This window comes from Choloepus didactylus, chromosome 2 (assembly GCF_015220235.1).
Source record: "Choloepus didactylus isolate mChoDid1 chromosome 2, mChoDid1.pri, whole genome shotgun sequence".
Classification (NCBI taxonomy): domain Eukaryota; kingdom Metazoa; phylum Chordata; class Mammalia; order Pilosa; family Megalonychidae; genus Choloepus; species Choloepus didactylus.
This window is the reverse complement of record NC_051308.1, coordinates 69172981-69317159: the sequence shown is the minus strand read 5'-3', so window position 1 is coordinate 69317159 and position 144179 is coordinate 69172981. Positions and strand designations below refer to the sequence as shown.

Genomic DNA, 144179 nt, shown 5'->3' with positions numbered 1-144179 from the left:
AGTCAATGAGGAATGCAACTCACAAGCCAAATCCTAAAAACCTCATAAGATCATAAGGTTCTGAAGGTTCTGAACCACACTTAAAAATTAGGTAAAAAGTCTTAACACACTGTTAAAAACTCAAGTTTCATACACTGATGAAAATTTCTGTGAGGTGAAGTGTATAGGCCAATGAAAATAACGAATGATAGAACTGGTCTATGAAACAAAAGCAATTGACTAAATAGATTGGGGTGGGGGGAGGACTAACTTTTAGAAGAGAAGTTGCCAAAGGAAAGCTTTGATCATGAGCTGTGGGCTCCACACATGTAAGACAAACCACAAGTAGGATTTCAATTTGGGGAAGACACAGACACAAAGCAGCACAGGGAAGTAGGCCTCAGGACTACCCAGTAGGAGGAAAATTTGATCTGTATGGGAAAGGCTCTCTCTGTGTTGTGCTCAGGAAGTCTTCATGGTGCCCTGTGCTCCATACACCACAGGAAATGGCACCTCAGAGCACTGACAGCTTCAGTCCAAAGCGGCAACTGAGAGAGTTTAGGACAATGGAACAAGCATGAATTTGAATCTAAGCATCAGTTCTATTCAAAGCTTTGATACATTCAGTTAGAAAAGATAGCCTCTGGATCTCAGTTTTCTAATTTGTTAAACGGAAATGATGGTTATCTCAAAGGATTATGGTAAAGATTAGTCAAGTCTAAGATGTCTAAAATGGCTTTATATCTCAGTTTTATTATTAGCTGTCATTTTTACCTTACTAGCAGTATAAAATTATTTCTACACCAAATCTGATGGAAAAAAATGGCATTAGGGTTACCTGGGTTCATATTTATTTTTAATCACTGGTATGAAAAACAAATGAAAAATTGACATAAATTGTTCTGCCTGTGTGAACATAGCATGAAGCCTTCTGATAAGCAGCTTCACTTTAGTTTACTTTACTTCCCTGAGTTTCTCGCCTTCCAAATCACAACACTAAAGCATCACTAAATGAAATCAATCTCTTCAAAATGATTTTCATTTTCAGATGTGTGCACTATAGCAAGGCTTCTCTTATTTGGTCAAATTATTGCAAATATAATTGTTATTTCCTGCAATGAAAAGAAGGGGGAAACTGGTACATATAATCATTAATGAATTTCCTGATGTACCTGAGGCATCTAAATTTGAGAGTCACCATAAGTACTCTAATAAAGCAAATGGTACTTCCTTAACCATGTTCAGGGTTTCAGATTATGGAAAGTGTGGCCCAGTGGTTAGGATAAGAGGTTTAAAGTTACACTCCCAAGAACTGTCCCTGACTCTGACAATGACACATTAGTTGTCTCCAGACTAGTCATTTAACCATCAATGAGGCAATGTGTTAATTTTTATTATTCCTTTCAAACCTCAAATGCCATCACTCTAGAGACAAGGTCTAACATGTCAACTTTAAAACTTGCACAAATTCAGATCATTTGATGATCAGTATATTCCTTATATCATATTCATCAATAAATTGCAATAAAATCAGCATGATAGTGCTCTGAAGTTCAAAATAGTAGTCGAATATATGAATGAAGAATAAAATGTGTGTTACAAATGAGTTACTGTCAGCACATAGTGTTATAGCATGAAGGAGGTTAGGGCTAGGGAACAGTTATAGTAACATAAAGATGACACACAAAAAAGAATGTTTACTAAATTTAAGGGTATCAGAAAGCTAGGATCTCTCTATTCAAGTATTTACTACTCTAGGACTCTCAAGACCAGACAGTGAAGAACAGTGATCCCTGAAAGACAGGCAACAAATGAAGTGAGCCTTACAATTGCACAGTTTACTGCCTGGGGAAAGTTTCCAGGCTATAACATAGGCTGGGGTAACCCATCTCCCTGAGTTGAAGAGACAAAGGCAGAGCTCAGGGAGACTAAAGCAGGTAGAGTAATCAGGGAAGAATAGTAGAGAAAGAACTCTGGAGTTCTGCAAAGGGTTTCACTTCAGTATTCCATTGAATATTGATAAGTGCATGTGTGTGATGAAACTACAGAGGCCAAGGAAAGAACCACGTGGAAGGAACAGAGTGAAGGATACTGAAAGATCACACAGAGATGGAAACAGTACCAAAAGCCAGAGTGGAAAACCTAAATTCAGTGGGTATTAGGTAGAATAACTGAAAAGACTTTGCCTCATTAGTGCTTTGATCTTACCTGATAAAGCTTAAAAGCAAGACCTGAAATGAGCATATTTCCAAGTAACTTAACATCTCCCAGAACAATGCACAAGAAATCTATAGGAATACAAAAATCTAGCACCCTGAAGTGATCCAATTAAAAATTACCAGGTAAGCAAAGAAGCAAGAAAATTTAACTATAATGAAGAGGAAAATCAATCACTTGAAAGTTCCCCAGGAATGATATAAATAACAGAATTAGTAGATAAGGACATTAAACAGTTTTTTATAACTGCATTGCATCATAATAAAGCAATGGTAATGGATGGTGGTGATACTAGCACATTTTGAATATAATTAATATCACTGATGTGTTTACTTGACATTGGTTAAAATGGGAAATTTTATGTTGTATATATGCTGCCACAATAAAATTTTTAAAAGTAACTGACTATTTGATACAGGACTATTGAATATAAAATGGTATAACCAACTATTTTGTCTGTTGTGGTATCCTCTGTGGTATTAGTTCCCTAGCTGCTAAAACAAATGCAATAGATTGGCTTAACAGCAAGAATTTATTGGCTTAAAGTTTTGAAGCTGGAAGTCAAAAATCCAGGTGTCAGCAGTGTGATAGTTTCTCCCTGAAGACTGGGAGTTCTGGGATTGGTTGCTGGTGATATTTCAGGTTCTTTGGATTTTCTGCCACATGGCAATGTCCTCTCCTTCTTCTTCCAGGTTCCATTCGACTCCAGACTTCTTCCCCAAGACATGAAACTCCAAAATTTTATAGATTAACAGAGAAGCCTCAGCTGGGATATAAAATATCTTATCACTGAGACCAAAAAAAAAAAAAAAAATCATTTTAGATAGGAGATTTCGATGACTTTTTCTACACACATTGTTGGCTGTTGGTTTTTTGTTTCATTTTGACTGGGTTTTGGTTTTTCCCCCTTTCAAAAGAAGAAGGAGAATAAAATGAAAGAGGAGCTAAGGGAAATGAAAAGTCTTTCTCCAAAAAGACAAAGGCTGGCACTGCCAGGCCACCAGAGAGCTCCAGGACATGAAGTAAGAACTATGAAAAGACACCACTGAATTAAACCATTAGTAAAGAGAAGAAAGATGGTATCTCATTTCTCAAGATAGAGTTGTTCCTTGGTTCAGAGAACAGAAATAGACAGGGCCTGAACATAGGGTAGAGAACATTCTCTGTCTTTCTCTATTAATTGCCATGCATTAGCTCTGCGATCTTAGGTAAGTTATTTAATCCCTTTGAGCCTCCAATGCCTTATCTAAAATGGGAGTAATTATATATACTTCATAAGTTTGCTCTAAAGATTAAATGATATAATCTTCCTAATCAGTCTGCTCAATAATTTTTCACAGGAGCTAGGTGGGGCTTTATAAGTAAAAGTGAATTGTGAAAATCAGACACATTGGACTTGGGTCTTGTTTTAGTTTCCTAGTCGCTAAAGCAAATGCCATGCGGTGATTTGGCTTTAATAATGGGAATTTACTGGCTTATAGTTTTGAGGCTAGGTAAAGCCCAAATCATAGTATAATCAAAGCAATGTTTTCTCCCCAAAGACTGTGGCACTCTGGGGCTGGTTGCTGGTGATCCTTGGTCCTTGGCTCTTCTGTCACATAGCAATGTACATGGAAGCCTCCCCTGGCCTCTCCCTTCTCTTCTGGGTTCCATTGACTTTCAATTTCTTGCTTCAAGAGGCTTTCTCTCATCTGCCAGAATTGCATTCCACTTATAAAGGATTCAGGTAATAGGATTAATAATATGATTGAGGTGGGCCATACCTTAACTGAAGTAACCTCATCAAAAGGTCCTACTTACAATGGGTTCATGCCCACAGGAATGGATTGAGAGTAAGAACATGTTTTCCTGCTGTACATAGCTCCAAACCACTCTTGGTCCTTGGCATGTGGATAGAACTGTAAACTCAGTAATACATTCAAGTTTACTTTCCTATGACCTTCTCTTGGCTTTTCTTATACATTTGTTCTATTTCCGCTTGACTATTTACTCCTTTCCCATTTTTGAAGACATTGCAAGTTGTATGATAGTGAGTGAGCAGCCCTTCTTTCAAAACAGGAACAGTGTCATTTCCTTTCGAAGCTATAAAACAGCAGTGCTCACACATATGCCTTCCAGAGGCTGGAGACAAATGTCAATTCAGTTTGGAGCCCCAGAACATATCACAATTTCACTGAGTCTTTAAGAATTCAGAATAATATAATAAGCAGTGACAGGCCATTGCTCCTGTTGCAACAACTTGGAAAATAATTACCAAATAGTCATATTTTACATAGCATACTATTTTTCTCTTTAGTATGCAACAGAAGCAGAGGACTAAGTAAACTGAAATTCAGTAGTGGAAAGTCCTTTGTAGTTGAGCTGAGAACACTGGCCATTTTCTTCCCTGGAAACATTTGCCACCCCAGCCACAGGCTGAAAGTCAGGTTTAGTTTGGATGGAGAAAACTCCACAGGGCAAAGTTTTTGGTGACCACATGAGCTAGCATGACAGATGAGAATCTAGAAGACACCTAAATGTACAGCCAGCTTTCTATATAGGATGTTTGCTTTTACTGATGCTGCATAGGAGGCTAGGGTCTTCCCTTGACAAGCTGAATGAAAACTCCACAACTCTGCTGTACTAAGCTGACCCTTACTAGCTTTAGGGAAGACTGTTTTATAATGCACAATTGCTGAAGAAAGAAATTGCACCCTGCAAGTGCAATGGTCAATGAGAAACATAGCAGTGCAGGAACCATAGCAAAGCAGTGAGATGGCAGGGTTAATTAATATCCAACCTCTCTCTTTCTTCCCATCCTTGAATTTCCTTCTTATTTTTCTCTTTGGCTAAACCCAACCAGAAGCCAGAGGGCAAGTGAGACTGAGAAATAAAGTACATAAAGGCCAGTCTCCCTCAGCATGAATAATTCTAGGGATCAGAGTAGGGTCATGAAGCAGAATGTAGAATAACCAGCAGAGATAAGACATTGGAGCTCAAAGAATTTGGTGCTGGAGATATAGATGGGAAACAATCAATTCCTAAATGGTATTGTAAACCATAACGATGGATGAAATCAACTGTGGAAAGAATATAGATAGAAAAGTGGATCAAAGACTTAAGTGTAGGGCATTCCAGGGGATAGCTAAGAAAGGGGACTGAGAAACAAGCCTGTAAGGTCAATGGAAAACCAGGACAGTGTAGTATTAAAAACACTTATGCAAAGGACCAAACTCCACTTTGTCTAGTTTATGGATGGATGTGTAGAAAAGTAGGGGAAGGAAACAAACAGAGAAAGGTACCCAGTGTTCTTTTTTACTTCAATTGCTCTTTTTCACTCTAATTATTATTCTTGTTATTTTTGTGTGTGGGCTAATGAAGGTGTCAGGGATTGATTTAGGTGATGAATGTACAACTATGTAATGGTACTGTAAACAATCGAAAGTACAATTTGTTTTGTATGACTGCGTGGTATGTGAATATATCTCAATAAAATGATGATTAAAAAAAAAATAGATTGGGGTGATGAATGCACAACTATATGATGGTACTGTGAACAGTTGATTGTACACCACAGATGACTGTATGGTATGTGAATATATCTCAATAAAACTGAATTAAAAAAAGAAAAAAAAAAAAAAAAAAAAACACTTATGCAGGGAAGTGTTTCAAGAAGGACCATATCCTCTAATGTCAAATACTGCTGAGAAGGCAAATATGATGAGGACAGAATATTGGATAATATTGGATATTTGATTTGTCAAGGTGAAAGTTACTGATCATCTTTATATGAAGCCTGTAAGTGGAATGGTGGAATGTTTTTAGCATGGGAAATATTTATGCATACAAATGTATTGTTGGAATGATCCAGTAATAATAAAGAAATCAGTGATTCAAAAGAAAGGGTTTAATTGCAAGAATGAAATATCAAAGTTTAACTGAGGAAATGGGAGCATATAAAGGTATCAGGAGCAGATATATACTTTCCATTATAATAACAAAAAGGCAGATGATGGGAATATAGCTTGCAGGTAGGTTAATGGATTTGTTCTTGAGAAACTGAAATAGTCATATCTATTTTCTCAATAGCTCTGAAAACAAACTCTACATAGTGGCTATACGGCCTCTATATCTAGACTGATCACTTAATGGAAACTCTTCCAAAGATTTTAAAATATCACTATTTATATATTCTTTCCTTTCCTTTAAATAAAAATGGAATTCGTTCTCTCTTCCCAAAATTATTTCCATTCCCAAACATCCTATTTCTCTTAGCAAAACAAACTACTATTTTCTAGTCACTAAGACTCAAAATCTCAAAATTCATCTTTAATTTTTTTTCTTCTCCTCAAAAAGTCTTATCCATGGGAATCCTATATTTATGCATGATCATTTTGTAAAACCACACAAATTTTCTAAAAAGATTTTTCAAAAGTCTTATCAATTCCATCCTGAAGAGCTTTGTCTCATATATTTCAATTTCATTCTATTCCTCCTAGAAACAGTCATCATATTCCTGTCCTATTTCAGTGCATACTAACTTGTTTCCACTTATTCTCACTGCTTCTGCAATTCCCTTCAATCCACCCTAGAGAACATTAACAAATGAATCTGTCAGCATCAGTGATTTCAACATAAAGTTTTCTTACTCAAACATTCCTGTTGGGCTTCTTGGAGGTAGAAGAAGGATATTCTATCCAAAGTCATCACCACTTACTCTGGAAAAAAACTCTTCCGAGTTAGGTAAATCTCCATGTTTTCCCTTCAAATGGCTGTAATCACTCCCAGGTGTCTTTTTCCCTTGTGGAAAGAGACTCTTTTTATCTTATATTCCTCTGGTGTTGCTGTCTGCTTATAACATAAAATTACACATTATAGTATGAGTTACTAAATGCTTGGAAAATCACTGCTGAAGTCTGTAAATCTCTCAGAAAGTTGACTGATAACATTAAAGATTACTCAATTTTCTTTAATGATGCTCCATTTTCAAAAATGGTTTTAAAAATGTCCATAGCTGCCTGTGCCTTCTTTCTCTAGATCAACTGACATTTGATTTGAAAGTTGGGTATAGTTTCTATCAGGCAAAAAAAAAAAAAAAAAAGCCTCAGCATTTCAAACCTCTTCCATCTCTTCCATGATCAGTTCTGAAGTGATATTTTATGTAAAACACAACTTTTTAATAAAAAAGGAGTGAAAAGATTACATTGTCCTTGGTACTGCTCCATTGTCTTTGAAACTGCTCCAAATCAAGAGGAATTTTGTATAAAGGGAAAAAAATCTCAATGTAATTATTATTGTTAGGTCTTCTCAGCAGCTTTTGGTTTTCTATGGGTGGTGAGTAATGATTTACAGATGTAAAGAGTGAGTTCTGAAGAGTTACCAACTACAGGATACTTATTTTATGAAACATGGTTCCAGGAGTGAATTGAGTCCTAGAATTCATGATGCAACCACAATACACTAAAAGGCTTCATATTTTCTCCAGAATCAATTGCTATTTCATAGTGAACAGTGGAGTCAGGAGAGGGACATATCAGTGTGAGAGATCAACATGCACATTTTCAGCCCCACCTTATCATTTCCAATCCTAAACCCCATTCTAACCTTGCTTCCCTGCTTTCTTGTCCACTTCCAAACTCTAGCTACAATTGAGAGCAAGGGTTACTAATCACCTCTCTTTGTTTTGCATTGCACATTAGTCTTCCATTTGGCGAGAGAAATATTCTTCGAACTTGCTAAAACAAAATGTGAGAAAAGCAACCCCAAGCTAGAAGAATGGAACAAACTCCCACACAAATCAGGCTTCCTTTAGTATTCATATGCACTCGTTTTGGTATTTTAAGATTTTATTGTCTCAACTAAGGTCCTTTCTCAGGTCAAAACAGAACCAAGGAAGGGGAAAAGCTGCAGAGTCATAAATAACACTCCCAATAAAGATAAAACAGAGCTTAAAACCTTACAATGACAAGAAGGAGAAGGTGTAAAATATTTCTCAAAGTAAAAGTTACCTTATTTTCACAAAAATAAAGATAATAGGAGTTTATATGATCTTGATTATCCATATCAGCTGAGATAAATGGTTATACAAGAGTTAAGCTTATTCTATCCTTGAGCTCCCATCATATATATTACCCTGGTTTTCTGCTTCTTCAAACTCAACTAAAAACCAGGAAACACACGTAGAAGGAGAAAATAGAAAGAAGAGGCTAGGAGAGGGAACATTTGCACTTGAAATGTGAGAGAACTCTGCTTTAGGACTTCTACCTTTAGAAGTGTGGAGTATAAGCCTCAGGAGTTGTTGGGGATCATATTTCCCCAATTTGTGACTGGTCTAGCCTGCAGTCAATTCGTAACCTACAAAGATCTGAGGTCTGGCTCTTTAGCTGAACTTTGAAGGTGTTGTTTGCTAAGCATTTCTTTTAATTATTTTAAGTACCCCAGGGCACATCCAATTATCTTCTTGTTCACCTCAGCTGCTTAAAACATGATTCCTGACACTTGCAACCAAGAAAATCCTGCCTAAAACAGCAATTGCTCAATAGAAACTTCCCATCATGCCTAATTCAAATGGAAGCAATTTAGCTCTTTCCAGATTATTTTAGATTGGCTCAGAAACTGGGGCTAAATAAGATCTGAAGTTGGGAGAGATCAATAGATCCAGCTATAAGCAAATGGAGAGAAAATTAGATTGAAGTTGGCAGAAATAGAGGGTGACAGTTCCAAATAACTAACATCTAAATGTACATTTGTACATTTATTTAACATGTTAGTTTACAGAAATACCACTAGCTAAGACAGAAAGAGATCCATGACAAATATTGATGGAGAAGTTAATGATGTGGAAGACTAGCCCTGTGAATGCAGAGCTGCAGTGCTCAGAGGCGCCCCATGTTTGGAGCAACTGAGTTAACCAGATTGATTGAGGTTTAGGAAAAAGAAGCCTATTCAAAAGGCTCTGACAGAACAAAAAACGGGAAATGTACTATCTATGACAAATTCTATCAAAATCCTTATTCTTCTATGGCTAAATGTGAGCATCGTAGAATCTCAACAGCAACAAAAATTTTCCTACACCACTGGATAGCTTCAAGTTGCTTACTGATCACTTTTGACTTTTACATGGAGGATGAGAAGTTAGCTGATTTGATCATGCGCAACAGGCCGCAGTTGGAGCCTGGAATTTAACTCACAGCCCTGTGAATAGCAGTAAAACTAACACATCACTAGGATTCAATAGGCTAGAGCCTTTTTATTTATGGTAAGAAAGAAAAGGAAGGAAGGAAGGAAGGTAGGAAGGAAGGGGAGAGAAAGAAAGGGGAAGGAAGGAAGGAAGAAAGGAAGGAAGGAAGGAAGAAATAGGATAATACATCAAGCTTATATGACAGGGACAGAGCAGACATAAGAAACAGTGGAATACCACAGGTACTTACAGCCAAAATAATAGTACAGTCAGCCCAAGAGTGGCCACTACCCACTGACTTAAAGCTGTTTTCTCCAGAAGGGAGAGTATGCCTAGATATAAATGTCCAGTGGGTCTGACATTAATATTTGGTAAAAAAATAAATAAGTAAATAAACTTCAAAGCAAAACACTAGAAAGATCATGAAGAACATTCAGCTAAAGGAGTCAGGAGGAGTAAGTGGCTTGGCTTTGGAAAGAACAGAGCATGTTAGGCTACCTTGTTAGATTTTTCTAAGAAAATCACAGGATTAACAGAGGAAAACAAAGCAAATAAGTCACTGTTGTTAACCACTTCATTGTAAATAAGAGTAAAAACAAGTCACTTGATTAGTATTATAAGAAACTTGAAAAGTTAACAGCATTTCTTCAAATCAATCTCTGACAGTTGAAATATACCTTCCTTTACAAATTGCCTCTGCATACTGACCTTTGAGCACCTTCACTCTTGCCTTTGTGTCAGGTGTTATGTGACAGAACGTTCCATCCCAGCTCCAGATAATGTGTCTATGTTCTTATATTATAGTTCATAGTTATTTGGACTTCGGAATAAGGCACTGGCTTCAGCTACTTGCTAAACTTTACTTGCAAAGCACAGTCAAATGGAGTCAGATATGACTATTCTGTCTTGTTGAAAGTATTATAAATGATAGGATGATAGTAAATGAAAATGAACCCAATGTGGAGGAAGTATATCAGAGGTAAATAGGCCCATTAACGAAAACTTAAATTGGTAAAATGAGCTCAAATGTGAATGAGGCTCATGGAATCACATGAGCCCAGGTTACTAAAAGTTGCACATTTGATTTTCTTATAATCTCTTGAATTATAGGAAGGACGGGTTCAGTGTTGACAATAAGTTGATTAGAACAGGATGAGAAAAAGAAACTAGATTCTTATCTTGCTCAGTTTGCGTTTACTGATATCGTTGAATTTTACCAAGTTGCAAATATATGCTGCCTGTTAAAACTTACCAGACTTTTTCATTTAAAAAATAAAATCATAAGCTTATCTAAAATGTTTAATCCTTTCATTCATAACTGATATAAAATAGTATCAATGTCCCCATCAATAGTCCCCTTAAATATAGAAAAAAGTCCTTGCAAATTCATACTTATTAAAGCTTTTCAAATAAAATCTATGAAATTTAGCTGAAATACTGTTGGTAGCTCTATCTCAAAGCCTTGAAGACCCTGGATGCTGCAGAAACCAAAAAAGACCCCAGTAGTAAACTTTTGTCATAACCCCCTAACCACAGACTGGTTATGCTAAGTCAGCAGTCTTTCAGAGCCACTTTTAAACTCCAGAAGCTTTGTGTTTACATGTAGGATCCACTTATTCCATGATCCCTAAACATGTAAGAGGTATTTACTTGCTGAAAACCAAGTTCTTCTTTGTGGCCTTTTGTATATCCCTTGAGGTGCTGATCTCAAATGCAGAAAACAAGAAAGAAATAGATAGAGGTTGATTTTATAGAAAATGACAATGTCCCATGTTTCCAAGGTAGTCACTTCTGGGGTCCCTCCTCTGTACCATCCTCTATGATGGCACTTTTAACTTTGGATTACTCGCTTAAATACTTGTTGTGCCCACTATACTGTCAACCTTTAGGACAGAAATTCGTGCATCTTTGTATTTGCAGTACCTTATGCCTATAATATTGTAGGAATGCAATTAAAATTTGTTGAATCAAGACATTTTGAATCGACGCATCAAAATTTCCATTCATGTCACTGAGTCTAATGGTTTAGATATATTTTTACTTCTAAGATACAATTTCATACTCATTATTGTTCTAATGTCCACAACAAATTTTTTCAATATTATAAAGACTCAACATCAGTTTAATTAATATTACAGTTGAAAATGTCATCCAGTAAACTACCTCCTACTAGTATGCAGGCAGTTGGAGAGATTGGAATCAAAATATAAAATCAATTTGGCAAAGATTAAAATTCCCCTCAAGTTTTTCCTATTGAAATTAATAGCTATAATAATCACAAATATTTTATTGAATCAATCTCCTAAGTACTTTAAAAGATAATACTAAGACCACATGAAGTATTCCTTTTCTTAGGATTCCAATCTAATTGCTTAAGCACAATCTCAGAGGAAAAATTAAAATAAGCCTATGTTTATGAAAGCCAATGTTCCTTCTATTGGGTTTTTTCAAATTCTTTACAATTGCAACCTAAGTCATTTATTCAATAAATTTATTATTTGATAGTTTGTCTTTTCTTAATGAATCCTACAAAGCGGGCCAGAGAGTGCCATTCTGTGTGAAATCAATAGGGAGCTTTCCTGCCATGGACTAATCAACCTTTGCTGATTCAACTTGACTAAACTTGTCTTTCTCTGACAGATACAGGTTTTTCATGGGCTAGTAAACAGCCTTGAGGCAGTAGTTACATTACTGGGCCATTAAGATTGCTCCAACAGCTAATTGTAATACAGGAATTTCAGAGGGACTTTTTATTTTAGGATTTTTTCTAGTGGCCTTGGTAGTGTATACTTGTAATTGCTTGCAAATGCTTGTGCTTGAAAAACTATTTTAGATAGTAAAATGTTGTGAAGTTTACAGTAATTACTTAATATATAAGAGGTAAATATTTACTTTATTGCAGACCAGAGTTTCTAATGTGGTGTATGTAGCGAGAACAATTTTATACAAACTATTTTCCCCACCAAAAAGTCAGTTATTAAAATTTAGAAAACAGCTGCATACTCTACTCTCCTTTTAGAGATTGACAAATGTACATTAACATATTAAAGGTTCTTAGAAGATCTGCAGTACCCTATTTTAGAACCTTGTAGGGGGGGTGGAAATAAGGGATATGGGATATTTTGTATGTTCTTTTTTATTTTTATTTTTATTTTTATTTTTTTGGAGTAATGATAATGTTCAAAAATTGATTGTGGTGATGAATGCACAACTCTGTGATGATACTGTGAACCATTGATTGTACTTTGGCTGAATATCTGGTATGTGAATATATCTCAATAATATTGCATTAAAAAAAAGAATCTTACTTAACTTTAACCCAATATTTCCCAAATTTATGTTTTACTGCAGCTGCTGTTGTAGTTCTTATAATACACATATGGCATCCAAAGGCACGAATGCTGCAAAAACATACTTTGAAAATTGTCAATATATAGTGGGCCATTAAAAATAAATTTCAAATCAATGTTCTCTAACATAACTTACCCATAATGATCTAGAGGAATGAGAGGTTTCTAGATAAACAAACATAAATAATGCTGAAGACTTCGACAGGAAAGTATGGACTGAACAACAGAAAATGTATAAACAGGTGCCTTTATGGAATCAATCTTTGAGCCCCTCAGTTTTCTTTGGGTCACTTAAAAGTGGCAAACTCATTTCCACTAGTTCTCTTTCTTATTCAAACAAAAAATATTTGTTTACTTTACACTGGTTTCTGGGAGGAAAAAAAAAGGACTCTTATAAACATCATTGTGATCAGATGAATTTTTATACCAAGTGTTATCTAAAACATTGAATGGGTACGCCTGTAATGATGAGTCTGTATCTGATATGATAAATGCAGCACATGAAACCTTTTACTGAAATACGCAATTTTGAAGAAAGAAACATCCCCTACAACCACAGACTGATGCTGCGAATGCTTTAGATGTGTGGTATGTGTGTGTGTGCCTCAGTATGTTCTTTCTTTCTTTCTAATCAAGTGACCTGTTCCCATTTGGTTAAGTTTCAACCACAAGACATCACTGCATGCTTTTTTTTTTTTCAAGATAACACGTCACAGCACGCCAAGAAAGGGGGAACTTCCAGAGTCTGGGGCAACATCACCTGATAAACAGACTCCTTTGAACAGCAAGAGCCTGTTTGCCTAAACTATATAAAGCAGCAGAGAGTCAACTAGCAGATATTTGCAGCAGAAGGATTATGAGAGCAGCAGACACCTCCACATCAAGGTTAGAGAAAATGCCAGGAATGTTCTTTTCCTCTGCTAATCCAAAAGAATTGAAAGGAGCTGGTCATTTACTTCTAGATGACAAAACTCAGAAAAAGAGACCAAAGACTTTGTAAGTTCATTTAATGTCTCACTTTGTGAATTTTAACTGCTTGTTGACAGAAAGAGTGAGAATGAATAGAAGAGAATATGGGTGCTTAGTTTAGCCATATCAAAACAATTGCCTGTTGTGAGTTACAGAGTAATATTCAGTTGTATTAAAAAATAAATCATGAAAATGCATCAAATTAGGTGGGAATTTTTCCACAGACTTTGCTTCATAAAACTTGGCTCTATCTTAATTAACCAAAATGTCACATCAGCTAATTTTCTTATTGCCTTATTCTTTAGAAAAATTAATTTATACTTTTTTTTAACTGAGAAAATATGAATATTAACTTTTGTGTCTTTTGTAGTGGAATGGATGTGAAAGCATACCTGAGATCTATGATCCCACATCTGGAATCTGGAATGAAATCTTCCAAATCTAAGGATATGTATGTATACAAATATATTGAACTATCGTTACAAGGGCAGCTTGTTCACTAGCTCTGTAGTCTAGCAGGAAGGAATACTGTACAACATAAACTTCATTTCTTTTAAGTAACAAGCCAAATAAGATTAGACTATATTATTACCAATGTAAGTTAAATACAAATATGTGTGTGCATAGATTTATTCTTTTTAGACTGTTGGAATATATCTATTTAGATTTTTTCAAGCTTGTTGACATGTTTTTCATAACTGTAAGGGACATTTTGTTTTTTTGTATGTAAATTTTAATAAAATTTATTAGATCTGTAGTCTTAGCTCATAAGTTACCAAAATGCAATGACCATGCTGACTTTATATAACTTTTACTAATTTATATAAATTGTGTCTCCTTGCAGACTTTCTGCTGATGAAGTAATGCAGTGGTCTCAATCTCTTAAAAAACTTCTTGCCAACCAAAGTAAGTAGAGATTAACTATTGAAGTTTTCTGGGCTCAGTTCAGTTCCCTGGCAGATCGCATGATGCCATTAAGATATGGAACTCTGGGTAGGATATGTGTGAATAGTTGTATTTTACTTTGTTTATGGTTACTGATAGCTTCAGCATATTATGCCTCATTCTAATGTAGTGCTTACTTAGCCCTCAATTCTGCTACTGTATTTTAGACAAATCTGCCAAGACCAGCAAGTGTTTCCATGGATCATTTATAGGAACAAAATAAAAAATTATGGTGGGGTCCTGAAGTTTAAAATTTTTTAAAGTAAACCAAATATCTCAGAATATGAATTGCCATGCTGAAACTGCCTGAAGGATGTATTTCCACATTGGATGTAAGGAGTAGGATTTATTAAATCAGTTAATTATAGTATCATTCATATATTCATTAACTCATTCATTCCAACTTTATATGGCAAGCATTTTAGAGGCTCCAAGGATTCAAAAACGAAGGCACAGTCCCTTGTTGCCTCCAAGGCAGTGAAGACATGCAAAGTCATAACTGCATTATAACATGATAAATGCTATACCATAAATATGATAAAAGAGTTTTTAAACACAAAGGGTCTGATGAGAGAAGTCAAGTAATGAAATCAGCTTGCTTTCCCCCTTGCCATAGACATTGCAAATCTATTGCGATTACAACCTTGTTTAGAGTATAGAGTAGCAGTTTCGAGTCTACCTAGAGGACCAGTTTATCCTCTTCTCCCCACAGACACTCTAAGGAGTTTTGCTTGAGGATCAAGTAATTCAACCTAGTTCACCTAGTATTATTTGATTTAATTTACAATTCAGCCAAAAATGGTCTAGAAATGGCTCATTTAAAAATCTCAACTGGCAAATATAATCAATACAACGGCACATAGATAATATATAGGCATCACATTTTCTGACTGATATAAATTGGATGGGGAAATTAAATTTGTTAATTATTAACATGATATTAATGCCCTTTGTCAGTGTTTGCTTCCTTAAAACTCCCTCCACTCTGGTGAAAATTTGGTATATATAAGAAAAGAGATTGTTGCATTATCAGCATAGCAGAATTCTAATTTAAGCAGCAGATGGAAGCAAAACACATTTCTGTAGCCACCAATCATCAGTTGTGCAATTGTGGACAAATGTGTCTAGCCCCTGAGTCCTCTTCTGTACCTGAAAGAATCCATTAAGTTCTTCTCATCTTTATAAACTATGGCACAGCCATTTCAACAGCAGCCATCTCTGTCCTTTGTACATAGAGAATGCAATAGCATTTTTCTTACAAAACATTTCTTCAAGATATTCATTTATCGGCCAAACTAATTTATTCATCTCTCTTCCCCCTTTCTTTTTAGCTGGTCAAGACGTCTTTGGAAATTTCCTAAAATCTGAGTTCAGTGAGGAGAATATTGAATTCTGGCTGGCTTGTGAAGACTATAAAAAAACAGAGTCTGATCTTTTGCATTGCAAAGCTGAGAAAATATATAGAGCATTTGTGCATGCAGATGCTGCTAAACAAGTGAGTATTAAGTTTGTTATCAGTTTATGCATATAGGAAGTTAGATACAGAAATAACATTCAGCATACATAGCAAGATGAAATCCTTTTTGGGCAACGTGATTTTACTGCTACTTATTTAGGTCTACTAATATAGTTCTGTACAAAAAAAATAAAAAATTTTCTGTATTTGTGAAAATCTGAACATAAGCATGGTATGGTGAAAAGATGAACTTTGGAAATCTAGCTAACTAAGATGGGGATGGGGGAAGGAGAAAGGGCATTGCTGGCCAGAACTGCTTGTCAGAGAGTCCTTAATGAGCTACCTCATCTTGGATAAGAATAAAATGCAGACTAGTGTAATATATACAATTGCAGCAGCAAATATATTTCCATATAATAGGCACCTTCCAGGTAAATATTCTTGGTCCAAACAGAAAATAGCCACCCAAAGAGACCTCTCCTTCAGTAAATCTTAAATGTCCACTTCACTCTCTCTGACAGATATGCCACCTTGTGTAGGCATTTAAAATTTTCAGGTATGCCTCTTTTGCATCTCCCAACTACACTGTAAGCTACCTTGGAGCAAAGACTTTCTATGATATTTTTCTTTTTCTCTCATCCACATCTAGTATAGGTCCGGCTTAGAATAGCTGTTCAAGAAATTTTTTAACTGATAGATATAAATGAAGGCTTAAAACCCTTCCTTGAGGTGCTTCAAAAAACACAGAAACAAAATAAAATGTGCAATAAATGGGAAGTGTATATTAACTAACGAGGATTTCTTTTTAGGTCAATATTGACTTTCGCACTCGAGAATCTACAGCCAAGAAAATTAAAGCACCAACTCCCACGTGTTTTGACGAAGCTCAGAAAATCATATATACTCTTATGGAAAAGGACTCCTATCCCAGGTTCCTCAAATCAAATATTTACTTAAATCTTCTAAATGACCTTCAGGCTAATAGCCTTAAGTGACTTGCTTCTGGTTGGGGGGAGTTAAAAATGGTATCAAGTGCAGAAGGAATGTGACAATATCGCCCCCTGGGTGAACAACTTTGTCTTTTGAGGTGGCTCACTTGACATGCCCAAGGGAAAAACACAAGTGAATGAGAATGGATTAACATGCAAGATCCAGGCACAGGGTTGAAGAAGCATAAGCAAGATGAAAATTGAGAGACTGTAGGAGGAAGGAGATACTGTGGTATTGTCTTAAGATACAGTGGACCTATGTAGTAGAAAATCTCTCAGAACTGAGAAGGCCAGGTAACTGCAGTTACGCAGCAACTGTGAATAAAGGTTATGAAGCCAATTAAAATGTGCTATAAGCTTCAAGGTCAATAGACATTTATGCTATATATTATTATATACAGATTGTGTACGGAGCTGCTGAAATCTCATTAACTTGGATAACCATCTAAAAATACATGTTTCAAAATCAACTGTAGCTATTATTGACACAGAGTGTTTTGGTGGTATTTGTTGATTGTTTGTTTGATTGTTTTTGGCTTGCAAGAGGTGAAGGAGAAAATAATGTATTTAACTTAAGCTATTACTCTTAGAACTGGGAAGTCAGAATATATTTGTTAATTAAATTATCACAGTGTCAATAATATATGTGTGTTTTGTATTAAAAATATATGGAAGAAATTTCTGTTTACGTTTCCTTGCCATATTTAGAAATTGCATTTATTCCTCACATACAAAGAAATTAAAAATTCAAGCAATGGTCTCTACTTTCTCCCATCTCTTCAACTTCTAAAACTATCATCCAGTAAATCCTACATTTTATGTATTAAATTGGACAGAATTCCTTAAGTTTTCTCCCTGCTTTCTCAATGTGTAAAATTCAAACCAATATAATATGTTTCCATGTAGGCAGGCTTCAAATCAATGAGAAATTATGAAATCTTTAAAAAAATTATTTCAAGAAGTAATCTAATTAACAACTGATATTTTATTTTGATTTAAAGTTTATAAAATTCAGAAGTATTTTCTCATTTAACGCCCATAGCAATCTAATGAAAGCTGAGACTCAGAAAGATTGTTACTAGTTCCCAAATTTAGCTATCAAACTTACCTAGGATATTAAAAACAAACAGTTATTTCTGGGCCCCATCCTAGACTGACTAAATCAGAATCTCTGAGGGGTAGGGTTTGGGAATGTATATCTTCAAAGAAAATTCCAGGTTCTTCTGACTGATCTGATAATCAAATATTGGGAACCCTGGGATCAAAGCACCTTCCCATTGCCAGGGTTTGCATCCAAGTCTTCTGACTGCACAACCTATGCTTTTTCCATTATGAGACACTGCCACCTGCTGACGAGAAGACATTTTCTATTGCAAGTCTGTAACTGTCCCTAAGTAGAGGCTACCTCGTAGGGGTCACCTACAGAAAGCAGAAAAAGAATTGAGATCATGAATATACCTCTAAGCCTGCGTAGTTGTAGCTTCCCATGCATCTGTGCTAGATAGCTTAAATAATCAGCCATTCACACACTATAATGTAATACTATGAATATTCTTACTACAAGCTTGACCAGTTATCAGGCGCACAAGCAATGGCATTACGTAGGTCAGATTTCAAAAGCGTTATTCTTGTTTCCATTGGACAGACTCCAAATTGAATCTACATTATGCTTTATTATATGGGTAGGCAGGTCATGTTATAAGGGGGGTTTAAGAAAGGAGTTCAATTTAAAATAATAATAGTAATCAGGTATCTCTCTCCCCTTAATCATTTCATCACCAAATTCTGTCAATGTTCCTTTCACAATCACTTCCTCTTTTCTACTATCCCTGCCCTAGGACAGGCTCTCATTGCTTTTAAATTCAAGTAACTTGGTGTCTCTCTTTCCAGCCTCCTACCTTCAATCTATCTTTAAAACAACCACAAACATAATATTCTGAAATACAGATTTGTCCAAGTCATTTCCCATGATATGCAAAATAATGTTCAAATTCTTCTTTATGGCATTCAAAACTCTCTCATTGTGAACTCCATGGTATAAATCCCATTATTCCCCTCTGGATATCCTTCCTAATTTGATATCACGTTGGATTATTCACCTTTTTTGAATGAGCCCTGAACTTCAGTCTCTCCAGGCCTTTGGTTAATCTCTAATCTCTGTCTATAATGCCTTTTCTTCCCCCTTCCAGTTTTCAAAGTCCAACCAATTCTATGAAGCCTCAATAGAATAACTTCCATGAAGTCTTCTATCCCCTTACACCATTATGTAGATCTTTTCCATGTGTAATGGAGGTGAACTGCAGACCACATAAACATAGGACCCTCTGCTCCTAGTTTTAGTAGTACTGTCCCATTAAATAGTCTGGACCCTTAACTTGTGAGGAGTGAACAGTGCAACCATCCAGCGCACATACTGGCCTCGGAATGAACACTGCTGATCTCTGTCTTGACAAGCTGCCATGATAAAGAGCCATCCACTGTTTGGGTAGATGGTCAAAACAAGCATCTAAGACACCTTTTCACAGAGAAAAAAAAAATGTCATCATGTCTGTACAGATCAAGATGTGGTAAAATCCTTGAAAACATAATTTTCCATTGGCATTGTGTTAGGTTGTAAATATTTTACGAGACTGTTCACAGAAATATAATTAACTCCAGTGATACCTACAGTTTGAAGAAATCTGATCCATCCATTCAATCTGAGATTTTCAGCTCACAGGTTATGTTCTCATGTGATACTAAAGCAGTGGCAGTCAACAATCTATATGATCAAAGCCTCATCCATTAAAAAAAAATAAAATCAAACATACTTTCCCCTAGAAAGCTAGGAATCTATGAAGGTATAAATGGGGGTAATGATATACTCCCAAGTGTCTAATAAGAAGTATACATTTACCCAATTGTCCCACATGGGATTAAAGTTCAAACTTAACCCATGAAGACCACATCTGGATTTGGAATGTAGTCATTTGGGGAGGATCTATGCAGAAAGCTTGATATTTGAAAAAGGAGTCAAGCTTGCAGAATCAGGGAGATGATTTGTTTAAATAAGAAGAAACGGTGCTTTGAAAGCACATTTTTAATTTAAAAAACTGTGTGGGCTACATCAAATACACTTCAGAATTTAATGTTCATATCCTCCCTCCCCTCTCTCAAACTCATGAGCAGTGCCGGGATGTTAAGAAGCCACCCAGCTGAGCATGCACAACTTCAAAGAGTTTAAGAACATTCCAAACCCACTTTCTTATGTCACCCAAGAGAAAACCAATCTCCCTACTTCTCAAATGAAAAATTTAAGACTTCTAAAAATTCATCTGATTAAGATTTCTTAGTAAAAAAATAGTTATTCAAATAATAATATATTATAACGGCACTAAATTTGTTCAGCCAGGAAAAATATTTGCCTTCATTGTACATTTAATATGCAATTTTACTTGTGGTAGAACCGGATGATTATGACTATTATTCACAGGGAAGGAATAATTAGGATATATCTTGGAGAATAAATAAAACCAAACTAGGGCCCCACCCTGATCAAGATGGCAGAGCAAGATATTTCAGGGATCCATGTCCCTAAAGAAGCTCTGAGCAACCAGTGAGAACAGTGAGAACTGGAAGAAACATCTTTCTCAAAACTCAAGTAAACAGTTAAATGACTGCAGTATAATGATGAGTGATGAATCAATAAAAAGTCTGCTTAAAACAAGAAAGATCAAGTAGTGCCCTTATTGGCTCTTCCCCCAACCCTCATCAGCTTGGTGCAGAGCTGGCCCATATTCCCAGTATCGTCCCAGTTACGGACCACGCAGAATAACCCTTGTGTACATATTGGAAGCATGTATGTCTGGTCAGTCTGTCTGGTGGTGGCCTGAAGAACTTGCTATTCTAGAACTTGCTCAGCATGTAGAAGACAATTCACTGTACTCTCCTATAGCACATTGTGGGAGACCAGTCAAGTGGCTGCTTGGGCAAGAAATTGCTGGCTGAAGGATCTACAGTGCAGTGCCCAGAACAATGAGAAAACTGTTTCCTAGGGAAGAGGGGAAATTGCATCCATGTAAATGGGGGAATTCCTAGGACCAAGCACACATGTCCGAGACAAGACACATGTATACAAAAGATTCAGTGTGGCCCCTATGCTATAGCATAGAGTTAGTCTCTAAACTATTGTATGGATAAGCCCCAAAAGAGAACTCTCACACAGGTTAATCTGCAAAGACTGGAAAAAATTTTTCCCCGCCCTTTTTTTTTTTTATTAGCTCCTGGCATTAGAGGAAAGCTCTGTCATAACATTTGCTGGGTACAAGCTTAAGGAACAGATGCTTCAGAGATTAAATTCTAGTAATAGCACATTAAAATACCAAATTGTCCAGATTTCAACAAAAGATTACAAAACATATGAAGAAACAGGAATGCAAAGGAGAAAATTTTAGCCCAGGCAAAGGAGAGAATTAAAGCATTAGAAACCATTGAATGATGAGGACCAGTCCCAGGACGTACCAGACAAAAACTTTTTTAAAAAATGGTCCTAAAATATGCTCAAAAAGCTAAAGGAAAACATGAAGAAAAACTAAATGAAGTCAGGAAAACAATAGATGAACACAAAGAAAATATTAATATAGAGATGGAAATTATGAAAAGGAACCAAGCAGAGTTGAAAACCACAGTAACAGAAGTTTAAAATTCCCTAAAGGGTATCAACAGCAGTGAACTTAAAGATAGGATGATTGAAATCATCCACTCCGAGGGACAGAAATTAGAAAGAATGAAGAAAAATAAACAGGGACTGTGGAAACTACGGGACACTATCAAGTGTACCAATATACACATTGTGGGAGTCCCAGAAGGAGAAGAAGGAGAGAAAGGGGCAGAAAGACATAAATATACATGTTCAAGATGCTCAATGAACTCCAAACAGTAGGCCCAAATACACCCATGTCGCAGTATATTATAGTCAAGCTGTTGAAAGCCAAAGATACAGAGAGTAACCTGGAAACCACAAGAGCAATAAGCAATGTGTCACATATAAGGAACCCTCCATAAGATTAAGTTCTGATTTCTCATTGGAAACCATGGAGGCAAGAAGGTAGTGGAATGGCATATTTAAAGTGCTGAAAGCAAAACATTGCCAACTAAGAATTCTATATCTGTCAAAACTGTCTTTCAAAAATGCTGGAGAGAAAGAGGAAAAAGAAAGGTAACAAAATAAGGTTTCAGTGACTAAAAGATTTCAAATAGAGTTGAGAGGTTATCCTGGAAGTTACTCTTATGCAAGCTCCAGCTAGTTATTCCAAATGCCCACAGTATGCCAAGCCCTAACCAACAGTAGTCCCCCAAAATACTAAAGAATGCCTAGGTCTCTATCTGAGATTCTATAAAAGTTTCATTCACTACATTTACTTTTCAAAAACTTAAATCCTCCAGAGTGCTCCTAGGCCAGATGAGTCCCAAAACCTGAAGGCAACAGCCTCTCAAGAACATCAACCAAATGCATCCCCCTTCCCCATAATGTTGACATCCCTTTTTGATATGAAAAGGTTAGGGTGGTCACTGTCCAGATATCCCTGAAGAATGAGAAAGTGATCAAACGAGGTATAGGGTAGCAACTGGCAAGATAGAATTTAACAAATGATTGCAAATACTGAATCTTCATGTAAATATATTCTTTTTAGTTTCTAGGGTACTAGACTAGCTAGAAGGAAATAACTGACACGGTGGGACTGTAACATATAACATGCTTAGAAATTTTCTCTATAGCTACTTGTTAAATTATACTTCGAAAGTTATCACATTTCTCTGTGTGTGTGTATGCATATGTATATGTTATATTTCACAGTAAGGAAATAACTGAAACTGTGGAACTGTAACCCGTAATATTCTTTGAAATTTGCTCTATAACTACTTCTTAAATCATACTTTGAAAGTTATCACCTTTCTTTATATATGTTATATTTCACAATAAAAAATGCAAAAAAAAATACGGAAGAGATTAAAACCTTCTCAGGTAAACAAAAGCTGAGGAAGTTCTTCACTGCCAGACCATTCCAGGAAATGGATTGATAAACAGATGGACAGATTGATAGATGGATAGATACATAAATGGATTGATAGATTGATGGATAGATAGGATGATAAGGCAAATGGGGCAAAATGTTAAAAATAGTGGATCTGGGTATCAGGGTGATAAGAGTATGATGAAGTTGTATTATTTTTGTGGTTGCCCTGTATATTGTCCTGCACACTTGAAAGTATTCAAAATAAAGTGTTTAAAATAGAAAAAAAAAAAAAACCTACCAAGGCAGAAAGGCATGAGAACATTCCAAGTGCAAGGAAGGGTCTGAAAAAGTCAAGAAGTCAGGAGAAAAATACTCTGCTTTCCAGCAATGGTGATTTATTTAGCATGGTTGGAATATATGGGGAAAGAGAAAGCATAAGAGAGAAAGCTAAAAAAGTAGTTTAGGGAAGATTTGGAGAAGAAATATAGCTTATTCTAAAGTGTGAATTTTATCTTTTGTATGATATGTATCTTAGTTTGCCAGGGCTCTATAACAAATAACACAGGCTGCTTGGCTTAAACAATATGAATTTATTGTCTCACAGTATTGGAGCCTACCAGTCCAGAATCAAGGTTTTGGCTATGTTTTCTCTGAAGTCTATTGCATTCTGGTGGTGGCTTGCCAGCAATCCATAACTCAATCTCTGCCTTCATCACATAATTATCTGTGTCCTTCTGTTTCCTTATCACTCCTTCTGCTAATAAGGGCCCAGACATATTAGATTAAAGCCTGCCCTGATTAAATTTGGCCTCATCTTAATAGGACCTTCGAAGATTGTATTTACAAATGAGTTCACATCCACAGGACTGGGGGTTTAGGACTTAAACATGTCTTTGTGGGGGACATAATTGAATCCATAACAGTAAGTAACCATGGACGTTTAAAGCAAAAGACATAACCCCTTTTATCTATTATGGGCCAAGCACTGTGCTAGACACAGCTGTTACTTGTTTAGCCAATACTAAACACTAAAATCTTTGAGATAAACTAAACTCTTTGAGATAAACACTCCTAATCCCATTGTATTGATCAACAAATGCAGAAAGAGGCAAAAAATCTAAGGACACATAACTAGTGAGTAGCAGACTCAAGATTTGAATCCAGATGTATTTGTGTCCAAAATCTTTCCTTTACCTCATACTTCTTCTTGGAAAGTGACATAGGTACTTTGTGTTTAAAACAGTTAAATATGAATTTAGTGTGGAAGAAAGTTTGGAAAAAAAAGAAAATTGATGAACGGAAATCAAACATGAAGCTAGTTTTGTAGCTCAGCAAGAGGGAATCAGGACATGAACCAGGCCAGTAACTAAGCAAATGGGAAGGAGAGAGCAAATGGGTACTATGTGGTGAACAATTTGCTGTGATAAATAAGCAAGAGAAAGGACTATAGGATGTCTCTGAAGTGTGTAGGCTGGTCCCTCAAAATTATAGCACAATCCTTTCTGGTTTGACTTTTTTTTTTTTTTTTTTTTTTTACAAAACAAATCATACATTCGATTGTTTACAGTACCATTACATAGTTGTACATTCATCACCAAAATCAATCCCCGACACCCTCATTACCACACACACAAAAATAACCAGAATAATTAATTAAAGTGAAAAAGAGCAACTAAAGTAAAAAAGAACACTGGGCGCCCTTGTCTGTTTGTTTGTTTGTGTTTCCCCCACCTTTCCACTCATCCATCCACAAACTAGACAAAGGGGAGTGTGATCCTTATGGCACCCCCAATCCCACTGTCCCCTCTCATAAGCCACATTTTTATACAATTGTCTTCGAGATTCATGGGTTCTGGGTTGTAGTTTGATAGTTTCAGGTATCCACCACCAGCTACCCCAATTCTTTAGAACCTAAAAAGGGTTGTCTAAATTGTGCGTAAGAGTGCCCACCAGAGTGACCTCTCGGCTCCTTTTGGAATCTCTCTGCCACTGAAGCTTATTTCACTTCCTTTCACATCCCCCTTTTGGTCAAGAAGATGTTCTCTGTCCCACGATGCCGGGTCTACATTCCTCCCCGGGAGTCATATTCCACGTTGCCAGGGAGATTCACTCCCCTGGGTGTCTGATCCCACGTAGGGGGGAGGACAGTGATTTCACCTTTCAAGTTGGCTTAGCCAGAGAGAGAGGGCCACATCTGAGCAACAAAGAGGCACTCGGGAGGAGGCCCTTAGGCACAATTATAGGGAGGCCTAGCCTCTCCTTTGCAGCAACAGTCTTCCCAAGGGCAAATCCCATGGTAGAGGGCTCAACCCATCAAACAACCAGTCCCTTATGTCTGTGGTCATGTTAGCAACCATCGAGGTAGGGCAGGCCAATACCCCTGCATTCTCCACCAGTCCTCAAAGGGGCTCTGCATATTTTTTTTCCTTGTTTTTTTTTTTTTTTTAAACTTTTTTTTTCTAAGTCAACTGTATGAAAACTAAAAAAAATTAAAAAAAAAAATAAAAAAAAACATACAATAAAAGAACATTTCAAAGAGACCATAACAAGGGAGTAAGAAAAAGACAACTAACCTAAGATAACTACTTTACTTCCAACATGTTCCTACTCTACCCCAAGAAAGTAACCTTGAACTTGTTCCTACTATATCTGGTTTGATTTTTAACATATTGCCTTTGAGGTCCTCAAGTTGCAAATGCGCAAAAAACAGCTTAGAAATTGGAGATGGTAGCATTGGGGGAATATAAAGGAATACACTTTTTAAAGTTTCCACATGCAGAATAAATAGCATTTTCAATTAATAACAACTTATTCTTACTTAACCTGTACATGAAGCATCCACATGTTTTCCCTCAAAGGTCGCTTTCATCTTGGACCAAATGGCTTGCAAGCATTGTCCAGGCTAGGAACAGAAACCAAGGACCAAAAGACACAACAGATTTGCAGCAAATAATTACTCAAAGGTCAAAAGCATCTTTCACAGACAGGGGAAAAAAAAAGAAGTCTAAGATTCAGGCTAAGAGAGTAGGAAAGCAGCTGTCAAATCCAAACAGAAGCCATCATGAAGATCAACAACACTAGACAGCATGGAAGACTGTGGTAAAATCAACAGTGAGGCAGGAATTCTGACTCCTTATATGGAGGACTGTTGGCTTGGCAGTGGTTATTTGCAATTGGTAAAATGGACTAAGTGTTCACTTGTAGTCCAGAGAGCCAAAAGAGAGGACTGGAGACCAGAATGTGGTCATGCTCTTGTCATCTTCTTTAGCTCATCATCCTTCTCTTAACAACTCAAAATAGGCAAGACTATTTTTATCCTTTATTTCTGGGAAGAGAAAAAGAACCACGGATATTGTGGGTTTCAAATATTCTCCATCCCCCTAAACTCTCTGTTACTATTCTAATAAATCCTTGAATGTGAAATAGTCAGTGGCTTGGCTTAAATCAGTGAGAAGGACATTTTCTCCACCTGTTTCATCTTAATTCTCTGCCTTGAAACTCTTAACTTGAATTAGCCAGTTAGTGCTTTTGTTTCTTAAATCTGTTAATTCAGGGTTTACAAATGAATCACCATGAACAAGTAATGGGTAGAACATGTTCCCAAGTTAAAAATTGAATAAAATACTTCCTAGAATGTTCATTTTGTATAATTTTGACTCAAATGATAATAGTTCATACTATACATAGGGAGTAGTAAGAAGTGTCAAAATGTTGGGGAAGTATGAAATACTTCTTGCTCAGATAACCCTTAATTCATGTTCAGAATTCTAGGCTTTACAATATGCTCCTAGAAGTGAGACTGGATCATTGCTTCCTTAATATATTCATGAATGCATGGCACCTACTATGTGTTATAAACCATACTAGTTGTTAGGGACACATAGATGAAAAGATATAGCCCTCCATTATTAAGAAACTCACAGTGCTCTTGGAAAGAGAGGAGCAGAAAGAATCACAGTAAAATATACCCAGTGTCATCAGAGAGGTGCAGAGGAGAGATAAATAAGATTGTTTGATGGATGACCTCCAGTGGCTCTCTCCAGGTCTCTGTTAACAAGTCAAATGGTACTAGCGTCCCTCCCTCCCTCCAGAGGGAGATGCTGTGCAGTTTCATCTTCCCTAAAGGCTTCCAAGTGCTATTAGCACCATAACCAACTCCCCTGGGTATCAAGATGCATTAAGTCTGTCTCCTCAAGCTAGTCTTCTCTCTCTATTATTGCACATTTGTCTGGGTGTCGTCTACTCCCTTCCAAAGCGTCTATAGCAGTGGGAGCAGCCTCCATGCCTCTCCTTGAGATGCTGAGAGGCAAAGTAACAACAAGCATCTCGCTTCTCCTCCTTCTGCTCCTATGATGTTCCTCTGCCTGACAGATAGGAACAATGTGTTAGAGAGCTCCGAGGAGGGAGTAGTAATCCTTTCCTAGAAAAAGGAGGTAGCCTCAAAGAAGTTAAAGTTGAGGTCACAGTGTGGATTAAATTCAAAGTAACACAAATTAACTCGTGAAATATTATATCATTGGATTAATTGCAAGCTCTGTAATTCACAAATAAATTAAATTCTGGCATTATTTGGCTCCAGAAAGACTGGAATGAGTCAGTTCTACTGATTACTAATATTACTTTGCTCACATCAATATTTTTTACTTTTGACTATTGTTGTCCAAAAATAATTATTACTCTTTTGTTCTTGTTTTCAGAGAGTGTGGTAGAGACTGCTTAAATGCCTAAATGCTAACCAGTCTCAGGCCCTCTTCTTGGGTACCAGGAAGATGACATTTCCCAGTCCCCCTTAAAATTAAATTAGGATCACAAAACTGAGTTCTGTCCGGTGGAATGTGAGAAGAATGGATAGTCAGCAGTTCCAGGGCTGCCAGTAAGATGCCCTGATTGCTCTCTTTTCTCCACATCCACTGCTAGAAGCAAAGGGCCCTGACATTGCAAAGCCACATGAAGGAATCACCATATCCTGAATGGTCATGCAGCCCACAGTGGCATTTGTGTGAGTAAGAAATAAAAGCCCCTGAAATTTGGGAATTATCTGTTAGAAAAATGAGGGAACATTACCCTAATAAATACAGAGGCATTGAAATTTATTTGTTTCCTTCAAAACAAACAACTCCTTATTAGATCTCAAAATTTATATAAGCCATCCTGGGAGAAGAAAAAAAAAAAAAAAAAACGGAAATTTTTCCCTCACAATTCAGAGTTTTATTTAGTTACCACATTAGGCAAAGGTTATCTCTCTGACCGTGTGATGTTCTTCTAGATAGAGCTGCCTGGAAAAGAGGATGTAAGTTACAGATGAGAACAATATGTGAAAAGCTTATTTCAGATGCAACTTAGAATAGAAAATGCCAAAAACAACACCAAAAGGGAGGTGAGGGCTAAGATGCAGGAAAAGAATAAATGATGGAAAATTTTGCAACTGATAAAAAATTATGTGAAAGCAAGTTGGCCAAGCAACATTTATTTTCCACTCATTCTTTTTGACCCAATTTATGGTCACATGCCATACTGATATAAATACTTTGAGGTTAAAACTGACCAACTACCCGGTAAAAGTCAAGATTCTAAGTAAATGTAGTGTGTGGCTCTGGAACACACACCTGAGTTTAACCTGGGATTCAGATAGGAAGTGTAAACTCACACCAAGTAGCAAAACCAAAGGAATGAACTCACCAGGGGCAATTTCCCTGAATATACCAAAGAGCTATCTGGAAAGTAATTCAATCCTAAGAAAAGAGAGTCATATTATGCATAAAACTGGCCTAAAAAGCAGTAGGACAGAGCTGGAAGAAATAGATTACTTTAAGTACAGCAGGTGAGGGACACTCATACTGCCCTTTGATGCAACTCCAAAATCTGAGGGAGAGTAGAGAGCAATAAAAGAGTGATAAACAATAAAAGGACAAATTCCCTGAACATTCTGTAAAGCTTTGAGAACACACAGGAACAGTGCATTGCACAAGTGATGGTGAAGTACTTGCTCCATGGAGCTACAGTTAGACCACTGACAAGACAAAGCAGATTAAATTGAAAAGCAGACTGCTCTACCTCTAGAAGAAATGGAAGAAGTCATGAAACTTCAGTTGATAGCACCACCATTGTTAGTAGGACTAATCTGAAGGGCCAGCCCAGCTCTGAATTCCTGACATACTGGGCTCAAGTGGAGATGGAGCATCTCCCCATTATGAGCTGCATTCTGTCTAACCTACCAAGTTGAAAGGTCAGGTGGGCCCAGAAATAATCCATTGAGAGGTAGAGATGGTATATCCAGGACAGGACATGAGTAGGGTGTACATGTGCCCTATGGCATCTTTGGGCTCTCTTATGACTAACTGATGGAGGAGGAAAAATGTCAAACTTGAATTGGCTCAGAATGTGGGTGTAAAATGAAATTAGACTGATGTTGAAATACTGTCCTGTTAAGGGGTGGACTTAAAAGAGAGCAGTGAGAGGAAAGAGTAGAAATCCTCCCAATGGGCAGAGTTTGGGACAATGCACCTGGCCATCTACTTCATATGGAAAGGAAAGTGATCTGAGGTAAGAATAGATGTGGATTCATGGACAGTGAGGAAAGGTTTGGCTGTTTAATGAGGGACGTAGAAAGAGAATGATTGATAAGAAGATCTGGGACAGATATGTGTAGGTAGATCTACTGAAGTGGCCCAAAGTATGAAGTTCTTTATATCACATGATGGTAACACCCACCAGAAATCAACCACGACATAGTGCACAACCAGGTAGATGGAATAACTTTTCCAGTTGACTTCAGCCAGCCTCTGTCTTCAGCCAACCCAGTGCTGGTGTGATGGATTCATGAACAGAACAGCTATGGCAGCAAAGATGGCTATGCATTGGCCCAATGGCATGGACATCCACCCATCAAGGCTGATCTATGTACTACCCTTGCATTCAAAATAGGAGACCAATGCTGAGCCACTGATATGGCACCCTACCTCGAAGGAGGTCAACCAGCCATTTTATGGCCAGGTGATTACATTTTACTCCTTCTACCCAGAAGGAGGCAATAATTTATCTTAACTTTAATCAACATATATTTGTGGTACAGGTTTACCTTTCTTGCCAGTAGAGATTTAGCCAGCCCTGCTCTAAAAGGGCTTAGAGCTTTTGATTCACAGAAACCACTTCACAGCAAGCATAGTACAGCAGCAGGAATATGGCCATGGGTCATTTCTCAGGCTTAATACCTATATGTTGACAGTCAGCCTGATGGAGCAATGGGATGGTCCTCTGAAAGCACAGCTGAGGCAACATTTTGGAGATGTTACTTTTCAATGATGTTATGCCCTCCCCCAGGACAAAGAATGCAACTTAATCAAGGCTACTGTCCGGTGCTATGTCCCCAGTATATTGAATACATGAATCTGGGAATGAATGGGTTGGAGTAGGAGTAGCCCTACTTGCTGTCAGTCTCAGTGACCTTGTTTTCAAAAGATGAATGCTTCCACCAAAGGACAACCAGAGTCACATTAAACTTTAAATTGTGGGTGCCTCCTGCTCACTTTGGACAAGTATACTTGTACCAAGAGACCAGCAGGCAAAGAAAGGGCCATCATCATCCTGGCAGAGGTAATTGATCCTGATCATTAAGATAAAGTAGAGCTTCTGTTACATATGAGGGGTTGGAAAGAACATATTTGACACAATATGACACTCATATTTGCCATCTCCTGGAACTTGGGCAGTGTTTTGGTTTGCTAAAGCTGCCAGAATGCAATATACTAGAAATGGGTTGGCTTTTACAATGGAGATATATTAGTTACAAATTTATAGTTCTAAGGCCACGAAAATGTCCCAATTAAGGCATCAACAGAACAATACCTTCTCTGAAGAAAGGCTGATGGCATCCGGGGTTCCCCTGTCACATGGGAAGGCACATGGTGACACCTGCTGGTCCTTCTCTCCCGGCTTCTGGTTTCAATGGCTGCCTCCAAAAGTCTCTGGTTATTTCTCTCTCAGCTTCTCTGAGCTCTCTGAGTTTCATCTCTCTTTTATCCTCTCATAGAGGACTCTAGCAAGGGGATTAAGACCCACCTTGAATGGGCTGGGTCACATCTCCATGGAAACAACCTAATCAAAAGATCCCACCCACAATAGGTCTGCCCCCACAAGAATGGATTAAAAGAACATAGTCTTTTCTGGGGTACATAACAGCTCCAAACCAGCACATACAGTAAATGGGCGACTGTAGCAGCAGTGGTTACAAGGATCAGATCCTTCAGCAATGAGGGTCTGGGTCACCTCAGCAGGTTAGCCACTAAGATTATCAGAAGTTTTGGCTAAGGGTAAGAGGAATCTATAATGGTAGTAGAAAAGAGAGATGATGAGTTCCAGTTGTGGGCTCAAGACCAATTGCAGTGGGAGTGGGAGTTGGGGGAGGGAAGTACTTCATCCCATAAACATTCTTGTGATGAACTTTCCCCCAGGAGAAAGAAAACTTCCACAACCCTAGATCAGCTGTTTCCAGATGGGGTTGAGCTCACTATTTGAAGCAAGTACACCTGTGTGCTACAGTGAGTAGATGGTAATGGATACTCTGGTTACCATGCCCCTTCAGAACTGAGGCACTTGTCCCTCCTGTAGCTAGGAGTTTTGACTGCTGGCAGTTTACTGCTAAATCCTCTCCAGCAAATGCCCTCAGTTTACTGAACAGCCCAAACAGATTTACGTCCCCTCTTTGGGAGCAGACAGAAATCAATGATTAGTCAGTACAGGATAAAATGATCTGGTATCCTTGCCTCAATTGGGTCAAATCTGAAGGACTATCCCAGCTCCAAAATTCCTGCTAGGATCATCTGTTGCGACTACCTCATTTATTTGTTTAGGATTTATAATCCATCTATTTACTAAAAAGGAGTTCTGCAAGTTATCAATTTAGCTCATCAAATAATAGAATGTTACAAAAAAATAAAGCAAAACAACTTAAAGGGAATATATGCTCATTCTTTACAACAAATATTTATTAAGGCCATTTCTATGAATAAGGCACTGGGTGCTGTGATAAATAAAAGCTCAACAAGGCACACATTCTGCCACCAACATGCTTACATTATGACATAACATGTCATATGCATAAATAATTATAGGGTAGGGAGTAAAAGAGTAGAAGAGAAACATTTACATTATTGACAACTCTAATATTTATCATTTCTTTGATCCTGGAATAGCACTATGAAATAGAAAAAGCTGCTACTGTCTATTTCCGTTTGCTAAAGTTGCAGGACTGCAATATACCAGAAATGGATTTATTAGGTTACAAATTTATAGTTTTAAGCCACAAAAGTGTCCAAACTAAGGCATCAACAAGAGGATATCTTCACTGAAGAAAGGCAGATGGCATCTGGAACACCTCTGTCAGTTGGGAAGGAATGTGGCTGGCATCTGTTGGTCCTTTGCTCCTGGGTTGCACTGCTTTCAGCTTCTGATTCCAGTGGCTTTCTCTTGAAGCCTCTGTGGGTTCTCACTTAGCTTCTTCGGGGCAAACTCGGGGCTTCATCTCCTAGCTTAGCATCTCCAAACGTCTGGATCTGTGTCAGCTCTGAGCTCTCTCTCTCTCCCTGAGCTTTCTTAAGGACTCTAGTAAACTAATAAAGACCCACCTCAAATAGGCAGGGGCCACATCTCCATGGAAATAATCTAATCAAAAATTCCCACTCACAAATGGGTGGGTCACATCTCCATGGAAACAACCTAATCAAAAGATCCTACCCACAATAGGTCTGCCCCCACAGGAATGGATTTAAAAAACAGTCTTATATGGGTTATATACGGATTCAGACCAGCACAACATCCTTATTTTATAGATAGTAAAGCAGTGGTCAGCAAGGTAAAGCAATTTGCTAGTAGCAGAACTATTTTTCACTTTACATCCAAATGTTTTTCTACTGCATAACAAAAAATATTGTTTAGTTCACTCTTTTTCAAAGAGATGATAAATAAATTTTCTCAGCCATCATAAAAAAGCCTCTAAGGGACATCCATTTTATATGTTTATACCATTTTATATCATTTAACTGTTTAGCTATTATTTAACTATTTGTTCTCCTTGCTTAGAACTATGCACTACTTTTAAAAATATATTTTAAAGTATTCTATATCCCTAGGTTATGCTGAATACTATCTGCTAAACAAATCCTTTGGGCTTCATAGAAAAGATTAGAATGACAACTTTGTAATTTGATGACTCACTCCCCAGATATTTCCACTAATATGAAATTGCTACTTTACTAAAGAATGTTTTCTTAATAGTTATCTACTGTAAAAATAAAGAACACAGAATACTGTTTTCAAAATTCTAAGTTTAGGCTTTTGACAAAGTACCCTGTGGACACCATGTTCAATTTCATGGCCTGTGGTGGGGTGAGATTAGGGAGGAGGAGACATGTCAAGGGAATCATCATATGGAGAAGATTTACCTGACTTCTGAAGAGAAGGAAAAAGTAGAAAACAAAGTGAAAACAAAGAAAAAGTAAGAATAGTGAGAGTATTGCTTATTCTGGCATTGGGCTAAGGAGAGATATAATTGATGCTGAATTGAGGTGATGGAGAGTACCCAGAGAGAGCCGCTATACTAGTTGGTCATTGTTGACAGGAAAATAACACTTACTTCCCTTGAATATCTGAGGGTGCTTGCTTGGAAATCAGTCTGAGGATTAGTCCTGTCAAGTCAATGCAAGGATGCCAAAAATAATAAATAAAAAGTAGGAAGAGGATGTTGAAATTACCAATGAACAGAAAAAATAGAGATCTGGACCAGGACCATAGGAAGCATCAAAAAATGAATAAATAAATAAATTAATTAATTAAAGAAAGAAAGAAAGAAGAAAAAGTAATGTGATGAGCTCTGTGAGGGCATGCTGCTACTGAGAAGTTATCCTGAAATGCAAAGTTGTAGAAACAGCTGGAGCATCTTTTTAATCTGCTGGCCACGGCTTTGTGATCAAGTTTGTCAAATCCTAAAATTGGCTTATCTCAAAGGTGACAGGAACTCAAATTTCCCAAACTAAAAAAGGAAGAAGACAAAGAGATTGAAACTGAGGCAAGAGGAATCAAGAAAGGAAGGAAAATAGAGACCAAGAAAGGAAGAAAAGAATAAAGATCAGTAAACCTCCCCTATCATGAATGGTCAGCAATTAGGTCAACAAAATCAGTCTAGGAACAAAACAGAACATAGAGAAAATTCTTTTCCTTTCCTCTACTTTTTCTATCTCTCTGAGTTCCTAGGCTACCTGGAATTTATAAAACTCTTTGGGGTAAGTGTGTGTGTGTGTGTGTGTGTGTGTGTGTGTGTTTGTGTATGTTGTGTGTGTTTGTGAATGTTTAGATTTTTTTATTTTTATTTCCATTTACTAACCAATTCAATATATTTGGGTTTATCACAAAACCTCACACCTGAACTAAAATAATAAAAAAAAAAATCTCAAAATGGATTCTCGATTTTTTCTGTTGAACAACTCAATGCATATGGTCTAATCTTTACATAAGAATTTATTGAAATGTGTCTCATTAGCAAGACAATTTACTAAACGTATTAAAAGATGAATAACAGCAAAGGTTATTTCTGTCATCAGTCTTGATTAAAGTAAATGCTACCTGGATTAACAAGGGAAAACACAAATAAATAGAGTTACAAAGGAAACCAATTATTTTTAAATTCAGCCAATAAAATACTATTAAAAAACAGGCTTGTGAATTAGCATCGCATTTCATTTTAATACATTAAAATAAGATTAAACAGCAGGTCTAATCACTTTAATGTGACATGAAAATATCCATTCTATTAGTGTCAAAGTTATGAGTTTTGTTAATACTATTATGATTGTTACATTCAAAACTAAAGGAAATACTAAATTTCAAGTACAGTCTAGTGAAAATAAGATATATTTTTTTCTCTGATCAATGTCCATGGAATCCATGAATTCTGTCCATAAACTGCAGGCTTAAGAACCCAATGAATAAAGTTAAGCCTGCTTGTAATTATGCTTAAGAGTCACCCCCAGAGAGCCCCTTTTGTTGCTCAGATGTGGTCTCACTCTTTCAGCCAGCTCTGCAAGTAAATTCGCTACTCTCCACCCCCACCCCCATGTGGGACATGACTCCAAGGGGTGTAAATCTCCCTGGCAATGTAGGGCATTGCTCCTAGGGATGAGACTGGCCCTAGAAGCATAGGATTAAGAACGCCTTCTTGACCAAAAAGGAGAAAAGAAATGGAACACTGAAACCTTATTTGGTTTCAGTGGCTAAGAGATTTCAAGTAGAGTTGAGGAGTCATTCTGGAGGTTACTCTTATGCAAGTTTAGCCAGATGTTGCTAACTACCACAGTGTGTCAAGCCCCAACCAAAAGTATTCCTCAAAACCCTAGGGAGTGCCCTGGACTCTAAGTCTCTATAAAAGTTTTTCTTAGTAAGTTTAACTTTTCAGAAACTTATGGCCTCCAGATTGATCCTATGCCAGATAATCTCTGAAACCCAAAGGTACCAGTCTCTCCAAAACAGCAGTTTCATTCCTCTACCCCATAATGTTGACACCCCTTTCCAGCATGGAGAAGTTAAAACAATCATTGCTCAAATATCCCTGAAGATTGAATGATCAAATTAGAGGGTAGGGTGTAACTGAAAAATTAGGGTTCAACAAGTGACTGCGACTATTGACTCAGTACAAAGATATTTCTTTTTTAGTGCCTAGTGTTTAGAATAGATGAAAGGAAATACCTGAAATTGTTGAACTGTAATCCAATAGCCCTGATCTTTGATAATTATTATATAACTAAATAGCAAAGAGAAAAAAAGAACATGGTCTTTTCTGGGATACATAACAGCTTTAAATCAGCACGGTAGGGATAGTATATTTTTTGTTTGGTTTTTGCTTATTTATTGGTATTAAATACACATGCATAGACCTGTTTTTAACAGCTATGAAAAATGGCTGTTTTCCCACTATCATTAAGAAGTGGAAAGTTTTTAGTGTGGGTGTTCCTGCCACTCTTGTCATATAACCTTATGTTATAATTTGCAAGACTACAGGGGAAGTAAAGGAAGGTTGCAAACCTAAAAATAAATAAATAAGTAAGTAAATAAATAAATAAATAAATAAATAAATACACAAAAGAACCCTACTGAAAATGAACCTATCAAATCCATATTCTGTATATAAATATGTAGTGTGCATTGAGGTGGTATGTAATAGTACATACAGTCTCTGCCAAGTGATTGAAATTTATAAACTGAATAATTAATGCACTTAAGTTAGAATTCAGTGCTGACTGATTCCCAAAATAAATGTGAAAGATCATAAGAGATAGCACAGCTTCCATAATAGAGAACTCACTGTGGGGTGAAGTAATCTTGGAGGCCTTATGAACTGGAAGGAATAAGAACTGAGCAAGACTGAGAACTAGAAAACAAAGAATGTCAGGTTGAAAAGTCTGGACTTTATACTGACACAAAACTGAAATGAGTAATTACCATAATGATATTACCCATTAAATAATATTCATATAATGGGAAAAATAAAATAAATTAGGAAATTAAAAAAAAAAATAGATGGTGAGGAGGTTGCCTAAAGTCTTTGGCAGCAATACATAGCCTAGACCAAGAACAAGAATGGCTGCATAGATGGATGGATGGATAAGCAGACAGATGGATGGAAAATAGAGGATTATAAATTTAAAAACTGGGTATAAAGCAAAGAAAGAATCATAAGTTACTAGCATTTTGAACCTAGCTAATTAGGAGATTAGTAAGTAATGATGGGATTGGGAAAGGGAAATAATTTGGGAAAGTAATATGGTGAGTTCACGTTGGGGCAGATTATATTTTAGAGCATGACGAAGGAAATCTTGTAGAATCTTGGGTATAGATTCCAAAGTGACATCAGAGTTAGAAAGACAAATTTGGAAGTCCTCAACATACAGTCAATCATTTTTTTTTATTTTTTAGACATATTTATATATATTTTTTATATTTATAAAATATATTTTATATATTTTTTGCTAAAGGAGAATGCATATAAATAGATGACAGCTAAGGCCCAGATGAACAAGCTTTTGATATAGTTTCAGTTATTCAAAATTAACTGAATTTTCTGGGGTGTTGGACAAAAGGCACCAGCCTACTCAGACTGTGTTACTAGTGGGATCATGAAGTTTAGCTTTAGGAGGGACTTTAGGGATCTCAGTCCAAATCCTTCAATTCAAAATGATAAAAATAAGGGGATCCAGAATGGAGTTCAACATAATTTCCATGGAATTCTAGGATTCCAAATCTCTGCATTTTATTTAATATGTGTACAGTTCCAAGTGCTCTATAAATTTAACCCATTCAATCCCAATGACTTTATTCAGTAAGCCTTTTCTAATCTACATTTTACAGATGAAGAAAGTGAGGCCTAGAGAGGCTAAGGAAATTGCCCAGGGCTAAGAATTTTCAACAATGGCATTTTCAACTGGGGTTGTGAAATGGGTTGCTGGGGAGACAAGATTAAAGGCAAAACAAATACTCAACTCAGAATAGTCACTTAATAAACAGTTTGTTTAAAAAATTATGTATGAGTTTAAAATGTGGTCCCAAAGAGAGTGAAACCAATTCACTGATCTGTTCTTTCATAAGCAAGCCACCCCAATAAAAAAGTAAAGCGCAAAGTCCACAAAATGCCACAAGTTATCACTGATGTGGATAAGTTTTCAAATCAAGTCCATTATAGTTTAATAGATATGAAATATTATTTGACAATACTTTGGAGTGACATGAGAGATAATAGTGACAATCTTCCAACCAGAAGGTCTCTTGTACCATGGCACACTACTAAAGAGCATCACAGATATACCAGAAGGATTCACAGGTGTGTCAAAAGTGAATTTCAGGTGAACAAAGATGTTCAGTCCCCTTGGCCCTCAGGTCTGATCAGGCTTGGCATGGGGTGGCTAGATTCCCAGAGCTGGTTTGTCATCCTTGGTGATGGGGATCTTCAAGCATTTACCACAATGATCTGGAAAAATTTTATCTTTTTTTTAACATGTGGCATTATGTGAAAATGGTAGAGAAGCATTGATTTAGAATTTCCTAAATGTATTCCAAAAGTTCTTAAATCTCTTTTTGAAAAGACTATTTCCATTTTTATGCTTCATATCCCTAATCATACACCATCATCAGTGAAATATATGGGGCTTCAGGCCAGATATTACGTATTAGGAAAACAAATAAAAATACTGGCTTAACAGATTATTTTTTCCCTTTAGATGATGTCCTCATACTTCTTTTTATTTCTCATCTTTTCAGCATGGACCAAAAAGGAAAGATTTCCCTTTGACTATAATTAGAAGCTAAAAGCCCTCCACCACTCATTTCCCTTTCAGACAAGCTCCTTGAAAACCACATAAAGGGGAATTTTTGTGACTCCTCCTGAGATCATAATTCAGTCTCCTCCTTTCACACTCTTCCTGCTTCTTACAGTTCAGAACTTTTTGTATCATCTGTGGTTTCCAATTCTCTCATGTGGATATTTGTTCATCCAGTTTCCGATATGAGATGGTGTTGTATTTCCACTGTGTTCTCTTCTAAACATAAATCTCTTCTGCCTGAATTACTTCACTCTTCCGTTTATCAAAATGAACCCTTGCTCCTGCCTTTAGCCACAGGAACATAATTGCAACCAAAAAATTTCCAATTATCGGCCATTCAAGCTTATTCCAGGAAAATGCCTGACTAAAACAACTATCCACATGCTCTGAAAGCTAAACCCATGCTTTTAGTTGTTTCATAAAAGGAATGTCATTGACTAAATGGGACATCTTCCTTTAGATCTGGAGAACATTTGCAAAAATATCTGAGGACTCCTGACCATACAGAAGGAACATTCCTCAGTCAACAAGGACCTATTAAGTGTGCATTCAGTCTAATAGTGTCTGGTAGGAAATCATGGGATGGGAAAGTGACATAAATGGGCTTTCTGTCTACCTAAGTGCTCTCTCATCTATTCTATGGTAAGGAAATAAACCACACTATTTTATTCTACAATCAGTTATTGCAGAACAGCAGCTCTTAGAGAGGAGTTAAGAGGTTGTCTAATCCTCTTTCCCTGTTTGCAGATTATGAAAGCCCCATACAAAAAGTTTAAATGGTTTATCCAAGGAGACATAAGTGTTAAAGTCATAAAGTTAAAAAACTAAGAGTAGATGGAGCACAGGATCCTGCCTCCAGAGAGTTTTGTAAACTGCTCCATGCTGCCCCCATGACTAAAGGTGGTATATAAAATTGTAATTTGGATTATAAGTGAAGTCCCTTCAGTAATACATTGCTGCAGACTGTTCTCTGTTTTCCTTAAATGAATTAGAACAGGGCAGTCTAAAATGTACAGAATTATACGTTGGTGGCAAATTTAAGGTGTTTAAGTTTCCTGGGCTACTCAAGCACATACCAGCAAAGGGCTGGCTTAAACAACAGGAATTTATTAGCTTACAATTTTGAGGTTAAGATAGAAGTCCAAATCAAGGTGTCATCAAGGTGATACTTTCTCCCCAAAGTCTGTGGTGTTCTGGGCTGGCTGCTGGTGATCCTTGGTCCTTAGTTTAACACATGGCAAGACACATGATGGCATCTACTGGTCTCTTCTCTTCAGGGTTCTGTTAATGTTCAGCTTCTAGCGGCTACCTCTGTGCCTTTCTCTGTCCATCTATAATTTCATTCTGCTTAGAATGGACTCCAGTAATAGGATAAGTCCCATCCTGACTGAGATGGGCCACACCTTAGCTGAAGTAATCTCATCAAAAAGTCCTATTTATAATGGGTTTACATCCCCAGGAATGGATTAAGTTCATGAACATGTTTTACTGGGGTATATACAGCTCCAAACAGCTACATGTGGCTTACAAAGGTTTTCAAGGTGGGACAGAAAGCACCAATGACACATATGAAAATCTTGCTGGAAAATAACATATGGAGCCTCTGTTACCCAGCCTGACTCTTGTGCACAACAACATCAAGTAAGTAGCTTTATCCTGACTCTACATAACAGCTACTAATAGCCAATTCACTGATCCACCACTTGTATGCTCCCTATCTCAAACTCCATCAGGGCAAATTTAGTGGGCTATTATCCCCAGAGCTGGAAAACAGCAAAACTCCACTAGATATTTCTGAGAAAATTGCTGCTAGTAATCTGAATGTGTTGCAGTAGACTGAATGAACTAATTGAGAAAATCTTCTCTTCTCTTTCATTTTTGCTTCACCATCCACCTTGCTTCACAAGAACATTTTTCATTTTCTCATCACTGAATTGTCCATCTGTAGCCCATTTGTTTTTAAAATGACTTGTTTCACTGACATCTAACCATTGTCAGGAAAAAAAATTGTCCAGACTCACTTTTCTCTGTCCAAAACACAGGCTTATCATACCACTAACAACATATAATTGTATAATTAATTTAAATAACAGCCATTCCTATTGGACTGTAATATCTTTAAAGGCAGGGATGTCTTAGTCATTTTTGCATCCCCATTTGGTATAATTCTTGGCACATACACTGAATGAGTGAAAATATCATTCAATTAATCAATAAGCATAGACAAAAGTGTTTACTATCATATTTTCGACAGAGGAATGTGAGAGTTAGGAATTAAAAACTGAACAGTTCCCATGGGTAGCTTAAAAAGAGGAGAAAGGGAAAGAACGCCTTCCTTTGGTTCAGGAGCAACTTTCCAAGAAAAAGAAAACATTGCACTCTTTACCAAGGTATTATGTTTTTCTGGATGAAAGTTTTATTTTGGCTCATATTATTTTAATCATTTGCATTAAATATGTACCTTTTTCATTAGACAGACCTTGTGTTCAATATATCATTGTTCTTTTATGATAATTACAGTATATCTGGCAAAGTTAGTATTTTCTTTAGACTAGATGAGAATCTACAGGCATAGGTGTCAGAAGGAATATGGAGGGGGAGAGAAGTTCTACATAAGAAAAGAAAGAAACTTGCTTTAACAGCTCTGGAAAGGAAGAAATGGCTATAAATGAAGAGAGAGAAAGAAGAGAAAGGACTTAGAAAAATAGAAAGGGGTAGGGAGAAGATAGTGAGGTGACAGTGTCATGTTGGCTGTCTATTTTTCATTGGAAATTTCTGCATTTTTAGGATATAAATGCCTTCATTTACCCAATTTCCAAGTACACACACATACATGCACTTATTGTTTTTCCTCATTAAGGTCTACTTAGCTAGCAAATGCTTTGATTAGATGGAGGCATCTTGTTAATAAAGTGAGGAGAAGCTAGAGTGCATCTGTGTTCAGATGCTGAAGAATAAGCAAATCCTATAATGAAAAAGGGAAAAGAATCTTAGGAGTCAGCAGAAAACATGAAAATATAAGCCCTACACCCACTCTTCCTCACCTCCAGAATTCACAGAAAACTTGTTTTGGTTTTTTTGATTTCGTAGGCTATGAAACTGAAGTTTCAGGGACATTTTTCCCCAGAACTCAGGAGGGAAGAAAGCTTCAAAAGAAGTGCGAGTTACATGTAGTTTCTGAGAATGAACTCTCCATTGTGAACTGAAAAATATCATCAAAAGATTGTTCCAGAGAAACATGTAGATCGATGCATAGAAATTTTACAAAATTGAGCTTGTAACTAGTCCTGAATTTACATGTGGAACCTGGGTTCATCCCAGCATTGAAAAACAATTAGAAATTGTGTTTAAGAATAATTGAAGATGCTCTTTGTTGGTTTGCAGGGAACTGTTTCAGGTGAAAAGCAACGGAAGCTAGAGGTCAACCCCACTTGCTACGAGATAATTTGTTTACCTTCTTAAATGAGTGATTGTGAAGTGGTAGGAAGAGGTGGGAATTAAATCTCAATGAGTGACCTTCTCTATTGTCCATTATTCAGTATAAATTTCCTGCAAGTGTTTGCCATAATTCTCCTTGGAAGGACACAATTTTTTACCTCTTTGTTGGAATCAAAGCATTACTTTTGATCTCTCAGAACTCTACAATTTCCCTTGGAGATTTCATACCCTCTCCCCATTTAATCTAAAGGTTTAACATAACAATCCACAGAAGGAGTCCTTTATACATTGCAAAAAATGAAAAAATGATTATATTATTTTGAAAATTATTTTCATATCATAAGAAGTGACAAACAGATTGTGCCAGGCTATTAGCACCAGGCTTGCCTAATACTGACTAAAATGTAGTAGAAATGAGAGATGGTTAACCTAGCAACATAATTTAATTATTGTGTTTTTTTGGATAATAGACACATATGGACATCTTCTTGAGCTGAGATATTAGATCAAAGCCTTTTTTTAAAGGCACACAGTAAACAGGATGCTAAAAATGTGACTATCGCTCAGCCTGTGTCTTAGGGTTGAATAGAGCAGTGATGATCTTGGAGGAGAATATGTTACTTTATTTAATACTACAATACATGTCTTGTGCCCCCCATCCCAAATTATATTCTCCTCAAAGGCAAGGAATGAGTCTTGGAATAACTTGTACATAGTAGGTACACACACACAAAAATGGTTGCTGAATAAAATAATGAAAAAGTTAACATCATGCATATTAGTCATCCATGTTGACATATTGACTGCCTTCTATGTTGCAGCACTGTGCTAGGCTTTTGGGGTACAGTGGTAAATAGCCACAGGTTATTCTCTAATGGAAGCAGTTCATGATTTATCTGACCCAGGGTCCAACAGAGGTATGATGTGCTGGAGCAAAAAAGATTATCCAGACTAATGTCAAACTCGGAAAGTTAGAGGTCTGTTTCCCAGAGTGATTAGTTTGCCTTATGAGCCATTATATACCTAAACTTTCTTGTGGAGAGAATGTAGAAGTTAAGGATATGGTGAGAGTTGTCAGGCAGACCTGAGCCTGTATGCTGGAATCACCACTGGCTCTGTGGCCCCGGGAAGTTGCTTAACATTTCTGAACTATAGGGTTCTCAACTGTAAAATGAGGATGATACCTATTTGGCAGGCAGTGTGTGCATGTGGTGTGTGTATGTGTGCATTAAGAATAAAGTGCTGTTTTTAAAGCTTACAGTTTAGAGCCTAACATATGGAAAGTTGGCAATAAATGGTAACCAGATTTGATACATTTTACATTTTAAGGATACACAGTCTCTGGAATGATGAGTTCCTTAAGCAAAGTAACAACTATGCTAAATAATACTTCTTCAAAGTATACCTGTCAGGCTTAGAAAAGCTTCCCTTTTTTGTGGGTTTCAGGTTGTGTTGAAACTGTCAATTTATCCAGAGGAAAAGCCCCAACATGTGAACATGTGATGACAACACTACAAAGAGGAATTTCCAGGAAAAAAAAAAATACATACATATATATATATATAGAGAGAGAGAGAGAGACTTATTTAATAGGTGCCAATAATAAGTATATAAGGACTCACAGAATCATAGATGCTTAGACCTGGACAAAGCATGGGAGATCATCTACACCTCATTTTACAGAGGATCAGGAAGGTAAAATAACTTCTCCAAGAGACCGAATTAGTTAATGGCAGAGTGAAGCCATCCCCTTAGTTCAGATATATACTATTATCTATCTATTCCCTATAATTCATTTCTTAGGATTATTATTTTTCAAAAAGGCTAAATGCTATTCCCAAAACAAGTCTTAATACTTAGGCTAGCTCTGTAAAAATATAAAAACAATGTTTTTTACATTTATGTTATTGTAATGCATATTTATTAATAAAATCTTAGTAATCTAACTTTTGGGGATAGCTTCTGCTCCAGGATGCTAGTTACCACATGGAAGGCAAAAGGGAAGTATTGCCTAAAAGAGGATCCAGGAATTATGACTGGGTGGCCAGTCTGTCTGTCATTCACCCATCATGTGGCAGGCACTGTGCTAAATGTTTCATCTGAGCCCTCTCATTTGTGGGTACTAATCTTTACCCACAAACCTGCCTAATCTTGATCAATTGTGCTGAATGCTCAACTTGACTCTCTAGTCGGCCAATTGGAGATTGCAGTCACACAAATCAGAAGAAGAATCTGACCCAGTCTTTTGTGCTGATGCAGCTCAGGTGTGGAATTGACCACCCTGAGCCCTGTGCACCTACAGATGGATGGCACAGGTGTGCAGCCTTGGGTGTGCCCAGGATCACCCAACAGGAAGGTCTAGTGTTCTATGGAACCCGAACAGAATTGAAATTTTCCCTGATGGATTTTCAAATCAGAAAGGAAATGGCATTATACAAATATCTTTAAAAAAGGTCACTGCTTTTAACAATTAATGGTTCTCTTTGTCAATCTGGCATGCTAAATTCAAATAGTAAATGGCTAAATGAGTGTGATGAAGTGATCTTTTCCTCACCATGTTTAAAGCAGGAGTACACTGATGTCTCTGGGGAAGTGGATGAGGAGAATCAGGCAGAGTATATCTCTTTCATGTAGGTAGCATAACTGCAATGATAAATAACACTTTTATAGAGCTGTTCACTTGACAAGTATAGAAACTGAAATCAGAAACTTGGGTTTACTACATACTGGCCATATGATCTTGGGCTTGTCAGTGGCTCTGGATGAACTTCAGTTTCCTCTTTTATATAATGGGACTGGTCTTATTTACTTTTATTTGCTCACCATGTTTAGTATACCCATCAAATGAGAATGTTTAAGACATGAAATTGAAAAACAAAAAATACCATAAAAATATCTGATGTGATTCAAACTAGTAGTATTTGGGGGAAACAAAGGGTTTAGGAAGCTTTGGTTTTTTCAAGTTTATGGCAACTTGTATAAAAACCATAAAGTTTTCCATTTTAGCCCCTTTTAAGTGTACAATTCATTGTCATTAATTACATTTGTGAGATTGTGCTTCCATCATCATGCCCCATTGCCAAAATTTTTTCATCACCTCAAATAGAAACTCTATAGCCACTAAAGGAGCACTTCCCATTTCCTCCTCCCAGTAGCCACTGGTAACTCCTAATCTATTTTCTGTCTCTATGAGTTTGCTTATTCTAGATATTTTATATATGTATGTGCTAGTTTGAATATATTACATCCCCCAAAACACCACGTTCTTTAGTGCAGTCTTGTGGGGGCAGATGTATTAGTGTTGATTAGGTTGGAATCTTTGGATTAGGTTGTTTCCATGGAGATGTGACCCACCCAACTGTGGGTAATACCTTTGATTAGATTATTTCCATGGAGGTGTGTCCCTGCCCATTCAGCATTTAATCACTGGAGTCTTATACAAGAGCTCAGACAGAAGGAGCTTCTGCTGCAGCTTAGAGAGACATTTTGGAAACAGCCGTGGAAAGCAAACTTTTGCTGACACTTTAGAGATACTAGTCCAGAGTTTGCTCCGGGAAGCTAAGAGAGGACAAAATGCCCCAAGAGCAACATTTTGGAGAATGCACAGGAGCTGAGAGAGGAGCTGGAACACAACCCAGGATCAGCAGACACCAGCCACACGACTTCCCAGCTATCAGAGGTTTTCCAGACCCACTAGCCTTCCTTTGCTGAAGGTATACTTGTGTTGATGCCTTATTCTGGACCTTTTCATGGCCTTCAGACTATAACTTTGTAAATAAACCCCCTTTATAAAAGTCAGTCCGTTTCTGGTGTTTTGCATAATGGCAGCATTAACAAACTGGAACAAAGTGGAATCATACAATATTTGTCCTTTTGTTTCTGGCTTACTTCATTTGACTTAATGTCTTCAAGGTCATCCATGATATAGCATATATCATAACTTCATTCTTTTTTTGGCTGAATAATATTCCATTGAATGTACATACCACATTTTGTTTATCCATTCATCAGTTGATGGACACTTAGGTTGTTTCCACCTTTTGGCTATTGTGTATGCTGCTGTTATGAATACTGGCATGCAAATATCTGTTGGAGTTCTTTTCAGAAGGTTTTAAATGAAATGTTCTCAGAAGTTTACTGAGGTAGAAGTGTGTCAGCCATACACTAAACTGGGACTGATACAAAACAGCTGATGACAGTGTTGTCACCAGTGTTAAGGAGAAGTTCTCTTAACCACAACAGATTGCAGAGCTTCAAATGGCAGAGCTTGGAGAGACTTTAAAACTGATCCATCCAAGCCCTCTGATAATACTCCTGGGAGAAAAAAAAAGCCTTAGGGAGCTGAGGGGACCTGATGAAACAACCACAAAAAGTAGACTAGAATTCATTTCTCTGGGATTTTAGTTTGGTGCTCTTTTTATGTTGTTTTACTCCCTTCTGCATTTTGATTACTCTACAATCTAGTTTTCTTTTAAGATAAACTAAAAGGAGGAATATTCAGGATTAATTCAGAGATCCAGACATCATTCTGAAAGCATCACAGTGTGATTCAGATGAAAACAAAATGAACCCTCAGGGCAGCTATGGGAGATGAGATCACAAGTCATCACACCAAGATGATAACCATTAATCTCGTCACTAAACGAGGTAGCCACAAACTGTATGACTCCTTTCCTTCTTTCTTTGGTTATTCAAGAGATGAGAAAGCACCAGCCCTTGGGAAACTTCTGAAAAAAAAAAAAAAAAGGAAAAGGAAACTCAGTGAGGCATTTTTTCCTTCAAGTCTATTTAAAGCCCAAGGGTGGCAAGCTGTTTTTTAAGGGTGTGGGGCACTCCTCTTTCCTTTTTCACTTCCACCCCCACAAAACACTTTTTTATAAATAAGTCTATTTAATCACTGAATAAGAAGGAAGTAACTTAGACCAGCACTTGCCCAATTATTTCATGTGTTAAAGAGCTTTAAGTGATTCCAATAGATAATACAAATTCACAACTGAAAATTTTAACATTGCCAATAAATTATTGGAGTTGAAAGGTAACTTTAAAGGTACTCTCACTCAATCTTGTATCTGAAGAAAATATTCTCTCTGTGAGATCCTGTACAGAAAAGTCATCTGGCCACTCCTAGAACATACCCCAGTTGCAAGGCACTCCTTACCAGTGGCTATAGAGCGAGTTGCTACGCAGTGCATTGTTGGAACACAGGCTCAGAGCACAACAGGAAATTTCGGCAAATGACCACTTTATTACTTACACAGCACAAAGGGCCCAAAAGAGCAGGGGTCGAAATCCTATTGTAGCTGGTCTCCCAGAGTGGCCAAAACTGCTAGGGTCGGACTTGGTAGATGGCAGCTCTGCACACCGCATTCACATTGGAGAAGAGAGGCAAATCTATGCTGCTTGAGTTTGGTACTTACCCACCCTGTGGGGAGAGTGCCTGCCACAGAATTCCTGCCTTGTTTAGCGTCAGGGGCTGCTTGTTCCCGGTTTCAGTTTCAGGGTTAAAGGTCTGGCCGGGCCTTTTCAGTTGACTTAACATCTCTCCCAGGTTGTGGAATGGAAGCAGTCTGAAACACTGTCACATAAGAGAAGAGGAGGTGGCAGGGGCAGTGTGGGCTAGGGCTGGGTGAAGGCTGCTGAGCAGGGGCCAGGGGATAGGAGTGGGAATTAATTTATGTACAATAATTATTACATAAAAATCTGATTCCTCATATCTTCTGCTGATTGGTCCTGCTGCTCTATGAATTCATGGCATCATGTACTTTCCCTCTTGGTATTCATCTCATTTCAGGTGCTACTTGACTAAGTGTTTCCCTCTCATGCTTCAATTCAGGGACAAAGCCTGTCTTGTTCCTCCCTCTTTCCCCATCACCCTGCCCTCTACTCAGCTTATGATAGATGCTTAATAAATATTTCTTGATTGAATGGCTTAATGGTTTGCGGTCCCTAGAGATTTTCTGAATAAATTGAATTATTTTTCCACATGACACCCATTATATATTTTTAAATAAACTTATCTCTTCTCCAGAATTAACAACCCCATTATCCTGTGACCACTCCTGACCTAATAATCCCAGACTCTGCTCCATTGGGGTCACTGTCCCCAGAATGTTCCTCAGTTAGTCAAAATCCCCTAAAAAGTGTTACAAAGACTGAGAACAGACAGAAATCTAAATTTGCAAAATATGACACCACCATTATCTCCCTTGATCTCACTTTCCTTCTGTGAATGCAGTCTTTCGTATTTAACCACATTATGTTTTTTAGACCATATTGCATGAAGGTCCTATTCATTTTCTTGTGAATTTATTTGAAGGAAGCACACCCCATTGTTTACATCTAAATACAAGACTTGTATTTACTTCTGTTAACTTTTTCAGTTCATATTCCATCTTAAGAACATTGTTTATTCTTGATTCTCTCATTTCACTCTTTGAAGTTCCCATGTTCTCCACTCACTGTCCACAATATTAGTGTTATATATACTCTGCAAAGGATTAGAAGAGAAGGAAGTGATCATGCTGCCAATAGAGAACCAGAATTCTCTTTTAATTTTAGAGAAAACATAGAACATTGTCCCTAACTAAGTCCATCATGGACGTAAGCATAGTTCCGTGAATGTTCTCAAGAACCCTGTTGACAACACAAATAATCATGAATCATCACCATTTTCTTATTCTTTCTTACTTGCAAGAGTCTACCCTTTCACTCAGAATGCCCCTCTGCTTCCAAACAAACTAAAAAATGGGGAAATAAGAGGTATCATCTAATTTTAAAAGTTGAAGCTTTTTACACATAATAGCCAATTATAGATTTTTCAAATCTGGGCTAACCATTTCCCATAAATCTGCGTTACTTTTTAAATACCTACTTCTGTTCCAGCCATCTCCACCAGAATCCTCAGTCAGAAGCAATATTTATCTTTTCACCATTTCCTGTCCTTGTTGCCTCTATCCAATATATTACTGAAGTTTGCGTGAAGGGTACATGTCAATTTGGATAGATTATGGTGTCCAATTGTTTAGTGAAACACTGGCCTAAGAGTTGCTGTGGAAGTGTTTTGTACATGAGATTAGCATCTACAATCAGTGGACTTTAAGTAAAGGAAATAATCCTCAAGAATATCGGTGGGCCTCAACCAATTACATGCACGTGCACACGCACACACACACACACACTCTGTTGGTTCTGCTTCTCTGGAGAACCCAAACTGACATACCTTGTCCAGTTGTCCTGCAAAGTATCCACAAGACTCTTCTTCTTCTTAGTACTATAGCCTGAATTAATTTATTGAAAAAAAACAAATTAAGACTTTACCATGTGCCAGGCAACGTATTTGGTGTTAGGAGTATAATATAAATTAGTTACAAGGTTACAAAAAACACCCATGATATTAAAAATCAGAAAATGAGAGGAAAATAAGAACAAAGCCATAGAAATGAAATCAGGAATGAGGTTCAAAATCCATCCTATAAATTTTCTGTGATTGAGTCAGAGTTAAAGTTTTTAATAGTCAAGGAAATGGGAAAACCTGATTGCTTTCACAATTAAAAGCATTTCTAACAGTTTTATAGTTCCTAACATAAAAACAGAGAATTACTCAGAAGTACGATTAATTTTGGTACTAAAAGCAAAAAAACACACACATACCCACCCCCCAGATTTAGAAGGAAATGAAATGGTCAAATGTTTCCTGCCTTAAAAAAAAAAAAAAAAAAAAATGATACTCTGTGATCCTCTCTATTTTTCCTTCCACCCAGACATTCTTTCGGAAATAATAGACTAACCTTGCTGATTCTATATAGTCACTACCTATTCATTTCTCAACCCACTGCATTGAAACTTCTATCTTTATATTATCTCTGAAATTGCCTGACAAATGAAGTTAATGGGTCTTATGGCCTCACAGTTATATCATCATAAAACCATCTCATCTGCTCCATGTGTGTCCGGTTTCTCTCTTTCGAGCTATCTTGCATGAATTGCCAGAAGATTTTGTGTAAAGAATTCCCTCAGTGTGGTTGCGCCTCTGCTCAAGAATCTACTGAATGCTACATGGAAACCAAACTCTTCTTTGCAGTTTTGAAGGTGTAGATATCCAACCTGCCAATACTCCAACACAGTTTCAAGTCCAATCATGAGGAATGCCTATTTTCCTCCTGTCTTTGTAGTTCCAGAATCCCCAGTCACATGTTTAACCCTGACTCCAGGCTGTAAGCAAGCACACACCTGCAGCAGGGAATATGAGAATTTCTATATTAATAACTTACTGGCTCTATGTTGAGCTGGTCTTGTTGTTATTTCCACTCTGTCCCTGTAACTGAGAACCTTTTATCTTCCCTTCTTATCACCAGTACCTTAATATATTTTTTTATTAATCCCATGCTCCCAGACACTAATATTAAACCTCCACTCACAGACTTCCACTAACTTTCTGCCTTCTTAGATCTCTGTTTATTGCTTATTGCTTCAACCACTGTTGATAGTTACCTTCTCTCCTACTTAACATGCACTTGTTTGCGACCCTTGATTACAGTTACCCACTTTTCATTTCTTCCTACAGTCAAATACCCTGGTTTCACACTGCGGCCAACATGTCCATTTCACAAGTGACCTTGATTCCATGTTCCAGAGCTTGTCTGGACTGGAGCCCATCAGATTCCAGATTCTGGAGTTTTTCAGTCCATCCCGTTCTGTAAACAGATAAACCTAGCTTACTAATTATAGGTTCCACAACAGTATTTTTTCCATGTCTATATTTTTCTTGCTGTTATCCATTTTTAGAATGCTTATACCTCTCCTCTCTTTTCCAAAGCTGAATCTAACCTTCAGATCCCAGTCGAAGTCCCACTTTACCAAGAGTATTCTCATTTTCACTAGTGCATCATCACTAAACTATATAGTAGTTATAAATGTTACTACATAAAACAGCATCTTAACCTTATCTATTCATCCAAGTACATAACACAATTGTTGCTAATAACAATGCAGTTATAAAACAAGTATTTGACTTCAGTATGAGTTATATTTCAATATCCAGAAGACTTCACAGTATGAGAGTTATGTGAGTATGAGAGTTATGAGAGTTATGAGAGTTATGAGAGTTATGTGAGATCTAGTGGGGGCAGATGCATTAATGTTGATTAAGTTGAAACCTATTGATTGTTTCCGTGGAGATGTGACTCAATCAACTGTGGTCAAGACTTTGACTGGATAATTTCCTTGGAGGTGTCACCCAGCCCACTCGGGGTAGGTCTGAATGAAATCACTGGAGCCATATAAATGAGCTGATGGACAGAGGGAACTCAGAGCAGCTGTGAGTGACATTTTGGAGAGAGCTGCAGCTAAGAGAGGACAAAATGCCTCAAGAGCAACATTTTGAAGCAACCTGGGGGCAAGCGGATGCCAGCCATGTGCCTTGCCAGCTAATAGAGGTATTCTGGACACCAATGGCCTTTCTCCAGTGAAGGTAACCTATTGTTGATGCCTTGCCTTGGAAACTTTATGGCCTTAAAACTATACCTGTATAACTAAATAAACCCCTTTATAAAAGCCAATCCATTGTTGGTATTTTGCAAAACGGTAGCATTAGCAAACCGGAACAATAGTGTTGAGCTATAGTCTTAACCCAAATTAGATAGATAGATAGATAGATAGACAGACAGCCAGATACAGAAATACATAAATGACAGCTGTTGGAAAATTTTCATCTCCAGCTGACTTTCAATCGTCTTCCAATGCAAATTTGACTCTGTTGTTGGTGTTTACTTAGATATTGTAAAGAAGCAAACTGGGAAGAGTAAATATGAATCATTTAATGTAAGCATATTTTGGCTGAACCACTTTAGGTTATATTCCCTCTAAAGAGGCTATAATGTTTGTTCTAATAAATGGTTTTGCAACTTTCTTGCACTTTAAAAATTTTTAGCATAATATTTTCAAATTTGCTATAAACTATGTTTAATTAGTATTTTTAACAACTGTAAGCAGCTAAAATTTGCTTTTGATAGATTAAACAGAAAGAAATCATTTCAACATGAAATAAAATGAGACGGTCTTACTGGATCTCTAGGCTCTTTCTAGTTTCACAATTGTAAGAGCCTATGAAAGACTAAATCTATCTGCTGCCAACAGATTCTTGAGAAAATTTTCATTTCAATAATGTGTAGACTATATGCAAAGAGTTGGAACTGGATAATGCTTCTGAAGGTTCCTACCTTTATTCCAAGACCACATTCTTTGGGATTAGAAGAGCAGATTGAGTCTGAGTTCTACCAATAAACAATTTGTGACCTAGAAGCTTATTCCCTCATCTATAATATAGGGATGATAATAATAATTGTTCTTTCTTCCTCATGATAATACCATGAAAAATATATGAGATAAATGTATATTAAAATGCTTTGAAAATCAAGTTTTATATAAAATTTAATTATTTTGTGAAAAAATGCAGCCATCTAAAAACTAAATCTTTCAAGATTACATACATTCAAATTGAAACAACTAAATTTGTTCATTTATCAGATAACTTCTTCTTGCCTTGGTTACCAATGAATGGCCAGGTGCATTGCTGTAAATAAATGGGCACAAGGATGTTTTTGAAAAATGCTTGTGGCTCAAGATTATAGTTCTTCCGCTTTGTGGTCTCACAAGTCTGACCACAGCAACTATATTTAATCAAGACTTGTGCTTTTTTGTGACATCTCACTCCACACACAAGAGTCATCATCTTTATCGAGACATAGAAATGTGTGACATGCTGGATTTTTATTTTTTTTCTTGTGTGTGTGTGTTTAATCATTTACCATGTGTTTCTACTTTGGTAATGTTGAAAGCATTCTGAACACTTCATAATATTGAAACCTTTGTTTTCTCAAGTGTATAAAGTTCTGGTACAAAAATGGGCTAGCCAACTATTCTTAACATAAGTTGCTAAGCTAATTAAACCTTCCCAAAGAAAACTTATGGAAAGAAAATAAATTGTTATTACTTTCAACTTTAACTGGGAAAAAAAAAAAAAGAATCACTAAAGTCCAAGCAATAGTATTTTAATATCCACTTGGAATCCCAAATTAGTCTAGATTTCAAATGTCTGTACATGATGGGAACATGCACGCTGCCACTTCAGTTACTTACCATCTTTATGGAGAAGATTTTTAGAATATTTGGTCAGTGGGGTTAGCTGAAACATCATTTATAACATGGGATTATAATCTCTATATAGTGTTTTAGAATTTACAAAGGGCTTCACATAGAGTGCATTGTTCTAGAAAGAACAGCAATTTGGAGACAAGAGAGCCAGGTAAAAATTTCAATCATCCTACTTCCTAGCCCTGTGAACTCAGGCAACTTAATTATTTGTTTTATATGTTAAATGGAAATAATAATATTTACTATGAAATTGTTTTGAAAAATCAACCAAAAACTAAGTGAGACACTTACAGCAGTACCTGATATATTAACAAACTGCTACCTTCTCTTCCCATTATCTGTACAAGCTTTGAATTTAAAAAGGCAGGCATTCTTACTTTCCTTATTTAAGATAAGATTCAGTTTCACGACTTGTTCAAGATCACATTAATTGTAAATAATACAAATGGGACAACATCGTTAGTCTCCAAGCCAAAATCCAGGAGCCTTTAAAAAACATCAGAGTGCTAACCTATTTTTGTCATTTGATACAATTTAACCCCACCCCCCAACAAAAAAACAGAAGTTGTGCATAAAATGTGTAAATCAATATAAAGTCTACATATGAACAATTAAAGAAAATTGTGAGCAAGACAATGCCCACTATTTTCACATGGACATACAGATTTAATCTGTGCCAGTTGTGTTCTGAATTTTAACAATGAGTAAAATCATATCTCCATTTCTGTTGCATTCTATTTCTAAAAATTTTGGTAGGAAAATCAGGCCTATTTTAGTGCTATTGCATAACTATATAAGAAAATGACACCCATTAGAAGTAAACACTTTCAGAGACTCAAAGTTGTTAAGATTCAAAAATTTTTTTCTGTTACAGTTTTTACAGTGAGTGCAAATAACTGTCACTGAAATTTCATTACTGAGAGCCCTTCCTGTTAAAATACTCATGAAGATGTGCTAAAAGAATAAATCACACAACACTGAATCATATGGATTTTTTTAAAAGTCCATGGACTATTAATTACAATTTTGACACATCCATCTGGGAAGTATGTAGAAAGAATCTATGACCTAAATAAGCTTTCTACTTCTAGCTTGGAACCTCAGATGATGCAATGACCATAAAAATGAGCAGACCTGTTCCTGTAATCAGAGCCAAATCCACTGCTTACACAGTATCATTCCCTTCTCTCTTTACGTATAAATTTGGTAACTACAACTACCCAGTACAATAGACTATGACCATACTTCACAGGTAGAAAATTGAGAGGAAGGGTGAGATAAGGGGCCGTGGCAATTAGCTAGCTGCCCACCCCACAGTACCGGATGAGCCAGCAGATGGAGCAGGGCAGAAATATTTAACAGCCCAACAGTGTCTGCCATTGACTCTTTCTCAACACTATACTCCCAACCACGATGGCCTATCAGTGCATTTCTTCCCAATAAATGCAGTTCAAAAGAGTAATCATGGTGAATAAAACTGTATCTTTCTTACCACATATGTGTGTATACCTAATGACAACTAACGTATCTTATTTCAAGAGCAAATGGAACATTAGAAAATTGATCACAAAGAACACCCCCAATAAATTCCCCAGAGAAGAAATTGCACAGACCACACTTCCTTTGACCCCAATTCAATAAACTTTTGCTATTAAAAATAAGCATTGACCAAAACATACTTTGCAATTATAACATTTTCAAATCTATTAAGTCAATAGGACTATTTAAACAACAAAAAAATGAGAACACTCTATAGTAAATAATAACTTCATTGCTTGTTTGTAAAAAAAGGAAAATAAATGTACTACATATTTAAGTCACCCAAAGAATTAAGAAAGAACTGTAAGAGAAAGCAGGATGAAGAAAATATCAAGTTAAAAGCTGAAATTAGCAAATTATAAATTGATAAAACCAAGAAAATTTCATTGGGAAAAAGAAAATAATAAAATAGACAAACCTCTGTTAATTCTCATGAAAGAGAAAAAAATAATTATATTATAAGGGGATACAATACCAAAGAGATAATTCATTCTCCTTCATTCATTTATTCATTCAATGAGTCTATTGAGCATTTATAAAGTATTAAGTTCTGCTTAAGTGCTGTGGATATTACAAGAAATGAAACAGGAAAAGTCCTTACTTCATTGAGCCAACATTCTAATGGGAAGAGACAAAAATAATAATCATCATAAACAGAGAGGGGGGAAGGAAGAAATGAAGATAGGAAGAAATAAAGGAGGGAAGAAAGAAAAATGGAAGAAAAGAAAAAAGGAAGAAGGAAGGGAAACCAATTTGTAAAAGTACTGAAAAGGAAAATTATAAGGGTTAAAGGTTTAGAGAATATGGGGGCACAGAAGTCCACATAGAGAGTTCAGGGAATGTCCCTCTGATAAAACAGCACTGGAATGTGAGGAAATGAGCTCTGTTCATTTGTGGGAAGAGCATTTCAGAGAGAAAGAAGGGCTAGTACAAAGTGTTCAACCTACCAAGTGGCTGATGGATGGGAAAGAAAATTAGAGAATTGCCAAGTATTTCTCAGGACTCCAGACACAGAGGGAATGTGTTCCCCACTGCCCGGGTAGAGCCGGATAAAGCAGCCTGCCTGGCAGGGTTTCCCCATACACAGCATGATGCAGGAGCAGTAGATGAAGGACTGCAGGCGATATCTAGGCAGCTGGGCTTGGAGTAGCCTCAAAATGTCCCTTTCCCTGAGCCACAGAGGAGCATGAAAATTTCTAGAGAATTGGACTTGAAAGACTTTGCAGTTAGAGATATGGAGAATTCAGCAGTGATCTGCCTGGACAAACAGCTGAGAGTAGGCAGGACCAGGGATGACTAGACAATGTGGCTTGACCCCCAAGGACGAGAAGGCCAAATGGAGGGACACCAAGATGGGCAGAGTCTGACAACCAAAGACCAAATGGTCTCTCCTCACCCTGATACCACAGTTCTAGGTAAACCTTCAGAACAACCAAGGTTTTGAAATAAAGTTAGAAGAGACTAGAAATCTTTATTTCCTTAAATACCCAAGTTAATGGATTGAAATTCCTACTCAACTGGTGAGGGAAGCAATTATACAAAGAAAATTTATATCCAAATATAATTACATATTTGGCACACAACCCATAGAGATAGATACATAAAAGATGCCAAAAATTCTTTCTCTACCTTTATATTCCTAGAGATTAAGGTTATCTAAACCCTGGATGTATTATCAGTGTTGAAAAGACCAACTCTTGGACATGCTAAATAAATAATATTCTACTATATTTACAGAAATAAATTTCAGCTGTGAAAATACTATGAAAGCGAAGTAGAGAGTGTCATAAGAAAGTAGAGCAGGGGCATCTGGCCTAATCTAGAGGGTCAGAGAAGGCTTCTCCAAACAAATAGCATTTCAGCTGGGTTTCTGGAGTGAGGGAGCCTCCCCACAGTCTGCCAGGTAGGTATTATCACAGCAGTTCTACCGGTGAGGAAATGGGTTTACCTTTGGGGATGGTTGGGCATCAAGGCATCGAGGGGGTGTCAGAGAACTTCATTTAGTCTTATGTGTAACTGTTAACTTTCATAAGGAGAACATTTTTGCATGCTACTTGTGTAATTAAAAATTCATTCTTATGTACGTTCAAGTAGCTTGCCCAAGATCACCTAGCAAACAAATGTCAACACTGAGATTGTAAACTCAGATCTGTCAGACCCCAATGATACCAGCTAATATACTCTGGAAAAAAGCATTAAATTTCTGATAATAAAGAAATGGGTACAGAATTCATAGAAAAAAATAATATGAGATATTTTAATTCAAGGGTTCAGGGCTCAGGAGCATTCAATGGGTGGATTTGGTCTCTAACAGATCCAATAGCATTTGGAACTTAAATACTGCTGATGGGCAGAGAATCCAGTACCCTTCCTTCTAAATATGTATGTGCATTCATTGTTCTACATAAAATCTGTGACATTTCCTTGCCTACAGGTACTATAACTTGTGTGGGCTGCTCTGAAAGAAACAAGAATGGAGAAAGACACAGGACTTACACAAACAAACAACTAAATACTAAGGGTCCTCAGCCTTTAATAAGGCAAAAATCTCCCATTTGCCAAACACATGCACATGTGCACACACACACACACTCACCACCTCCACTGTCACTTTATCCAATTCATTATTGGCAGCAAAGAAGAAATCTATAATAATCTGGCAAATAAGAAAGGGTGCTAGGGCATTATTCTAACACAATGTAGGCATCAATGTTTTCCTGCCCTGGAAACTGGGAGTACATAAGTCAGAATTCTTTGTTGTAAGCAAAAATAAGACACAACAAAAACCTAATTAAGCATAAAAGGAATGTATTCATTACAAGGTTATTGAGTAGTTCTCTGATCTCCAGGAGGCCCAGAGGTGCACAAATTCACTTCAAATTCTGCTGCAAAACTGTCCCACAGGTTGGCTTTCACCACCACCCCGGGCACAGGTGTGCTGCTTGTGGTGCTAACACCACAGACGCCCGGCACTATAAGCTGTTCCCAGATCCCACAGCACTGCTGGCCCTGGAAATGAGTTGTAGCTACTGCCCTTCTCTCTGCTCTCACTGGAAGGATTCTGCACAGCTCTCCTTCATGTGACTAACTTCTGATTCTCATTGTAAGGTAGGTGGATCTGGTTGGCAGGTCCCATGGCATGTGTCCATATCCTAGCAGCAAGGAAAGCTGGGTCATTTTTCATTTTTTTCATTTGTGTAGGAAGGTAGGCTCCATGTTCATGGGGCTCGACACTGAGAAACCAAACAGAATGTCAAATATCAACCAAAGAGCACTGTGGTACAGACAAAGGGAATCCAAGATGTCTTTTTCTGCCCTTGTTTTGTTTTCTGAAAACCAGAGAAGTCAACAATGGATGCAACAGACCCAAACTGAAAACTCCTTCACATCTTCATTTTCAGCTAAGAATAAATCAGTATTTTACTTGAAATAAACAAATCTTTAAATAGGTCAAAGTGCCATGGCACAAGGTAGTATATCAGACAAAATGGACATAAAATTATGTCCAGATAGATTTCAATCAGCCAGACCCAATTATGTGCCCTTCTGACACCAAAGCAGCTGTTCCTGGAGAACCATTGTGAGCTGGCATTCCTTGTAGCAGCCTCTGTTGCCCTTGGCCCTGAAACAGAACTGGTCAGTGTGGATCTTGGGATGTCCCCCAACCTTCCTTCCCTTATGAATAAGCAGCATTACAAGTGGAATCCCAAGATGTGACAGAATGTTGTCATTATTTGTCATTGATTAAACACACTGTTTTGGTCACTAAAATCCTCAATACTGCAATTATAATTCTTTGTTCATGGGCTATGAAAATAATTAAAGTGAAATTAATTCCTAATTAGTCTTTCCATTTATGGCCTAAATATAGAATCCTAGGTTTGTAAACAATTGAGCAATGTATCTAGCTCTATATAAAAATGTCACTTAAGGTTCCAGCAAAAAGTACTATTGACTTTTCCTTCAAAATTATCTTACTGACTTTTAATTATGGTGGCTTATGGTGACACCTAGTGGCTAATGGACAGAATTTAAATACCTGATGTGATCAATTTAATCAATTTTCAATTGTTTTTCATGATTACAGATACAACATTTCCTTCCGTGGGATTCTGGAACATTTTAAAGAATAAAATAAAAATATATAATTTTCTTTTCCCATCACAAAGATAGGAATGGTTAGAAAAGTGATCTGGAATTAAGAAAGCCACCTGTTAAATCCCCCCCCCCCATAGTGATTTGCAGCCACCCACTTCACTGGGACAGACCTTAAAAGTCAACAGACCTCCCCAGGGGAGGAAAAAATGTATTGTTAACAGAGCGTTGAAACTCCCCTCCCCGATCACTGTTGACAACAATCTCCACACCCTTGTGTCACAGGATCCTGCTGAAACTCTGTTCTTACACTCTCCTTGTCCTAACCCTTATAAACGAGCCCGTGGCACCTTCTGATTTCGTGAAGCGCTAATTTCCATCTTTTCCCAGACCACCACCTCCATGGAACCATAACTCCAGTAATTACGTAAGTCCTAATAAACTCATGTCTAAGTCCGAAAAATAAAAAATTAAACTTAATTAAATTAAAATAAATAAATCTTTGGAAAATATGTTAGTTCACCAACCATAAATAATTAAAAAGAAAGGCAGAATATAAAAAGTATGCATGTTAAAAATGAATGAGTGCATTGTTATCAGTTAACTCCATACATAACAGTATATAAATACGAGGCAGAACCATATAACATAAAAGTTACTGGGACAAGGCAAAACTACAGAGAAAATCTCAGTGGTTGCCAAGCGTTTGTGGGCAGGGGAGGGAAGGGTGTTGAGGAATGAGTAAGTGGAGCAAGGGGTGATTTTTGGGCAGTGAAAGTACTCTGTATGATACCATAAAGGTGAGTACATGACACTATGCATTTGTCAAAACCTGCAGAACCGTACAACACAAAGAGTGAATCATACGGGACATCGCTGTACTTTCTTCACAATTTTTCTACAGACCTAAAATTTCTAAAATACAAAGTTGTTTTTTTTTTTTAAACAATAAAGGTAAAAAGGTACTGGGATAAAAGTCACAGATTTGTAGTGCTGGCTGTGCTACTAATTAGCTATGTGATCTTGAGCAAAATGTTTAACTTCTCTGTGCCTCAATTTTATTACTGGTAAAATAAGAGGGTTAGCGTTCAGATGACTTTTGAGTGACTTCCAACTTACAACTATAAATTGCTGTCAGTCACATGGTCTGCCTCATCTAGGCATGGGTTCCTAACACAACAGAAGCCAGACAGCGATGCGCTCTGTTCTGAACTCAGGATTAAAGGTTTAATAGATGCCAGCTTTTCGGGCACGTGAATTTTCTATTAGGTCATAAATTCATAATCTGTCCCTAATATTGAATTCAATTATAGTCTCACTTTGAAGAAAGTTTTCATTATTTCATTAGCCGCTGAATAAAATGTTACGGGCCTTGAAAGCTCCCTCAACTTGCTTTGCTGGAATGAAAAAAGAACTATTAACTTCTTTATTTAATATTTAATAAACACATCTTTTCACTTAATTCAAGAAATTCACAATTTTGTGTAAGTTCATTGTCTTCTGAGTTTTTCACTTTCGAAATCTGAAAAATCCTAGTCTTATAAGTCTGAACTCATTTTATATTTATCCTGCCCCCCCCACCTTGGCACCCCACCACCATTTTTATCATCCTTTTCTCCTCTTATGTTAGTCTCATTTTTTTCTCTTTTTTATTTGAATTTTTTGATTATAAAATGTCTAACAAAATTACAAGTAACAGTATACCAAAGACCCATGGACCTACCACTTAGTTTTGTAACCTTTAATATTTTGCCATATTCACTTTAGTAAAAATAGAACACTGTACAAACAATTAAGGTCCTGTGTATCTATCTTCTATTCCCAGCTCTATAGAAAATCACTGTCTAGAATTGGGGTTGATTATCCACTTGGGGTTGATCATCCACTTACATTACATATAACCAAGAAAAATATGTTTTAAATATCCTATAAATTTTATATACAAGAAAACATACTTTTGCAATCTAAGTTTTCCTCCTAAATGTTGGGTTTTTGAGATTTCTTAAGGTTAACACATCTAGTTTCTTCATTTTAACTTGTTTGGTTGATGGATATTTTGGTTGTTTCCAAATATTCTCTATTACAGATGAGAATGCACTATTTTTTACATAGATCTATACATGCATTCATTCAGGGAATGATTTCTGAGTACCTAATCTGTCAGGAAATTTCTATGCAAAAAACATATAAAAACCTCTGCTCTCAATGGAACTTATGTTTTAGAAGGTAGACAATAAACACAATCAATAAGAAAATTATACAACCAGAAGATAATAAATGCCAGTAGAAAATAAAAACAAACGCAGGGAAGGCCTCACCATGCTGGTGGCACTTGAGCAAAGACCTGAAGCAAGTGAGAGAACAAGCTACACAGACCTATGATGAAAGAGCACTCCAGGGAGAGAGGAAACCAAACGCTAACGCCACAGGGTGGGAGCATGCCTGGTGGGTTAGAGGGTCAACAAGAGTGGAATGAGCACTGGGGAGAGCAGATGTGTGCAAGATTGTAATGGCGATGAAGGGCCAGATCATGTAGGGCCTCCGAGGCCACTGTGTGGACTTTGGGTCTCACTCTGTGAGATGGGAAGCCATTGAAAGATTCTGTCAGAAGAACAACATGATATACTTGCTGCAAAGATGCAAGTAAGAACAGGAGTCTTAATGAGGAGTCTATTGCCCTAACCCAGGGAGAGATGACCATAATTAGACCATGATTGTAACAGTAGAGATAGTGAGAAGTGGTCAGATTCTGGATCTGTTTTGAAGATAGAGCCAACAAGGCTTGCCAATGGATTAGATGACTATTAGGTTTTTGTTCTATGCAACTGGAAAGATGTGACTGCCACTAAGAAAGACTACAGGAAGCACAATTGGTGAGTGGGGAGCAGGACATGAAGAACAGGTATTTAGTTATAGACACATTAGGTTTGAGTTGTCCCTACACATACATGGGAGAATCTCTCCAGGTATAATTCTAGAAGTGGAATTATGATGAGAGGTATACACACATTCAAATTTACTACATATTGTCAAATAGTTCAAAAAGGCATTATACCAATTAACCATCTAACCAAAAATGTAAGAGTTTCCATCATTCCATATTATCACCAACATCTGGTATTATATCTAGCATTTAATTTTTGACAATCTGGAATGTGAACAGCCTATTTATGTCCTTGACCATTTTTCTATTGTGCCATTTTTTCCTTTACTTACTGATGTGTTGAAATACCATAGTTTCTATACCCTACTATTTTCTGATGTAAAGGCAGTGCAAACATCTGTTCTTGGTCTGTGGCTAGGCTTATCACTTTTTTGTACAGAAATTGTTCACTTTGTGTAATAAAATGTATGAATCTTTTCATTTAAGTTTATACCTTTAGTCTTTTCTAACTCAGTCATAGATACATTCTTTATTAATTTTTCTAAAATTAAAGCTTTAACATGTATGTCCTTAATCAGTATTTTTTATGTATAATGAGAAGTTGGGATCTAAATTTACATGTTTTTTTTTTCCCACATGGAAAATCAATTGTCCCAGCATCATTTACTGAGTAATTCATTAATGAATATATTGTCTGCTCTGATTTCCATGTTTGTTATATTTTATTTTTCCATATGTGTAGGTCTGTTTTGTGCTGGTACATTTTTCTGTTTATTTATTTTTGGACAGATAATCTACCATCTTAATTTCTATAATTTTATAATAAATCTAGATATCTGCTCTCTTCACCTTGTTCTTTTTCAAAAGTACCTTGGTTGATCTTGACCCTTTCTTTTATATATGAATTAGAGCAAGAACTAACTCATCAAATTCAAAGGAAAAAGCCTTAGTCTAATTTTGGTTGGAATTGTATTTAATGTATAGATTAATGAGGGCAGAATTGTTTACAATTTTTTCCTTTGTGAACATAATATAGCTCTCCATTTACTTAGGTCATCTTTTTGTGTTTTGCAAAAAATACTAATTTTTCTCTGTTAACTTTGTTATAGCTCTTGTGAAATTTAATCTACATTCTATGTAATTTTTGTCACCATTATAAATGCTACACTTTAAGTTATATTTGTCTTATAATTTATGCTATGTAAAGGAACACATTTATTTTCACATGTTAATCTTGTATCTTGACAACCTTGCTGAACTTTCTTTAATGTTAAATAATTTGCTTCTACCATCCTTGAATTTTCTAAGTAGATAATACTATCATATGATAATAATAACAATTTAATCTCTTTCCTGCTAATATTTATACTTACCTTGAATTTATGCACTAGGCATGACCTCCAGAAAAATATTGACTGGGAGCAGTGATAGTAACATCCTAGGATAATGCTTCAAATGTTTTACTCTTAATATGGCATTTGCTGCAAATTTTTAATAGATACCCTTCATTGGATAAGGAAATTCTCCTCTAATCCTAGTTTATCAGGAGTTTTTATGTTAAATGGCTATTGCATACTTTTTATCAAATGTTTTTTCTGCATTTATTGAGATGATCATAGGGCTTTTATCTACTAATGAGCAAAACATGTTAATAAATTTCATAGTAGTAAAGCTTTCTTGCACTCCGAAACAAACCCAACTTTGTGCTAAAGTATTCTTTTACACAGTATTGGATTGGATTTGTTAATATCTTTAGGAATTTTGCATATAAATTCATAAGCAAGATGAGCCTAAAATTTTCCTTTCTGTTGCCTTTCTTTAGTTTTGGTGTGGAGGTTTTATTAGGCTCATAAAATGTGTAGGAGTGTATTCATTTTCTACTGTTGGAAAAGTTTATGTCTTATTGGGATTATCTGTCCTTTGCGTATTTAGTAAATCTTGCCTGTAAAGTCATCTACAGCCAGCTTGTGTGCTTGTGAGTGTAAACAAAGCATGAGGGCCAGGATGGGGGAGGCATTGGATGCACAGAGAGCTGAAGATATTCAACCTGTTCCTCAATTCCTTTAATAGTTATATATCTATTCAGATTTTGTGTTCATTTTTGAGTCAGCTCGACTAAGTTACATTTTTGTAGAAATATGACCATTTTCCCCTGCTTTCCTATTATTCTCCTATGATTACGGTTAATCTCTATTGGACCTATAGATCTGAGAACATCTACTTTTTCCATCCTTTATGTTATAGGTTGTCTCTCTTTTTTTTCATTTTTACTTTTGCCAAAAAGACTTCTTCATTAACTTTATATATAGAAATAGACAAATTTGTTTCTTAATTTTTTTTATGTTTCTTTTCTACTAAATCAGTCAGTAATCTTTCCACATGAGTGACTTCCACGTGTCTTCCATAGATCATAGTTCATAGAGCACTATTGTTTATTTTGGATTTGTTTATCTATGAACTCTTTAACTCAACCTTGCCCAAATAAAATTCATTACTTTGCTCTTTCATTGACTATATTTACCCCATCAGCTTGATAGCCAGAGTTTATTTTTATCTATAAACTTGTTTAAGGAGTTACAAATAGAGTTTGAAGTCATAAAACATAGGCAAAATGAAATCAAGAAGAGGAACTCTATCTTAATTCTCTACATAATTTCAGTGCCTGTCATAGTACCTGACTTTGCTGAATAAAGTGTGATCTGAAAATATTTTACCTCTTTAAGTACTTTGTAAAGTAACTTACAGTTTATAAAGAAAATATATTTTTAAAATAATCCTTCTCAAAAATTATTGAAACCTTAGTACTTAGCAACTATGTCTATAAGAAACTGAAACTTTCATTTAGGGTAAAATAAAGAAAAAAGGTGAATATAAGATTTAGGAATTCAAAATCACAATACCCTAGTGTAGGAACTATAAAACTCAACAAATTCAAGTGTGTAAAAAACTTTATTTTTCTAAAGTGAACTTATTTCCTATATATATAAGCATGGGCTTACTATGAAACAAACCTATCAGACTTATTACCACAGTGTAACTTAGGCCATGTGGTCCCAAGGGGACTGTAGCATCTTACTCTTTTCCATGGCATTAACCAAAACACAGGCACATTTCTGTCACCCCCCAACGTCCACCCCTTCTGGAATTGGCAGGGGGCAGGAAGGCACAGCCCCGACCCAGAAACAGACTTTTCTCCTTAGAACAACAGTTTCTTGCTGTTACTCAAACTCTCCTTCTCTGTGCCAAGAATCTTTATTTAGTCTGCAATAGAGGAGGCAGAATTTCTGCTTGTTCCTCTAAGTCTATATTTTATACCCTGATTTAAGCATTCAAACTTCAAAAGCTAATAATTTGATTTGGTGGTGGCTGTTATTCTCTCTGTGTTGTGTTTCATCTTTCCCTGGGGCAAAGACCCCATAGGCCTGTCCACTCAAATGCTGGGAGAGGTGGGAGTAGGCCAATATGGAGGTGTAAAGAAATTTCCAAAGAAATTAGGAGATTTGTCTACATTATCTACAAAGAGACAAAATTAGCTTTAAACATGAGTAAAGACATTAGCCTGAGCCACATAAAATTACAAATATGGTACCATTTTTCCTATAATATGGCAAATTCAAATGGCTCAACCTGTTATGAGTATATAAAAGTTAAAATGAGTCAGTTCATCCAGGTTAATGTACTCTTCCTTTAACAGAGAAATCAAATATAATTCTGAATTTATATTCTTTTATAAGGAGGAATATAATTCCCTTCATAATGTTATCTTAAGAGAATACAGTCATAAACTCTCTAGCATCAATGAATTTTTATAATATAAAAGCAATTTGAGAAGAACCTAAGATGGGGGGTGAGACAGGGCAAAAAAACACCTATGTGAAAAATACTAGATAAAAGCCAGAAAGTGACCCGTAACACCAGTTGCAGCTATGCACCAGCCAGACAAGGTCTGGTAAATCTACAGGAACAATGCATTGGTGAAACCGGGAGTCTGCATTCTGAAACCAGTGAGTGAGTCGGCTGAAAGTCCCGCAGCCGTGCTGAAGTTGGGGAAACCGTGGGTTGGTGTTTGGAGATGGACTAGTTCTTTTTTTGAAAAAAAAAAAAAAAAAAAAACCGGGAGTAGCTGTGGTTACAACGCTGAGAACCACACAGTGAAGCACAGCAGGAGTGGGCTGTAGCCAACCTCTCGGTGTCTGGCATGGATAATAGACTGCTGCTGATTCCCTCAGGGCCAGGGGGGCAGAGAGGAGAGTCAAAAGGAGAAAGAAACCACGCCCCTTGCAGACATCTCCCTGGCAGGCTGGAGACACTCCTGCCCGGGCTGGAGCTATAGCCCAGAGTCGGGCCAAGAGTCCCAGTGTGACAGGGAGTGATTCCCACAGCACCGCGCAAATACCACAGTATCAGCCGTGGACAGTGGCCTTTAGTGCACCCACAGCTAATTGTCCTGGAGCTGGGAAGGTAAAGCTGTGAGTAAAGGGGGAAATTAACATGCCCCTTTCAACCATCTTTAAAGCAGGCTGGGAACACCCCTGCACAACCCAGCAGCCCAGGGCTTCCCTGGAGGACTGGTACACACTTGTGACATGGCACAACCTTCCCTCAGCAGAGGTCCTGGAAGAGTACAGCTGAGAAGGGGGGCCCGCTCAGAAATCCCAAGGACTCTACGTCAATACCAAGGATTTGTGAGTCAGCGGCAGAGACAATCTGTGGCAAGACTGAAGTGAAATCTTAGACTCTTGTAACAGCCTTAAGTCTCTGGGAACACCTGGGAGGTTTGACTATTAAAGCTGCCCTGCCTCCCTAACCACCCAAACACATGTCTCACATTCAGGGCGGACAGCACCAACAACACACCCAAACTTAATGCACCAATTGGACCCCACAAGAAACAGATCCCCACACACCACAAAGACAGAGTTGGGGAGAACTGACTTGAGGGGAATAGGTAACTCATGGATGCCATCTGCTGATTAGTTAAAGAAAGTGTACGCCACCAAGCTGCAGATATGACAAATTAGAGATCGGTATTTTTTATATCCTGAAGAACCCTATCAAGTAAAGCAAATGCCAAGAGGCCAAAAACAACAGAAAATCTTAAAGCATATGATAAAACCAGATGATATGGAGAACCCAAACCCAAACACCCAAATCAAAAGATCAGAAGAGACATAGTACTTGGTGCAATTATTCAAAGAACTACAGACAAACAATGAGGGCATGGCACAGGATATAAAGGACATGAAGAAGACCATGGCACAGGATATAAAGAATATAAAGAAGACCCCAGAAGAGCATAAAGAAGAAATTGCAAGAGTAAATAAAAAAATAGAAGATCTTATGGAAATAAAAGAAACTGTTGGCCAAATTAAAAAGACTCTGGATACTCATAATACAAGATTAGAGGAAGTTGAACAATGACTCAGCATCCTCGAGGACCACAGAAAAGGAAATGAAAGAACAAAAGAAAGAATGGGGAAAAAAATTAAAAAAAATTGAAATGGATCTCAGGGATACGATAGATAAAATAAAATGTCCAAATTTAAGACTCATTGGTGCCCCAGAATGGGAAGAGAAGGGTAAAGGTCTAGAAAGAGTATTCAAAGAAATTGTTGGAGAAGACTTCCCAAGCCTTCTACACAATATAAATACACAAAGCATAAATGCCCAGCAAACTCCAAATAGAATAAATCCAAATAAACCCACTCCGAGACATATTCTGATCAGACTCTCAAATACCGAAGAGAAGGAGCAAGTTCTGAAAGCAGCAAGAGAAAAGCAATTCACCACACACAAAGGAAATAACATAAGACTAAGTAGTGACTACTCAGCGGCCACCATGGAGGCAAGAAAGCAGTGGCATGACATATTTAAAATTCTGAGAGAAAAATTTCCAACCAAGAATACTTTATCCAGCAATACTCTCCTTCAAATTTGAGGGAGAGCTTAAATTTTTCACAGACAAACAAATGCTGAGAGATTTTGGTAATAAAAGACCTGCCCTACTTCAGATACTAAAGGGAGCCCTACCAACAGAGAAACAAAGAAAGGAGAGAGAGAGATACAGAAATTTAACAGACATATACAGAACATTACATCGCCAATCACCAGGACACATATTCTTCTCTAGTGATCATGGATATTTCACCAGAATAGACCATAGGCTGGGATATAAAACAAGCCTCAATAAATTAAAAAAAAAAATTGAATTTATTCAAAGCACATTCTCTGACCACAATGGAATACAAATAGAAGTCAGTAACCATCAGAGACTTAGAAAATTCACACAACTGGAGGGTAAAAATGAGGGGGAGATGAAAACATTCCCAGAGAATCAAAAGCTGAGGGACTTCATCACCAGTATATCAGTCCTATGAGAAAGGCTAAAGGGAGTTGAGCAGGCTGAAAGGAAGGGACACTAAACAATTGACTGAAACCACATGAAGAAATAAAGATTTCCAGTAAAGATCAGATGGTAAATATAAATACCAATGTTACTGTATTTTTGATTTGTAATTCTACTATTTACTTCCTACAGGATCTAAAATACATAAACTGTAATGACAAATCAGTGGTTTTGGACTCAGTGTAAAATAAGCAATTTTTGACAAGAACTACATAAAGGTGGGGGAATGGAGGAATATAGGCACATAGTTTATGTGTCCTATTGAAGTTAAGTTGGTATCAAAGAAAAACAAGATTGTTATAGATTTAAGAGGTTAAATTTAAACCCCATGGTAAACACAAAGAAAGTATCAGAAAATATGACTATAGAGATGAAAAGTCAAGTATGGGTTATGAGAAGTGGCGGAAGGGGCAATGGGGAGTTAAGAAATGAGTGTAGGGTTTCTGTTTGGGGTGAAGGAAAATTTCTAGTAATGGATGGTGGGAAGGTGATAGCATGGCAACATTCTAAATGTGATTAATCCCACTAATGGAATGCTAGGGAGGGTTTGGAATGGGAAGATTTAGGCTGTATATATGTTTCCACAATTGAAAGAAAAAAAAGAAAAAGACAGTCTAAATAGACAGTTAAATGCCAAGGATGATCCTGGATGGGATCTGAGGATGGAGGAGAGGAGGCTCAAAGGGACACAGTTTGGACAAAAGAAAAAAAAAAAGAAAATATAGAATGTAAGCTTTTTATCAATGTTGAATTTCTTGAACTTCTTAGCTGTGCTTAATGGGATTGCATAAAAGAATGTTCTTGTTCATGGGAATTGTAGATGTGAATTATATTGTTTGTTCTAGGAGGTGTGCAGCTTGCTCTCATATGTTCAGAAGACAGAGCAATAGATGATGGATGATAGGGAGGGAGGGAGGGAAAGAAAGAAATGGTGATGTGACAGGATGTTGAAGTTGGTGGATCGGGGTATCGACGGAGGGGGGTCAGGGTATGCTGGAGTTCTGTGTATGGGTTTTGTATTGTTTTTGCAACTGTTCCTGTAAGTTTGAATTTATTTCAAAATAAAGTTTAAAAAAAAAGATTAAAAAAAAGCCATTTGGGTAGATTGTGATTATCTAGGAGGTAATATAGTATATTTTGGCATAAACGATTATGTTCACTGAAGCCAGAGAGCCTGGGTTCTAACCCACAATCCACTGCTTGCTAGCTGGGTGACCTCTCTGGGCCTCACTTTTCTCATGTATAAAGTGGGGATAATAATAGCATTGTTACAAGGGTTAAATGAGGTAATATTTGTAAAGCTCATAAAAGAAGTGTTTGACACATTCTGTGCAATGTGCTTATTATTACCATCATTACTATTATTATTATTAGATAAAAACACTCCTATCTAGACACATGATGAAGCAGTCTAAAAATAAATCTACTTCCTCTAAAAAGAAGACACCCATTTTCCTTGAAACAATTCAGTATGATAGGGTAGACTCCCCTAGCATTGACAAGAGCTAGGGAAAACACTGGCGAGGTTCAGCCTGGACTGATACATTAGGGTCCACTGGCAGCCTGTGAATTCCTGATACTTACTAAGCAGGCTTTCTTCTCTCATACAGATGGCCAGGTAGGCTTCAATAGGATATGTGCTATGTGTTCTTCCAACTCAGGAAAACATCTGTGCCAACATGCCCAACATTTAAAATCAAGATCAACTACTGCTTAGGGCTGACTTACAATTATCCTAATGAATAAATTTCATTCCTCATTGAAAAAGGAAGAACTGGGGGGGACTATCACATGATTCAATCAAACATTTTCAGCTAAATGAATTAGATATTTCAAGTGAAGTGAAATGTCTTGGCATCTAATTTTATTTGGTTCACTGCTGCATCTCTCTTGCCTTTTTGGGGTATGTATCTGTGATCTCTGGGCTATAGAATTTAACCTGCAATTTCATTATTCAATTCTGAAATACCTATGTTAGTCTCACCTTCTTAGCTTGTTTGCCAGATTTTTGAAAGCAGGAAACATGCTTTACTTTCTTATGAGTCTCTAACTCATAGAAATCATTCAATAGTAATTTAATTTGAAATGTTCAGAGAAGGCAACTCGATAGACAGAAGTAGACTACTGGTTTCTGGGACTGGGAATAACAGCATCTGAGCACATGGGATCTTTTGGGGGCGATGGCATGTTCTAAAATTGGATTGTGGTAATGGTTGCACAACTCTGAATTCACTAAAAATCATTAAATTGTATATTCAGAATGGGTGACTTTTATGGTATGTAAATTATTGCTCAATACAGTTGTTAAATTAGTAAGAATTTATTGAGCATTTTAAAATAAAAATTTGTCTCTCCACTATGTATATTTTCACAGCCAGCAACATGGAGAGGAATGGAGGAACTTAGCATTATAAAAGGAGCTGCTGCCATAGTAGAGCTAATTAACATCTTTAACATCAATCCCTTTTCTATCTATTAGCAAAGGTATCTCTGGCATCCTCACCATGGAAACATTCCTACTATTTGATTATGTGTGTTCCTTTATTATGTTTTAAAATATTCATCTAAGTAAAAGCTAGTTGATCTCACAATGGGTCTGACTGTCTAACATTCAGACTGCACTCACTATATTTCACATTCAAGAAACTGCTGTTTGAGAAAGGATTATTTACTGTGACAAATCTTCAATGGGAAATGAAGCAAAATTTAGCTAGAAAAATGCTTTCAGTGCCAGAGCCATGTGTGCATTGCAAGAAGGAAAAACAAACTTCCCTTCAGAGTGGTTTTAATTAGTCAGAGTCTTGACGTGGTTTCAATACAATCCAACACAAATGTAGCCTGCTGCTTCCTTGCCAGTTCTGATGAGTATTACAATAATACACTCCACAGTTCAGGGAAGAAACCTTTCACTTTCCGGACCTAGTGGATTTCATACTCAAAGCATTCTGACTCTCCATGAGAACCGGAGCCTACATTAATTGAAGCAATTTCCTATATGTCTCTGAAATTCTGCTGGATCCTTTCTTGGAAAAAGGTTTTAAGGGCCAGATCAGTGCAATCTAAAAACCCCAAGCTCCTGAATTGCTCATCAATGAAATATGAAATTTTTACTACTCTCCTAAGCAAGGCACAAAATCCCACATAACCTTTTCAGTATAATTTTGTATAATTATTCCTTAATAGTTTTCTCTAGCCCACTGTTCTCTGTCATATAAAAGCTCACTCACTGCTTATTTCTCCCATTGGGTCTTAACTGTTCTTAAGGGAAGAGGAGAGGTCTTTACTCGTCTTCAAATATCCAGCTCATGAAACTTTTAAATCCTGCCCATTTTTCAACCGTTATTTCAATGCCAACCCTTCCATGATATTTTTCTGATACACCAACCAGATATAATTTCATACTGTTTTTATATCCTTTATAGATTGTACCATTTTTACCACATTTAATATGTTTTCTTTTATTATATAGTTGGTTACCTTTTTTATTTCTCATTATACTACAAGCTTATGAAAATAACAGGTATATCATATTCACCTGTTATCCTCACTTTGTCCCCTAATCCCCAGTCTCACCCAGTATCATTCGCAAAATTAGAAAGTGCTAAATAACGTCAATTGAATCAAATAGTATTGGTTATGCCTTCCTTACCTATAATTACAATATCCACATATAATAACAATTCAAGTAGCAGGAACAATGAACAAACATGCCTTATCAGATTTGTTTGTCTAATTAGTAAGGAATATTTGTATTTAATGAAAAGAACCTCCCATAAAATTTTTGAAGGGAAGATGCTCCTTTGTCAATGTATGTACAAGCTTCCCTATCTCTTATGATTTTCAAGTTTTCATCAATATATGGAGTGATTTTTATATCAATCTATCTTCTGATATACAAGGCAGTGGGGTGCAGTGGAAATAGTGTGCACTTTGCAAATGCACATTTCCAATTCCAAATTACGTAGCTTACCTGGAGGACTTCAAGCATGCTCCTTACCCTATCTGAGTGTCAGCTTCTTTATCTGTAATATGAAAATGAAAATAGCAACCTCATACGGTTATTGTGGGGATTAAATGGGAAAAGGTATTTAAGGTGGGGGGTATGTTATCAACATGGCAACATAAAACACCCCCTGGAAAAGTGTCCCTCTGAATCAACCAATAAAAGGATAAATCCCACTTGCTTGGAACTCTGGAGTATGATAGAGACTGGAGAAGGACTCCAGAAACATTGAATCGAAGAAAAAGAAACACCAAAACCAAATAGGAGATTTGCATCCCAGATGTGCGGGTTTGGAATCCTCCTCCTCACTTGGATCCACATAACTCAAGAGTTAACGCAGAGGCACCATGGCCTGGATCCCTTCTGCCGTGGATGCAGACCATAGAGCGTTAGAACTGCGTGCATATCCAGGCATAGGGACACAAGTCCACAGAGACCCAGGGCAGAACAAAAGTTGTTGAGGAGTGCCACATACAAAAGTGTCCCCAGGGAATGAAGAGACCACAGCAGAAGTGTTAGCAAGAGGTACACACACTCAATTCAGTCTCTGTTTGGTAGAACACCTAAACATAAAATGTACCTTTCTGGATTAACCCCATCTGGCTCCCTAGGGCAGGATACATTAATGGGGAAAAACCAGAGGCAGAAAACTTTATGGAAAAAGAGGGGGAAACTGAACTTCTGTAAGGCAGGACAGGTCCCAGAACTGAAAAGTGTAAGGAAAAGGGGACATTGAGTGAGAGAGAGAATTTAAACAAATCATAGGAGCTGGGGAGAAAATTTTGCACAAAATAAACAGAACAGATCCAGATTCCCAGAGAAGGAACAGAGGGAGCGAAGCTGTCTCCTGGAGGTGAAACAATTACACATAAAAGGGCAATCTTTAAAATAGTTCTGCATATCCAGGATAAAAATCAGGTGCAGAAGACCTGACAAAATCCGTACAGTTAAAAACAGGCAACTTGAAGAGTCCAAAAGAAGTTACACCGAGCATCAAAGAAGAGCCTTAACACAAAGCCAATCAACATAAAACCCTAAGCAAGAAAGAGAAACTGACCTACAAGGTAAACTCAATGAGATAATCAGATGCCTAGACATCAGCAAAAAATTACAAGCCATACTAAGAAATAGGAAGATATGGCCCAGTCTTCAAAGAGAAGAATGAAGTTGGAGGACTCACACTTCCTGACTTTAAAACTTCTTACAAAGCTACAGTGGTCAAAACAGCATGGTGCTGGCACAAGGATAGATATATAGACCAATGGAACAGAATTGAGAGTTCAGAAATAGGTCCTTACATCTATGGCCAATTGATTTTTGTCAAGACTGGCAAGTCCACTTAATTGGGGAAAAAAATTCTCTTCAACAAATAGTACTGGGAGCACTGAATATCCATGTGAAAAAGAATGAAGGAAGACCCCTATCTCACACCATATGCAAAAATTAACTCAAAATAGATCAAAGACCTAAATATAAGAACCAGGACTATAAAACTAGAAAAAATACAAGGAAGCTTCTTTAGGATCTTGTGTTAAGCAATGGTTTCTTGCACTCAAATCACAAGCAACAAAAGAAAAGATTAAAGAATGGGACCTCAATAAAATTAAAAACTTTTGTGCATCATAGAACTTTATCATAAAATGAAAAGACAAGCTACTCAATGGAAATCACATATCTGATAAGGGTTTAATATCCAGAATACATAAAGAAATCATATAATTCAGCAATAAAAAGACAAACAACCCAATTTAAAAATGGGCAAAAGATTTGAACAGACATTTCTCCAAAGAGGATATGCAAATGACTAAAAAGCTCATAAAAAGATGCTCAATATCATTAGCTATTAGGGAAACACAAATCAAAACCACTATGAGATATTTCACACCCACTAGAATTGCTACTGTTAAAAAAAAAACAGAAAAACAAATGTTGTAGAGGATGTGGAGAAATAGGAATACTTATTCATTGCTGGATGGAATGTAAAATGGTGCAGTCACTGTGGAAAACAGTTTGGCTGTTCCTCAGAAAGCTAAGTATAGAATTCCCATATGACCCAGCAACTCACTACTAGTTATATACCCAAAATAATTGAAAGCAGGGACTCAAACAGATATCTGCACACTGATATTAATAGTGGCATTATTCACAATTGCCAAAATATGGAAGCAACCCAAGTGTCCATTAACCAATGAATGGATAAATAAAATGTGTTATATACACACAATAGAATATTATTCTGCATTAAAAAGGCATAAAGTTATAAGTCATGTGACAACATTGATGAATATTTAAGTCATCATGTTGGTGAAATAAGCCAGATACAACAGGGCAAATATTGTATGATCTTGCTCATATGAAATAATTAGAATAAGCAAACTCATAGGGTAAGAATCTAGAATATAGGCTATGATAGGCTGGGTTAGGGGTATGGAATGGGAAGTTAAAGCTTAAATTGTGTAGTGTTTCTATCTGAGTTGATTGTAAAGTTTTGGTAATGGATGGTGGTGATGGTAGCACAAAATTGTGAATGTATTTAACAGTACTTCAATTGTATATGTGAGTTTCATCAAAAGGGAAATTTTTAGGTTGTATGTATGTTACTAGAATAAAAGTTTAAAAAAAAAACTGGACTGTACAACACAGTGAACCCTATTGTAAATGGTGGACTATAGTTAATATTACAATTATAAAAATGTTCTTTCATGTAGTTTAACAAATGAACCACACTAATGCAAGGTGTTAATAACAGGGTGGTATATGGGAACTTGTATTTTATGTATTTTATGCACAATATTTATGCAAGCCTACAACTTCTCTAATAAAAAAATGTATATATTTAAGACACTCTTTGTAAAACCAGGCATATTAAAGGCTCTCCAAAAATGTGATTCCAATTCAATTAAATACTTTTTGAATGCCTGATAAATGCCATGTAATTTGTTCTGAAAACACTACAATGAATAAGACAGACAAATGCCTTATTCTCAAAGAGCTTTGAGTCCAGTAAAGGAGACAGACAAATGAACATGCAAATGCAGTACCTTATGATAAGTAGAGATATGCAAAAGTAAATACAGAGTTCTTTGAGGGCACAAATGAGAGACATTTATGGAATTCAAAGAGACTTTGTCACTCTTCCAGTATCTTCAAATAGCAGTCAAAACTCAGTACCCACAAATTATATTCATCCTTGGCAACAAAATCTATTTGATGGTTCAGAGCGGGAGGCACATTGTGAGGTACCATATGACCACATTAAAGAATTATCATGCTTTCTAGTGCATGCTACATTCTAGAATCCACAGCTCAATCTCATGGAGAAATATGAATCAGATCTAGACATAAACTCCATCCTTTAGCTACATAGAAGAGCCTGAAGATAAAAAAAGAATCAATACACATGTCCTGTATTCATATATTTTCCTATTTTGAGCAATATTGTAAAACTCAGTTTTAAGAGACAGGGACTGATTAGTGGGTGCTGCAAAGCAGATGCCCTTGTTATATTTCTAAAGCCTGTTTTCCTTATTTTCTAAAATAGCATGCTAATTTAAAACAGGCAAAATAATAAAAGACATACAGGGTAGTGAATGGAAAAGTTTCAAAGCCCACAGGGCCAATTTCTCACTACAAGTGTCCCCTGGGGAGTGATGAGAAACTGGTGTGCCACTTGCCAAACAGGAACCTGTGTGCTATTTTACACGTTGCTTTACTTGCAGGAACCCTAGCAGATCAAGAATGTTAGGGGGAAAAAACCAACACAATTTTAGGTAAATAAAGTCGAATGGCTTCACTGTTTAATATGAATAAGAGCAGTGACAGAAGGGTGCTGAGCCCATTTCTAGCAGTCATGCCTTTTCGTCTCTGAATAGAGCTGACAAAGTGCTGCCAAAGGGAGGCTGCAACCCCTTTCCAGATAGGCATCTACTACATGCCCCTTAATTCCGCTTTTCTAATCTCTGTACCCAGCACATGGGTGCATACTGCATGTTCTGACCTCCTTTGCTTCCCTTAGCCTAAATTCTAAATGTCTTGGGCAAGTGCAACCTAAAAAGAAAAAAGGAAAAAAAAAACAAACTTTTCTTTTTTCCTTTATGTCTCCTTCCATTTCTAGTAAGCTCTGCTTAAGTTGATTTCAAAACTGTCTTTACTTACAATCAAAATACCTTTGCTTGACTAGGTCTTCCAGGGAGCTAGCAAATATATGTAGTTCACCATTAGATTTCCACACAAGTTGCACCCTGGCAACTTGTTCTTTCACATTTCTCTCACCTGGATTCTTTGTAATAGTATTGATTATGTAACAGAATTCTTCAAACATACCCAGAATGAACCTGACTGTTTAGAAGACATGTGTGCTGTAAGGGAAAAGCTTTAAACTAGATGCAAATAGACCTGGTCACTAAACATGGATCTACACACTCAGCTGTGAGACCTGAGCCACTCTCTACCCTTCTCTCTTTTAATGTTGTCATTTGAGAATGAAAGAGTTGACCTAAATTATTTATAATGCCCCTGAAACCTCATAGACTACCAATTTTATGAATCCTCTACATTAAGCAGGGCCCATCTACAATATCTGAGACACCTAATGTCTTGGGTCTGACCCCAAAGTTAACTTTGTGAGTAAATGCAACTAGATAATATACTGGAGCTTTCTTTGGCGAGAGGTGGACATTGTTGCTGCATATAATATATCCTGCTAGTGAACTGCCAAATAGAACACTTCAACTCCTAAACTTCTTCAAACCACATCCTCTTAGGCAACTCTACTAGACCCCAGATTAATTTATTTCAGTTGAAAGGAGCAGGCTACTGTATGGATTGATAAAGAGTCTATCTCTTAGGGATTCAGAGCACTTGACAGATATTATCACATTAAAACTGTTAGATGGAGGGCAGCTAGTAAGAAAAAGTCCTTCTGATAAGGAATCTGAAACACTGAAAGTCAAATGACCTCCCCTTCAGCAAGCAGCAAGTGAGTCAAGGCCAATATGACTCTCCAAATTCTGTTTACTCATCAGGTCTCCTAATTAGGTCAACTGCAACTGCCCAGACAACTTGGATGACTGTGTATAGTTCTCTAAACTGGCTGCTACAGAGGTGCTTCTTCCTTTGAGACCCCAGCCCTTGCTCTGCCTCTTTGTCTTCCCCTTACCTCACCTCACCACTCTCACCATGAGATATTCAATGTTGCCCCTTCTTGCTCCACCCCAGAGCATCACTTACCAGTTTCACTACCATCTCTTCTCCATGCTGAGCAGCTTCATGATCAAATGCCCTCCTTCCATTTTATCCAATCACAATGTTTCGAGGATTATTTAAATACTTTTCATCAAAACTAAACTCTATTATAAAGAATAGATATTTTCCCAGCCCAATTTGAAATGTACAAAAAAAAAAAAATGCCTTTTGGTATATATCCCCTTTCATGTTTCCAACAGGAAGGACCAGCTAAATTATTTGTGGGGCCCAATGCAAAATGAAGATACACGTCCTCTGTTGAAAAGTATTAAGAATTTTAAGATGGCAACAGCAAGCCATTAACCACATTTAGGGCCCTTCTAGGCGTGAGGACTTCTGCGATTGTTTGGGTCACAGGTACATGAAGTGGAACTAGCCTTCCAGTGTTTCTTCCTCTTGAATCTTAAATGTCTCCAAAGACGTATACTCTGGTGTCTTCATCAACCCTGAAATGTTTTGTCTCCCCATGCAGCCTCCGCTGATTTTTCACCTACTCTTTGGTTCCACAGATTAATTTGTTGTGCCCTGTTGATGTTTGCTAGTCTCCAATCTTGTCCCCTCAGAAACCAAGCTGCCAGCTTGCTAATTCACTAGACACCGTGCCATGTGTTACCAGGGAACACTTCTAATCTTCACATCCCCAATTCAAACATGGCCTTTTAAATCCTGGCTGCATTTTTGTGGACTAATCCATCACTATTGGCCATGGGAAGCCTGTGTATATAAGCAATCTGAATCTCAGTGTCTGTCAAGTAAACTTGCATGCAGCACACTTAGCAATTGGGCTTGACCCTGGAGAAGGTCTCCTCAGCAGAGCAATTGGTGCCTTTTCTCAGGGAATACAGCCAAATATTTAATTTCTCATTATCAGGAACCAATAAAACATCTGTAGGTTGAGAGCAGCTCTGTCAATTAGCAGAAGCTGGCAGCATGAATCAATAAATTGCAGCCTAGAAATAAAGCCACATGGTCCCTTTGGAACACTGCTTGGCTTAAAACAGACTTAAGTGGAATATTTCCTAATTACCACTGTTTCATAATACTTTTTTAACTCCCTTTTCTCAGACATGTTTGATTCCCCAGGGTATTTCTAGGCATTGCGCATTAGCAACTTAAATCTGTTTTCAATCTACAGATTGTATCATTCATTCTACCAAACAACCATGTGCCTTGCCGGAAAGTAAAAAGAAAATAATAATAAATATATTATCAAGTATATTATTGTTTATAGTATCAAATATTTAACTAGTGTTTCAAGTTTCTGAAGTTGTTTATAGAAGTTTGGATATTTTTCATTTGCCCTCAAATTCAAATACACTCTTATGTTAAGTTCTTGAAATACTGTGCAAAACCAAATTTCAGAATTAGATCATAGTTAAAATACACTAGTAGAGTTCACTATTTAAAGGAATCCTTATGGAATTCTTTTGTAAAATTAATCATCATTTTCAAAATGAGTAATCATCCCTTAATTTTTATTTTCCTATCAGACATTTTAATATTTTCTGAGAGTAGGCATCATATATTGAGTTTTTTTAAAGAATAATGTCTGACTTCATCATCTGAGATAGATAAATTAGATTTAGAAGCATAGCATTCCATTCATTCAGCTCAATAGAAGCTTATTAATAATACTCAAATGGAGAGACCAAGGTCTCAATATGAAACAAATCATTTGAATGAATATAATTAAGCAAGAATGGGGCAGAATTCACTGAGCCACAGCATCTGTGTCATATATCTTTCTGGTAAAGAAAGAAAGAGGGCCTAGATACATAGAAATATGCCTGACAACTGTAGGCTATTTCATAAAATGAAATGAAAATATAAGATAGGTAGATGAGAGATAGATAGATAGACAGGGAAGGAAGGAAGGAAGGAAGGAAGGAGAGAGAGAAAGAGAAAGAAAGAAAGAAAGAAAGAAAGAAAGAAAGAAAGAAAGAAAGAAAGAAAGAAAGAAAGAAAGAAAAAGAAAGGGAGAAAGAAAAGAAAAGAAAAGAAAAGGAAAGAAAAGGAAAGGAAAGGAAAGGAAAGGAAAGGAAAGGAAAGAAAAGAAAGTAAGTTCCTCCTGGATTTCAACCAGTAATAAATCATAAAAGGAGTGAAAGACCTTGTTGTCATAGTAAAAACAGCACAGATATTGGGGCGGGGGGGGGGGGTCCTGGGTTTTAGCCTCAGTTACATCACGACTGTGTGATTTAGAACAATGCACAAGTGCTCAGTTTCTTTGTCAATAAAATTAAAGTTTTGAACTAGATTATCTCTAAAGCTGCTTTAAATTCTAAGTTTCTGTGATAGAACTGCTTTAAAATGGGGTCAGAGAAGCAATTCTGATATAAGCTCTTCAACTTCCTACATAGACTACAAAGATTTAAATATAAAAATATCTCCCTTATTTTGAAAGTCTCTTTCACAAAACTGTTCAGCAAAGGTATAAAGAAAGAAATGGATTGATGTAAATTTCACATTTCTTTTTACTCTCTGCCCATTCACTTGAGAAAGCAATAAAGTGGAATAAATGCACACATGTTTATCCAGAGGGGGAAAAATAACCCAAATGCTATTTTTCCTAAATTGCTGTTTGGAATTTTTCAATAAAATTAAACAAATGTCTTGTTTTATTAAATATTATTTTAGGCAGTATTTGAAAATGTGTTTGGAGAAAAATAGATGTTTGTAATTGCTACCCAAGAATTTTTCTTTTCCAAGCAAAAGGCTTATTTCTTGTGTCTGAATCCCTTGTTCTACTTCCCACTGTTCCTGTTTCCTCAGTTTCATTTATACGAATCACTCAGATAATCTGTATTGGCCTGATATCCTATATTTGGAATACCTTACATGGTTCTGGGTCCCCAGGATTATACCTTTTATAGCAGCAATTAATCTTCATTTTCCTTTGGATGCAATTTCCTTTAGACCGAATTACTTTGCCTTCATCTAAAAATGTTTTAAGCATACATTTTTCTATATCTGAAAAGAGTGCTTATCTGATCGACTGGCTTTAAAGGTGTTAAAGCAACTTCCCAAATATTCAAGCTTGAGGGGAAAAGAACATGTAATATTTTATTGAAGAAAGGAAATCAAAATAGGTTTCTGAAGTTTCTGATATTGCCTTTCTTGTTAAAATTCCTTGCCTTTTCTTAAAAATTAAACTTGTTGCAGCAAATCTTATTTGCATATCATGCCCTTCCTCAGGTTTTAGAACATAGTTTCATTATGCTATTTGTTATTTTCAGATCCTAAAGACACACTTATACTTTGTGTTTATTCTAGTACCTTATTTGACAGAGTCACAAGGGCTCCATTGTTCAAATTTGCATACTTCAAAAAAATTAATATTTGTGTAAATTATACTTTCAAAGCTTAGCGTTTCCAGGTATGTATCATTAACTACTGCATTAAATGTAGGTTATAAAAAGGCTACAACAAAGATACAGGAGTATCTCTAAAGCAGGACTGAGACATAGGAAAAATTATACAATATAATCCTTCTTTCCAAACTTCACCCCACAATGTTTTTATGTAAGTGAAAATCAGTTACAAAGAACAATAAGGATAGCTTTTTTTTGATGAATCATGTTATAAAGGGAATATATTTGTTCATTCTAAAAATATTTATTGAGCATCCTCTATGCTGGTCACAGAGCTTATATATACTTGTGCATGTGTGAGAAAAGTACACTTGAAGCATGTGTGAGAAAGGTGGGTGATTCCTTTGGTAATGGAAGAAAAGACATGCAGGCTAAGCCTGAGTTCTATAGCCTTTTAGGTACCTGCCAGCTGGTGGAGGAAACTATTTCTTCACAAATGACCTTTGCCTCTGAGTCACTACCCAGCCATCTACTTCCTTGACTCCCTGCACAACACACAGACCTCCATGAATGGGAGGCCATTGCTCTGGGATGGCTTTGTTTTGAGGAGGTGAATGCATTGTTTAAATAGTGATCTGCAAAAGAGCCATTTTAATCTCTGGGTTGAAAAGGAAAAAAAACAACAACAACAAAAAAAAAAAACAGGTAATATGGCACAGGCATTTTTGATCTGCCCTTCTATAGAAGAAAATTCATCTACCTTTTATATAGCAGAAAGGGAAAGGCTTATATAAGGAACAAGGACAGTGAATTCATTAGGTGATGAGACCCCAGATGGGCCTCAACATTGTAACCACATTATCAGCAGGCCCTGAATGGTCAAAGCAGTCCCCATTTAAAGACACAAACAGTGGTGCTTTCCATCTGTGATAATAAGGAAATGCCAAAGCTCCAGTTTCCTTGATATTTCATTGCATTTTGTTTCATTGGAAAATTAATTTTACATAATTTCATAGAAAAGAAAATATGGGATATAATAGACAAGACAGGTATCTTGGAAGATCTTCTCACTACCAGACACCTAGAAATGCTGAATATATATATATATATCCTCCTTTAAATGCATAGTTGAGTTTACAAAGAAAAAAAAAAGATATCCCCAAGGGTCAAAAACAGAGGCAGAGGGAGTCCAAAACCAGAGTGTTAAGCTAGCATTTAAGGTATAGTTGAGATCAGCATTTACTAATCTCAGTTACATAGAGTTCTGGATTATAAGAACCTTTTGCAAGACAGAAGACAGGGTTGTGCTAGATGAGAAATTGAGCCAGGGACCCTCAAAGTGCTACAACTTCAGTGAAAGTGTAGACAAGAAAAACCAATTAACTGCAAAGATTGATGACAAGGAAACATGTCTGGTTCAGCATAATACCAGATCTGTGGTCCAGTAATCCCCAACCCAAGAAAATAACAAAGCAGTCCTGGGTTAGAAGTACCTGGGTTGCCTGCCAAAGCTTATGCAAATCTTCAGAGAGATGTACCTTCAACCCAGTTCTCAGAGTTTTCCACAGATTATATAATGCAAATGTACAAGAACAACCAAAACCTAGTAGACACATCCCAGTCAATTAAACAACCATGGGCTGTCTCCTTTTTACCAGGAAAAGAATATTGCTTTTCTAGCTATGTTAACATTGTCTGAAATATATCAGGGGGGAAAAATGAGAATCTGATCCCTTGGAATCCAGCCAAGAAGGAAAGGCTGAGTCAACTAACTGCTCAGAAGAAAGGAGGGACTAAGTAGGGGTGATGTGCCTTATTATTTACAAGTTGGGGATCAGAAACCTGAGAGTACTTTGACTTCCTGAGAAATCCAAAAGAATGGATTGAGAGCAACTGCCAAATGAAAAACCAAGAATGACTGTGACTTAGTGACTGAATTTTACAGACTGGAAGGACCATGACTATAATTAAAGGCCCCTTTGAAGTAAGTCATTTGAATAAATGTGGACAAAATTGGTAGCTAGTTTTAATTGCTATTTAAGTGCATTTTCTGCCGACAACAGTGTCAGGTGCTCAGTAATCTGTTTCTAATTTGTGTTCTCACTGTGTTTCTGGTTCACACAAATCAGAAGCCAAAGCAAGATTATTTCTAGTCAACAGCAAGCCAGAGGAGACAAGACAAGGAAATGAATCACATCTCTTGGTTGCAGAATTTTAGACCACACTGTAAGATGCGAACATGGAGTCTATGAAGATAGAATGAGGTTGCTCTGCTAAGACGCAACATGGGTAAGAAATGCAGGAAGAGAGAAATGAGTGGAAAAGCTAAGGGGGTCAGATCCAGCATTCAAAAAAAAAACAGGAACAGACTCCAATCATCCTGACACAAAGGGTTCAGGTGGAACAAAGGAAAATCGAGAAGCATAGATGGCAAGTGGGCCTTACCAAAATACAAATCGTGTGCATATGTTCACTCCAGGAAAAGCCACAGCTCTTGTTTCTTAGTGTAAAGAAAATTCTGGTGAAGAAAAACAATGATGAGTAGCTTGGGCAGTTTCTTATAGCATGGCAGGATCTACAAATGACCAGAACTCATAAATCACTTAATTTTTAGTAAAAACTCTAAATCTTTGTTGATAAAGACTTGAGTAAAATAATTTATAAAATTCCCCTAAAGAAAGAATGTATAACTAAAATAATTGCTTTTTTAAAGATTTTGTTGGAGACTAAGGAGACAGTAACTAAGATATTGTCTCTAACAGCTTATTCCAATATATCTTTTTGTTTGTCTTATTGAATTAATAAGCAGGAACTAAGAGTTTAAAAGAGCACCTAAGTGTTAGACACAATAGTAAATTTTTCATTATTGCTTGCTTAGCCATTTAATTTTCACTATAAAGGAAATGGAAGCATATTCTAAATGACTTACTTAAATAGCAGATGTACATGGCTAGAAATAGCTGCCAAATATGGTTATTAAGATGTGGTTTGAAAAGAACTATACTTCTGCAGCAGGGTAGAAGATCAAACTATAAAGTTTGTACTTTCATCTAAAGAGAAATTCTCCCTAGCATTAAGGGTAGTAACTCTTCCATGAACCTTCAAAGTTAGGTGATTTTATGTGTGGACATGTCAGAGAATTTTTCCTACGAGGAAATGAAATGAAACTATTAGGATAACTATATTGCTATGTACTGGATACATGTCCCTGAAGAATTCACAAGTGTCTACGAGTTTAATTGCTTCTGCAATACATTGAAAAGTGCCATGTAGTGAATTGAACCAATGGCAGCAACTGTATAAAATAAACAGGATTGCACTGAAAAGAATAGGGCTTATTTCTTTTGTAATGTCTAATATTTCAGTAATCTGTTTCTTATAAAGAAGCCCATTTTAGATTTTAACCATACTAAAATATTAAGTATTCTTTAATTGTGCACTTTTGAAATTGTGTTACTTTGGGCTTACTTTGGTTGAAATAGAAACAGAGTATAAGTGCTCAGGAGTAAGCAGATCTCAACTTTATCAGAGACATGGCCTCTCCAAGTAAAGGATATTCCCAAGCTGTGCCAATGAAAGGAAAACAATCTTATTATCTGCCCTAACCTGACATGTGTGACTTGAGAAGATCACCTATGTCCCAAGAATTACATTGCTCTGACTCCATTAAATGAAGTTGGCCTACCTTTTAACAGGAAAATAAAAATGCTTAGAAATCTGCCTCAGACATTTACACTTTGTTTTGGAATTCCTCTAGGACTACCTTTCACCTATCCATTCTGTTACTCTTCACTCCATGGCTTCTGTGTTTCTCAGAGCCTGTTGGATCAGTAACTCGGTATCTTGGTATGAAACTTTTACTCCTTGAGAAGATGCTCATGTTTTGTTCTGTTAAGCAGGCTTTCAAATTGGTAATCCTATAGGGATTACTTCCAGAATCTTTTTGACCTTGCACCTAAGCCATGAGAAAGAGGGTCCAGCCCTGAAATACTCCTGAAGTCCAGGCCTGGAGATGACTGACAACCCAAATGTCCTGAGGTGGGGAAGGAGATTGGACAACTAGTAATCAGTGAAAATGAGTATCCTCAGAGAACAACCTGAACCTGCTCAACTATCCCAACGTGCACTCTGCTTCCTGCGTCACTGCTACATCTACCCAGCTTCTTATTTTCTTAAGTCTGCCTGTCTTCTCTAGTCCTGAATTTCTCCCTTAGGCTTGACAGATTCAATTTCCCTGGGTTTGAACCTCAAATCATTAAATACGTGTAGGGGTGCTCTAAATACTTCAAGAAAAAGAAACACTCCATCAATCACATTCTGATCCTCTTTTCTGCTATCTTATTCAAATATTCCCCAATCCTCCCCCTCCTTCCCTCCCCACCCCCCTCTGTCTCACACACACACAGACACATACCACAAAATGAGATTAGATACAGGACAAGAATATAAGACAATAGTCTCATACTCTGCATTCATTAGACTACATCTGGAACACCATGTCCAGTTCAGTTTTTGGAGGTATGATGGCAAATTGAAGCATGATGGAGAATCAAGGAACTGTACCCTATAAAAACCAGTTGAAGGAACTAGATAGGTTTAACCGAAAAAAGAAAAGCCTTTTCTAAGTCCTTCAGTTGCTGCAAGTGCCTAGTAATTTGACAGTTTCCAACTTTCTAAATATAAATTTTTATAGAAGTTGTAGGTTTAGAGAAAAATCATGCAGAAAAGACAGAGTTCCCCAAATCACCCTATTATTAACATCCCGCATTAGTGTGGTACTTTTGCTACAATTGATGAAAGAGTATTAGCATAATTATACTAACTAGAGTCTATGGTTTACATTAAGGTTCACTGTTTATGCTGTACTGGTCTATGGTTTTTTTTTTAATTTTTATTCAAGTAACATATATATATATATATATATATATATATATATATATATAACCTGAAATTTCCCCTTTTGACCACAGTCAAATATATAATTCAGTGCTGTTAATTACAATCATAACTTTGTACTACCAAAACATTTTATTCTAAAGTTCTCAATTCTTTGAGAGCAAGTGTTTGCAGTGTTGCCTACTTATTGTTACTAAGCTCTCTTTCTTTTTTTTAAGAAATTTTTCTTAGGACCATACGTTTTCTAAAAGTAGAAAATTAAATTATGTTGGAAAAGAAAGTTTGCATATTACATAGATTTCATAAAGCTACTGCTTCCAATCATGTGGTCACTTCAGATGGTCTAATAATGGTAGATAAAACTTCTTTATCAGCATTGCATGGAAGTCCCACAGCACTACTTTCCATATTCAACAAAGCCTCTCTTTGCATAGATACGTGTGTGTAAAAACAGAACATTCACATAGAGGCCAGAGTGCCATAAAAGGTGATTATAGAGACAGTAAGGTCTTTTTATGCCAAGAAAAATAAAATGCTGGATGTCTCATGGAATTTCAGAACTTGATTTCAAAAGGATCATTACCAGGAGGAAATACAATTTAGCATGGTGGACTGCTCCACAGGATATTTGTGAGTATGTGACTCTACAGAATAATTGATAAATATAAGAATGTTGGCTTGATATACATAATAGTGGATGTTGATTTCAAAAGTTGGACTGCTGGAAGATACTGCTTAGTATTACCTCTTCTACGGAAAAAAAAATAGTAGTTAATACAGATTTCTTTGTCTGGCCTAGGCTTTTGATACCTAAAATTGAACTTACATCCGCTACCTGTATAAACGAAGCTTCTAAATTTAGCAATAAACAAAATACAATAGTTTTAGTGTAAAGTATGATCTTCCATTTTATGTTTTTGTGTATGTGCACATGCCTTGTTTAGATAGAAACATTATAAATCAGACACTCCAAAATAGTTTGTTTCAAATATTATGCATCACCCAATGATTAGTTCCATCATTTTATTGGCCATGCTGACTCCAGCTGTGGTTTGTAAGATTTACCTGAAGCAGTGTTGCCATTCACGTTTTGGAACTTCTTCCTTCCTTTGTGTTATGCCTAAGCATATGCACAAATTACTTCCTTTTTTAAATGACAAGAATTTTCTGTGCTCTGACAAACAAACTCTTGCTAATATGTAAATTGTTCCAGGTTTTTCTAAATGTTATGTGATTTGGTACTTCATAAAATAAACACATTTAAAGACAATATGTTACATTTCTAATAAATAGTATGTATGAACAGAAAGGATTTATTGATTGCCTAACAGGATTATAAAAAAATATATTGTGAAAAGGTTAGATTTAATAAAAACCATTTATTTTCATACCACTTTGAGAAAGATTTAATTTAAATGCTGGAGGAAATGAATCTATTTTAGGCTTAATACGCATCTAAAGCAATTCATCATTAATGCATTTATAAACTACTTTAAGAATTATATTCTGTATATGAAATGTATTCTTGCTTTCAAATAATTATCAGGAGAAAACACTGGAGCAAAAGTAATTATGGAGATTTGAACATGTTCTAAATACTTTATATTTAGATTGTAAAAGTGCACACTAATTTTACCAAGAGGGCATTGAAAAATAAAATGAATAGGCAAATTATTATGCAATGTTAACTTAAGATAAACATAAAATATTTAAAGAAAAATCAATGAAAAAATACAAATTAAAAGCCTAGGCATTTTTATGAACTCAATCCACAAAATTAACAAAAGTCTAGATAAGGAGTTAAATACAAAATGTGGATAACCATAATCCAGCATTTATGACGTGGAAAAATTATTTACTTAAAACTTAAGGCGGGGTATTTGTAGAAATCCTTACCAAATGTGCATTCTCCAGGAAGCACACAATAATCTTTTTGTTTTTGTTTGTTCTCACTATTATTTTAGTTTTAGGTCAATGGAATGTTTTACATGTACCACCAATATGAGAAAAAAATGATCACTTTTAATTTGAAGCATGGTGAGATTTTCCACAATTTAAATCAGTTCTATAATGTATCATTTTGGGTCATTCTTTTACTGGGGACTCTTTTTGCCAAAAGACAATTGTAGTTCTATGGAATATTTGAGGTCAATTTTTGTTTTCACCAGTAATTGACTTGGACACTAATTTGATGGGGAAAATTTAACTGAAGATATCCTAAGTTGAAGTTACCTCTAAACACTAAACTTGTGTCTCTCAATTAGGATATTTTAATGAAGCCCTAGTCCTGAATTTTCAAAAAATTTAGAGTTTACTATTTTTGGAAATACCAAAAATATTTCTTGAAAGTTCTCAATTGAAAATGTGAAAGAATTTCACTCTGCCACTCCATCCTTTATTATTAAACTATAGATGCCAGATATATTACTTAATGTTAAATATTGTTGGATGCACAATTGAAATATATCTGGTTATTCTGAAAATTCTTTGTTCACAAACTGTGAATTGTGTTTTCTTCGTTTTGTCAAATGAAATTTCAAAGGCTGCCTTTTCTCTTCTCATTTTAGAGTGTGAGAATTTCTACTCCTCCATCTGCTTTCCATCTTACAAAACTGCTTTGAAATATTTTGAAGTGTTTTCTTTTTCCTCCTCTCTTAATCTCCTTTATCCTTCATGTTTAAACCTCAAATATCCCTTTACCATAATTTTAGTACTGAGTGTAATAAACTCAGGTGGTTGGTTAATCTCATCTTTTTACCAGAAGCTGGGTTAAATGTTCATGAATCAATCTTTTTGTTTCAATGTGATGGCATTTTGAAGGTATGGGTTTGCGTGATTTTCCAGCAAAGTAGTAATTAATAGCGGGAAGCATAGACGTGGGTAGACATTCTGTCCCAGAAGTCTTAGAAAACAGGCAGCAGGGCACAAGGCACTGGACAATGGCATGGGAGCAGAACTCCAAAACCTGGGACAGCATCCAACAAAGTCTTATTTCTTAAGGGGTTGGAGAACCAGACAACTTCATAAAGCAACACTATTTTGTGATCTGTTTATTCTATGCCTAATACATTTTGTACATAATTCTGTCACTATTTAATTTAACTGTTGATGCTTATATGAAACTATATTCTACATGTATTCCATAATTTAATAAACCTGTAAATGGTTGACATGGAATACTAAACAACTACTTATACATGATTATCAAGTAACATTTGAACAGAATCCTTAAGTGGAAAAGCTTTGGCTGGGCTGTTCTTTTATCCCCTTCCCCTCTAGCACTCAAGCACATCTGAGCTCTTCTGGCCAAACAAATCCCTCCTGGTGGTCCCACCTCATCAGTATTATATGCAAGCCCCAATATTGTATCCGAATCCCTGTAGCAGATCCAGCTACTTCTAAAACTGGGACCCCAGCTATTAATATAATGTGTGAATAATACAAATATAGGAAGAGAGTAATAACAAAAATAAAGAGAAGGGAGATTTGCAGGAAGTATGCTTATATGTTGGTGAATGGATAAGGTTGACTGAAAAAACTGTGGAGTCTGGGGTGAAATGTTAAAAGAGGAAGAAATGCAGTATAACAGAATGTGTGCTTCCTGTGCATACAGAAAGCTTAGGAAATATTTCCTGAGTTACAGACTGCAAGAAGCTAAAGGAAGATAAGATAACTGCAATGGAAAGTTTTCAGATACATGCATTTTTCTAATCTTATATGGTTCCATCTTAGAGAAAAGGAAATTGAGAATCTGAGAGTTTATTTAGTATGCCCAAGGTTACACAGCTAATAAGGAAAGACCTGCACTTAACACGTGTCTGTTTGGCTTCAGAGCCCAGAACTATTTTAATATACTCTGTCACATCTCAGGAGCTGTGGGAATCCCCTCAAGTCTAGTGCATCCGGAAATTGCTTTGTTGTGCTTCTGACATCAGGTAGGTGTTGTATACTAAGACTGTTCTATTTTTACCAAACAAATCCTTTAAAGTTACAAAAGCAAATATGATAATCTGTAAATATATATATATATATATATATATATACACTTGAGTTACAAAATTCACCCAAAAAATGGGTATGAAAATGGGTACACATAGCTCCAGCAGATCAGTGGGGAGACAATGAGATACAAGAACTATTGTTAAATGAAGAGGCTAGGATGAGGGCCATTAGAAGACAGAATTGACTTGTTATACTGACAGAGAAGACATATGAAGGAAGTAGGCTCTTTTCCATCCTCTTGCTTAAAAGATTAAGCAGAGAGCTATTGGTAACTTGCATATTATAGGTGATCACGGAGAACAGGAAACTTTTACATTAATGTAGTTCAGGGTCCAATTACATACAGGATCAGTTATGGTTAGCCAGTCAGTGTAACAGTTTACTTAGCTTCAATTATTTCAATGTTAATCATCTTAAGTCAGATTTATCTCTCTAGAACAAGGCTTTCATTTTCATCACACTGCTAATTAAAGACCTCAGTGAATTACTACTCGCAGCAGAATAACGCCCAATGTCTTTAGCTTTGCTTTGAAGGCTATTCAAAATCTAGCCCCACACAATAAATATATCTTTATGATAAACTCTCCCTTTTGAATTTATACTTGAAATCAAAAGAGTCCTAATTAGTGAATTAGCCTATTCCTCTTCTGTGTAGATATATTTAACTTCCTTGATCCTTGGTCCTTTTCACTTACAGTAGAGATCCACAGGGAAAATGAAGTCCATCAGACCACACTCCCATAAATTCTTATCCCTAACCTGCATATGTACTGGGATCTGCACCTGTACTTTCCCCACCCCTTTCAATTACAAGGGATCATTAAATTCTTCCTATACTCCCACTGCTCTAATATCCCAACTCCAATATTCTGAATTCTAACCCTTCTTCTTTCTCAAAAATCTCATTCTGTTGACTTTCTCTTTTTCTCCCATGTCTTCAGCCTTTCTTCATGGTTAACATTTCCCACCTCCAGGGCCTGTCATTCACACTGTAGTCTTCATGGACAATGCCCCCTGGAGATACATGGGCCAGAATAGTCAAACTGCAGAGACCTGCCTCTCTCTGGTAAATCATGCTGTAGCTTTCACCAGAAAGGGGTGGGGGGGGAGGGGAGAAAAAGAGAGAAAGAGAGAAAGGAGGAGAGAGAAAAAATAAAGGAAGGAAGGCAAAAAAGAAGGGAGATAGGAAGAAAGGAAGAAGAGGTGAGAAAGTGCAGGTAGTCCTATACAAGTAGACCTATGGTTATCTTGTCTGCATTTCCTCTCCTCCCTCTTGTATCTGCCCTCACTGCTCCACCAAACCCGCTCTTGCCGATATCATTGATGATGTTCTTGTTAACAACTCTGAGGGATATTTTTCAATCCATAGCTCTCTTAATCTTTTCCCGGCACTTAGCATCCATCTGGCCACTCTTCCTTTGAAAAATTTATTCCTTCGTTTCTGTGATACCATATTATTCTGATTTTCTTCCTGCTGGCTCCTCTTTCATTCATCTTTCTGGGACCATCTGCTTTTCTCAGTCCATTTTCTCTGCATGGACCATCTCACCTGCTCCTGTGGCTTCTTTTGTGTTTTCAATGTAATTGCCCACTTGTACCTTGAGGTCAAAGCTCTCATCTGAACTTGTTCCCTCTCTTTCTCTCACCTTCCATATCTAACACATCAGCAAGTTCTGATGGTTCCTCCTCTAAAATATCTAAAATCTATCCTCTTGCCTCTATCTCCACTGCCACCTGCTAATCCAAGCCACTATTGACTCTCATTTGGATTCCTGCAGTTGCTTTCTAACTGATCTTGCTTATTCCACTCTTACCACACCACAATTCATTCTACTCCACAGTTTCAAATGTTAACATATCAATTATCTACTATAAGACCATTGATGATTTCTAAGAATATTAATCCATGGCCTATAAAACCTAAGGTACCTAACCTCACCACTTCATCTCCTTCCACTCTCTCCCTCATTTACTAAGTTTCACTGGCCTTCTTTAATTTCATCAAACAAACCAAAGTTTTTTCTGACTCTAGGCCTTGGCATTTGCTGTCCCTTCTACCTGGCATGCCCCTCCTCCAGTTCTTTAAATTGTCTTCATCAGGGGACAGCTTGAATATCAGCTCCCCAAGGAAGTGTTCCTTGACTACATAATTTAAGTAAACAACCCTCTCATTTTCATCAGTTTGTTTCATTTTATTTTCTTAGAGGTTATCATTCATTAGAAATCATCCCATTTATTTATTTACTTGTTTATTGTCATATCCCACTCATTAGAGTGCACAATCTAAGAAAGCTGCAACCTTATCAAGCTTGTTTCTTGCTGTATCCTTTTGCCTAGAACAATACCTGGCAAATATCTAATGCCAGGCAAATATTTAAATGAGATTTAGACAATATATGCTACCACCTACTAGACGTCTCTACCTTGCTGTTTTGTAGGCACATCAAACTCAGCTTCTACCATAAAATTGCTCTTCCTTCTGTGTTTGAATCTCAGTGAATGGCAGCACCAACCAACCATTGCATAAGGTAGAAACATACCAGTCATTCCTTAAGGTTTCCTCTCCTCTTTTATTGATTCTTTATGGTTACCATGCCCAATCAATCATTTAGTCCTGTGCATTCTACCTCTTTCTACCTCTAAGTTTTCTCTTCGTCTCTAACTACATTGCTACTACACAAACCCAGGCCACCATTTTTTTCTTGCCCACACTATGGCAAACTTCTCCTACTGTTCCTGAGCTTGTCTTTCTCCAAACTATTCCTACATTATCTTTATAAAACATATACAGTCATTTCACTTTCCTACTGGAAATCTTTGCATGGCTTCCCATTGTCTTTAAGATAAAATAAACTATTTAAAATCACCTCTTGTGATCTGGCCTGAGCTTAACTCCATTAGTAGTAGTAGTCTAGGAAAAATAGTAGTCTATGAAGTTTATCTAGTGTTGCTTTGTGTTTTTTAAGCTTTATATATATGATGTCATAAAGTACAAATCTCTTGTTCGTAAACTTTATTTTTATTCCGTATTATGTTTTTCAGCTAATTAGTGCTCACACGTTTGGATCTAGGTCATTCATTCTGATCGCTATATTCTATTATAAATGCATAGCACTTTTATCCATTCTCCTACTGATGGCAATTTATATTGTTTCTACTTTTTTCTTATAAACAATGTTGCAATGAACATTTTTGAATGTGGTTATCAGTCTGAGCTTAACTCCCCGGCCTTTTCTCTCAGCTCTCTCCCAGTCGTAATCTAGATTCATGCTGTAATTAAATTCCTTTCATTTCCTCCACCAGGACATGACCCTTTGCCTCCTGACCTTTGCACAAGCTGCCCCTCTCCCATTCACTCAGTGCATTCCTGATCTTTTAGGTTCTATCTCACGTGTTACTTTACTGGGATGCCTTCTGCAAACACACTCAAGTCTGGTTAGGTTCCCCTCCTATGTGTACTCAAAGGCCCCTGGACTTTCTATATAAAAATCTCCATTAAATGTATTTTAATTGCTTGTCACTGACGACAGGGGGAGAAGAGACAGGATCTATGTAGATTACCAGCAGACAGAATTTGGCACCTAACAAGTGCTCAACACAACTTTTGAATGAATTGAAAAAGACATATAAAAAATAACTGTTTATTCTTAATAATTAATTGTAAATAAGTGTGTATATGTGTTCAGTAAACTATTTCTAGTTTTCATTATAAAGTGTGGATTTAATTAATCTTAACACATTTCTTAGCTGTTCTCTCGAAGTCTTGAGTTTAAAAACATCTATGACATGTATTGTTATGCAAAGATGCCTGGGCTGAATAAACCTTACCTGAATTTTAGAGTCAGAATAAAATGTCCTGGGTAGGTAAAACCAGGTGTTTTGGTTTGCTGATGCTGCTGTTATGCAGATAACCAGAAATGGATTGGCTTTTATAAAGAGGATTTATTTGGTTAAAAATTTACAGCCCTGAGGCCATAAAAGTGTCCAAATTAAGGCATCAACAAGAGGATACCTTCGCTGAAGAACAGCCAATGGTGTCCAGAAGACCTCTGTCAGCTGGGAAGGCACACGGCTGGCGTCTGCTTGTCCTTTAGCTTCTCCAGGGCAAATTCTGGGATTCATATCTTAGCTTAGCATCTCCAAGCATCTGCAAGCATCAGCAAACATCTGGGTCTGTGTCGACTCTTGTTAAAGGACTCCAGTAAACTAATCAAGACCCAGCATGAATAGGTAGGGCCACACCTCCATGGAAATAATTTAATCAAAAGTATCATCTACAGTTGGGTGAGTCACATTTCCATGTAAACAACCTAATCCAAATATCCCACAAGATTGGATTAAAACATGGCTTTTGGGGGGACATAATCTGTCCAAACAACACACCAGGTAAGCAACACCTCTCTCAGAATTCATCATTAGTGGGGCTTATTTTTTATTTGGTTATTGACACAATAAGAAAAATATAAGGAGGCAATTATTATTCATTATATTGGGAAAGCTTTCTAGAAACAGGAATTATCCAAAAAGGGAAGCCTTGGGAGTTGGTAAATTCATTGTCAGTGGGCTAAAATGGAAAGATCTTTTTCAAAGATCTGTATTTTTTTATTGCCATGATTTGATGCATAGGTGAGCCAGATGAGTTCTCAAGTCATATATGAAGCTCCTATATCTCCATAAAACATTTATGAGAGATGAGTCATTTTATTCTCATCTTTCCTCCCCACCCCTGCTAGTGATTGTAATCCATCAACTTTAAGAACCTATCATTTTTTTATGATTTATAATTTTGTGTGTTCTTTAAAAATTGCCTCTAGAATATAATTATTTTAAATGACTAAATTGTACTAAGATGTGCTGTATTTCCTTAGAAAGATGAGCAGACGTACTTGTTGGATTTGTAAGATGTGCAAAGATGAATCTAAGAGGCCCCCTTCAAAGTAAGTAGCATCTAAATTCTATGGTCATTGTTAAGCACATTTATCACAAGCTAAACAGGTGTGTATTTATTCAATTGCTTTCTTATATTTTGTTTAAAAAGTAAAAATTGCATTTACACATAAGTAATTCCACTAGAAGCATAATCATGTATTACTATAAAATTGTAGAACCATTTTTAAAAATTCAGAAAATATATACCCTTACTATTAAGACTCAGTTTTTTCGTACATCATCTCCATTTTCATTGCTCATGGCTTACTCCTGAGAATTGAAGAAGTTAAGTGTTTTTAGAGAGTTTATTATGAATAAAAATTATTAAAATTTTAAAAAAGTTTTATATTTATGTTAAAATGAGATTCTTTGATGCACAATATTTTCACAGTTGTAACCCTCCACAAATAAAGTGCTAGATGGCTGAGGTGAGATTGGAGGGGTAATGAAACACTTACCAAGGCCCTAAGTCTCTTCAACACCTTGCCATACCTAAATTTAGAAGGGAGCAGTGAATCTATTAAAATGGAAAGTGGAATGCCTAAAAAAGATAACAAATCATTTGACTGGATTTGTCTTCCACAAGGGACTCCTAGGGTGAGGAAACCTCTTACATTAATAGTGAGCAAATAACCTGGTCTATGTCAAGACCTCAGTTCTGGCCACGTCTACCTCCTATGATCAGAGCTGCTAGTGTGTATTCTCCTGCCCTGAAGTACTGAAATGTCCAACAATGCTTGCAGGCTACCCTGTGGTGGGGAAGAAGAGGTTGCAGTGTGGGGAGGAGCAGAGTAAGACCCAAAGCTCAGCATTTTAAAGGACCAGCCGAGGCTGCTAAGCTGCACAGATGTGTCTGAGGATGAAGACATAACAGGCTGAATTGGGATCAGCTTCTTTCTCTTTTGATGACTTTCCACAGAGTGTCACCATCAGGGCTTGCATTTCCAGCTATTCGCCTTCTGGATCCATCATCAGGTTAGGGGAAGGCCAAGGAAAGAGAACTCACATTCATGGAGTCATTTGATGATGCTCTACATTCACTACTTAATTTAATTTTCAGGACAACTTTATGAGATAGATATTATTATCCCCATTTTATAGGTAATAAAATTGGGGTTTGGATTTTAAGTAACATCAAAAGCTTGTAAGTATAGTACTGAGGTTAGAAACCAGGACTGTTAGACTCCAAATGCTCTTCATTCCTCATTCCAAGTCTTGATGTTTCAAAATGTTTCCACATCTGGTTGGTATCTGTTCTAGTTTGCTAATGCTGCCAGAATGCAAAACACCAGAAATGTATTGGCTTTTATAAAAGGGGGTTATCTGATTACACAGTTACAGTCTTAAGGCTATAAAATGTACAAGGTAACACGTCAACAATTGGGTACCTTCACTGGAGGAAGGCCAATGGCATCTGGAAAACCTCTGTTAGCTAGGAAGGCACATGGCTGGTGTCTGCTTGCTCCCAGATTGCATTTCAAAATGGCATTCTCCAAAATGTCTGCATCAGCTTCTAATGGCCATCTTCAAAATATCTGTCTCAGCTACAGCTAGCTGTGAGCTCCTTCTTTCTGAGCTTTTATAGAGCTCCAGTGAACTAATCAAGGCTCATGCTGAGTGGGCATGGCCACACCTCCATGTAAATACTGAACCAATAGGTTCCAACCCAATCCACACTAATATGTCTGCTCTCACAAGATTGCATTAAGGAATATGGCTTTTTCTGTGGGCTATAATATATACAAACCAGCACAGTATCCATCACCCATCTGTCCAGAAGAAAGAGGGAACACAAAAGGGAGAATTTTGGGGGGAAAATCGGGTAGGTGAGGAGACAAAGATGTTGAGAATAATTGTGATATGAGCATCTAGATAGCCGTGGGACAGCACAAAACTTACAGGATGTTCAGAGACAATTTACAAGTAAAAATGAGGTTAAACCAGAAACATTTCACAACTTTTCCTCCAACCATGATTAGATCAATCACAGTCTACCTCCATAAATCTCATAAACCCTAGAGGCAAAGGAATTCTCTTACCAATGATTACCCATTCCAATTTTTAAGCTAACATAAGAAGCAATGGCATCTTCACGTAGGTTGTATATTTTATTCTTTTCTATGTATAGGGGATGGGTGGAACAGATAGGCATGCAATATACCTTGCCTAGCACTTTCCATTTCGCTGGATTGAAAGGTCACTTCAGGTGACTGTTCTAATAGTTCTAATCAGAGAAGAGAACAATGAGTCAGATATCGTTTCATGGAAACGTTTTTTGAAAGCAATCTAAACAGCAGAATCCTGTTAAGCCTCAATATTGATGCAAACAACCCATCTAAAACTGGCAGGATCCATCTGAATTTTTTGAGAACAAAAGATATTTGATCTTTTCAGAACTCTCAATATTGTTCCATGTTCTGTATTACTTTTTTAACCTCTGTAACTAATCTCCCTTCATTATGTTAAGTACCCGCTAATTCTCAGGGCTGCTCCTCCAACACCAATTATTAGGCTAACTATAACAGGCATAACCAATGGGCAGTGCTCGCTGATATCTATAGCTGTCTGTGATCATATCTGGCTTTTGAGAACAGGAAAAATAAGAATGCATCACAAATGGAATGGCAATAAACTGATTGACTATTTTGTTTTAAAATAGAGAAAATAAAATCATTTGTCTATGAGAATACATCATCACTTGTCCATTCACTCCATGAAGCTCCAAAATGTACAGAAAAGAATCCTCAAAATCAGGATCTTTTATAAATATTTTCTAAATGGTAAATGGTGTTGTTTATACTGTTCAGGTCAAATGCAACTTGACATGTTTTTCATAGTAATAAAAATTAAAATCCTCAAAATGCTAAAAAAAAATTAAAGCAAATAACACTCCAAGAAAATAGTCATACATAATAGCTATAGGGTTACTAACTCTGTTACAGGAGTGCATACAAAAAGATTTTGTGGATAACTTTTAAGATCCCAATATATGAATGAGCAAATACATTGCTGCTTGACAGCAGCACATAATGGCATAACCTTTATTTTAAAAGCAATTTGGCAATTTGAATTTAAAAGCAAGATGCATTTAAAAATGCATCTTTTTGACACTTTTTGGGTCTACTTCTGCCAACCTCCTAAAGAATTATCCTAGCTAGGGGGCATGGAAAGTCTTAATCGCAGCTGGACCCCATTTGGTTTTAATAGTGAAAAATGAGAAATAACCAAAAAGCTCATTGAGAATAATTATGTAAACTATGGAATACCACTTTGTAGACTACTCCACAGTTACCACAAATGATTGAGACTATATATGATTATATATTTATAACACTATAAATTATTATTAAAATAATTGTAATGCCATATAAATGTGCTTAAAAAGGGAGTATGCATATATAAAGGATACTCACGTATATAATGGCATATTTATTTCTTGGTTAAGAACACAAAGACACATAACAAAAGGACTAAAAATTAGATACATCAACATATTAATAGTGGTAATTTGGGAATAGGGAGATTATAAGACTATGGCTCTTTATCTTTTTTAAAATTATTTTATATTTTCAAAACATCACTAATGAACACATACTATTTTTATGTTTTTAAAAATTTAGAAAGTAAAATAAAATGCAAAAGATCACAGGAACATAAATTTCCATCCTAAATGTCACACAAATGAAGAGTAATTATATTTTTAAATTATTTTCAGGATAGTATATTTCTGTTTAATCCTGCAAAACCTTGAGTTTATTGTCCCTACTATCAAACACCTTTTGTTTCTTTTCAAAGCCTTACTTTGGAGGAAGTGTTACAGTGGGCCCAGTCTTTTGAAAAACTGATGGCTACAAAATGTGAGTATTGTGGATTACTACCCAGTTTCATACTTAGAGTTAAAAAAGGAACCTTAGATGATGAATGTATGTTGCTCTTCTCACAGCCTTTTAGATGACAGCTGCCAAAGTTAAAAAGAAGAAAACCTGAAAATAGTTTGTCATGTCAACCACGATTAGTTTCTCTAGCATTAATTAAAACAAGATTAGTCACTGTGAATATTTATTCTTTACAAGTACATGTACAAAATCCCTTGGAAAATATGCTTAAATAGTAGCATGTACTGAAAATTACTCTTTTAATAGCCTTCTAATTTTTAGGATGAGAAAAAAATTAACAATTTGCTGTTGTTCATGCCTTCAAAAGTAATAACAAATTTGAGTTTTGATGCTCTAAAAGTCTTCAAAATTTGTCTCTAACTTTATTGGTGTCTGATTTAAGTGATATAAACTATGAGTACATGTATAGTTGTATATGATTGTTAACATGCAGATGGCATAAAGAAAAGACAGTAGTAATGGTGATGAGGGAGATAAAGCCACAGATCCAATGCAAGAAATATGAAGAAAGTTGCACATTCATATGAGCAGTGAATTGGGTTTGGGAAAGGAAATTGGGAGATTGTGTCTGTTTTAAATTGCCTCTCAATGAGCTATAGTTATTACTTTAATACTCCCTAGAACTTACAGTTTAGCATGCCCATATGTAAGTAAAACAAAAAGTAGAAAATGATAAATACAAGAGAGATGTAAAAAAGAATGCAGTGGGCACTCAAAAAAAGGTCTCCTGTTCACTGAGATCGGTACTTTTTTGTTTTTTTGGTATGGAATTGGTTTCCTTCATATGTTCTGTAATTTGGAGCCTATTTCAGATCCACAGTTGATCTCTCTGCGAATGTTTATTTATAGCCTATGATTGTAGAAGGGAAGTTGACTGAGCTACTTAGCTGTGTTGTTGAGTGGGGTATGTCAGTGGTTATCCTGGACTCCTGTCTGCCCTGACGCAAAGGCCTGTAGTCACTGTTCTCCCTTTGATGTTGAGACAGCTGTTACCGCCTGGCTCAGAGGGCAATGGCAGGAGGTGCTGAACCCTGCCTACTCCTACTGAAATGCCTTGATCAGTCATTCTGACAGTTGCTTCATGGCCCTCTTCTTAGTACTGGGATCTACACCTCCAGGCTTGGGTCACTGCCTGAGCCTCCACCTTCTGTAGCTGGTTCTGGTGAGCATTTGGGGCTGTAGTTTATTTCTTTGATCCAGATGCCATTGCCTTCACTTTTCAGAGATTCCTCACAGTTTGTGATCCAGTTTACCAGCATGATTGTGACTTTTTAAAAAGATATTATTTTGTTCAATTCTAGGACAGAGGAATGGCAGAACAGGGCAAAAGTGTATCTTCCGTCTGCCATATTGATCCTCTGTTAATCATTTGGATTTCGGTCCCAATCCTCTGTCATCCATCCTTTGCAACATTGCCAGATTAGTTTCCCTCTTAGAATTTCATATCTTCATCTATGAAATTGGAATAATATCACCTATCATTTCCACATTATTGTGCAAGTTAGGTATAAAACACCTAATCCAATGCCTGATACAGGTAGGTGCAATAATTTGTAGTTATTTGTATTAGTAGTGAAATACATGTTTCTAAATATCATTTCTTTTTCTCCACTGCCTACCAAATAATCCAAAGTCTCTAACTTGTTATTCAGAGCTCTCTATATCCTAACCTTGATATACTTTTTTTTCCCAATATACTTTTAAAAATGTATCCCATGCTACTCCCCTTCACATGCCTCACCTTTCCACCAGCGTGACTGTTGCTCTGTTTTCTACTCTCCTGCTCTAGGCTCTTGTTCAAGGACCTCTCCATCTCCTCTACCTACTCTGCCCATCAAAATCCTACCCATCCTTGGAAGTAAAATTCAAATTCTACTTTTTCCATGAAACTTCTCAGAAGTATTTTTTCCTGCCTCTTCTATGTCGTAGTATCATTCTTCATGCTGCTTTTAATTACAGCTATTTTGTGTGTTGGGATTTTTTGCCACAACTACATTATCTATAGATTGTAAATTCCTTAAGAGTACAAATTGCCTCTGATTCACCTTTCATCCCCCTGAGAGACTAAAAATGTGCTTTGTAGCCAATGGGCATGCAGTAAATCCTCAATGAATAAATATAAAACAAATATTAGTAAGGAATGATCAGAACACCAAGCCATATTAATATGAGTTTCTGTGTCAGTCCTGGTGGCCTACTAAACAAAACGAATAAAGTTAATTACTTGGCAAGGATCTCAGGTGGGAGCCTATCCAGGATTAGCATTTTATAAATCTAGTGTCATGAGAATAATCAAAGTCTACAAAAAAGAGGGGGACAGGAAGACAACATAATACTCTTTATAAAAGCCAACAAAAAAGGGTAAGAATCTAGCCAGAAAGGGAATTTCTGTGAAATTTGTATAAAAATTAAAGTCACATAATAAAAAGGTGATAATACAAATCACTCTGTGGCCCATCCAACCAAATGTTAAAACTAAGAATACAAATATTAAGCACACCAGAGGCTAAAAGTGTGTTTATATTAACCAAGGACACTAGTAAAATGCTTCCTGGAGCTAAAATATGGAGTTGTCTATTTTTGCATAGATCAAAAGACTGTTCTAAGAACATGCAGTTCAGAAACTCATATGGGAAAAAAATGTGTTAGACTTGGTCTCAATATATGTTTGCTAGAGAGTCATTAAGTAATAGTCATTACAATACAATTAAATTTAGTTTCCTCACAGGAAAGAGGGATCCAAGAAAGCCATTGATTTGAAAACAGAGCTATGGCAAAATTCAGATGTTAGTTAGATGCTAAGAATGTTAATAATCTAGATGCATTTTCATTGTTATTTAATGCTACATTATTGATAAACAAGTTTAAGAATGTGGGTCAAACATGCTTTTAAAAACTGGTGTGTGCCTTAGTTCAATATTCATTCAATAAATATTTATTAATAGATACCAAGCAATAAACTTGTTAAAAAAAACTCATGTGGCCATGTGACACACAAAATAGCATAGAAAAAAGATTTTTCAAAAACTAAAAATCCCCAAGAAGAGAACAGGGAAACATGCCATTTCTGTTATGTTGGGGTAAAGTAGAAAAGTTATGATCAGAACAGCTGCTAGTAATAATCCTGAATGGCATTCCAAAGGCAAGACAAACACAAACTTTTGAAAAATAATAGCCTTTGAAAAAATTTTCACTGAAGGATGCTTAAGAGGCTAACTGGTAGTATTATTTTAATTGATAAGAAACCACTTTAGAAGAATGCTAAAGATAAATGTGTACTTATTTCAATGAAGAAATGTAGGGTGCAGAACTCCCCAAGATTTGGGGTGAAAACCAGCCTCATTTTAAAAGCTCCACAATGAATTAAGCAGAAATTGCACAGCAAAATTTCAAAGTCTGCAGATGATAGACAGTTCTCAAAGTTTCCAAACATTCAAGTTTTTAGGAAAGAAATTCAGGACGGAGTTTTAAATTATTTACAAAATGAACAGAAAACTAGCAATATGTTTTTAAATGGTCCAGGAAAAACTGTCTGAACTATTAATCATTTCCCCATAAAACTACTTGAAAAATAACCAAAGACTTTTCCTTGAAAGATATTGACTCAAGATATGATAATTCACCCCCCATCCCCCACCCCCAAGTCATTAAAGTGTTAAGCATCCCCAAGATGAATATTGAAAAGAAAATACTGTGGGTATTTCTGGAGCAAACCCTTAATAGAGATAGAGTAAAAATAGAAAAGATAGACATATATTTGAAATGATAAAAGGGCCAGCAATAAATTAAAAGCCCAGGACTCGAGAGAGGAGGGCAAGATGGCGGCATAGAGAGGAGTGGAAGCTAAGTAGTCCCCCTGGAATAACTACAAAAAACCATAAACAACTAGTAAATAATCCAGAATAACTGCAGGGGAACAAACAAGACCATCCACTCAACATACACCAACCTGAATTGGGAGAAATGCCCGAGAACACAGCATAAAATCTGTAAGTAAAACCTGCGGAACCAAGTCGTGAGACCCCCTCCCCCATAGCCCGAACTGCGAAGCCTCGTGGTGCCAGAGAGAAGCTCTCTCCCAGCAAGCGAATACAGCTCAGCTGAGCTCCAACTGGGGTTTTAAGTAGCGAGTGTGAACTGCTCATCACAGGTACGCATCCCCAAAAAACAGACAGAGGCTTTGGGTGACGACTGACCTGGGAGAGCCAGAGGGTCACCTTGGACTGGGTCTGAAGGGAACTATCTGTTTCTTTTTTGGCTCAGTGGAGAAAGCCCCAGTCATTTTCAGTTTCCAGGGCTGTGACTCTGGGAAGGGTGGAGACAGCACAAGCAGAGAGCGAGACCATTGAAATGCTAATGACCTCCACCTGGGGGGTCTGCCTTCTCTAGGAGGAAAGGGGTGGGGCCCTTTCCATTCAGAACCAGACCCCAGAGCCTGGGGGAACATGGCCATACCTCCTCACACCAGTCAAGAATTATAGGCTAACAGGCATCACCTGCTGGGCAGAAAAGCACAGTGACCCGAGGCATCAAAGGGTGGAGCAATTTTCTAAGACACACCCGCAGGGAAACCAGATACTGAATATTTCTTCCCTCTGGGACCTGAGCCTGTTCTGGTCTGGGAAAACCTGAGTTGGATAACCAAGGAAACCATGCCTAAACAACAGAAAATTACAACCTACACTAAGAAAAACAAAGTTATGGCCCAGTCAAAGGAACAAATGTACACTTCAACTGAGATACAGGAATTTAAACAACTAATGCTAAACCAGTTCAAAAAGTTTAGAGAAGATATTGCAAAAGAGATAGAGGCTGTAAAGGAAGCACTGGACATGTATACAGCAGAAATCAAAAGTTCAAAAAAACAACTAGTAGAATCTATGGAAATGAAAGGCACAACACAAGAAATGAAAGACACAATGGAAACATACAACGGCAGATCTCAAGAGGCAGAAGAAAACACTCAGGAACTGGAGAACAAAACACCTGAAAGCCTACACTCAAAGGAGCAGATGGAGAAAAGAATGAAAAAATATGAGCAACGTCTCCAGGAACTCAAGGATGAAACAAAGTACAATAATGTATGGATCATCAGTGTCCCAGAAGGAGAAGAGAAGGGAAAGGGGGCAGAAGCAATAATAGAGGAAATAATTAATGAAAATTTCCCGTCTCTTATGAAAGACATAAAATTACAGATCCAAGAAGCGCAGCATACTCCAAACAGAAGAGATATGAATAGGCGTAAGCCAAGACACTTAATAATCAGATTATCAAATGTCAAAGACAAAGAGAGAATCCTGAAAGCAGCAAGAGAAAAGCAATCCATTACATACAAAGGAAGCTTAATAAGACTATGTGCAGATCTCTCAACAGAAACCATGGAGGCAAGAAGGAAGTGGTATGATATATTTAAGATACTGAAAGAGAAAAACCACCAACCAAGAATCCTGTATCCAGCAAAGTTGTCCTTCAAATATGAGGGAGAGCTCAAAATATTTTCTGACAAACAGACAATGAGAGACATTGTGAACAAGACACCTGCCCTACAGGAAATACTAAAGGGAGCACTACAGGGTGATAGAAGACAGGAGTGTGTGGTTTGGAACACAATTTTGGGAGATGGTAGCACAACAATGTAAGTACACTGAACAAAGGTAACTATGAATACGGTTGAGAGAGGAAGGTGGGGAGCATGTGAGACACCACAAGAAAGGAGGAAAGATAACGACTGGGACTGTGTAACTTGGTGAAATCTAGAGTATTCAACAATTGTGATAAAATGTACAAATATGTTCTTTTACGAGGGAGAACAAGCAAATGTCAACCTTGCAAGGTGTTAAAAATGGGGAGGGATTGGGGGAGGGATGCAATCAGCAAAAACTAGAGACTGTAACTAATAGAATCATTGTATTATGCTTCCTTTAATGTAAAAAAAGCAATATACCAAGGTAAATGCAGATAAGAGGGGGGGATAGGGGAGGCATGTTAGACACTTGACATTGGTAGTATTGTCTGATTCTTTATTCTACTTTGATTTAAGGTTATTTTTCCTTTTGCTGCTTCCTAGCTGTTATTTTATTTCCTCTTTCTTTTGCTTCTCTACCGTCTTTGACTCTCCCTCCTGCCTTGTGGAAGAAATGTAGATGCTCTTATATAGATAGTGGTGAAGGTGGTGAACACATAAATGTATGACCATGCAGAAAACCATCGATTATCTACTTGGGATGGAATGTATGGTGAGTGAACAAAACCATATTAAAAAAAAATGGGTTGATGACAAAACCTCGAGGGCAATATACTGAGTGAAATAAGCCAGACACATTAGGACAATTATTGCAGGGTCTCACTGATAGGAACTAATTACAATATGTAAACTCACAGACATGAGATATAAGGTACCAAGATATAGGATGAGGCTTAAGAATGGGGAGTGGTTGCTTAGTATGAGCAGAATGTTCAATTAGGATGAACTTAAATGTTTGGAAATGAACAGGGGTATTTGTAGCAAGATGTGAGAATAACTAACAGCGCCGAATGGTGTGTGAATGAGGTGGAAAGGGGAAGCTCAGAGTCATATATGTCACCAGAAGGAAAGTTGGAGGTCAAAAGATGGGAATGTGTAAAACTGAATCCTATGGTGGGCAATGTTCATGATCAACTGTACAAATACTAGAAATCGCTTCCATGAACCAGAACAAATGTATGACAATACAATTAGAAGTTAATAATAGAGGGGCATATAGGGAAGAACTATATACCTATTACAAACTATATACTACAGTTAGTAGTATTTCAACATTTTTTCATAAACAGTAACAAATGTACTATATCAATACTAGGAGTCAACAATTGAGGGGGGTTGGTTAGGGATAGGGGAGGATTAGAGTTTCCTTTTCTTTTTTTCTTTTTTCATCTTTCACTTTATTTCTTGTCTGGAGTAATGAAAAGTTTCTAAAAATCGAACAAAAATTAAGTGTGATGGATGCACAGCTGTATGAGGGTACCCAGGGCCAAGTGATTGTACACTTTGGATCTTTCGATAATTGTATGGTATCTGAACAATCTCAATAAAAATGAAAAAGTTCGGTGAAAAAAAAAAAAAGAAAAAAAAAAGCCCAGGACTCTTCAAACTGGAAAGGTCAAGACTGAGAAATAATCAAAATCTATAATGCCAGGAAATCAACACAGAGAGCTCATACTCAGATTGACCAAATCTCAAATTATGAGAATAGGGGAGGTCAAGCGATATTTGAGAAAAGATGTTTAATATAAATAAAAGGAAGTTTAGTAAAACCACAACTGTCTAACTTCCTTAGATATTTCATTCAACCCTACCACGTGCCTGGTAGATGAACAAAGGGGTGAACAAAGCTTACCGTGTGCTCATATGCTCCCTCTAGAGGGAGGAAAAAACAAAAAAATTAATGATTCATTCCTGAAAGAGGCAAGTGCTTTGAGAGAATAAAACCACATGATATGATAGAGACAGGAGCAAGAGTTCAATTTGACCAAATAGTTAGAGAACTGTCAAGAGAGGGTAAAATTTGAGCTAAGAGCTGAACAATGAGAAGCAACTAGTCATATGAGGTCTGGGGAAACACAGAACCTGGGACAGAAGTGAGGCTAATGTCTTCAAACAACTGAAAGAAGTCCAATGGGATAGGAACATAGTGCCCTGTAGGTGACAAAAATTACCTTAAACTGCAAGTAGCAAGACATAGTGTGTTTTTTAAAGATCCCTCTGGTTCTCTTGTGAAGACTAGAAGCAGACAGACCAGTTAGAAGGCTGTTGCAGTAGAACAGGTGAGACTGGAACTCATTGGGGAAGTCAGGGCTAGGACGAATTAGCATATAAATCATAAAGCCATGGGGCTATGAGACCTCTTAGAGGGAGAGTTCAGATAGAGAAAAGCAGAGATCCAGAGATGGAGTCTAAGTGCACTAAAATATTTCCAAGTCCAGAAGAAGAGGAGGAGTCAGTCAAGGAGACTGAAAAGGAGCATCCAATGAGTTAAGGATGACCATATAGTGTAATATTATGGAAACCAAAGAAGAGAATGTTTCAGGAAGGGAGCAGTGAACTCTGTCAAATGTTGCTGAGAACTCAGGTAATATGAGGAAAGAAGAGTGACTATTGGATACAGCAATAAGGAAGTCAGTGGTGCCTTGGCAAGAGCAGTACCAGGAGCATGGTGGAGACGGGTGGGACAAGAGAAAGTGAAACAGATAATATAGGTGATTATTTACATAAGTTTTGCTGTGAAGGGCAGCAGAGAAAATTGCAATAGCTGGAAGAGGCATGAGGTAAATATTGGAGTCATGGGGTCAATAGTTGTTATCATTTTTAATTGGGAAGTAATGGAAGCATAGTTATATGATGATAGTAATGAACCATTAGAGAGAAAGAAACCAAGACATGGAAGAGAGTGGGGATAATTGTAAAAGCAATAAAGAAATGGAAGCAAGGGAAAAAGCAAAACTACTTGGGAGCTGGAAAAGAATTGTTTGGCCAGCCTAAAAAGGAACAGGGACATGTTCTCCACTCTAATCAAGAAGGAAGTTACAGAGGGCAGGTATAGATACAGATGTTGGTTGATTTGGTGGAGGGAAGATGAAATCTCCATCCATGTAAGTCTGTGTTCTCCATGAAGTTTGAGGCAAGATCATTGGCAGAAAGCTGAGGAGAGAGTCTGCTGGCATTTTAAAGATGGAGAAGGTGTGAAATGGGAGATCAGGAGAGTCTTAATATTAAGGAAGGATAGTACAATGACTTGGCTTTGCTTGCCCATTTAAAATTTGCAGTGATGATTTCAAGTGAGACAGCACAGCTTCAGGTTCAGGATGCTTCAGCCCAGATAAAAAGCAGACACATAGTTGAGTCACTCCGGGTAGAGAGCAGTTCTGAATCTAAGAGGCTTTGCATGAATGTTTTAATATTGGTTGAAATCATCCTTGGGCATATATGTATTTTCCTGTCTTTGTAAATTATCACAATCAAGTACAAACAACTTTGTAAATGCTGGGTTGCATAACATAGGAACAGCAAATTGCTGAAAGCAATGAAAGGCACGGCTACACATTAAGGAACTACCTAATGCTTGGTCAGTGCATCTTCATTTCATTAGGGAACTAGGCGGACATTAGAAATTACTGACGGATGTTGCTGACTCCTCATGTGCATCCTGATCCCAGAGGCAGAGATTCTATGCTGCTCACTGGGTACTGGCAGCTTCCTACATCATCCTTCCCTCTAATCTCCACCAACCACAGCTGTTGCCATGGTTCCCTTCATCAACCCTCATATTATCTACACTGCCTGCCTTGTCTCAGCCTTTTCCGTTTAGCTTTTTTTTGTCTTTGCTTACTTCTCATGCACTTATTGAACTTCATAGAAAAAAAAAAATGAAAACAAAAAACCTGGCCTTTTATGCACATCTCTGTTCAGCTGGTGCATTTCTTGTCTTCCCCCAGAAAACCAAGCAGTAACAGTGCTCCAGGTATTATCCCCTGGTTTTCAGTACTTCCTGAATGCTGAATAATTAGGGCCTGCTTCTTCACTTTTCAAGTCTATGGGAAGTCACTTTAAAAATGTAGAAGCATAAGGGATCCAAAAGCCTTGATTGGCAAACATTTATTTATTCAGTACAAGCTACTATCAGGCAGCACATATAAAATGAGTAAAGCTGCAGTCCTAATCCTCAGAGTGTTCACAGGCAAGTGGCAAAGTAATAGAAGTAAACTAATAATAGAGTAGAGTGTGGTATAGAGGGGGATAGCGCCAAAATTAAAATAGGTGTGTACTAGGTGCTATGTGTCAATTGACAGGAAGCACTTATATAAACTGGGGGTGTCAGAGAAATTTTTTTCACAAATCAAGATGCCTAAGCCATCTTGAAGATCAGGGTATAAAGCTTCCACACAGAAGGAAGAGTATATCAGCAGCTTGGGTGCCACATACTGCTTGGCCAGGAATAACACACCCGGAACAAAGACTGTGTGTCCAGAGGGACAAGAGAAGGTGCTGGAAAGGTAGAAGGTGCTGAATCTAAGGAGCCTGGCAGCTGCTGCCAAGAGGTCTGGCTATCATTCGGGCAATCAGAAAATGTTGAAAGGTTATAAACAGAGGAGGGTCTTGGCCAGATTACTGTTTTAGAGATTTAGAGATTTTTCTCTAATAGAAATGCAGAAAATATTGAAGACATGATCGAGGAGATGAACTGAGACTTTTTCAGATTAAATTGTTTACAAATATACATCATAAACAAAAATAATATTTGAAATATAAATAGAAGATATGCAATAAATACGTCAGAGCAATGTCGTTAACATAGAGAGAGATCTGAAAAATTCAAGAAAACTAACACTGCAAAAGAAAATAGACAAAAGATTTGAAATTCACAGAAAAAATAAAAATGGTAAAGAACAAAGAAAAAAAGTTTAAATGTTAGTATTTTAAAAATATAAATTTAACCAAGTATAAGTCACTGGTTACCTGAGCAGATTGGAAATGAGGAGTGAGTAGACACTTCTACACTGCTGGTGGTAGTGAAAAGTAATCAAGTCTTTCTGAAAGCAATTTTACAATATTTATCAAGAGTCTCAAAAAATATTACATCTTCAATCCAATAATTCCACTCCTTTGAATCAATTCTAAGAAAATAATAGGAGATTCAAAGATCTGTAAGCCAAAATAATCAAGGTAGAGTAATTTATAACAAAAAAAGCAAAACAATATAAATGTCCAATAATAGTAGGGTGGCTAAATATATAATGGCCAAGCCCTGCAATGGGCTATTTGGTAACCATTAAAAGTAAAAAGGAGAACACGTTTGCTCAATAATATAAAGTTTGAAACAGAGCTGCAAAATGCTTTCACAATATAATGCCGATAAGGTGATTTGTGTGTGTGCATATGTGCTTGTGTAGATCGATGAACGGTAGCTTGCTAGGCAGTTCGACATGAATAAAAGATTGAAAACATAAAAGAAAATATATCAAGAAATTAACAATGGTTGTTATCTTTATTAGAAGTTTTTGTATTTAAAACCAATCAGTAGTATTTTAAGCTATCTTCATAAAGCAAAGAGAAGTTAGGAGAAAAATCAGAGAAGATTAATATCCTGAAAGCCAAACCAGACAATTTTAATAAAACAGAAAATTTACTACAAAACCTCACACACAAGCTGGTACATGGAATTCATTATCTCCAGTGATTCAGATTGAAAATAAAATGGATTTCAAATTGGTTTATCCACATTTCTAATGGAAGATTGGAGCATTTCTCACCTTTAGAATTTAATGTACAATGAGTCTTGCTGCCTTCAAGAAAACCTAATCCTGGAATAGATGGGCCACTGTTCTAACTAAGCCAAGAAAAATCTCACATTTCACTTCTGCATCAAGAATACTGGTATGTGTCATCTTGTGTGTCATGGAAATACTAATTTTGATGACTAGTTTTAAAAGAACAAGCTAGAGTCCCAAAGGCACCACTCTCATTCTTCAAGGAAAAGGCATATGCTATGTATGACATAGACCTCTCAATTTAACCTCTCCTTCCATCCTCCCAGCTTAAATGAGCAGTTCTGCTGTTTATCCCTTATTCACGCTGCTCAAGCAGAATCATGCTCTCTTGAGCATAATGCTCAGGAAGAAATATCATTTAAAACTTCAGAATGGACTACATTGCCTGATTTGGAAAAGATTTTCCATGTAGTAATTCACTTTATGAATCAATTCCAAATCCTGAGCAATTCATCATTTCTTACTTTAAAATTTTTTAAATTACTAAAATTCCTGAAACACTTTTATACAGATGCATTTTCAGCTGTTTACTTGGGTGACTTGCAGTTTACTCAAACAGGAATTAGCTTCTTATGGACAGAATTGTGTAAAAGGTACCAATCACCAGAGGTTACTCACTCTACACACCAGAATCAATCTTAAATATCAGGCAGGTTCAAGCAACCCAGGATAGCTTTCACCAGGTTATGATGTAGTAACAAATGACACTAAAATGTCAATGGTTGACAACAAAAAAGTTTCATTTCTCTCTCATTACCCAACTAGAGTCTGTTCCAGCTCTACTCCATGTGTCTTCATTCTGGCCTTTGGGCTAAGGGAGGAGCTCTTTTAGAATGTGCCATTCTCATGGAAGGAGGTGTAGGCTTGAGGGAAGAGGGGAGAACATGGTGGTTCTAAAACATTCTGCTTGGACCCTATATGGCACTTCTGCATGTATTTCATTGGCTAAAAGCAGGTCCAGTGGCCAAGGCAAAGATCAATAGGGCATGGGAGTATAATTTTCCTACAAGATGGTCAAAGAAAAACTGAGAACAATACTATAATCTTCCACATAAGAATCTATGTATACATGTATATTGCAATGCATGAAACTCTCCTTAAGCAGAGGATGTGGGCATGCTGAGAAGTTTTGAACTATCATTTGAAAAGAGAATCTATAAACATTTTACTGTATGATTAAGCTCAACATAATAAAAATATAAACACATTCTGAATTCTATATCTTGGAATCTAATCTTGATTTCCAGGTCATCTCCCTCTCCCCACCTATCTATCCACTCAACCATCCAAGAAGCTAATAAAAATGATTAGCCTGTGTGGCTGACCCTCATTCCAAGATCTGTAGATTTTATCTGGTATCTTATTCTTTCCCTTTGCCATAGCTTATTTCTTTATTTCAGAGTCCTTGTTCTCTTTTCCTACTGAAACATTTACTCAGACTTCCTCTAGGTACAAACTATATTAATTACCCTTATTACAGAACTCTGTTTCTTTCAATACGTACTGAGAAATATTGGCTACCAGCTTCACTTGTTAAGCCAGACATGGATTTTTGTTTTAATTTGTATTATTGTTTTAGTCTTCCCTACCCATTCAACTACTTTGTAAACACGAGCACCAATTGCTCTGTGTTCTCTGTCCCCAGCTTTCTGTGCCTATGATGAGGCCAGACACGTTAGTATCATTTAGTAGTGAAAATAAACTTCTTGATTGAAATGTGTATTCCCCCATTGGACAGGAATGTATGTAATGCATAGCACTTCTTAGATTACATTTCTATACATCCTCCACCTCCCATCTAATCCTCCCATCAGATGTACCTGTTGAACCATCTCCCACCCAATGTCATGAAGGCTGCACTTGCTCTCATAATAATAGTAGGTCATGCTCTGATTTTGTGTATTAGAGGGGATGTCATATTCCTTGTAGACTGCCAGTCTTTCCCAACCCTAATGCCTCCTTAGATGAGGCCTGCCTTTTTTATTTTTCTTAAGTACAAAGTACCTTATTTGTTTTCTTTTATTCTTGTATCACCAGTGGCAGAGCCTATGGAAGCCAAGGGGTCAAGGGGCCTGGCTCTTTATTTCTGGGAAACTCAATTTAATCTCTTAAGTGAAGATCAGGGAAAATATGATTTTACTTACCATTACATTCTATTGTGATTATCATTATTTCTAGTACCAAATAATGATAATAACCAAGACACTATTTATCAAACCTCTTTGTCTACAGTCAGTCTCCAAGTGGTCACAAATTCAGTGTGCTGCACGTATTTACAATCACATCAGTTGAAACTTACATGCTGTTTAATCTTTTAGCAATTCAGTTGCTCAGATATGCCAAGAGATTTCCTAGTGACCAAAAGAAGTTCATAGCTCTCCCCCAGTGCTCATCCTGAGAATAATTAGTTCTCTCCAAGATTCTGGTTGATGCCTGAGATTTATGAGGGCAACCTTAACACTCATCCTCAAACACTAGCACCTAAAAAATAGTACCTCAATTAGAAAAGCTCCTCCCACATTGTTCTAGTTTGCTAGGCTGCTGAAAACAACATACCAGAAATTGGTTGATTTTTACAATAGGAATTTATTAGTTTACAAGCTTAGAATTCTGAGATTGTGAAAATGTCCAAATCAAGTCATCAAGATGATACCTTCTTCCTGAAGACAGGCTGCTAGTGATCCTGGACTCTTCTGTCACATGGCACAGCACATGGAGACATCTGCTGGTTTCTCCTTTCTCTTCCAGGTTTCCTTGCTTTCAACTTCTTTCTTCCTTGACTTTCTCTCTCTGTCTGAATTTCATTCTCTTATAAAGAACTCCAGTAAGAGGATTAAGACCCACCCTGAACAAGGTGGGTCACAACTTAAGATTCCACTCACCAAAAGATCCTACTTACGGTAAGTCCACACCCACAGGAATGGATTAACTTTAAGAACATACTTTTCTGGGGTCTGTACAGCATCAAACCATCACACACATGTTTGCCCTCTCAAGTTAGAAAGGCAGTTTTAGGCAGGAACTGAAGATAACCATCTCTGGCATCAAGTATCACTTCTCATTGTGCTTCGCATATCCTGTCCTGTCTAGATTCTGAGATATGAATTTCCAACACATGGCTTAAATTCCATTCTTTTCCCAGTCTTTATTTCTGATTTAAATCATAAACCATGAATATGAAGCTAAATTTTTATTTATCCATGATCTCCTGCTCTGACTGGATCTTGAGAAACCCTCCAGGCTGCACAAACTAATCAACTTATCACTCTTAACTGTCTTGGATATTTTACTTCCAACCTTCACCTGCCTCTTTAAATTCTAAACCATGCTCTTTCTCTTCAGTGTGACAGAGGTTATGTCAGCTTCATGATCAGGGCTCTATCTACACATCCAGCTCCTTGTGACTTCTTCTGTCTCAGGCCATCCACCCGGTAGGCATTTTATTCTAAATAACCACTAATAAAGGGATGACCTCACCACAGATGACATTATTAAAACATGCTTCTGACAGCTAGACCAAAGTGTGTCACATATAATATTACATCATATTCACTTGTTAAATAATTTGGGAGCTTTGATTCACACTTTTGATTTAAACTACATTAAGTATTGCTCAGGTTTTTATAATTTTAATCCACAAATATAAATGGATTTTCCCACTACTTTTAGATGGCCCAGTAGTCTATGCAGCATACTTAAAAATGGAGCACAGTGATGAAAATATTAAATTCTGGATGGCATGTGAAACCTATAAGAAAATTGCCTCACGGTGGAGCAGAATTTCTAATGCAAAGAAGCTGTATAAGATCTACATCCAACCACAGTCTCCTAGAGAGGTAACTAAATACAATGACAGGAAATGTAAATCAGTGCATCCTTGGGAGGGCACTAATATCTATCAAGCACCTATTATGTACCAGTCACTTTGCATCTATTATCTCCTAATGCTATAAAGTCAATACTGTTAACCTTATTTTACAGATCAGAGACCTGAGAATCTGTGAAGTTAATTGACTTGCCCAGTGTCACATAGCAGTTAGGTGGTAGTTAGGATTCCAAGACCCAATTATCTTAAATCCGGGAAAGGTAAAGACAAAAAAGAAGTCTTTTGAAAAAGAACTGACCTTGCCAGAAGGAACTACAGGTACCATAAATAGGCATGCTGACACTCCCAGTGGTGTTGGGTAAAGTCAGCACCACCACACCAGAGTTCATTAGTCATCTTCATTTAATGCTAGCAAGCCCAAAAGACATTTACAATAGTAATACTCAAAAAAATAGTTATGAGTGAAACAGGTGCAATGAGACTGTTCCTAGTAGAGAAAGTGAAGAATGAAAATTCCCATTAAGGAGCTACAATAGAGGATGGTATAAAATGTCCTATCACTGAGGGCAGTCGTATGTCATTGACTTGTTCCCTAAAACTCTTGCCTGAAAAATTCTTGGTTTATTGAAATAACCACTTCCTTCCTCTATTTTGCCACGTCTCCTCACTTTCTTCCCATTTCAGGACATAGTCAATCAAACTGACATTCATGACTATTAAGAAAGATAAATTTTAAAATAACACCAACTTCCCTTTTCCTTAAAAGAAATCTCCATCTCATAAACTTCCTTGTTTGTAAACTGACATTAACAAACCTCTTGCATCCTCCTAAGTAAGCAATGGTTTCTGAGATTTCCCTGATCTCGGGCCTCATGTTTTTCCCTCTAGGATATAGAGGTGTTATATTAAAAAGCAAGGAGTTTATCTCTTATAAATCTTTTTAGATATCTACAAAACTGCAAACAAATTGCCCTATTCTGCTGAAAAGAGGAGGGGGGATAAATTAATCTTTCCGTTATGTTTCTATCTTCAATCATGCCTACTTATGTTCTACATGTAATTTCACTTTTCAGATTAACATCGACAGCTCAACAAGAGAAACCATCATCAGGAACATTCAAGAACCCACTCAAACATGTTTTGAAGAGGCTCAAAAAATAGTGTATATGCATATGGAAAGGGATTCCTATCCCAGGTTTCTAAAGTCAGAAATGTATCAAAAACTTTTGAAGACTATTCAGTCCAACAACAATTCCTGATTACCACTTGAAAGTTTAAATTGAAGACAGCAGATTGATCTTTTAATTTACAAAACAACAAATCAGAAATTGAGCAGGAATGAAATAAAAGAAATCAAACTATAAATTGATTTCTAGTTCCCAAAGAGATACAGATCCCCAAAGGCATGGACTCTAGAATTCTTATAACATGAATAACATGATTTAAGGCATACCTGTGTAGATCAGTTAATATAAAAGGCAAAGCAAGATCTTTCTTCATTATACGCCAACATTATAAAGCTTTTACTGAACTAGCCAAATAATGGATGCTTTCCTCTTAATGATATTGTGTTATCATAATACAGAAATCAGTTCTTTTAAACTTATAACCATATGAATTGTGCCTCTGCTTGAATGTATCATATTTAATGTTCTTAATAACTTTACTTAATAGACAAACTTGATAGAGTATAATCAACTTGTATTCTTCCATGAGCAATATCAAAAAGACGTGTTCTTGAGAGGTATTTTACCTATAAAAGTTTTCCCACTTTTATGTTCATAACTGAACTTCCAGATCACATACATTTTCTACATGTGAAAAATTCTTTATGATTGTAAGCTACTAAAATGTATGACTTTCTTCATCTCTTCTTTCACTTACATTGTTAAGGTTAGAAAAATTTCATTCCTATATTTGAGATTTTTCCTCGCAATGTGGATTCATCTCATGATCCTAATAATCAATAAATCCAAATATAAACTAAAGACATATAAATATATGAATATGTTTCAAAGTCACACTAAATATATTTTCTAGCAGTTGCCAAGGGCCTAACATTGGCATATTACATCAGTGAGAGTACAATCTTTTTACTTTCCATAGTTTTCCTGGAAAGTGTACGCAATTTAACATATTTATTTGACATTATATCTCACTGTTGCTTTAAAACCGTATTAAGAGTCCAGGATTCAATACCTATATTCAGAAGCTCAATATAACATTTATGAGTGTAAAAGCTGATCTATAGTCTTTTATACTCAAAAGATTTTAGAAATTATAAGACACTTAATTTTGAATTCCTGAAGGAAGAAAAAATTCAAGACACAATTTTTCCCCTTGGAATCATCTGTAAATATTCATAGTTTCTCTTGGTTTTGGAAAGTGGTTTGGAACAGATTTGACCATTCATTGAAACAAAGCTCTCCCTCTTTTCCTGGTGATGCATTAATTCTCAGACTACTGTATTCTTTATTCTATGAACATTACAATTTATTGGTACCTAGAAGAGTAAATTTTGCTTTGTTTTTCTCTTTAAATCTTCAAAACCTGAACTTTGACACACATAGACAGTCTTCTAAATGTCACACATGTTGCAGATGTTTGTAAACTATGAACAATCCCTGTCTCACTCCACCCCCCCCCTTTAACTGAGGTTATGTAGTTTAAGATCCTCTTAATTGAATAATATTCTATATCTTGTTCATTTTTCTTGAGACACATTTAAATTAATAATTATTTTAATGTTTATCAAATAGTTATAAAGATATATCCATATTAATACATGTGATGAATTTGTTTTATCCTTAGTACTTTGCTATTCAAAGTTAAAACCATATTACTAGACCTACTTTTGAGATCAAAATATGAATATATATTTATGATTTTTTCCATTTTTGTATTTACATTTTCAAATTCTGGAGATATGCAAGATAAGTCTTCTTTGTCTCTGAACAAAAACAAAGTTTTACCTTCCAAAAGAAGATAGTGACAGAGATTTCTACAAGCATCTTGGCAGAGATGAACACTTTCCTATTTATAATTCTTCAGTCACACCATGGTTTCATGAGCTGCAAAGGGATTTTTACCAATTTTGGAGGAATGATTACAGAAAGACACAAGAAGATTTCTTCAAGGACATAATAGGATGTGATTTGAAGAAAATCTAAGACCATACTACTCAAAAATATCTTCCCCATATTTTCACTACTGGTCATAGAAGATGAAAAATGAAATCTAAATTCAAGATATAAGTAAAGAAGTGAAACACTAGTGCTAACACTTTACCTGTTGCCAAGCATAAAAGAAAACTTAGGAGTATAGGATGCAGGTATAGAGTTGTAGGTTAGGAAAATATCTAGGCTGAGAGATTAAAGATATCAGGACATCTAGAGGGCACACACAAAAAAAAGACTTGGGAACTTGGCATACAAATAGAAAGGGACTGTTTGTAAGAACCTCCCTATGTTGTTAATAGAAAACCAGAGGGAGAAAAAAAATAGTTTAAAAATGAGGTATTCTAAATTGCTAATTATATATTTTAGTAGGAAAAAAAATGGATAGCATTCTTATAAGAAGAAATGATCAAGTATTAAATTCCTCAATAAATACTCAATTGAATTTATAGAAGCATTAGTTTAATAAAAATTTACCCAGCTCCTATTGAGCGTGGATATTGTACGTACAAATATTAGGTAGGTAAGGTTTCTGCTCTCAAGGAATTCATAATCTAGCAGAGAGATGAGAGATACATGACCTGATAATTTAAATACAAAATAATAATGGCCAAGGTAGTCAAGTATATACACTGCTGTGGGGACACAGCAGAAGAACCTACCTCTACCAGGTGGAATCTGAGAAGAGTAGAAGAGGTGATGCTTGAGATGTGTCTTGAAGAATAAGTAGAAGATCACTCAGAGAAGAGGAAAAATCAGCATGGCCTGGAATGCAGGATGGAGAAAGGAGAATCTTTTGGTAATTAGGAAGATTGAGAAGATGGCATTGGCTCTGGAATCAGATCTAAGTTGAATCCTGGATTCAATAATCAGCAGCTCTGAGAATTTTAAGCAAACTGCTTAATTACTCTGAATCTTGTTTATTTTTATCTGTAAAATTATAATAACTATAACATTAATAATATCTACTTCCTAGGTTTTTGTACTTATAAAGTGCATGTAAACATATAAAGTTCTTGATACTGCATTCAATTAAACTTAAACATATTATTAGTTGCTGTAAAAGCCCAAATGTGAGACAATTATATTCTGAACTATGCAAATATGGAAAAGGGAGGTATTTCTGAAGGGAAATTGTGCCCTGATCATATGTGGGGATTGAGAGAGTGATCAAGGCTGATCCAACATTTAATTTGAGTAGCAGGGTGATTACAGATGTCATTAACAGATAAAAGGAGCAGGAATGAGGAAGAACATCTCGAATGTGAGATGCCTACATGCCCTAAGTGGGACTCCACACAGAGGTAAAGAGCAGAAAGGTGAATCTGGAAGCTGTTACCATGACTGAGTCATGGACTGGATGAGCTCTTACAGGGAAATTGTGCAGAACAGAGAGTAGGAACCCAAAGGATCCAATCAAACCTTAAGAAATAAAAGAACACATCAATGACACTTTGATTCTCATTGTAAGCTCATCACCATATTTATAATAATGATAATGATCATGTACTGGTTTTTTCTATGTAGCAGGTATTATACTAACTGTTTTAGATATGTTATTCATTCATTCAACAAACAGTTGTTGAGCATCTACTGTCTACAAACTTGGTCCTCAGACATGGAGAATCACCAAAAAACAAAGCAGAAAACATGCCTGCCCTCGTGGAGCTTATATTGTCTTTAGGTAATAAAAATATTATCAAACAAGTAGAGTTACATCAGATTATAATACATGTTATAAAGAAAGAAAAGCAAAATAATATGACCAAGAGGACTGGGGTAGGGGGTAAGGGATGCATTGGAGAGAGTGGTCAGGAGATCCTCTCTGTGTAGTTCCTATACTCCTCCTCCCATTCCCCAATTCTACTCAGGGGAGAAGAATCAAAGCTTTGAGAAGTTAAACAATTTTTTTAAGTACTCCTGGCTAGAACCAAGATTTTTCTGACTATAATATTTAACGTCTACAAGTACTGCCTCTCACAGCCAAGCCAAATGTAAAGTAAATGTATAAAGTTCTACTAGATACATAAATATGTATCCAATAGGAACACAGTCCCCCTCCAAATTCAAAATGCCATTATCAACACAGAATATTTTAATATGGAAGGTTGTTATTATGGCTATCCCTAGTTACTGCTGCTGATAAACTCACATAATTTGGTTTAAAACATCACTGATGGTTAGGTCTCCTCTGGAAAGAGGATTTACCAGGAAATAAAAGCAATGATGCCCAAGTTCTAGTAATGAGATGAAACTCTTTGTCTTTAATTAACAAATAAGTTGTTTAAGCCAGGAACTGAAAAACTTATTGGGTAGTCAGTATTGATGGAAGGAAAGAGAGTTGGAAGGAAGAAGGCGGAGGGTAGAAGAGTCAGCCTACCAGCTTGTCAGAGGTGAGAGGCTGTGGTCCTCCCACTCAGTATCCCAGGGCTGTCCCCACTGTCCAAGATGAAAGGTGTGCAGAGGAGATCCCAGGCTGGAGCTACCCCAGCCAGTACCAACTGGGAGCACCTTCCGTTTGAGGCCCTGGGGGAGCAACTGTGGGCAACTAGCTAGAAATGTCATTAGAAACACCAAAAGGCAAAGAAAGTAAGTGCTGAAAGAATTCAAAATGCAAAGCCAAAGAATTAAGAGGCAAAAAGAGGAAGAAATCATGAGGACATGTCGTTGAATTTGAAACAAACAATGTCTTTCTCATCTAATGCAGTTTTTGTCTGCCTGCCACACATGCAGCAGCATTTGCCTCTTCCTAAGACACCACCCAGAATCTGGCATTTACCATTGTCCCCTTGCCCTACAATCTTGTTTAAAATGAGAAACAAGTATGTAAGAATTTGACCAGGGGCATTTTCAAATGTTAACAGCTTATGGGCAGAATGTCTTAGAAAGAATAATAATTCATTTCCAAAAATCAATAATGGCTTCATAGTACATGAGGAACTTTGATATACATTATTTTACTTGATCCTCAAATGACCCTACTAGAAATGCATCTTTATCCCTGTACAGAGGCAGACAGTAGTGAGACCGAAAGACTAGGACCTTTAATGCTACATGGGTCAGTAGTTGAAAGATTCAAGCCCTACAAAAAAAAGGACCCTACAGGGGTAATAACGGAACCTGAACTACAAGTAGGTTGCATGAATTGAGTTAATGGATGCAGACGGTAACCCAGTACCCAGCAGATAATTGTGGTCCTAAAAATAGGCAGCTATTAAAAGACAGCACATGGTATGAATGTAATACACCTTGTGAGAATCAAAATAAAAGAAAGCAGTAGTTAAGATATGAAAAGAAAAACAAAATGGAATTGTTCCGGTTTGCTAATGCTGCTATTTTACACACCACCAGAAATGGATTGGCTTTTATAAAGGGGGGTTATTTGGTTACAAAGTTACAGTCTTAAGGCCATAAAGTGTCCAAGGTAAAGCATCAACAATAGTGTATCTTCACTGGAGAAAGACCATTGGCATCCAGAAAACCTCTGTTAGCTGGGAAGGCACGTGTAGCTGGCATCTGCTTGCTACCAGGTGGTGTTTCAAAATGGCATTCTCCAAAATGTCAGTGTCAACTTTCAACGACCGTCTTCAAAATGTCTCTCTAAGCTGCAGCTCTAAGGTCCTTCTGTTTGTGAGCTTGTTTATAAGACTCCAGTGAACTAATCAAGGCCCACAATGAATGGGCGGGCCACACCTCCAAGGAAACATTCAATCAGAGGTCACACCAAAACCAAAGCTGTCACTCACAGTTGGGTGGGTCACATCTCCATGGAAACAACCTAATCCCAATATCCTACAAGATTGGATTAAAATATCATGGTTTTTTTTTGGGGGGAGGGGGAACATAACATATCCAAACTGACACAGGAACATATAATGGGAAATAATAGGGATAGGAGAGTAAACTGAGTATTCACAGTGCCTCTCAATTTATTATGTTCAAATGTATTCTGCATTAATATTTCATTAAATCCTTAATTCATGGGAAGCATTGGACTAGTTTCAAGCAATGTGCAGAAGGCAAATAAAACATGGTCCAAACCCTCAATATATTCAAGGGCTAGAAGGGAGAAAAGATAAATGATTAAATAAGGACAATGCAGAAGAGAGCTATGATAGTAAATAAGCAGTGCTTGTAACAATTACCCCTCTCATTAAAGAACTTCCATTCTTAATAAGGAGAGGAAACTTTTCAATACAAGAAAGGAATATGACAGATCTATAAACATGCTTAGTTTGAAACTTATACTTTAAAAGGAATGGTATACAGAAAGGGGTGGGAATATCTACTGGATAATTTAACTTCTTGACAGGATTACACCTCATCTTGCTGCTTCTAATTAAGAATGCATTTAGCTATATCATTAGACACTTAGATGTGTTTCTCTGGCAGCACTTGTAACTGAGTTCTTTTTCACAGGCCTCTGTGAGTGAGAAAAATAATAAAAGACAGTTAAGGAAAATATAGTCTGTTCTTGGGCTGTAATGCTGTCTGATAGCACCCCAGCCCTTCAGTGATTTATATGCAAATTACAACTCCAACTCTAAAATTGGAGTGTACGTGCTAGTTCAGTTTTTATGTGTCAGTTTGACAGTTTGTTTCTAGAGTTGCCATAAATGAATGTTATTATTAGCTTAAAGAGTTGGTGATAAGTCTCATCATTGCTTATTCTTTGAGAAGAGGGGAATAAAAACCAACAAGATGCTGAGGTTGTTTCCAGGAAGAAACTTGGAAGCTACTAGGTGCCAGGCACTGTGATGGGCATTTTGCATTTATTAACTCTCACAATAAAAGGGTAAAGAAGTTATTATCAACTACATTTTAACCTTGAGAAAGCTAAATTTCAGGGAAATTAAAAACTTGTCTTAGCTCACTCAAAAAAATTAAGAAATCAAGCCAGGACTACAACAAAGGACTTTCTGACTCTATAATCCACACTTTCTCCCTACATCAAATAGAATTTTGCTTATTAAAGACTAAAATTCCAACTTTTTCCAGTCGCATGCATGCAGGTCAGCCTCTAATATTGAGAGGACTCTCATGTGACTGAATAATGATTGATTTTGAGATTCTGACAATCTCAAAAGAGCTATGATCATATCATACAAAGGATATCGTGAAGATGGTTGCAGTCATTATCCTAAAGATATAGAAGTGAGCAAGTTCTCTCTATGTAGTATGCAAGTAGTAATTTAATTATGAATACTCTAGGAAATGAAACTTCACAAAGGCCAAGTTTTAAGAGATACCTGTCTGCACTCAAAGGCAGAAAAATGCTTCATATAATGCCAGGACCAGGACAGCTTTTCTTGCTCATTAGACGTATTCTGTCACCCACCGAAGCTTCAACGGTCATCAGCATTCCCCAGCCTAGATGTCTTACCTGAATTCTGGATCTGAAAAGCACAATGGTACCCCTTTTTAGAACCACATTTTTGTGCAGCCTTTTTGCCAGTTGTTGTGCTAAAATATTATATTATGATCACTTATCATCCCAATAACTCTGCAAGGTGGGTGAGCTGAGTCCCATTATTCAGATGATGAAACTGTTACTTAAATCACAAAATGAACAAATGATGGAGCCAGGCAGAGAGTCAAGCCCAGGTCTTTCTGATTCCAGCATAGATTCTCAGGCCTCCAATCCCTACTGCCTTTCAGTAAAACCCTCAATTTCCACTTTTGGTTTTAGAGTCTTCTTAGGGTTTTTGTGTCCAGAACTGAATACATCATTTCTCCTCACTCCCCATCTCTGCAGGTGATGGAAGAGACAGACAAGTATTCAGAAAAGAACTCTTATTTCTGCAACTGTATTGTAAACTTTTGGTGGGAACTGACTAGGTATATTATCTTTATATCCATCATAGACCTAATCAGTTATTTGCAATGAGTAAGTGCTTGTATTAGTCATGGTTCTCTAGGGAAACAGAATCATATGTTAATATGAGATTTTATAAAAGTGCCTCACGCAACTATGGGGATGTATGAATCCAAATTCTGTAGGGTAGGCTGCGACTCTGATGAAAGTCTTTGATGAACTCCCCAGGAGAGGCTGACGGGCTGAAGAAAAAATGAAAGTTCTCTCTCTTGTCCCTTAAAAGTCTTCAACTGATTGGATTAAATCCAGGGGATTGAATTCTCTCATTGTGGAAGACACTCCCTTTATTGATGTGATCAGCCACAGATGCAATCAACTGACTGATGATTTAAAAAACCAGCCTTCTGGTTTATTAACCAGCCACAAATGTCCTTTCAATAAAGGTTAGGCCAGTGTTTGCTTGACCAGATGCCTGGACACCGTCACCTGGTCAAGTTGACACATGAGCATAACCATCACAGTGATAAAAGCATATTTTATTTAATAGCATATCCTTTAGTGACAAAAATAATAATGTCTTTTATTAAGCATTTACTATGTGTCAGGCACTGTGCTGATCACTTCATGTGGATTATCTCATTTAAATTCTCATGTGTTTGTTTCTATTATTAACTTAATTTTATAGATGATGAAAGCATGACTTGAAGGTGGCAAGTAACTTTTCTAGACTATATAACAAGAGGTGGAAAAATCGGAATTTGGTTTTATTCTCTATGCTAAATTTCTACTCCTAGGAATCTACAGCTAGTACTTCCTCAGAAAGATAAAATTTTATCTGATTCTCAATGTCATTGTTTTAGGAAAAGTATTATTTATCAATAACAAATCTCTGTTCAAGTAACTATATCATCCATGAGAAGACACACTGAAGACTCCAGAAAGAAAAAAGTGGGCAAAGTTAAGGTCACCTTGTGATTTTAATAGGGTAAAGTAATTTTTTAGGGAAACTAAATCACACTAGTAGAAAAAATACAGCATCAGAACTCTACAATAAATTACAATGATTTCAAAAATAATCAACAAAGATTTCTAAATATGAGAATGAGGAAATTCCTGAAAAAACAGCTGGGCAGTTAAAAAGTACATGGTTAAACAACCAATGTGTCAAAGAAAAAATCACAAGGGAAATTAAAAAATACTGTAAGACAAAAGAAAACAAAAATGCAACATACCAAAACATATGGAATTCAGCAAAGTCAGTGTTCAGAGGGAAATTTATAGCTGTAAATGCCTACTTCAAAAAATTAAAAAGACCTCAATTTCATACCATGAAGATCTAGAAAAAGGAGAGCAAACTAGACCTGATATTAACAGAAGGAAGGAAATAAAGATTAGAGTGGCGATACATGAAATAAAGAATAGAAAGAGAATTCAGAGAATCAACAAAACCAAAAGTAGGTTTTCTGAACTGACAAACTAGTTAGACTGATTAAGGAAAGAGAGAAGACACAATTAACTAAAATCAGAAATGAAAGTAAAGACATTATATTGACATTACAGAATAAAAAAAGATTATAAGAGAATACTCTGAAAAATTGTATGCCAACAAACTAGACAACCTAGATGAAATCTAGAAACCTAGATAACCTAAAAACATTCAATTTATCTAAACTGCCTCAAGAAGATATAGAAAATCTTAACAGACCAATGTTTGGTGAATTTACCAAACATTCCAAGCATTAGTGGCCGGGCCGGCTTCCCTTCCGCACCCTTTCCGCCGCAGAGGAAGGTAAGAAGACCGTGTCAGGGCTCAAGGCCGAGCTGAAGTTCCAGGCGTCAATCTTTGACAAGAACCACGAGCGATTTCGCACGGTCCCCTGGAAGCTGGAGGAGCTGCACTGCCAGTTCCGGATGTCGCCGCCGCCTGCAACGCCCGGCAGCCCGCACTCGCCGCCGCCTCTCACCCTCCACTGCAACATCACGCAATCTTAACCATCTTCTTCACCAATGAGGTTTGTGGATTCCGACGACCCAAACGTGACAACAGTGCTGGAACATCTAGAAGATACTAAAAACAATAATTCTCTTCGTCAGCAACTGAAGTGGTTGATAAGTGAACTCTGCAGATTATAGAACCTTCCTAAGCACCTGGATGATGAGATGCTAACTCAGCCACTACCCACGGGTCAGAATGGGACAACGGAAGAAGTGACTTCCGAAAAGGAGGAGGAGGAAGAGATGGTTGAAGATATAGAAGACTTGGATCACTATGGGATGAAAGAAGAAGAGCCTATTAGTGGAAAAAAGTCAGAGGATGAAGGAATTGAAAAAGAAAATTTGGCAATATTAGAGAAAATTAGGAAGACACAAAGGCAAGACCGTCTAAATGGTACAGTGTCTAGGTCAGTGCAAGCTTCAGATAGACTTATGAAAGAGCTCAGGGACATATACAGATCATAGAGTTATAAAACAGGGATTTATTCAGTGGAACTCATAAATGATAGTTTATATAACTGGCATGTTAAACTGCAGAAGGTTGATCTTGATAGTCCTTTGCACAGTGATCTTCAGATCTTAAAAGAAAAAGAAGGCATATAATATATTTTACTTAACTTCTCCTTTAAGGATAACTTTCCATTTGATCCTCCATTTGTTCGAGTGGTATTACCCATTCTCTCTGGAGGGTCTGTGTTAGGTGGAGGTGCATTATGTATGGAACTTCTCCCAAAACAGGGCCGGAACAGTGCCTAATCAATAGAATCGGTCATCAAGCAAATTAATATCACCTTAGTTAAAGGCAAAGCCAGAGTGCAGTTTGGTGCAAATAAGAATCAATGTCATCTAGGAAGAGCTCAACGATCCTATAATTCCATTGTACAGATACACGAGAAAAATGGCTGATATACCCCTCCAAAAGAAGGCGGCTAAGTGTGTCTATTGTCATATGTTTGGACCAATGTTGCTTTAAAGAAAATATTTCCAACATACAGACATGAGCTTTGAGTGCCCCTATAGCAGCAGTTACTGAAGACATTAGCTAATAGATATTTTAGTGGATACTCTGTCAACTGACATCCAATATAAGTTATAGCCTTTACATTTTGCTCATCTGAAGTATCTTGGACTGAGCAGTGGGGCCTTGACTGTATTTTTCCTGATAAATACAAATACTGGCCATTCCTTACCACTTCTCTTTCTTGAAAAGTAAAACCACCTAAGTGGGCAAGTCAGCATCAAGTTAGTAAAGTTGCAACCCGTTTTGGGTAACTTTCCTGTACTGAGCCTATGGATTACGAGGACTTGCAATATTATGTTTCATTTAGAGTCAATAAAAGTTTAATCGTTGTTTAATAATTGGTTTAGAAAATTTAAGTCTTCTAAATCACAGTAGCTTTTTCAGGTCTAAATCTAAAACCACTTTATGATAGTGCCAGGATAATGACAGGAAACCTACTCAGTAAATTAAACTTTTTCCTGGCTACGTGAAGATACGAACTGTTTCCTGAAATATATTCTTAATTGGTTACCTACAAGAGTAAAGCAAAGCAAGGCTGTGCCACTTAAAGCTTTTAAGTCGTAATTTCCACTGGGGCATCAGAGCCTTGCTGAGCTGAATCTGCTACTTGCTGGTTCAATATTCTTTATGAAGAAGAGCTGCAGTACAGAGCTTAAAGTTATTTAAAATACTGAATCATTTTACATGTCCATTTTATTCACGGGATGTTGCAATCATTTGTAAACTAATAAACTTATAAAGTGATTGGCACAAAGACAGACTCTTTGAGCAAAAGTTGCAAAGTTAAGCAAAAAGGATATCTAATTTGGAGACTTAAAATTTGTTGCCATAGTTACCGCAATGGATAACAATGAAAGACTAATGGGAAATCTACATGTTAATTCTTTTATAAAATCTGATTAAAATCAATGTACTCTCCATTTTATTGCATTACCTGAATCATTCCTGTTTGGTTGGTAATCTGTTTTTTTATTATACTCAAGTTTGATTTAAAAGTAAATTCTAGATAATAAGCACTTTTAAAAAGAAATCCAGAAGCACATTTTCCTGCACAGACCAGTTACAAAATTCAGAAGTGTTTCTCATGTGTTTGCTTTAAGATTCAGTTTTTAACTTTGTAAACCACATCAGCGAGACTTGACACTTCTGCATTACTGTATATGTTTAATTTCTTTTGGTTCTATTTTGGATAAGAGGCCAGTAAATAAGGATTTTCTGGCATTTTTGTTCTCTTGTTATGTTTACATAAATTTCTGATACCCAGTTCAGATAACAAGTGGCAGGGCAGAACTCTTTGAGGCATTAAAATTCCTTAAACCTAAGGCTAAATGTTGAATACAGAGTTGAATTCTTTAATATCCAGAGGGCCAGCAGATTGACAGCTGCACATTTGGCATGCTTTGTTTTTTTTTTTTTCATTGCCCTATTTTTGTATGCCCCAAGGAATTGAAAGCAGGGACTCAAACAGATACCTAAACACCAATGTTCATATCAGCATTATTAACAATAGCCAAAAGGTGACAAAAAACCAGGTGTCCATCAATAGATGAACAGGTAAACAAAATGTGTTATATACATATAATGGAATATTATTTAACTATAAAAAATGAAGTTCTTTACATGTTACAACATGGCTGAACCTTGAGAACATTATCCTCAGTAAAATAAGTCAAACACAAAAGGACAAATATTATATGATTCCACTTACATGAAATGTCTAGAATAAGTAAATTCATAGTGATAGAAAGTAGACTGGAGATTGCTAGAGGCTGCTGGAAGGGGAAATGGGTAATTATTGCTTAATGAGTATAGTTTCTGTTTTTGGTGATGAAAAATTTTGGTAATGGATTGTGGTGATGGGAGCACACCATTATAAATATAATTAACGCCACCGAATTATACACTTAAGTAAAAATGGAATTTTATTATATATATATATATATATATATATATATATATATATATATACACACACACATACATACATATATATGTATATAACCACAGTAAAAAGTTAAAGAAAAAAATATAGCACAAGTTATTTAAAGTTAAATCACTGTAAGAGAGAAAAATGTTAAAAACCTGCTAATAGAATCTGGAATTGGTAAAATCATCTACACATGAATCATTAATAAAAAAAATAAGGACAAAGAGATTATAAAGTACCTTGAGTACAATACTATCTGTTCTTCATTTGCTGGCTCTGAAAGACAAAGAACCTTTATAAACAAAGGGGGTATGGAATCTTTGAGGAACTATAAATAATTAGAGGTCTAATAAGACATTCTAAAACTAGTATGTCCAAAAATAAACTCTTGATCTTTCTTCAACACCTTTTCCTCCCCAGTTTCCTCATCTCAGGAAATTCCATTCTACCAGTGATTCAGCCCCAAACTTTGAAATCTTCCTGAATCTGCTCTTTCCATCACATCACACATCCAATTTTTCAGTCATCTAGTCAACACTTCCTTTGATTATATCCTGACTCCTATCACTTCTCACCATCTTCACTACTTTGACCCAGCTCAAACACTGGCATATTGTGCTTTGGCTATTGCAATTGGCTTCTAGCAGGTCTCCCAGCTTCTACCTCTCCATTCCCACCAGTCTACCCAACACGTATACACATAGCCTGTTCTCCATACAGTAGCCAGAGTGTTCATTTGAAAAATGTGTAATGTGTCAGATTATATCACTATTCAAAATCCTTCAGTGACTTCCATTCACTCAAGCCAAAAATCCAAAATCCTTGTCATGTTCTAATAAGCCCACCAGCACCCCACCACCGTCATCATCTATCTGATCTTATCTCCTACCACTCTCTACTGCCCTACCACTACCACCACCCTGCCCTGTACTCCAGACCCTGGCTCCTCCTTGCTCTTCTGTGAACTCATCATTCTCATCCCCTTCTACTCCAAGGCATTTGTACTTGCTAATCCCCTGTGTCTGGAATGCTTTCAGTTCTGGTCTCTGCTCAAATGCCTTAGGGAAACATTCTGTGATCACCCTATTTAAAGTAACATAGCTGCTGCCACCTCTTTCTATCCTAGTTACCTTATTATTCTTCATAGCGCTTGTCACCACAGTATATATTTTTTTATTGATTTATTTTCTGCTAACTTCTATTAGAAACAAACTCCCCCAGAGCAAGGCCTTTGTTGAGAAGCCTATGAGGGGGCCAACTAAGTACATATAAAAGAAATATCCTTGGTTCCAAAAAAAGAAAAAAGGGAAAAAACAAAAAACAAAGACAGCCCTCTGAAAAGAATTTAGATTTTGGTCTCCCAGATTTGTATTCTTATCTGTATTCCACCACCTTTTAATTATGCTGAATATAGGGAAATTTAGTTTCTCTGTTTCTTTGTCACTAGAAAAGAAAAGGAATATAGAGGTACAATGAAATAGGGCTGATAAGGAGAAAGGTCAGGGATTAAAAGTGAAAATAGTTGACAAAAGTTACTTCAAAAAGTTGCTAAGATTGTATTATTCTCAATAACATATATAAAATAGCTAACAAATCATCCAGGGTATTACAAGCCCTCAATAAATATTCACAAACACACATTTTCCCCTACTGTTCCCATTCTATTTTCTGTAAATGGAAAAAGACAGCTGCCTAGAGTGTGGTCATTGATCTTGTAAACTGGGAGGCAGGGAACACAATAATTGTTAATCTGAAAATAGAGAGAGAGAGACCAGTGTTTGCATTTTTAAAAAATAATAGCCTCCAATGTTCATCTACACCTAGGGTTGTATAGGAAAAATGAAATAACCTCTTAAAAAACAAGATTTTTATGGTTTTCATTACACTATGGACATCTCCACACTGTCTCCACAGTGTCTCCACACACTGGTGTTTGAAGGACCAATTTACTTCTGCAAATATGTTTATGTAGATAGTGTCTATTTTAGTACTTAATATTTTTCTGGAAACTAATTACTTAGAATGAAACAAGAAGATCCTGTTTCAATAAGCTCAAGCTAGTATTCTTTGCCCATCTAATGTTTTCAGAATTTTTGAACACTTTTTTATTACAATTCAAATTAAATGCAAACAGTCAAGTAGCACACAGAGACCCCATTATCAAGTCTTTCTGCCAAATGAGAGGATGGATGGTATAATAATACTTGTTAACTATTCGTCTCTGGCAGCTGTTAATTGATTAGTTTTGACTGGTACAGCTTGCTAATGTAATGGAGTACAGTAAATATTGGGGCTTATTTTTTTCAGGGCAAGGAAACTATGGTCTCTAATGACTTGCTATGCTTGACGCTTTCCCTATAATATGCTAAAATATTGGTAGACACAAACTAATTAATCTCTTTACCAAGTGAGTCTCCCTGTAAATTTCACATTAACACCCACTGTCAAGGCAGGTGACTCTGCTGAGTTTTCAGAGCCCTCTTTCTTGGAAAAGATGACACATAACAGACATCCACAGAGAGAAAGAGAAAGATTTACCACACACACACTTTAGTTTCTGACTTGACAACAAATAAAACCAGACCTAAGGAAGTACTAAGAAATCCCAGATACCATATACATTATTTTCTTTCTACTTAAGAACACTTTTAAAATGTTTTGTTTTTAAATCAACCAAACTCCTTTTGTGAGCCCATGAGTAGTTTCACCAGATCCAGTTGTAGATTTGAAATATGTAAACTGAATATGAGATGTTTTGAATCATGGCCATCTATAAGTAATTGCCACTAAAGCAGTGTTTCTCAACTTTTTTTTTTCGTTATCCCTAAGGAGTCTTTTTAGACATTTGTTTCCTAACATCCTCTCATGAAATTTTAATACCATAGATACACTGTATATCTGTTTATGCACTCTGGTCCTTTATAAAGCCAAAACCATTGTAATATCTAAGATATTTTTGCTTCCCCAAGAACCAATTTTCACCTCCTTGGGGCATTATTGCCTCTGTTGAGAATGCATACAGTAGAGACTTCATTCAGCTACCCCTTCATCATCATCTAAATTGCGTGTTCTCATTTGGGTACACATACCCTGTTATAGTTTGCTAGGCTGCTGAAAGCAGATACCATGAAATGGGTTGGATTAACAATGAGAATTTATTAGCTTACAATTTTAAGGAGAAAATGTCCAAATCAAGGCATCATAAAGGCAATGCTTTCTTCCTGAAGACTGGCTGCCAGCAATCCTTGACTCCTCTGCCACATGGCAAGGCACATGGCAGCATCTGCTGGTCTCTCCTTTCTCTTCAGGGCTTCCTTGCTTTCAGCTTCTTGCTTCTGTGGTTCTCTCTCTCTCTCTAGCTCTCTCTAGCTCTCTCTGTCTCTCTCTCTCTCTCTCTGTCTCTCTCTCTCTCCATCCTGTTTATAAAGGACTCCAGTAAGAGGATTAAGATCCATCCTGGGCGATGCCTTAACTGAAGTAGCCTGATCAAAAGGTCCTACTTTACACCCACAGGAATGGATTAGCTGTAAGAACATGGTTTTCTGGGATACATACAGTTCCAAACTACCACATACAACTTTATATCTCTTGTTTCCCATAAAAGTTGACGAAATAGGCATGCCTCCCAAGTCTAAGTTTAGGAACATACCTACAATGCAAACACACTTCATCTCCTTTCTCCACTCCCTAAATAACACAAGCTAATTCAGATTCAAACATCAAAGCAGTCCTGAAAGGAAAAAAAAAAAAAAAAACAAGAAGAGCCATGTGCAAACTCTGCCTTGCAGAAAGACCCAATGAGTTTGAATCCACAGTATACTTACTTTAACGAAGTACTTTACTTTCCTGAGCATTAGTGTCCACATCTATTAAATGGAAATGTCAATATTTGTCTTCTCCAGTGAAGATGACCAGAAACATCTATTGACCAAGAAAAGATGTTTCTTAAACTTGCTGCTGCAGGGGGGAGTATCACCATAGCAAAGTTTTAGAATCTCCAAGGTGAAACAATTAGAGAAGGGTATTTATAGAGTTATAGAGCCTGTGCTGAGTGATTTTTAAAGTAGGTCTTGCAAAGCAGACAACCAGTTGGGATTGGACATAATTTTTGACATAATAGCTTTGGCTTAGTGGCCACAGTGAAGTGAGATCTTGAAGTGAGTCTGGACAAGTAAGCCATTTTTTCCTGATGTGGAAACAGCCCTGATGTGCAAGCTATTAATTTTAATAAGTAACCTGTTTTAATTGGTTTTTGGTCTTAATTTCTTGGAGCAAAACAAAAAAATAATAATTTTTGCTGGGTCTAGATATCATTTAATATATGGACAGGAATTTGATTCAATCCTCAGCTCCTGCAATGGGTCAGACATAAATTTAGACATTAAAGATGTAGCTTTGAACAAGTTTCCTGGCTTCAAGAAGCCTCCACTCTAGCAAGAAAGTCCACCTTTTAATATGATATTACATGGACCAAATCTTTTGAAGAAGCGCAAGTTGCTAGGGAAGTGAAGCACAAGAGGGTTGTTAATGAAAATAATACAAGAAATCTTTCTGTAAGATGTTTGCGATCTCTAAAACATTACAGGAAGGATCCCTGAGAATCTGTATCAGTTTTTCAGCGTTTCAGTCAGGGTTCTCCAAGGAAACAGAACTGATAGGCTATATTAAATATTATGAGATTTTATTATAGGAGTTCATTCACAAGACTGTGGAGAAGGGCAAATTTGAATTCCAAAGGGTAGGCTCAAGAGCTGGGAATTCAGATGAAGGTTTTCAATGAATTCCCCAGGAGAAGCTGACTGGCTGGCTGAAGTACGCTGGAGATTCTTCCTTCTGACTGCTGAAATCATAACTTCTCATTTTAAGGCCTTCAACTGATTAAATGAGATTTCTCTGATTGCTAAAGGTAGTCTCCTTAGTTGATTATGGATACAATCAGCCATGGATACAGTCAACTTACTGATGATTTAGATCCAAGAAATAGCCTCATGGTAACAATTAAGCCAGTGCTTACATGATCAAACAATTGGACATTAGAACCTAGCTAAGTTGATACATGAACTTAATCATCACAGGAAGGATGATGTAGTTTACCCAGTTTTGCATTGTGACTTTGGGGAGATTTACAAATGAATTGATTTGCTATGTATTTGTGCCTTGGATACTTTTAAGCCCCAGCTAGGAACTGCGGCAATTTTCCACAAAGCTCTAAGGAAAACCCTGCTTCCTCTCTGAGTTCTTGAGCACAAATGCAAAATGAAAAGAATGGATGCTATCAAGAGTATAACCTAAAAATGATTAGTTGTAGTAAACCCAAATTGCCTGGCAGAAATCCACTCCCTGTTTTTAGTAAATGTTGACTCTTTGTAGCTCTGAATATCAGAAATGCATGTCTAAGAATCATGCCTAAATGTTTTTCTTGATATAGTATTTGGTGTCTGTTCTGGTTTGCTAATGCTGCCGGAATGCAAAACACCAGAGGGTTTATTTGGTTACACAGTTACAGTCTTAAGGCCATAAAGTGTCCAAGGTAACATATCAGCATCGGGTATATTCACTGGAGGATGGCCAATGGTGTCCGGAAATCCTCTGTTAGCTGGGAAGGCACGTGGCTGGCATCTGCTCCAAAGTTCTGGTTTCAAAATGGCTTTCTCCCACGACATCCCTCTCTAGGCTGCAGTTCCTCAAAAATGTCACTCTTTGCTGCACTTAGAGTATCTGTCCTCTCTTAGCTTCTCTGGAGCACGAGTCTGCTTTCAACGGCCGTCTTCAAATTGTCTCTCATCTGCAGCTCCTGTGCTTTCTTCCATGTCCCTCTTGGCTGTAGAAAGCTCACTCCTTCTGTCTGAGCTTATATACTACTCCAGTAATCAAGGCCTGTGCTGAATGGGCGGGGCCACACCTCCATGGAAATTATCTCATCAGAGTTATCACCTACAGTTGGATGGGGCACACCTCCACGGAAACACTCAAAGAATTCCAATCTCATCAGCACTAAAATGTTTGCCCCACGAGATTGCATCAAAAAATATGGCTTTTTCTGAGGGACATAATACATTCAAACCAGCACAATGTCCAAAAGGTCTAACTCTTAAACTGTCCCTGCAGGAAAGCCAAGCTCACTGGTGGTTAGTCAGGCAGGTAACAGTATCTTCTGATATACATATCTTTATAGGGACCAGAATTCAACCCACTACAGTTACCTGGTCTTAGAAATTACCTTCTCTACTCTCCTACTCAAATGTGACCCATCCTTTAAGACAAGGTAACTTCACACAGCTAAAAACACCCTCAGAGGTGATGTGAATACAGTTTCCATAGTCCCCACAGCTCTGGCTATCTTACACTTCGCACATTCTTCCTACTCCATTCATTTATGTTACCCACCTGCCCTGGGAGAACTAGCATTAAAACCTACACCTTACTATTAAGTGTAAATCATTCTTCCAGAAAAAATTCCACTCATGTACATATTGACCTCTTCCTTCTCAAAAGACTCAAGTTTTATAGTGTGAAATAAACAAAAATTGAAAACAATGCTGGCATAGAAAATTTCCCACAACTTAATTGGCTCCTATTAACTGAAGTAAACTATTAATAAAACACAGTGTACAAAAATCTTTTCTTCAAAATAGTCACAGAAGTCACAAGTTATTAAGTTGGCTAAAAAATTCATCAGTGTAGAAATGGAGTGTGGGCTTTCCTACAATTTTTGAAGGATCAGGCCCCATAGCAGAGAGAGTTCTTGATTCAAACTTTGTTTGAGAGTGTCCATTCACATAGCAATCTGTGAAGCTGTTTGTATTAAGCAAAGGGTAAGGTATTAACTTTGTGAACTACTAACTAAAAATTAAAAAATAAAAACCTCTCTTACATTTCTAAAAATAAACCCTATCATGTTAAATCAAGAACATCATAAAAGTAAATGTTGACAAAATACAAAGTTAGGTGAACAGTGGCTGTTCTCAGCAAGACTTAAACATAGTAGGAGTTACAAGCTGATGATTAACAAAGCACTGTGTAAATGCAGTAATATATCTATGCATATACTATAAATGTAGGTTAAATCACTGAAAAGAGATTCCACCTGAATCCAGTTTGGTATATGTAAGAAAGATTTTAGTGGTTCTCCAAAACACAATTGAGATAAAAAAAAAAATTCTGGCAACATTTTATTAAAATATCTTACTATTTTTATATTTGTATCTTCTCAAAAGTCTCTTGCAGTGCAAAAAATTATTTCCCAAACTGAAACATATTAGGAAGACACATATATACATAAAGCTCTTTATGAACTATCTACTTTTTTTGTAAACATAAATTATGTGCATTGATTATCTCATGGTTTTACTTTTCCAGCTGGAATAATTCTACTTCTTTTTTCTATTCTTATACCAAGCACTTTACAATGTTGCAACACAGCCAGACTCCCCTACTCAATAAATAAATAAATAAATAAAAACAACAACAAAAAAAACACAAAAAACCACAAAAACCTTTTTAGATAACACAGCATTTACAGAAGGGAAAAAAAAAAAAAAGGATTAACGGGCTTAATATTTATCAGGTACCTACTCTATTTAGTTCTATGTAAGACACTTACAAATACTTAATTTTTTAGTTTTTTATCCTCACAATGACCATTGGAGGTGATGTAACACCCAGTTTTGAGATAGGAAAATGAAGTATTGAAGAGTTTAAGAATACTATCCAAGCTCTTAGGTGGAAAATACCGAATACAAGCTCAGGCATCTCTGACTTCAGCTCTGTGGTCTTTCAACTACTCATGATGTTCACCAGTTTGGCTTACTCTTAGCAAAGGAATTTTTACTGTAGTAGTCATTTGGGTCTACTTAGCTCAGCTGTCTATATATAATCCTAACCAAAGGATTTTGTATTTATTTTGGCATTTTATGAAATAACTAAATCTTTAATTGAGAATGAAAAGAATGAATAAGTCTATAGTATCATAAAAAATATACATAGGTATAAAAATAGATAGTACTATATATTAGATAAAATATTAAACAAACAACATATATCATGTACCTAATATTTACAAGTGTTAAACAGATAAAAATGAGGCTATGAATAAATTTCCACACCCTCCTCACCATGGAACTGGAAAAACACTATCTAGTATGGCTAAAAGAATAATCTCCATTGTGGTCTGGATTTCTCTTCTTTGAGCATCTTCTTTTCTTTAATGGATATTTCACTGTTTTTTGTGCCACACTAGTCTATTGTGGAACATTGTTTTCTTGATTACCAAAATATTTTATTTTGGTCTCCAGTTTGCACATGCTCAAAATTCACTTCAAGTGTGAGATTTATCATTACAATGCTAATAATATTTACTGACTGTATATTTATAATATATAATATAATAGATTATAATTTATGATACTTATTGGCTACTTAGCATTTGCCAAGCACTCTGTTAAGTTTATTATATTTATTATTTTATGGCATACTTAAGGAAATTTGCAAGGTAGATATTTTTATTTCCACTCTGTAGTTGAAGAAACTGAAGCTTCAGGAGATTGTTTGAATTCTAAAGTCTCACAGCTGGGAAGTAACAGAACTGGAATTCAGATACAGAACTGTCTAATTCCTAGCTATGTTCTCTACTACCTTGTGGTACAGCCGAGGAGGGAATGTTTCTCTAATGACGAGCTTTGCAAAATGTCAGGTTCATGCTTCACATGCTAACTCAGACTTATTTATTCTTTTCCTCTGTTTACGTAGCATTCTGAGCTCTGGGTGATCCAGCTGCTCTCTGTGCCAAAGGAAAGAGTTTTATTCACTTGCCTATGAAGGCGAGAGGGCAAATACTGTTTTCCATGGAGAAAAGTATAACTTCTAGATTAAAGATTAATTTGAAAATAGATCATCCACTGAGCAGACATTTCCTATATGATACTATTAACTGTTCTCCATTTGCAAGGCTCAGAAGATGTTCTGAATCAATTTTATCTAAATGTTGTGGAGATCACATTTATATCAGATAAGTTAAATTAAGTTCTATAACTTATTTAATTAACATTACATTGAGTGAATTATGTAAAGAATTTTAATGATATAAAATAAATTAATTCATTTATGGAAATTAGTATTACTTTAAGTCCAACTTTTCCTCGATTCAAGGAGATTAAAGGGCATTAAAAATGCTTCAAGTCAGGACTTGAACTTCAAATGGGAAATGTTATAGTTCACAACTGAAATACTCTGCCACATACAAAGATGATTCCTCTGACCTTTTCCAATACACTGTATTGAGTTTCCTAAGAAAAAAGAGGAGGAAGAATTTTTCTAATCTGTCCCCATTTCTTATTTGGTTCTTTGTGAAAGCAATAACAGGCACTTGTAAAAAAGGAACTCTGTAATTGTATGAAGCTAACAAAAGTGTACCTGATCTCAACTTCACAAACTCATTTCCCTGACACCATGCTAAAACCAACTAAACTATCTGGTCTTCAAGGCAAGAAAGGCTTATTCTACCAATCTATATGCCTAGAGGAAATACCATTGTGGTGGTTTGGAACTATGCACTCCAGAAAAATATTAAATTTAATCCATTCCTGTGGGTGTGAACTCACTGCAAGTAGGACCTTTTGATAAGATATGGCCCAACTGAAATAGGATGGTTCTTGATTCTATTACTTAAGGCCTTTAGGGAAAGTCACAGAAAGAGAAAGAGCCACAAGAAGCAGCCAGAAGCTAAAAGTCAATGGGACCTGGAAGAGAAGGGAGAAGTCAGGAGAGGTGGGCATGTGCATTACCACGTGACAGAAAGGCCAAGGATCAAGGATCACTGGCAGCCAGCCCCAGAATGAAATAGTCTTCGGGGAGAAAGCACTGCCTTGGTGACGCTTTGATTTTGCACTTCTCCTAGCCTCAAAATTTTGAGCCAATAAATTCCCATTGTTTAAGCCAACCCATTGCCTGGTACTTGCTTAGCAGCCAGTAAACTAAAAAACCATGTAATGATTTTGTTTCTATTCCATCCTAGATAATTGTGGTTTTGAAGTTCCTACTAAGAAATTTATTTATTCAGTGGAAATTTACCCCTGGATTTTGAGTCACATAAAAGGGGTCTACCATAATACAATTTTTAACAGACACATGGACACATCTTAGCCAAGATCCACGTACTTTGCCGGGGAGAATACATCTGCTATTTGCAGTTAAGTACTTCCTCTACCTGGAAAGGGTCCTATCCTGGAAGGCATTTTAGAATATGAAGTACAAATATCTTATGTTTAAATTGGTGAGTGACACTCTTACAAAAGCCCTGCCAGGAGGAAGAGAAATGCTAAATATAGAGTAAGAAATCTGATCTTAATGTGAGATATTAAATCATACCTGTATAAAGACCTGAAATCGTAACTGTATACTACAAACCAGTCAATGGTTATATTTTTAAAATTCTATATTTTGTGCATTATTTTATAAAGCAATTTTGTAGTCATTATATCCTTTACAACCATTCCCCAAATCCTAAAAATATTGCTATTTATATAAACTGATAAAGCTCAGGAAAATTGATTTACTATATAGAAAGGGTAATCACAGAGACAAAATAGGTAAAAATAAAAAACCAGGTATTTGAATGAAAACGAAAGTAAGTATTCTCACTTAAAATTCACAGCATTAACTAAATTCAAGTATCATATAGCATGCATTGTATTATTTAATGTTCCCCTATAACATTGCATCTTCTTTGTCATGCTTGATATATTTGATATTTATAGCCATTCCTTGAGGAGAGTATTATTAATTATAATCTCCATTTTATAAATGAGTAAAAAATAACTCAGAGTTGAAGTATCTCATAGGAATTAAATTCAGGCCGCAGACTAGATCCTGTGTACTTGTACAGGCTGGCTCCATCAAAAAATGAAGATAACTCATTATCAAAGAACGAGGATAAATCATTGAGGATACAGGTCGAATTGGACATCAGGGAACACAACTGCTGTATTGATTTAGTGATTATTCTGTGGTTCTAAAAAACAGACTACACAATCCTTCATATGACAGTATAAGAGTATCTTAGTTTTCTGGATGCTAAAAAATACCACAAAACATAAGTTGGCTTAAACATGGGAATTTATTGGCTCACAGTTTTGAAGCGAGGTGAAGTCCAAAACTGAGCATCAATACAGCAGACTATGGCAGCTGATAATCCTTGGTCCTTGGGTTTTCTGTCACATGGCAATGCACATGGTGGTATCTTCTTTTTCTCCCAGCTTCTGCCTTCTCCCAGTGGCGTCTGCCCCTTCTGACTCTCACTCTGCTTATCAAGGACTCCAGTAAACCGGACTAAAGTCCATCCTGATTGAGTTGGACCACACTTTAACTGAAGTAACCTCATCAAAAGGCCCTGTATACAATGGGTTCACACCCACTGGAATTAAGACTAAGATCATGTTTTTCTGAGGAACATAACTCTAAGCCACCACAAATAGTAATAAAAAGCTTCTCTTATCTGATTATAATTCACTATTAAATAAAATATCCTCTCCTTATAGATATCTGTCTCAATGATAAAGACAGTGCCTGCCCTAATATTCAAAGGTTTCTAGTTGCAGAGTAATAGTCATTGCCCAAGGAAGAAGTAAAAAGATAAGGCCTGATTCAAGTTTCTTGGCAAAAACAACAAAACAATGTGTTTTGCATATAAAACAACTCTATTCTCTGCCATATTGAGATATATTTTAACAATAATAACAAAACCTGAATCCATCAATTAAAACAGAATTCTATCTGTATTTTTACTTTATGAATCTAAAATAATAAAATTGGGTCTTGCATAAGATGTACAGAGTCCCTTTCAATTTAATTTTTAATTAATACTAACCAGATGCAGTTGCAGTAGAATGCAACATGACATACTACCTGATTTATTTTTGAAAATACATCAACCAGACTCATTCTCTTTTTTTTTTTTTTAATCATCATTTTATTGAGATATATTCACATACCACGCAGTCATACAAAACAAATTGTACTTTCAATTGTTTACAGTACCATTACATAGTTGTACATTCATCACCTAAATCAATCCCTGACACCTTCATTAGCACACACACAAAAATAACAAGAATAATAATTAGAGTGAAAAAGAGCAATTGAAGTAAAAAAGAACACTGGGTACCTTTGTCTGTTTGTTTCCTTCCCCTACTTTTCTACACATCCATCCATAAACTAGACAAAGTGGAGTTTGGTCCTTATGGCATTCCCAATCCCACTGTCACCCCTCATAAGCTACATTTTTATGCAACTGTCTTCGAGATTCATGGGTTCTGGGTTGTAGTTTAATAGTTTCAGGTATCCACCACCAGCTACCCCAATTCTTTAGAACCTAAAAAAGGTTGTCTAAAGTGTGCGTAAGAGTGCCCACCAGAGTGATCTCTCGGCTCCTTTTGGAATCTCTCTGCCACTGAAGCTTATTTCATTCCCTTTCACATCCCCCTTTTCAGACTCATTCTCTTTTACACCTTAAACTATGGGTTTAACCAAACCACAAATTAGTACTTTGAAATTATACATTCTTTGCTCCTTGTAAACCTTTTCCATATTAATTGCCTCATGTATATTTCTACTCACTCGTGTGTGCGCGCACACAGCGAGAGATAGAGTTTGGCTAACTGCCTAATCTGTTTTAATTATTTTTAAAGCTCAGTGCCTTTCTTTGCTCCTCTCTAGCAATTTCATCTCTAATTATTGCATCTTCACAGTCAACTTCTAAATCTACATTTCTCACTTTGTGTGTTCTCCTGAACCCCAGATCTTTACGTCTAGATTTTAGCTGTATGTCCCCCAAGACAGGCCAAATGCCTCATGTGTGTTCCGCGTGTCACTGTATGGCATTACCTACTCCCAGTTTCCCACATTTGAAATCTCCACATTTTAAATCTTCTACCCCTCCCCTTCTTTCATCTTCCCCATCTAATTAGGGCCTAATCTCATTGCTTCCATTTCCACAATGTGTCTTGCATTTATTCCCTCACCATTTCCACTATTACTTCCTAACCCAGACCATGTCACATCTCATATAACCAAGAAAACCAAGTTTTCGACTATTCACCCTGCCTTAGCCCATAGCTTTGTCACTAGTCTCTACTGTGAACCAATCATTATTCCAAGCAGGCACTTTCTATTACCTGTCTCTGACCTCTTCCTCCACGTTTCAAGCCATCCTCTCCATTTCCTCCTGTGCTCACATTTGATATCCTAGATCATTCTCCTCAATTCCCTGAGTCAGAATGATGGTCGGCCTCCTCTTTTCCTCATTACACTTTGTTTACCCCTCTACCATGTCTCCTATTAAATAAATACCACCTTAAATTATGTTAGGCTCAATTCAATCCAATAAACACTTACTGAGGTCCTAATGTGCATCAGGCTAGTACTAGGAGAAATAAAATTAGTCAGACGATGCCTCTCCTCAAAAATTTACTATCTGAACAGTAAATTATAGCAGGCAGAATTTACAATAAAAAAGATACAAACAAGGTACCATGAAGTTTTAAATGAGATGAGTATTTATATGTCTATCTTTCCTACAAAGGGCAGGAAATATCTTTCTCTCCCTCTCCCACACAAACACAGCATAAACACACATGCACACACACACACACATCCACCAAGCATTGTATATACAGTAAATATTTATTGAATGGAATTCCTTAAAATAACTCAGTAAGTCAATAAAATAGTTTTACTGCATACCTAAAGAATAGTAAGGGAGAAAAGAAGAAAATGATACAAAAGCTAGAAAATAAGTACATAAATGAAGAACAGGCTATTTAATTTGTATAGGCCTAGACATTATAAAAGCAAAAATAACCACTCTGGTTATGCAAAGTTTACATAGTCAAAGAGAGTTATGATGTCATGTAAATTGAAGCATAAGCTTGTTAGGGATCCAGTCTTTTTGCCACAATGAGCTTCCTTATTATTTATTCCCTACATTGGGCACCAAGTACTCAGTAGTTAATTTTGTGTACTTGTTTGCTTTATCTACCAAGCAGAACATAAATATTTTAATTTATAGTCTTTAAAAAGTGTGTGCCTGTACCCGTATTAGTTGGGGTTCTCTAGGGAAACAGAACCAACAGGAGATATCTGTAAATAGTATGAGAATTTATAAAGGTGTCTACACAACTGTGGGGATGCATGAGTCCAAATTCCTTAGGGCAGGCTGTGAGTTGGCACACCAATGAAGGTCTTCAATGAATTAATTACCCAGGAGAGGCTCACTGGCCAAAGTAGAGACGAAAGTTCTCTATTCTGTTCACTGACACTATCACCTCCCAGAAAGCTGAGCACCATCACCTTGCCAAATTGATATAGGAATGCAACCACCACAGTAACTGAGTATACTTTTCATCAAGGTAAAATTGGTTTGACATTTCAATTAATTTAATCATTACATTGTAAGTAAGTGCATGATCCTAGTGGGTTCTTGGAAACATTGGCAGTAGCTTGAATAGCATCTCCGTTTTCAAATTTCTGGGATTATTAATAGCTTGGAGATTGTAGCAAATTGATTTATGGACCCCAGAGAAAGAAATGTTCTTAATCTTAATCCCATTCCTGTGGGTGTGAAGCAATTTTAAATAGGAAATTTTGAAGATATTATTTTTAGTTAAGATGTGACCAACTGAATTAGGATGGGTCTTTACCCTATTACTGGAGACCTTATAAAAGAGAAAGCCATGGGCAGGAGCTGTGAATGGGAAGTCAGCTGGAACCTGGAAGAGAAAATAGAGGACACCACCATGTGATGAGAAAGCCAAGGAACCCAAGGTTTGCTAGCAAGCCAGAAGGCTATCTACCTCAGGAGGAAGCAAGCCTTCTAGCCTCTGAAACTGTAAGAAAATAAATTGAAAATACATTCCCAAGAAACTTTCTAAATCTCTATATGATAAAATGGCAATTTTTAAAATTTTTACTGCTATACCCATTTTTTTAAATTATGCATTGCTTTTTTACTTCCCGACAAAATTAAATAAATTTAAACTCATTGCTTCATTGCACAATATGTGTTATAGTCTATGCCATAGAAAGAATATTGAGCAACTTTTATTTACTGAGAACAAAATATAAAGTTTGGTGTAATAAATTAGTTTTAACTGAAACTAAACATAACTTAGCACATTAGTGACAGCAAATTACTACATAGGATTTATTTGACAAACCAGTTGGCTTAGGCACTTACTGCCTATGATCTTTGAAAATAATGAAGTACACTCACTCATACAAAGCTCAAACCAGCGGCCAAAACTTCTTTAGCACCATGTTCTAGTCTCATGGAATGAATGGTTACAATTAACAACTCTACCACAGTCAAACTTCTCAAATAACTTTGTGTAATTCATTAATGTGATAAATTATTAAAGGAAAAAAAGCAAAACAAAATCTAACCCCACTGAATTGAATTTTTGTTATTTCACTTCCTAGATCACAATAGCTGTGTATAATGCAACTGATTTAATTGCCACATCATTAATCCATCTTAGACATTAGAACAGTGCAAACAAAATCACGGTAATGATAGAGCAGTTTGTTTAAATGATGATGATCCTTCAGTTAGGTAATCAACTAACAGTGAGAACACTTGTGGGATCCAAATTTCTCCATTTCCAAATCAAGCTGGTCAGAGCCACTCTGAAGGGCTCTGCAGGTTGTTCCCTGCCTGAAGGCACTAAGCCAAGGGGGTGAGTGGGGCAGGAAGCCAACCTGAGCAAGGCATGTTCAGAGCTTCATGGCCCCTGAGGAGGTGCCTCTTACTAATGCAAAAAAGGAATCCTTTGTGTCCCAGCAGCCCTGAGGCTGTCACTTTTTTCTTCAACTAAATGATGCTAAAAATTCCAAACATTGTTATAATCCGTTCTTAACAACTATATAAATAGAACTTGACTCATGAACTAATTAAGCCATACGATTCTTCTGAACATGATTTAAACTTAAAAATTTGTAAATAGTTTTAGAATTTTGAATAAGTATCCTTTGAGAAAAGATAAATCTTATATTATAAACATTTTCCAAACTTTAAACTGCCAACATTTATTTCAGCAAATTAATAGAATATAAAGGCAATTTGTCGAATAGAAAGAAATTATCTCAATGACAAACATTACTATCAAATGCACCTCAAAGTTGTTCAAAATCAAGAATCAAAGAGTAACCATTATCCCACACTTTCTAACATTTTGAAAGAACCTAATGTTCTCAACATCTGAAGTACATAAACAATGGAGTCTCAGATAGTTGAATCGTACCTCCTTCAAACTATGCCCTGTATGAGGAGGACCTAACCATGGGCAAAAAATTAGGATAACAAGAATAAACTATGTGCCAACTGAATATTAAGACAGTTTTTAAGAGAGACTTCATCAAAGAAGAAAATAGAGGTGTTTCAGTTTGCTAGAGCTGCCATTATGCAAAATACCAGAATTGGATTGGCTTTTATAAAGGGAGTTTATTAGGTTGCAAATTTACAGTTCTGAGGTCATAAAAGTGTCCAAACTAGGGTATTGGCAAAAGGATACCTTCACTGAAGAACAGCTGATTGCACCCGGAACACCTCTGTGAGCTGGGAAGGCAGGTGGCTGGTGCCTGCTAGTCCTTTGCTCCCAGGCTGTGTTTCAAAATGGCTTTCTCCAAAACGTCCCTGGGCTTTTGTCTTAGCTTCTGTCTCTCAGCATCTGTGTGTCCTTGCTTCTTTCTCCCAGGGTGTTTCTCCCTAAGCATCTGCGGGTCCTCTTTTAGCATCTCAGGGACAAACCCTGGGCTTCATCTCTTAACTTTATCATCTCCAAATGTCCTTCTGTCTGCAACTCTAAGTATCTCTCAGCGTCAGCAAGCATCTATGTCAGCTCTTGAGTT

The 144179-nt window shown here is 36.7% G+C and overlaps 2 protein-coding genes and 1 pseudogene across 5 annotated transcripts; all 3 read left to right on the top strand.

Moving 5' to 3' along the window:
- Nucleotides 1–13526: 13526 nt before the first annotated feature.
- RGS1 (regulator of G protein signaling 1) lies at nucleotides 13527–17742 on the top strand. 2 transcript variants are annotated; one of them, XM_037825135.1, is made up of 5 exons: nucleotides 13527–13701; nucleotides 14045–14125; nucleotides 14519–14580; nucleotides 15951–16114; nucleotides 16885–17742. In XM_037825135.1, exons 1-5 carry the CDS (start codon nucleotides 13562–13564, stop codon nucleotides 17068–17070), a joined length of 633 nt encoding a protein of 210 aa, XP_037681063.1. In that variant the 5' UTR covers nucleotides 13527–13561; the 3' UTR covers nucleotides 17071–17742. The 2 variants fall into 2 exon arrangements, with proteins under 2 accessions (XP_037681063.1, XP_037681064.1); XM_037825136.1 differs by having other exon boundaries at nucleotides 13534–13590.
- Nucleotides 17743–85870: 68128 nt separating this feature from the next.
- On the top strand, nucleotides 85871–114636 carry RGS13 (regulator of G protein signaling 13). 3 transcript variants are annotated; one of them, XM_037812476.1, is made up of 6 exons: nucleotides 85871–86019; nucleotides 89260–89324; nucleotides 94260–94328; nucleotides 98116–98177; nucleotides 113190–113356; nucleotides 114420–114636. In XM_037812476.1, exons 3-6 carry the CDS (start codon nucleotides 94264–94266, stop codon nucleotides 114603–114605), a joined length of 480 nt encoding a protein of 159 aa, XP_037668404.1. In that variant the 5' UTR covers nucleotides 85871–86019; nucleotides 89260–89324; nucleotides 94260–94263; the 3' UTR covers nucleotides 114606–114636. The 3 variants fall into 3 exon arrangements, with proteins under 3 accessions (XP_037668404.1, XP_037668411.1, XP_037668415.1); XM_037812483.1 differs by having other exon boundaries at nucleotides 85998–86023; XM_037812487.1 differs by lacking the exons at nucleotides 85871–86019; nucleotides 89260–89324 and adding an exon at nucleotides 93724–93777.
- A 4873-nt stretch (nucleotides 114637–119509) lies between these two features.
- On the top strand, nucleotides 119510–125265 carry LOC119511887 (annotated as a pseudogene).
- The last annotated feature ends 18914 nt before the right edge of the window (nucleotides 125266–144179 follow it).

What these genes read in the sequence shown, in the direction of transcription:
- RGS13 (XM_037812476.1), top strand. Translation starts at nt 94,264, where the DNA reads ATGAGCAGACGTACTTGTTGGATTTGTAAGATGTGCAAAGATGAATCT. An exon ending in AAAACTGATGGCTACAAAAT is followed by an intron (nt 98,178 to 113,189) that starts GTGAGTATTGTG and finishes CACTACTTTTAG; the next exon opens with ATGGCCCAGTAGTCTATGCA. An exon ending in AACCACAGTCTCCTAGAGAG is followed by an intron (nt 113,357 to 114,419) that starts GTAACTAAATAC and finishes TTCACTTTTCAG; the next exon opens with ATTAACATCGACAGCTCAAC.
- RGS1 (XM_037825135.1), top strand. Translation starts at nt 13,562, where the DNA reads ATGAGAGCAGCAGACACCTCCACATCAAGGTTAGAGAAAATGCCAGGA. An exon ending in TCTTCCAAATCTAAGGATAT is followed by an intron (nt 14,126 to 14,518) that starts GTATGTATACAA and finishes GTCTCCTTGCAG; the next exon opens with ACTTTCTGCTGATGAAGTAA. An exon ending in ATGCAGATGCTGCTAAACAA is followed by an intron (nt 16,115 to 16,884) that starts GTGAGTATTAAG and finishes ATTTCTTTTTAG; the next exon opens with GTCAATATTGACTTTCGCAC.